The sequence below is a fragment of the Polypterus senegalus genome, chromosome 9, assembly GCF_016835505.1.
Source record: "Polypterus senegalus isolate Bchr_013 chromosome 9, ASM1683550v1, whole genome shotgun sequence".
In the NCBI taxonomy this organism is placed as follows: domain Eukaryota; kingdom Metazoa; phylum Chordata; class Cladistia; order Polypteriformes; family Polypteridae; genus Polypterus; species Polypterus senegalus.
In genome coordinates, this window is record NC_053162.1 from 40,842,311 (window position 1) to 40,986,489 (window position 144,179).

At 39.1% G+C, this 144,179-nt stretch overlaps 3 protein-coding genes across 4 annotated transcripts; 1 reads left to right on the forward strand and 2 right to left on the reverse strand.

Annotated features, from left to right (window-relative positions):
- The first annotated feature begins 4,115 nt into the window (after window positions 1–4,115).
- LOC120535253 (plasmolipin) lies at window positions 4,116–29,468 on the forward strand. Its single transcript, XM_039762964.1, has 4 exons — window positions 4,116–4,414; window positions 22,591–22,764; window positions 26,532–26,648; window positions 28,538–29,468. The coding sequence occupies exons 1-4, from the start codon at window positions 4,265–4,267 to the stop codon at window positions 28,655–28,657; spliced, it is 561 nt and encodes a 186-aa protein (XP_039618898.1). The 5' UTR covers window positions 4,116–4,264; the 3' UTR covers window positions 28,658–29,468.
- Window positions 29,469–30,300: 832 nt separating this feature from the next.
- Window positions 30,301–67,294, reverse strand: LOC120535254 (ADP-ribosylation factor-like 2 binding protein). 2 transcript variants are annotated; one of them, XM_039762966.1, is made up of 7 exons: window positions 67,118–67,294; window positions 64,446–64,518; window positions 51,221–51,282; window positions 46,911–47,017; window positions 44,304–44,389; window positions 34,908–35,004; window positions 30,301–31,370 (listed from the first exon to the last, which is right to left on the reverse strand). In XM_039762966.1, exons 1-7 carry the CDS (start codon window positions 67,137–67,139, stop codon window positions 31,263–31,265), a joined length of 555 nt encoding a protein of 184 aa, XP_039618900.1. In that variant the 5' UTR covers window positions 67,140–67,294; the 3' UTR covers window positions 30,301–31,262. The 2 variants fall into 2 exon arrangements, with proteins under 2 accessions (XP_039618900.1, XP_039618901.1); XM_039762967.1 differs by having other exon boundaries at window positions 67,114–67,294.
- A 13,548-nt stretch (window positions 67,295–80,842) lies between these two features.
- rspry1 (ring finger and SPRY domain containing 1) lies at window positions 80,843–120,946 on the reverse strand. Its single transcript, XM_039762968.1, has 15 exons — window positions 120,641–120,946; window positions 116,594–117,092; window positions 103,140–103,192; window positions 99,160–99,272; window positions 97,967–98,093; window positions 97,830–97,888; window positions 95,900–95,966; window positions 95,684–95,815; window positions 95,480–95,595; window positions 92,487–92,630; window positions 88,018–88,129; window positions 87,035–87,137; window positions 86,287–86,439; window positions 85,804–85,908; window positions 80,843–82,026 (listed from the first exon to the last, which is right to left on the reverse strand). Exons 2-15 carry the CDS (start codon window positions 116,935–116,937, stop codon window positions 81,930–81,932), a joined length of 1,725 nt encoding a protein of 574 aa, XP_039618902.1. The 5' UTR covers window positions 116,938–117,092; window positions 120,641–120,946; the 3' UTR covers window positions 80,843–81,929.
- Between the last annotated feature and the right edge of the window lie 23,233 nt (window positions 120,947–144,179).

Consider the following 144,179-nt stretch of genomic DNA (forward strand, 5'->3'; position numbering starts at 1 on the left):
AGGAAAAAGTGTAAGGACCTTAGCAGTTTTGACAAGGGCCAAATTTTGATGACTGGGTCAAAGCATCTCCAAAACAGCAGATCTGGTGGGGTGTATGTACTGGTTAGTATCTGAAAAAGTGGTCCGATGAAAGAGAACTGGTGAACCAGCGGGCACCCAAGGCTCATTAATGCACGGGGGAGCAAAGGCTGTCGGGTCTGGTCCGATCCCACAGAAGTGCTACTGTAGCACAAATTGCTGAAAAAGTCAAATGTTAAGTAATGTCAGAAACACACAATACATCTCAGCTTGCTGTGTAGCTGCAGTTATAGATAAAAGACTATTTGGTGTTAAAGTGAACACTAATTTCACAGCTTTGAGAATTAGAACGAGTGACAAAGCCATGCCCTGAATATAATACAAAATAAATGCTTCTGTTTCAGTATCAAGGTTTGTTTTGTATTGCTGTTTATTTAAACATTTTCTAAAGAAGCCCTTGGGCCAGGAGAATATATAACATATAGGGAAAATGAACAAAACGGCAATCTAATTTAAAAAAAGTTCATTTTTTTGGATAAAGGGCCCATCTCATCCGGATGCCAGCTATGTTCCTGGATGTTTTTGGTTAGCCTCCAATGAACTCACCAGCAGACACAAGGACCTGACGTGGAAGTGGTGCACACAAGGAGCCTGCCTCTCCATTAGTTCATTCAGGCCAGGCAATCGTGCAGCTACAGAAGTCACACGGCCCCACTTCTGGAAAGGCCTAGCTGTGAAGTCACTGCTGGACACCCTGAAACAAGAACTGGGGAAGACGGTACCCAGAGATAATGACTGGCACCACCTGGTGCTATGCGGACTATTCCTGGGTACCTGCACACTGGAAGGCACTGCCGAGGCATGGCGCCTCTTGGGCTGTGTGAAAGGCGCTCCATGGGTCACCAGGAAATGCCTTGTACTCTAAAAGGAAGGGATCAGAGTTTAGGACTGCGGGAGATCATCCACAGCCTGCTCAGAGACTATACTACCCTGGATGAGTTCAGAGCCCCCATCCCTGACATAGGGAGAGCAGGGGGACCACCTTCACCACTAGAGTCAACACCCAGACGTTACAAAAGTTCCTCGACAAAGTCCACTGTTTGAGGCTAAGAACTAAAAGTCTGGGGCTCAGTCGAGACTGCAATGGGGTGTTCTGGAATGTGGCCGATTGTGAAGAACTGCGTCGCATTGTCATTGATTATAGCAGAGAAACAGATCACAAATATACGTAAATAAAGTCAAAAACAGCATATGGAATTGTTATTCATATTTGTAATCCACACAAGACAGACAACAATGCTAACAGAATATGCAAATTTAAACAAAGTTTTGTGATCCCCTTATTAAAATTCCAAGTTGGTATTAGTTAATGGACTGAACTGAGTCCACCTTGATTCAAGTGACAATGTTTAATTACAGTAATAAGTCTTAGCCGAGATAGTTTTCATTTAATATTTTGATTCAGCTTTAAAATGTATGGAGTGCAAACACATTTATTCTAGTATACTTTAAATAGAAATTCTTATGTTGAGTTAAAAAAGGCAAGCAAGTAACTGTCTAATTTTTAAAATAAATCCAATGCATCATTTTTTTCACTCTTGACATAATGTGTGTGTGTGTGTGTATGGGTGTGTGAGTGCATCTGTGGTGTGTGTTTGTGTGTCTGTGTTTCTGTGTGTGAGTGTTCCTCTGTGTTTGTCTGCGTGTGTGTGTTGTATGTTGTGTGTGTGTGGTGGGTGTGTGTGTGTCCCTGTGTGTTTGTCTGTGTGTGTGTTGCTGTGTGTTTGTCTGTGTGTGTGTTTCTGTGTTTGTCTGTGTGTTTGTGTTTCTGTGTCTCTGTGCGTGTGTTTCTGTGTGTTTGTCTGTGTGTGTTTCTGTGTTTGTCTGTGTGTGTGTGTGTTTCTGTGTGTTTGTCTGTGTGTGTTTCTGTGTTTGTCTGTGTGTGTTTCTGTATTTCTGTGTTTGTCTCTGTGTTTGTGTTTCTGTGTCTCTGTGCGTGTGTTTCTGTGTTTCTGTGTTTCTGTGTCTCTGTGCGTGTGTTTCTGTGTCTCTGTGTGTGTGTGAAACATCCCAACTGCGAGTGCCGAGAGTCCACAAAGAGTCCGAGATGAGACTTCAAGGCGGTTTGCTTTGTCCCATCAGTATTTAAATATGATTTAAATTGCCAACAGGGCAGCAGGCCTCTTCTTTATCTCGTCATCATGTCCCTTGTGTCAGACTGGGCCGTGTTTAATCATAAGAGTGACTTCGCTCTTCTAGGCCTAATGGGGAGGATTCCCCACAGTACACTTTACTTTAGTAAGTCATTTAAAATAATCAGATAACACTGCATGAACGTCTGCGTCACTGATTGGATTATTATTTGCATTTGAGGTAGCGTCTGAGCCCAGACATTTGTAATTCAGATAAACCATCCAGAAGCAATTAAGCAATACAAGCAAAACCATAATTGAGTTAAATAAAACAGAAGAGCCAATAAACTCGCTGACTACGGTGAATCAAAAGATGTGGCAGAAATGTCTTACAGTCTGCATTATTTGATTTTTTTCTGAATTTGGATTCAGATACTGAAAATTTGACCCGTTCCATTTTCCTGGACCTCTTCTACACATTACAGCTTACTGGGAAGCAAGAGCCCATCCCAGAGGCAGGGCAGGAATGTACCCAGGATGGGATGCCATGCTCTGTCTTCTCGGTCACATTCACACATACACACTCGTGTCATCATGCCAGGCCAGTTTGGAGATGCCAGTCAGCCTGTTAGGCAGTTCTTCAGGATCGCTGAGGAGGGGGTCTTAGGGGCTATGAACCAGCAGGGTTGAGCTCTGTACCCCAATACTGCTCACACAGCCTTCCATCTTATTACTATTATGCTGGGCAGTGTGGTGTAGTGGTTGCAGGTTCAAATTCTGCCACTGATGTCGTGTAACCACAAGCAAGTCACTACACCTGCCAGTGCCGCAACTGGAAAAGCAAAGATTGTATCTCAAATGTCGTACATCGCTTTGGAAATAATTATGAAGCCGACTTATTCAGCCTGTCAAAGCAGGACCAGCACACAACGGAAAACCACATATAATGAGGCAAATGTTATCAATGAAGGCAGGAAAAGATTTCAGAGTAAGAAAGTGGCTGGATTGAAACCAGCAGCCATGGTGTTCATCCATCCATTTTCCAACCCGCTGAATCTGAACACAGGGTCACGGGGGTCTGCTGGAGCCAATCCCAGGGCACAAGGCAGGAACCAATCCCGGGCAGGGTGCCAACCCACCGCAAGACACACACCAAGCACACACTCGGGCCAATTTAGAATCACCAGTCCACCTAACCGGCATGTCTTTGGACTGTGGGAGGAAACTCATGCAGACACGGGGAGAACATGCAAACTCCACGCAGGGAGGACCCGGGAAGCAAACCCGGGTCTCCTAACTGCGGGGCAGCAGCGCTACCCACTGTGCCACCGTGCCACCCCAGCCATGGTGTTCCCCCAAAAACTCAGAAAGAAGCATTTTGAAAATACAAAAACAAAACACTGAAACCTTATCTGTCAGACATTTTGTGTTAGTGCATGCTGTACAAAGGATAATCAAATCCTTTAAAAACCTTAAACTGAAAATGTTTCCTTTTCTTATTCTGAAGGACCGTCCACTATTGCCAGCACATTGTAGTCTGTACTGTGTATCACATTTTTGCTATGCACATATAATGGGAATTCTTTCCAAAGTGTGATAGGAGATCTGGAGAGTAGCATATCTATATAAATAAAGGTAATTCGACAGACAAAAAGGTTATTGTTCCTCACTTTTGTCTGCACACACTGAATCGGTCTCAATGGGCTAGGCTGCTATTCGCGACCGTGTAGCCAAGTAGGGTGTTGGTAACCTAATAATAATACAAGGGCCTGGAAAGTACAGCTGGATGTGGACTGTGGACAGCAGCGAACGATCGGCATCAATGTTTAACTGCGGTGAACGCCCCGACAGCTCGTGATGTGTGTGTGTGTGTGTGTGTGTGTACTGACCGAGTGGGTAGGCGGGTGTCATTGGGTAGAGATAGACAGCGAGAGAGAGAGAGAGAGAGAGAGAGAGAGAGAGAGAATAAGAACAGGTGCGCGTGTGCAGTCCGCAGATGCACAGCCTCACAAGACCCCGGAGGACCACACTCGACTTGCGCGATTTTTAAAAGCGCCGATTTAAGGACACTTTGTATCAAGCCTTTTGGAGACTCCGGGTGATCATCACGATTCATGATGGAAACTTTTCCGGCTAAAGTGAATACCGAGACCAGCAGTCCTCCGCAGTCTTCGAGCAGCTCCAGCAGAGTCACCGTCGCGAGTATCCAAGTGAATTTACTTTTTCTCAGAAGTCTTACTGGGATTCTAACTATCCTTGAAATCGTAAGTAACTGCACTACATGGCTTCGTCATGTTTGCGTGAGTTATGGTCTCTGAATTCCCAGTTGAACCCGAGCACACTCGTACACGATTAACGGTCAAACGCCTAAAATGTTGTGAATTGTAAAATGGCATATGCGGTGTATATATAATACAGCCTATTACAACACGTAAAATATGTAACGTTCAGTTATATGAAATGCAGCTAATAAGCAGAACCATTTTTACTGGCCCAGTACTCAGCCTGAGAGGACGTCGTGTTGTGTTCTTTCCAGATAGTCAAGTTTTCAGCTACGAATATCCCGATGTGTTTGCATGTAATCTAAACCTGCCTAAAAGACGGACGCGTTTTAAAAGAATTCCGGGTGCCCGCACGTCACGACCGACGACCCGCTAAGCCACCTCTCTCGAGCGGGTCCCGCAGCTACTAATCCTGTTGAACGTCTCGCCTCCCACCGTGGTTACCTTTGACGTTTGGTGGCTGATTTTTGAAAGGCTTGAAGAAGGCGCTGCTCTCTGAAGTCTTTATTTACGGGATAAGATTGCTGAAGCGTTTCCGACGCGCTGCACGAATTGCTAAACCAGCCGCCGCGCCACTGGCACAAATGTCCCCATAACAATCGCCGTGGATGGGCGTTTCCTCACAAGAACTAAGTACAGTAATAAGAGTTATTGTCTGCTGTCTTTTTAAGGTGATGCATTGGCCTGTCTAAAAACTTGCTTTACAATCTAAATGTACTTCTTGAGATAATAAAAAAAACAATGAAATTAAATAGAATTTAACTTTGCTGGGTTATACAAAGATGAAATGTTTAGCGCTGCTGTCTCACACTTCTATGGGCTTGGGTCCAATTCACCGTGTCTGGGAAATGTCTTTGCATGTTTCAAATAATGTTTTTCTATAGGCATTCCAGTTTCCAACAAGTACCCAAAGGTAGTGCTAAACTGGCATGTTCTAGAATGGTAGTGTACACTGGCAGCATCAGATGACAGGCAGAAAGAAGAAGGATTGCCATCCCATCACTGGCACCCATGCACACACACACATACCCATCCATGAGGGCCAATTTACCCATCAATCAATCTAATTGTGCGTCTTTAGAATATGGGGTCAAATGAATCGTATCATGCGGACACCAGAAGAACATGCAGACTCCACACAGATGGCGACCAGCCTGGCAGTCTGCAGTAAATGAGCCGTAAGGAATTGTGTCAACCCTGTGTAAAGATAAAATGACAAAACAATGCCATTTTAAACTAGGAGTATAAACGTCATTGGTGTGCCTGTAATTAAACTAATGCCACCAAGGTCACGAATGTGTCACCAACTATTCATGGTTATTTGCCATATGCAGCCTGCTACAGTACTGCATAAACAAAAGTTCTTTCTGGAACCTTCACATGGATGGGTCTTCTGAGAGCCAAACGCGGTTCACCTATGGCAGGGGTGGGCAGTGTCGGTCCTGGATGGGCTGCAGGTTTTTGTTCCAACCCATTTTCTTAATAAGAAGTCAATTATGGCTGATGAAGCACGTATTGCTTAAGAGACATTTTAATGCTTCATTTTAGTGGTCTCACTTGTTAAGATTCCCACTCTTAACTTCTTATTTTAGTCTTACGCAGCCACATTCAGTGTTTCTAATGGCTAAGATACAAATGGAGGTCTCCATCAAGCTTGTTTCCATGCCCACCTGTGTGGATGCATCATGCACTCTTTGGTTAAATAAAACACTTAAGAGAAAAACGTGACAGACTGTAAATCAGCAGTTTTAGGTTTCAGATCATTTAGATGATTTCCTTGGAAACGATAAAATCTACAATATATGAACCTAACACTGCAGACTAACAAGCCATAAAATAAAGTAAGGCCTGAGATTGGCAAGGATTGGCTTCTAATTATGCAGTTGGGTTGGCATGAAAACCTGCAGCCACTGTGGCCCTCCAGGACTGGCATTGCCCACCCCTGACCTTTGGTATTACTTTGAAGGACCACCCTGGCACCTTTACTTTAAGAGTGTGGACGAAGAAGAATCTCTGAGTGAAACATTTGCTTTTGCATACGCGAGGAGTATTTCTTCTTGGACTCTTATTTGTGCTGTGCTCACACTAAGGCTCTCTCGTCTCACTGCTAATGCACGGCATGTCGATTGGCATGTTCAAGTAACAATTTCACTATACGTTGTACACAACAGTAGTGACCCAGTTAAACTATATTTGGTATTCACTGTGTATCCTAAAATATAATTCCCTGCCAACACTAAAACTTGATCCCAAATTCAGGTATGGGGGCAATGTCTGCTGGTTTTTACCCGCTAATGTCTTCGTTTTCAGTCTACACAGAGGTTAGGAGAACGCACTGATACAGCACATTGCTGTACCCACCACATGACAAACCACCTCAAGATCCCAGGTCAGGACCCGAGTTTAGCCACACAACAGGTGACACCACGGCACCACACTAGTTCAGATGGAATGGAACCAGTGTGAGGTTTTATATGGGGGCTGGAGTGCCAGTTCTGCCACCAACCCCCAGGTTTGGGCCTACTTGCAGGATGGGCTGGATTCAGATTAACGTCATCCCCAGGACGGAGCAATTGCAGGCTAAGGGCCTTACTCAAGGGCCCAACAGAGTAGAGTCACTTTTGGCGTTTATGGGATTTGAACCAGCAACCTTCCAATTGCCAGTGCAAATCCCTAGCCTCAGGGCCAGCACTCCGCCCCAGTCTACATAACTTTAATCAATATGGAGAAAAAAAAAAAACTTTAAGGTAATTTCCAGATTGAAAATGAAAGAAAGTGAGAGGCACCAGGTGTGCAACTAAAAAGGAAAGAGCAGATAACGTAAATAGGAAGGGAAGACGGGAACAAAGCCAGTGAAAAGGTGACAGTAGGAGAGACAAATTAGAGAAGATGAAGGAAGAGATTAAAAAGTGGACTGGCCAGGGCAGATGAAAGGAGAAAAAGTGAGAGTATGTGAGAAAAGGCTGCCATTGGAGTTGATGAAGGGAGAGATTTAAAAGGTAGCTAGTCAGTAAGACGTGTGTGATCACAGCTTAGCTTCTTCTCGTTATCTTTGAAAAGTGTCTTTGAAGTCCTGTAGATGAACACAAACAGAGAGCTCAGTGTGCCTATGATCAGGGGGTCTGAAGGGTTCTACTTTGTGAGCTTTGTGAGGTCTTTGGTCCTACCGGCTTGAATTTGCGCCCTGAAACGGTCTTCTAGCCGTCTCCCTGTTTCACTCGTGTACTGTAGATGGCTGGACATGTCCTACAAGGCATGTAGTAAATAAGATTTTCAGAGTGGCAACAGGCCCATTGTTGAGGATTGAATTTACCAGAGGGACTAGATACAAGGGTGACATGTCAGCAAGTGACGCAGCGGCTCCTGTTACAGCTCAAAGTGCCTGGCGAGGAATGTGGCTCTCCTCTGTGAAGTGAGATGTGGATGAGACGTTTACGAGAGGTTAGGTTAGGTGCTCGGTGGAAGGAGATCAAGGGAGGGTTAGGAATAAGGCTACTGTGGCTTGATGTTGTTTAGTGACCTGTGGGACGGAATGGGAATACCGGAGGTTTCATTATAGGGGTTCTTGTTAGAGTGGATGTTACGAGGTCTGCTCCTGGCGTGTCCACAGTATGAGAAGGGTGTCCTCTGTCAGTGAAGAAACTGGTTCTGGTTGTCCTACGGTTTACAGAAGTGGTCTTCTGCCCCATTATGTCACTAAGCTGACATTTTGTTTCTTTGATTGGAAATTCAGCATGCAGGTTTATAAATGATTTTATAATCAAACTACCTCAAGAAGTTGCGTTTATTTCTAGGATTTGTATTCTGTTTATTTAGTAAAGGTGGGTGTTTTATTAATTATGTTCAAGGACTCTTTTTCATTACTATATTGTACATACATTTCTGATATACTAAGAGAAGTAATCCACAAAGGGATACAACGAATCACATATCTTTAAATGGTTTGATTTTTTTGTTCCTAAGCGTTTGACAACCAACCAGGTGTCATCATCAGAGGAAAATGATTAGACATCCAGGAATGAAAGGCAATCTATAGAAAATAAGGGGTGGGGGGATCAAGAAAAAAGACTTCATGACCAACACCCTCTGAAACCCACCCTATTGATCCCCCCCAGTTATTGCCTTTGATTCCTGTCTAATCCTGTTCCTCTGATGATGACACCCGGTAGGTGTAGGTTAAGATACGGGATTCATTTTTCCCCTTTGTGGATTACCAGCTACAAATATACAAACCGTATCCCAGACCTTCACTTGTGATCGGTGAACTGGGCTGTAGGGTGCATCCCTGACCATTGTGTCTCAACTGTGCACCATCCTTTCATTTTCTGATTCTGCTTATTCCAGTCCCAGTTTGTAGGAGTCAATCCCAGTACTACCAGCACTTCTAATTAAGTTGGTTATCTCAAATCAAGCTTCTCGACAAAGCCTCTACATAAACTTTGCCGTCTTAAATGAGATTAAGTTTAAATGCAAAGTTACCAGGTTTGTTGTTGTGCCCTCCAGCTGATGTGCATAGAGAAAGGGTTGGCGCGACTGAACAAACACTTCAGGTAACGACGTGAAAGTGTCCGTCATTGAAAGACGGTGGGAGGTGTGGAATCTGATCCACCACATACCCCTCGCCAGCAGATTTTGACATCCGCAGCTCTTAAACCCACTGAACGACTTCAGAAACAGAGGAGCATTATGTCTAATCATAAGGGCTTTCAATCAGAAAGCCATGAGAAGTCAAGCCGAATGACACCTTTTACTGGCCAACTAGAAAGATTACAATATGCAAGCTTTCCAGGCAACTCGGGCCCCTTCTTCAGGCAAGATGTGTAACCGTATACCTTCTGATTAAAAGTTTAGCTGCAGCCTAAAATGTGCAGAGGATACTAGACAATATTTTTTCAGGTGCTTTGCATGCATAATACTTTGTTTGATCCATTTTTTCAAATCATCCATCAATCTGTTTTGTAGGCCCGCTTATCCAGGGCAGGGTTGCAGGCAACCTGAAGCCTATCCCAGCAAGCACTGAGCACAAGGCTTCCAGGACGGGGAGTTGGATGATCATAGGGTGAACACTCACACTCACTCACACACACTGTGGCCAGCTCAGCATCTCCAACCCACCTAACGCACATGTCTTTGGGTGGAAACCCTTGCAGACATGAGGAGGACATGCAAACTCCACACAGGACTTGAACTTTGGTCCTCTTGCTGTGAGACGGCAGCCCTACCACTCGCCACTCTTTCAGATCATCGTCCTTTCAAACCCTGTTGTGTAAATAATACCCTTTAGAAACTGAGATGTGAGTTCAAGCTTCTCATCATGTGCACATGGCACTCTGAATGTCTTACCTGCATGTCCGCCGAGGACCAACGACAGCTGGACAACAGCAGCAACGGCCAATGAAAACAACGGCAGCAGGGAAGGCCCCTTCAAACATTAAATTCAGGCTCAGAGAATGTGAAAGAAACATTCGCTCAGAGGCTGGGGTGGGGGGCAGTTTGGTAGCCTTACAGCAGGGGTACCCACCCTCAGGTGGTGCGAGGTGGCATTTCAGGAGGTACGACAAAGAGGAAGACCATAATTGAGTGAGGCGTGTTGTCCGACCTTGTCCTGGTACGATCGGCGTCTTGCAGTGTGCTGTCATTCGTAGCTCATTTATTAGTTTGTGCTCCTGTTCTCTGATATGAGAAGAGTCAAGCAGTGTGGGCGCAACTGTCACCCGTGAATGAGCCGCAGAAATGCACGTCCTTGCAGGTCCCTTCCTACGGGTGGAGCGTTCATTAAGGCGAGTCACTTTTTTTTAAGAGAAGGGAATTTGAACTTTGTGATGATCTGTAAAGAAGGGCGAGGTCTTGTGTTGACTTCGGTGCAAGGCCTGCTTGACACTCAGCCCATGTCTCCTGCTGCTGGTCCTGGCTGTAGCACAGCGGTTTTAACTGTTTGGGGCGACAAAGCTGGCCAACTGTGTTTCACTGCTTAGTGGCACATCGGCACCCATTGTTTCATGGGGGTCTCCAATCCCCCTAACTCCTTTATTGTTGATCACGTGTCATTTCCTGGTGTCACCTGATGCTTCACGGGATACCCCAAACCCTGCATCATCAATCGAGTGTCTTAAGTTTTCACGGGGGACAAATCTACAAGACTACTGAGAGCTAAACTGCTCTGTTTATATTTAAAGCGTATTTATTTTAGTTCAATTTATGGTTCAAAAATGAGAATTTGGACTTCTTCATCTTCCAATGTGAGGGGCGTGCAGACATAAACATTTTCTAGGGGTGCAGGGTATAGGAAATGTTGGGAAGCACAGCCTTAAGGCTTTGTGAATATGGAAACATTAATATGAGTTAATTCTACAATTAAAGAAATGCGGCTGCAAGCTAAAACAAACTGCACTTTATAATTTGAGGTATTTTGACGCTTTCGATTAAAACTCTAGGGCGTCGTACCGTGTTAGCCATTATGGATGTGGTGAGAAGTCAAGCAAAGGGAAAATGGATTATAACATGCAAACAACTCAGGCCCCTTCTTCAGGCAAGACATTAACAGGAAGCTTTTTAGTTAGCCAGTAAAAGGCGTCATTTTGCTTAACGTCTCACTAATTAAAACGCTCAGAACTGTAGTTCCCTTTCCCAGCGTGGAGCCATTTGATGTTGAAGGTGGTGTAGCCTTCTGGTTAAGACGCTGCCCTCTGAAACACAAAGCTACACGCTTCAAGCCCCCCCGCCGACCTGGCTTGTCACCAACCTGTACACGATGACAGTCCTTTAAATGGAAGTCACATCAGGGTGCTTATTTGCTGGTGACAAAGAACCCAATCATCCATCCATGCTTACGTTTTCAAGGCCACTTAATCCAGTTATGGAGTCGGGAGGTTAGAGCCCATCCTGGCAGCATTGGGCAGCTAAGCCATCAAGTCAAACATTTACCTTGAGGACAAAAGGCCTGTCCTCGAGAGCACCTGGGAAAAGCTGAAAAGCGCCTCTGGTATTCTCACCTATTATTACAGTTTAGACGACGAGGAAAAAGAAAATATCACGTTTACAGATAATTCCTCTCCTCTCCTCCTCCTGCCATTCACTTAAGCAGCTCCAATGCTGTCCTCTTTAACAATAAGAAAGAAATGAATCTTTTTTTTTTTTTTTTCCTTTGATACTGTGGAGCAAAACAAGACAAAAAGAAATGAAGCCGCAGATCTAATCTCCCTGGTGAGAATCGGTGTTGGGTTAGCCGCCGCCACCACCTCATGAAGGGCAGGAGCCAGCTTATCCTGTTGCTTGCTAAAACATTTGTTCAAGAGTTTGTTTGCTAGCCAAATATATGAGAAAATGGGGAGAGCACATCGTCACCGCCAAAGGCCCCAGCGCGGTACTTAAGCTGAAGCACTCTGAGGGGAGAGAAAAGCGCTCTATATATTATTATAATTATTATTATTATTATTACACTGGGCACTGCTGTCTTAAACACGTACAACGATCCTAGACTCCCTTAACTGAAATGCGTCACCTACATGGCTCTGATATTGTGCGGCGCTATAAAACATAGCATTACATTTAAATGAAGCTTTGGTCCTGTGTGGCACAACTTGAAGGCAGTGCGGCCCGCTAGGCTGCCAGTCTAATCTGTGTGACCCCCGGGCAAAGCACTTAATCAGCCATATCTGACGCTGTACACTGTGGCAGGCCCGGCCGGGATGCCCCTGCACACTATATTCATGGGGAGCAGCCCTGGACAGTGCAGTACCTCCCCCTGGACGCTAGACGGCTGCCCCCCCCCGGGTTGGAGCAGTGCCTCGGTGTGCCACATGGGAATTGGAGTCGGGTGCAGCCCTGTTGGGTCCCGCAGGCACTGCCAGGGGGTGCTGAGTTCGGGACTCCTGCACCCGTGTGGGCAGCATATACGTCACACCCGGAAGTGCAGCCAGAACTTGGTGATCAAGCACCTGGAGCACTTCGGGGTGAACTATAAAAGGTGCCAGCGGCCAGAGTCGGGTGAGGAGGACAAGGTTGCCTGGGAGGAGTGGTGGTGCCAGAGAGGGGTAAAAGAAGAGTGCCTTGTTTACGGGTGTGCTTGGCACTTGGGAGTGTGTATTGCCTGTGGGGTTCACAGGAGAAGAAAAAAGAAACATTTGTTTTATTTTACACGCGCCTCTCGTGTCCAATCTGTGTCGGGTCGGGCGATGTATGGCGCCTTTCTTACAACACATAAAGTCAATCGGAGTGGCGTTTGCTCCAAAAAGGCGCGTTGTTTGTTCAAAAGCAAGTCTGTTTAATAATCACCCTTGAAAGGCAATATATCAAATAAAGTTTGACTGGTTGCCCAAAGGCACTCCCTTTCTTAACCGTCATTGGGCTGCATCCACTTTGACTCCGAAATCAAATCTCAAAGGGGATACTACACAATAACTCGGCTCGACACTCACTGCCAGTCACTGCAGGGTTGCTTAACTGCTAAGGCAATGGAGTGTCAGCCACAAAACGGCTGTTTAAACCTCCACCACCGACCAGCATACGACCTGATTGAGTAATGGAAATTGCTTGTGCTGTAGCTGTAAAAAAAATATATAGAGCTCTGTCCTTGTAAACAACTGCACAGTGTTTTATATGACAACAAGAAGGCACTTTAAAAAATAAAGGTAGACTAATTGTTGAAAGACGGGTCATTTCCTTATTCTTTATAGGATTGTGCCCATTTAGTGCCCCCAATCAAAGCTCAAAGGAGGAACTGAACCAAAGTTGAAAGGTGCTGGAAGGTGACCCACAAAGAATGGCGTCTAGAAGAGTAGAAGCCGCGACCCGCTTCTCTTTATCAGCGTAGATCCTTCGTAATGACCGGGGTGTGGACTGCAGTAAATACCAGATAACTTCTGTGTGACTAAGAAAGTCAAACCCAAAAGACATGGAGCAGAAAAGTAAATAGTCCGGACGGTTAAGTGAGAACAGTCAAACAAAAGAAGAAAACACACACACACAAACACACACACACACACACACACGTCCACCTCAGCATGAAAATCTGATAAAAAAAAAAAAAAGTCAAGTCTAACAAAGCCTGCGGCGACGGCAAACACACACTTGGAGCTCCGTCAAGACGGGCAGCAATTCAATGGGGGAAAAAAATAATGAAACATCACGACAATCGACTCCCCTCGTCGTCTATTATGCAGGTGTTGAATTTCCAAGTTTTTCTAGTATTTGTATCTTTTTGTGTAAAATATAATGTTGTGCCCCTTCAATCCAAAGTGTTTCAGGCAGTGAGAATTAGTTTTTTTTTTATTCTTTACATTTTATATCCTTGAGCAAACTCTTTGAACTTCATTCTAGCAAAGGATCAAATAACATTTCTCCGCAATGCTCTTAATAATGGATGGACTAATTATAGTCTTCATTTTAAGCCCTTGGCGTCTTTGACAAAGAGTCATATTTATTGAAGCATTTACCCCGAGATTAAATGAAGCCACTTGCAATGCTTCACCACGTCCGCTGCTCGTAACTGTTAAGGTGTGCTATGGCGATTATAAAGTGGCCGTGACGTCACAGTATCCACAGCCAAAGCCTAAGAGAAGGCGATGCTGCGTCAGTCCATCTGGATGAGAGCCTCAGTGGGAGGCTAAGTTTACCATTTAGGAAACATCTTGGAGCAAATTACAAACATTTTAGGATATAGCAGGTTGGATAATGGATGGATGGATGAATCAAGAACATACATAAGAAATCTGACAAAAAACGAGAGGAGACCATTCAGTCCATCAAGCCTTGTTTGTTTAGCTAAGCCGTCCCAGTATGATATCCAGACACTTCTTAAAGATGGTCAAGATGGTCACGGTTTCTCCTTCAGCTCCTTGTCTTGGTCGTTTATTCCAGATTCCCACAACTCTTTGCGTAAACAACTGCTTCCTGGCTTCAGCCCTAAATGCTCTTCCACCCTTAATTTGCATTGGTGTCCTCAAGTATGTCCTGAAAGGTCTGCTGGATCTCCATTATTGGTGCCTTTGTAAATGTTGATGATCCGTCTCCATGCAGTCTCCTCTCCTCGTGACTAAACTCCTGTCTCTGTCACAGTAGGACACGTCCTCGAGTTCTGCAATGCACCAGGCAGCTTCAAGTGCTGCGATGTCTCTCTTGTAACGTGGCGACCAGAACGGCACACAATACTCCATCATCCAGCAATGCAAATTCCTGTGGTGTCAAAAATGCCCTTTGGCTCCATCTGAAACGGAAATATTTCTGTACAAAAAAAACTCTAGTCACTAAGTAAGGAGAGTCATGGAATGGTGTCAGGAGCTTGACGTTGAGTTCAAAGCCATTCAGGGCCCAACTGTGGTCCAGCGGGTTGGAAGGGTCCATTCAGGGCATGAGATCCAACACCAGTTCATTTACAACAGAAACCGTTGATTTGGACCAGCATCCCCGCACCACACTGAATTAGCGTGTGAAACACAAGCCCATCTCACGGCGGGACAAGAGTACATTACTAAGTGGGCACTGACACAAGTAAAGCTTCTTACTTTGTGCCAACATTAGCTCCAGGGCAGCATGGTGGCACTATAGTGAGCACTGGTGCCTCACAGCTCCTGGAGTCCTGACCTCTGGGGTAATGCGGTGCAAAATAAGTAGATAGATAGATAGATATGAAAGATATGAAAGACACTATATAATAGATAGATAGATAGATAGATATGAAAGGCACTATATAATAGATAGATAGATAGATATGAAAGACACTATATAATAGATAGACAGATAGATAGATATGAAAGATATGAAAGATATGAAAGACACTATATAATAAATAGATAGATAGATATGAAAGACACTATATAATAGATAGATAGATATGAAAGGCACTATATAATAGATAGATAGATAGATATGAAAGACTATATAATAGATAGATAGATAGATAGATATGAAAGATATGAAAGGCACTATATAATAGATAGATAGATAGATATGAAAGACACTATATAATAGATAAGACAGATAGATAGATATGAAAGATATGAAAGACACTATATAATAGATAGACAGATAGATAGATATGAAAGATAAGATAGATAGATATGAAAGATATGAAAGACACTATATAATAGATAGATAGATATGAAAGACACTATATAATAGATAGATAGATAGATATGAAAGATATGAAAGACACTATATAATAGATAGATAGATATGAAAGACACTATATAATAGATGGATAGATAGATAGATACTTTATTAATCCCAAGGGGAAATTCAAATAATCCAGCAGCAGTATACGGAAAAAAAAAAATTAAAGAGTAATAAAAATGCATGTAAAAACAGACAATAACTTTGAATAATGTTAGCATTTAATCGTTTAAGTAACGTGTTACTGTAAATGATTTGCACATTTGCCAGGAATGAAGCAGTCTTACGCACTACAGTTCCTGACTTAAATAGTATTTCTTTACATGCATTGCAAAATATGCAGAAGGTCTTGAGGGGAAGACATTGCATTTCACATAACGTTCAAGGGGGAGACTGCAGCTACCTGATCTTTACACCACTGCTGTATTTTCACGCGGGCGTAGAGTGCGCTGGAGACGTTTGCGTTATTACAGCACTGCATGATAGTTCGCTTTACTTTGGGATTGTATTGAGGTTGGCTTTGTCTTTATTATGAAATAAAGATAGCAAGTTCTACTTTGAATGATTTTGACAAAGCTTTGTGTGGCTGACCCGGCTGGGACGCCTGTATAGTGGATGGGCCGGGGGAGAGAGAGTGTTGTCTGGGCTTTATCTCCCCCCGGGAGGATGCAGGGCAGCCGCACAGCGCCACAGATTCATGCAGGATGTGCTGCGAGCTGGAGTTTGGTACAACCCTGTTGGGTTCCGTGGGTGCTGCCAGGGGGTGCTGGCAGACCTACTATGTTGGGCATCGACCACACCTGGCAGTGCTGCTAGAATAAGATGACCAGACTCTGGAGCACTTCCGGGTACCCCATAAAACAGGGATGTCAAACTCCAATCCTGGAGGGCTGCAGTGGCTGCAAGTTTTCATTCTAACTATCTTCTTAATTAGGGACCAGTTTTTGCTGCTGATTACTTCTTTTAATTAACTTGACTCAGGCCCTTTAGTTGTTTCTTTTTTCTTTAATTAGCAGTCAAACAATAATGAGACACAAAAAGAGCCGCCACATCACACAATATCTGAGAATAAAGAAAGGTGAAGGTCTCAGTAAGGTTGATCTCTCAACTCACCAAAACACTTTGACGATGTTCTTATGAAAAACAGAAAATCAACAGTTTTGGAAATGTCTGCTGTGGCAGAATGAGAGCAACAACAAGCCGTGGAATTAAATAATGAGTTTAATTAACAGCAAGAATTGGCTTCTCATTAAGAAACTGGTTGGAGTTTGAAGCCCCAGTTTAGCTGGTCATCTGTTGGCTCGTTTCACGTCTCATTTCTGTTTGGCTGCATTTTAATGAGGAAACAAATCAATTCAGAGGACTGAATCCTTCTAACAGGGCTATTAAAATGTGAATTAGCAGTGAAAAAACAGGTCACTGATTAGGAAAAGGGTTAGAATGAAAAGCTGTAGCCGTTGCGGCCCTCCAGGCCTGGAGTTCAACACCCGTGCTGTAAAAGGAGCGAGCTGCCACTTCTCAGAGTCACTGGGAGTTAGCTGGGAGAGGAGACTGTGCTGCCATTGTGGACATTACTTGTATATTGCTGGGAATTGGCAGCTGAAAAATAAAGACAATCTGTGTGCTGCCTGTCTGTGTCGGGCTTAGGGCGGCTGTACGCACCCTGGTGGTCCGCAATTGAAAAAACATGATTAATGGAGAGAATTGCATTCAAGCTCAAGGAAGACACAACAAAGTGAACTGCAGTGTGTGTGTGTCTGTAGGAACTTTTTAATTAACGTATGACAGCATTGTTAATGTATTTGTTGTTGTGAGTTATGATATACCATACAGCACGGCATCTTAATCAAAATGTTCATAAGGAATTAGCTTTACGAAAACAAAAAGCCTTTAGTATCCAGTAAAATGAAAACGCTACGGCCGTGACATGTCGTAAAATGCACTAGTGAATCCCCAAAGGTGTTTTGATTTCATTTTAATATTTGGTCAGAAATTGAGGAGTCTGTGTAACTAAACTGAACTCTCATTGTTAGCGACTGTAAAATAATTCCTTGCTAAATGAAATTGCCTTCCTTTTGATTGCAATGTGCCTTTTTTTTTTGCTAATGTAAAGAACACCAAGATGGGAGAGACACAGAGACACGCGTGTACTGATTGTTTCACACAATAAACACTACAGGCAGCCCACCCCAGCCAAGCAATGGCTTCTACACCAGTAAGAACTCCAAGTTTGAAAATGACTGAGTGGTTTAGTTTCATTTTAAGTCTGAAAATGTCATTTTGTATTAAGACAATTCTGTGAACTGAAGTCCTCTACTCGTCTGTTCACATGCAGTTCACTTGTTTAACTGCTCATTTCTCGTTTGTCACGTCCGTCCGTCCCCAGCGTATTCTTCAACTGACCGAGCAAATCGTCTGAGACGGCCTGACATCCAAGTGATCGACGTCGACCTCAGCATTGACATTCGCAGTGCACCATGCAGGGTGTGCGTCTCTGTTATATGCCGTTTGGTATGGGGTTTGTAAAAGCAGTCTTAATGTTTGTTGGAGTGACGACTGCAATGCGTTTTATTGCTAAAAATGTTTGGGATGCGCCGTCTTTTGGAATGGCAGAGACATGGCAACTGGACGGACACACAGACAGACGCACAGAAACGTATCCAATTATTAAGCTGGATTGCTTCTTTTTATCGTCTTTGCTCAATTTTTATTATTGTCCATTTTTTTTTCCATTATTTTTCATATTATTTTGTTCATTTATTATTTATGATCTGCTAATTTTATTCCATTAAGTTATTATGTAGTATCGATAGATGTTTTGCCGAACTCTTATGTTTCTAGTTTTTGTGGATCCATCACCGTTAAGACCCCCAAAGTCTTATAACGGTGGCACATCATAAATGCACTGTAGTGGAGTTTGGTGGGATTTGTAAGGATTTTTACTTTTGACCTCGGGCTCTTGACTATTTATTCTTCTTCTTCGGTATCCTGGATTTTCTTGTGGATTTCAATTTGAGTTTTGCTTTCCTTGGGTTGTCTTTTTTGTCAGCTTTACTTTTTTTTTCATCTTGTGATAAGGTGACCAGAATTTTTTGGGCCAATCTGGGGACATGGGGTGGGTAGAGGAACATAGAATCTACAGATCACTATTAGGGACTCAACACTACACTACAGAGTACACAGTGAAAGCTTATCACGTGATTTCTCGCCAAAGTTGCAGGATGTGGTAAAGCATAACCTCCGTCAAAACACCGCGCACGTGTGCCGCGTTCAAATTATCGTGGTGATGAGATACATTCAAAAAAGTGAACCAGCTGAAACCGGGGACATGTTTCTGAGTGGGGACAGTTGTCCGAAAAAGGGGACTGTCCCCAGAAAACGGGGACGGATGGTCACCTTATCTTGTGAACTATTTTGTATTCTTTTCCTATTCTTCCAATTAATCCTTCTTTGATAAAGTTCATCTGTACAAGCCAGGGGCTGACAGTGATCCCCTTCCTTTTGAGTGCTTTTCACAACATTTCATAGCCTATTCTTTGAACTTTGCTTTTGAAGCACATTTTGGCCTGGTGTAGGACAAAGCCAGCCACTCTAGTGGAAGCTGAGCAGCCTTTCGCTGCACCTCCTCTGGGCAGGTTGGTGGGATTGAGTCCCGGCTGTTTTTGAAGTGTTTCACACCACTTTAGGTGATAAATCATAACAGCATTCACGGTCATCGGCTCTTAATCAGTCCTTATTAATACAGTATACTGAATATACTGAATACTGATATGTACGTGTTATCCTTGTACTTTCTGAGCGGTGCACATTTGTGTGAGTTTAGACGGTAACGTAAAACTGAAGTAATGAGCAACATGACTGCTGTTTCCAGGAAGTAAGGATGCAGTGAAACACCCAAGATGGGCCTGCAGACGCTAATCTGTTCAGTTAGCCACTAAATGGTGTCCTTTTGCTTGACTTCTCATTGTACTGTGTTAGCCATAAAGGATGCAACACCCTACTAACTACAGGAAGTTAGGAGTAAATTAATCCCATTACAATTTGAGAGAAGTAATCATGAATTTGTAACGGACAGCCATCTTTGAGTAACTGCCCACTGTCTGCGTGGAGTCTCTTTGTGTCTATGTGGGTTTTTCTTTTAGCGCTCAGAATTCTTCTTCCTCGTCTCTGAGATGTGCAGGTTGTGGTAATTAGGGTCTCAGATTTGGCCCTGTGTGAGGGTCCGTGTGGCTTTGTGATGGACTAGTGCTTCACCTGTGCCCACAGTTGCCTGAATCACTTTTAAGCCCCCGGCAACACTAAAACTACAACTGGATTTAGCAGCTCAGGAAATGGACAGATCTTTAGTACTTGGAGTAATGATTTGTAGAAGAGCCAAAGCTTGCCAGTTGAAAGTCGCATTTTAATGACGACGGCTGGGAATTTTAAAAATACCAATCCAATTAGGATCTGCTCTCTCCAGTATTGGTAGAACATTGATCATTCGTTCCCTCTTTTCTGGTCTGCGTCTCTGCAGGATCCATTACTGAGTTTGATATCAGTCCATCAGAGGACTCTCGCTTGCAGTCGCACTTTGAAACGCATGCACGGAGGGAAGTTGAGAATCAAACATACTGCATATCAAGCACAGCAATTGAGTATTCAGGAAAAACCTGGGAAGTCCACAGAGAACCCAAAGACCAGAGTGCCGTGAGACACTGATGTCACTCTTCATTGTCATTGTCACCATGCTGTCCTTATGCTTTCCAGAGTAACAATACAAACTTTTAGCAGTATGAGTCAGTGGTGCCTGCCCAGCACCATTCATTCATGAATACAACTCGTGCCATCTTAGCATCAGTATTAGTAAACTCACTCCTGACACCCATTTGAGTTTTTCATTGCCTGTCAGGCATCACGTTTTTAATTCCACCTTTACATACAAACTGGAAAGTGGGACTGCCTGAGGCCAACAATGAAAAGGAGTGCCACATTAATCATTACCATTCATAAAATGTGTCCCATTATGTGGCCGAGTTTTGGCAGTGACTCGATATAATGATGTAATTGGCGCAAGCTTGGCTGGCTTTGACTTCCTTCAATGGTTTATTCAGTCGTCAGTTGTCGGAGAACATCTGATGTCTAAAATGGTACATTGGAGTAGAGTGAGCACCCCGGTATGGTCATATGTGACTATCCTATGGCTTACACTCCATCACCATACTCACTAGGCCACACTGCCTACCATTAATAGGGTATCACGGATCTGATGCCATAATTACATTCTTAAACCTGCTTAACTATTTGAGGGCTGAATAGATTTTTCAAAAAAACTCTGAAATGCACACAAAGTCAACATAAAATGTCTGTTGCTGTGTGGTGTGGCTGCCGTCAGCCCTTGTTTGGCGTCTCTGGCAGCAGCGGCTGCACCGGGGCAGCTTGATGCCCAGCAGGAATGTGCAGCAGGCCAGCTGTCTTTGCATGGCAGGTGGGTGGCAGTGGCAGTCGCAGTGTGGTTTGTACCTCTTGGCATCGTAAGTGACGGTCCTCCCATTGAACCTTGCTGTAAGTGCATCAGCTACACGAACTTGTCCAGCACTATGATCAGCTGGGGACCGATCACATGATGCTGGTACCTCATTTTCATTTTCGATATCCATCTCCAGATCACTTGCATCAAAATCGAAGTCCGACAAGTCAGAGTCCGATTCAACGATAATACACAAAATGCCATCCTCAGAGTATTTCGCTTTACGCATTCGCTTTGGTCTCTCACCAGATGTGGATGCCATCTTAGAGGTCGTTTGCACTTTGCTATTTAGGCACGGGCGGGAAATCGAGATCAGATCTACAAAGCTAACATTCCTTCTCGCAAAGAGAGTCGAACTAAAACGAAACGGGCGAGTTTTATCACATTTTACAGATGATTACCGTCCTTTGCCCCTGAATTTCGACAAAAGTCTGCCCTGGATGAGAATCCAATTCATGGTCTTGGTTGGGGTGGCCAGAATCTATTCTAGCATGGGATGTGGGAGAATGTGCAGACCTCACACACACTCAACCGGGCACAAGATGTCAACCCATAATGCTGGATTCATGAGGTGACAGAGCTAACCCCTGCCCCACCCTACGACTGAGGGTACGTGACGTTCTATGGAGCAGGCTGGCACCTACTGAACAGCTGAAGGCAAACCCTACACAGTGGAGAGCTAAAGATCATTTGTGGAGTCTCGGTTTGATGTAAATAAGATTAGGTTAGATTAAGAGTCTGTGGTGGGCTGGCGCCCTGCCCGGGGTTTGTTTCCTGCCTTGCGCCCTGTGTTGGCTGGGATTGACTCCAGCAGACCCCCATGACCCTGTATTTAGGACATAGCGGGTTGGATAATGGATGGATGGATAGATTAAGAGTATGGTTCAGTGGACCATCATTTCTAATCCTCTAGTAGAAGCCAGTCTTGCTATCCTGGCAAAATGTAAGCACTGCTGTACTGAGCAAACAAGCCGGCCGGTTAATAAGTCACCTATTAGCTGTAAAGCACTCAGAGGCCCCTTTTCATTGTGCTTCCTAGCCTTGCAGCATAAGAAATATTCCAAACAGAAGACCATTTAGTCCATTAGGGGGTTTGTCAGATAATAACTGAGCTGCGTCAATACCTCACCTGCAGTTATTTAGCAGCTATCAGTAGTTCCATTTCAGCTACGTGACTTGGGGGTTTGTCTGAAACTGACTGGCCTCCTGTTTTCTACCTTGAAGATACTTCATAAGTTCAGCTGCTGTCTTGACTATGTTTTCATTAACTGAAAATTCAGTGACATGAGATTTATTAATGCCCCTCAGACGTTTAGTAATAAAGAGTTTCAGTTCTCTTATCTACCCCCTCAGTCAGGAGAAAGAAACATTTGATTGCTCTTTGCTGCACATTTTCTGAGCTTGACAAGAGTTTGTTTTTGAAATGTGCCAACCAGAACTGCACAGCCAATCGTACCTGTGGCTAGATACCCACGCCAAGAGCTGCTTAGCTCAGAGGAAATGCTTTCTAACCGAGAATTCTCTGCATTTCTGATTTCAGGTTCTGGGCTTGCTGGTATGGGCTCTGATAGCAGGCTCCTGGTACACAGCGTCGCCCGCATTTGGATGGGTGATGTTTGTCAGCATCTTGCTGTGGATTTTAACTATTTTCCTCTTTGGAATCTACTTGACTGACACACAAGAAAAAGTTTCAGCTGTTCCTTGGACATTAACGGTAAGTGCCATGGGTCAAAAGGGCTCCGGGTTACCATGACTGTTCCATGGGTGGGTGCTGAGAAAGTTACTTTCACATTTATGAATTTGTACGCTGAAGTGTTTACAAACAAAAAATGAAGAAAGATGTGTGAGGACCTGCCAGTTTAGCCAGTGGGCATCTGTCCAGGCCAAAGGTGGCATTAGGGAGGGGTGTCTGGCTTCACTGTATATCGAACAGTGTTATTGTGTAATATCTGTGTGTGTGTGTGTGTGTGTGTGTGTGTGTGAGGGGACGTCCCTGAACATTTATTTACCACGGTACTATACAGGGCGATCATGTGAGGTCTCCATTAAGGATTACAGTATAACCAGGGAGAGCCATCATAATGAGAACTTTGTATTTTGTTCAGCTGAAGGAGCATCTTGGCAGACTCTGCTTGTTCTTTGATGATGGAGGCCATTGTATGTGTCCCTTTCCCACTGTTTCTAATTATAGCCAACCAAAAAACAGTACTTATTCACTTTTATGATAGTAATTGTGCCCCCTTTCCAATTTATTTCATAAGGATAAGCCCTTACAGGATTTCTATTCATTTCATAACAAACTGCCAAGCAACAGGCCAAGTAATTTATTTAACTGTCTGCACTACGCACGGCCACAGGTGGGCTTGGATCGCAGTAAAGGTTAAAGAAAGGTAGGAAGGATAGTCAGACCAGTAGACGAGAGCGGGATGTCAGCAGGCATGCACTGCCTCCATAGTGACTCGAGCACTAGAAGAGCAGAGTCAGGTTCAGGTCCAGGTGGGCCTCTTGAGTGTTGCTTATTTTGTGGTTATCTGCACTCACCTCTTTTAACCCCACATCTAATGTGGACATATGGGACCTGCTCAGTGTCACACAGCCTCGGGGCTTGAAGTCTAACGCCTTAACCACTACACCACACTGCCATGAGAATCAAGCAGTCACTCACAGACTGAGGTGCAAATGATTAGGTGAGAAACTAATACACTGCAGTTTGCACCTTGTCTCCTCTTTTCCCATCATGCATCTCATCATTCTCACACCTGTTTAATCCAATTTAGGGTCATGGGTGGGGCTAGAGTATCCTAGCAACAGGAACCAGTCCATTGAAGGGCCTGATCACGCACAGCCTGAAGTCACTAGTCAACCTAACCTGCACGACACTGGGGATACGAGAGGAAAATACATGAAGACATGTGGTGTGGGGGACGACATACAAACTCCGCACAGTCAAGAACCAGTGAACAGATTCAAACCCAGAACGCTGTGCGCATGAAGCGGCAGGACTGTACTACTGTTTTTTCATTGAATCACACCACAATCCATCCTAGTTTGGACATTGCTGGCTGCGGACATGCAACACCCTCAGAAGCAAAAAAATAGGGGGACCGCTATACCTGCATGCACAGGGGCTGCCTGTAAGTGGAGCGTTTCCTGACGATGTATTTCTTACTCGGCCCCTTTCTTATGTACACCATAACACTCCATCCATCTGATTATGCAAAGATTTTGGAGGTGAAAGGGGGACAAACATTGGCGTAGATGGCAGGATATGCACCGTGGGCATGTAAAGTGTTGTGGTGGTGGTGCTGCGCAAAACGTGGCTGAGAAGAGAAAGCTCCTTGGATGTCAGCAGGAAGCTGTCCACTTGCAGCAGTTACAGGCAGGCCCTGTGTACATGGGCGCTGAAGGACGTGTACTGCTCATGGCGTAGAACAGGGCGCTGCTTCGAAGGGTCTTTGTCATCCAGATGTCGTGGGTTTGCGATACAGCCACCCAACATAAGACCCCACTGACTTTGTTTTATATGGCAGTATTCATGACACGCAAGCTCAAATTGCAATACACAAGATAACAAGAGTAGAGTTTAAATATAAACACAGAGAGGAGAGTGCAGTTTTGACACACAGGTGGGAAAAGAAGTCATGAAAAGATGAGGCAGTCATAGTACCGTGACAAAACTGCAATAAACTGAAAAAGGGAGGAACAGTCCAACATGGGTGAAGCCAACTTAAGGAGCTAAAGTAAAAGAAATCATTCTAGGTGGTGATGAAAAGGTACATCTTTAGATTCGATTAGATAAGAAATATAGCATCCAAAACAGAATACACAGATAACGACTAAACTACAACAGAAGACAAACTTGTAATTACAATTAATGTTCGACTAAATTAACTAGTAGACTTCTTACATCTTCTGGCTGAAGTGGATGATAGAACGTCGGGTGGAAGCGCTGAACTGCCGAATGGCAGCAGGCAGAGAGGATTCGCCAGAGACTCCTCTTATTGCACGGTGAGAGACATGAGCCTGTGGATAAACGTTCCTCAAAGAAGTACCCCCTGGAGGGATGGGCAGAATTAGGTCACTATCCTCTTTTTCCCCACAAGACCACAGCATACAACAAGACACTGGCTACTACGGACTGGGAAAACACTTTGGACAGTTTACTGCACACATCAAAAGATCCGAGTCTCCTCAGAAAGTCCAGTCTACTCTGAACCTTCTTACACAGTGCCATTGTGTTGGCAGGCCAGTCCAGTTTACTGTTCACATGGACCCCCGGGTACCTGTAGCTCTAAGCCACCTGAATAACCCCCCAATGATGACTGGTCTGAGGGTCTCCTTGACGCACTAACTGTTTGGTCTTGTTGATGTTGAGCTGTAGGTGGTTCTTCTTTATCCACAAGACTAAGTCCTCCATCAGCTTCTAGGACTCCAACTCGTCTCCTTTATCAGTGCAACTTTTGATGGAGTCGTCTGAGAGCTTCTGGAATTATTCTGGAGATTTGTAGAGTAGAGTGTGGACAATTAAGACAGCCAGGGCATCCCCTGAGGTGCTCCAGTATTACCCACCACCATCTCTGACACACAGCACCACCCGAGCCTCACAAACTGCCATCTGTTGGTCAGGTAATCCATGATCTAAGACAGGGGTGGGCAATGTCAGTCCTGGAGGGCCACAGTGGCTGCACATATTCATTCAAACCCAAAAGCAATCCTTAAAAATCTCAGGCTTTATTTAATTTTATGGCTTGTTAGTTTGCAATGTTAGGTTCTTACAGCGCAGATTTCTTCCTTTTCAATGAAATCATCCAAATGATTTGAAGCCTGAAACAGTTCATTTTCAGTCTGTCACATTTTTCTAAGAGTGCACGATGAATCCACACAGGTGGACATGGAAACAAGTTAGATGGAGACCTGCTGGCTCCTTTGACATTTGCACCTCATTGCTAATAAGGAGCCATTAAAAACACTGAATGCAACCATTTAAGACTGAAATAAGCAGTTAAGGGTGGGGAACCTTAACAAGCGATATAAGGAGCATGACATAACTATAATGAAGCATCAAAATGTCTCTTGAGCAATAAGTAATTCATCAGCAACAATTGATCACTGGGTTGGAACAAAAACCTGCAGCCCTCCAGAACCGACACTGCCCACCCCTGATCCAAGAGACAGTGTGGGCATCAAGATGCATTGGCCTTTGCTTGTTAAACTTAATTTAAGTAAAGTTTTAAATGGAAGTACATGAAGTCAGCAGGTCACCAAACCATACAGAGAGAACAGGCCAAATACAAACAGACACGTCAAAAATATAAAACAAGGCAGGCATGTCATGGCATTCATCTGAGAACAGCAGTGGGAACACAAACAAGCTGCCACTACGAGAGGGGCAGATAAGGCGTGGATGTGTGAGAATGTTGGGTTTGATTTCCAAGTTCGATCTCAGGGAATTAACAATAGCTCATTTTTATTTTTTAACAGATAATGTCATTCAACGTGGCAGCCACGGTGCTTTACATTACGGCTTTCATCGCGAATGCCGCCTCAGTCAAATATTCGGTGTCTTGGCACGATTACAACAATAAAGCAGCAGCAGCAGTAAGCAAACTTATTATTATCACATTTTACTTTGAACTTAAATGAATTGGAATACTCTTCTTGTTAGTGTGACTAAGAGGTATCCCAGCTGGCTTTCAGCATTTTATTTTGGTCTGTTCCTTTTTTTCTTATGAATATTGTTCTACTTTTCTATATGCAGCTTGAGTGCTGGTCCAGTGAAGGTGTGTGCTTCTCTGTGACATACTGGTGTCTCATCCAGGATTTGATCCTGCCCTTTACCTGATGTCGCTAGGTTAGACTACGAGCTCTCAAAACCGTGTAATGAACTGGTTAAGAAAAAGGATGTTTGAAACACACACGGCCCATTCACGATCAAAGCTTTATTTAGCACAGTAGACATAGAAAAACGTACATTGACCAAAGGGCATGCTGGGCCTCTCCAGTCAATCCAGTGAAGCCTGCCCTCTGTTCCCCCCCGCCCCACACTTCTATTCTAAAAACTCCCACTTAACAAATCCAGATTGTGAATGTACTGCCGGCTACCTAAAATGTCCATGCGTCCATACTGTGTCCTAATCACTAATGACGCTCCTCAAGATGTTTTTTTAGACCAGCATGAAGTTAATATCGCTGGGCAACGAAAATTTTGAGCATATCTTCTGGATTTACGCATTGCTGATCACAAAACCTCCTATGAATTTTCCTACCATGTATCATTTTATTATTGCAATTTCCTCTCATATTATAAGTATACATATAGAGTGCAACAACTACAACTGGAACATCTGTGCTGATCTCAAAGTAGCGGCCCTGCAACTAGGACTGCAGTTCTTTGTTTGTGAATGGGACAGCCATGCTGAAGACTCTCACTACATAAGCACAGAGATTTAAGTGAGCAGATCACTTCTAAGCTACATCAAGGTGGGCGATATAATGTACTAGTAACCATGTATGTGTATTGTGTGGAAAAAACAGAAACAGAAAACTGCCAGCCCGAGAGCACACACCACCCAGGTCACCCTGATAGTGGATCCACCCATGAGTTACAGGGAAACAATTATGCTTCAGATATGATTCTACTAACCGATGCCTCTGATCATCATTATTTTCCATATATGGATTTCTGGGCCTTTTTATACACTCGAAGTAAATAATGTTCATAGTAATGAAAGCCTTTTTGTGCTCTGTCCCTTTAAATCAATGAGAATGTGCAGGAGCAAATCCTTAATTGAGAGAGGAAGACACATTAATAGTTAGCATGCCGCTCGCTGTTAATGGGTAATCAGACAACCAATTATGCAATGCAAAAAGAAACACAAGAGCAGAACAAGAGTAGCTGTGTATCAGTTAAACACGGGACTGATCTTGTTCTGCTGTCCACTGAGACACCACTTAGAGCTGAGGATCATCTCCTCTTAAGACCGTACTATGTATGAAGAGGAAAATGCAAAGGACCGAGAATTACTCATCCACCGGGGTACAAATCATTTGGATGATATGCTTGAAAAGGGAAAAAATGACCTGACGTGGCAGAATGAATACACTAACAAACCATAACATTAATAAGATCTGGTACTGGCAAAGTTTAGTTTCTGATTAAGCAATCAGGTTACAGCAAACACCCACAGCCCACCAAGACCGACTTTGCACATCCCTGAGCTAAAGTGTCTTAGTAAAGTACTATATTATTGGAATTGATTTTTAGTGAACTATAAATGTACCCCTGATGAATACTTACAAATAAGCAAAGACATTTTGAATGTTTTTAAAATACTATTTCCATAAATATTGCTGTCTTTTGAGATGTCATCACAAAACAGGTGACATTACTGTTAGTAAAATACAGAGTAGATATCATAGCAGGCAGTATTTCTCATTTCATTTCATTTGTTGTAGTCTAATGGTTGTCTTTTTGTTTAAACCTTCAGTTCTTTGCCTGCCTAACTATGATTGCTTATGGAGCAAGTGCCATTCTAAGTTTCTTAAACTGGAGAGGATCAGGAAGCAATGCTGCAACCAGCCAAGCAACAGGAAACAACCCAGCATAAACTACAGGAGAAATTCCATCTCTTTCAACACAAACACTATTTTATGTATATAAAAGAAGGTTCAGTTTCAAATAAACTGCATTATAAAACTTGGGAGGACAGAAGGTTCACAGAAAATGGTACAACTCCTAATCCATCACTCTGTTCATCGTTACCAATGTAAAGGACGCTCACATCAAAACCTCTTGCTCATCTGAAATCTACAAATACTTTTCTTCAAGTCCATTTTGAAGATGACAAGCTGGCAAGTGTCAGCCAATGAACTACTGGGGTGGACTCATACAAAAGACAAGAGACAGAAAGGCTAGAAGTGATTAAGACGACCAGAGGAATGCGGTTATCCAGCGTAGGAAAGGTGCAATTTAATACTGGGAGTCATTTGATTAAGCCTTTTGTGGGACATACTATAGAAGCAAGAGGGGAACAGGATAAGGAGGTGCTGGAGTAGGCGTGGGGCCCATGGGTCCAGGAAAACTGTCTTTAACTGAAAATGCTGTTGACAACGTCCAAAACTGGACACACCCGAAATTAGTGGATCTACTGGTAATTGTGATGAAAAACTTCAACTGCTTGACAAGACTACCCGTGTGAGGAAGGAGGGTGACAATGAAGAGCTAAACGTGATTAACTAGTCTTTGAAACATGAACACAGTTTAGATTGTTTTGAAAGCAACGAGGGCCACATAAATAGAATGCATAAGAGAAGCTAAAGATGTGATTTCGAGGAGGACGTCAAGGAATTGGCCAAAACGCTACCAAGATGCAGGTGTTTCTAGAAGGTTTTAATTCAATAAATTGTTATAAGACTCGATCTTTGAGCTTTCTTTTAGTCTCTTGTGTTTACTCCTGCATTTTCCTGAGGTTAAGTCAATGATTAGAAATGAAGGAGCAAAGGTTTACCAGGTGGAGGGAGGCAGGGTCAATAGCGCTACCCTTACTGGATTACTTGGCCATTGCAATAGCCAGCATCTACTGTATAAAAGATTAAAACATTTGTTTGCTAAAAGCTTAAAAATCACAAACTTAAAAAAAATACTAGGGGGCTTCGCTCACCCACCCCCCGGCCTGCGATACGTGCCAACCACTTTGCGTCTCTGCCACTCGTGTATGTGGATTTCACTTTCACGAAACAACAAATCTTTTTTAATTGTCGCGGATACGCCTCTTCATTGTGAAGAATCACTACTTTTCCCTGATGGCAACATAAATTAGACGATCTACAATTCACCGACTTAAAGTTTAAAGCCAAACGATAACTACATACTTCTGTCATAACACCTATGTCCATATATTCAATCTCTTTTCGCTGTTCTGTTATTTCACTGAGTAATAATTTCTGTTTGTTTGCACTAATGCGATCTTTACCATCATTTTTTTGAGACTCTATATCTAACCTGCTCTGCATGTGTATCGCGGCAACATTTTGGAATTCTTTACGACGTTCTACTTTGTCATCTACTCTCTCTCTTTTATTTCCAACCCCGGCCGTTAATAAATCTCTTGGCATAAAGTCTTGTCTCGCGGGACATGAAATTATCTCTCTGAAAAAGTCTTGTCTTGTCCCAAGCTAACTTTTTTATATAATAAAGAGATATGCCAACCAGTTAGCAAGGATTTGTAAGCAGTGTAGCAGAAAAACAAAATACTGTGTAGTTTATTTATTGCAAATATATAATATGTACAATACAGGAAACGACAGTCCAATTAAACATTTTTACCTTTAATATTAAATAAGAAACCGTATTATAAATACTAGCACTAAAAGTCTACAGCACGGAAGAAAGAAAGTGAAGGACAAATCCAAGAGATTCTTTTTTTTCTGTCTTGACAACTACCTGTACTCTGTAAGTTATTATTAAATTAAACATAAATAAAAAATACTGGTATGAATAACACAGATTGCACAAAAACTAAATATACATGATGAGAACATGTGCTTTAAAAAATGCCTAGCAAGTAAAAAAAAAAAAAAAAATTAGGCTTCCTCAAAAAATGATTTTCAATCCTCTGATTACAACAGTAATAATGAACCAGGCATTAATACTAGTTTATGCCAATGATGGTGTTTCTTGTTCAGTTTCTTTTTACATTTGTAATCACCAGTACTTAAAATATTTATACAGTACCCTTTTTAATACCCCAAGCAATTGCAGAATTTATATGGCAAATTTTCAGTTGTGTGCCATCTGTAAATTTTCTATTAACTCCAATTATTTCCACAATTTATTTTGTCAGCTCCATTTTTTGACCTTTTACTAGTTTACTAATGTAAAAAGCCAAAATAGACATTTTGTTTTATTATTTTACATTTTGTAGAATTAATAATTTACTTACGGGGTCTCTTACTGCAGAGACAGGGTACTACATGTAAACTGATTTAATGGGAGTTTAAAGAGCTGTGAACCTCTGTCTGGTGCACTTATAATCTCTGGAATGTACAGACAACATATTTTGTAAACTACATTTTAAATTGTCAAAAAAGAGGGGAAAAGGCATTGAATGCCACATTTAAAATAGAAGATATGGTGTCAGTTTAACATTGTGTTGTTGGTGCTAAAAAAAAAAAAAGAACACCTTCTGAATAATGAATGCCCTTGGAGTGCCATCACTCAAAAGGGCGGGAACCATTAGAAGGAAAGGATGTTGGAGGAGATGCTGTTAGGGCTCTCACAACAAGGCCACTGCTCAAATCAAGCCCACGTCCTTCTTTTTCCTGTAAAAAATAAAGAAAAACTGTATCAGTTCATTCTGCTCTTGCTGTGGCTGGCTGCTGTTTTAGGTTACACACAGTTAAGGATCTAATACAAGGTGTTTCTTCCCCAAACATTTTGATTAATGGAATTCCAGAATAAAACAAAGTGATAGTTACAACCCCATTCAGTCACAGCAATGTGACTGTGCTTGATAAGTAGCTGCATAGTGTTTGGTAGTAAAGGAAACCTATGTCTGGCTAACAAACAGTATGTTTACATGTGCTTTGACATCCCAGTGATTCACAGAATCCTCATATGTCTAACACGCCATGTAAACACTTTGAGAAACCGGGTTTCTGGCATCTGACAAAACTGATTAACAGAGAGAGATTTCTCCTTGAGTAACCCGGGTATTTGACCATGTAAACCGTTAACTAGAGGACAATTAAGGATTCTGCACACATGTTCTCAGCAATCACAGGAAGAAGTGTCCACAAGATAAATTTCCTGATGCAAATGCTCAGGCGATCGATCACATTATTCATTCTCTTGATGAAATAATCTGTCTCAATATTTTAGAAATCTCTTAGTTTATGTTTATGTGCTGAACATACTGCATTATTATTATCCCAACAACACTGGAAGCAAAAGTACTAATGCACTGCTCCTTTGCATAGCCTGATCGCACAGCCTAGCAGAAAACAGTGTGCTGCTTGCAATCTGATAACAGAAAAACACTAATAAAGTGCCAGTTTTGTTTTAATCCAGCTACTTGCTACAGAAACGCTGAACCACAATCATCGGGTGATGCAGCAGCCAGTGTTCTTGCATTGAATCTTTTGGATGCTCAGGTCAGCGATGAAAAAAAGAGGGATGAATGTTATTTACTTCAGAACACAGGAAGAACTAAACATTTTTAAAAGCATAAGAAAACGACCACCGTCTTGATGTTTGTTTTCGGGTCGTTTAACTCTACTTTGGGCAGTTTAATGATGTCAGAGAACTCTAGGAAATTACCTGTGCATGTAAATGTGGATTTTTAGCAAACCAGGCTTCTGCCTTGACCAGGTTGTATAAGTGTGTATAAACGCACTCCACGACCAAGTCTTTACACTGACCTTCTCACAGGCGATGACAGAATAAATGAATGCACCTTTAATTCTAACATCTCAATGTTTCCTCAATGAGAACTTGTAACTGTAGTTGATGGCTTCATGAATATTGAGCAACTTGCAAAGAAGTTATTAATTTGTTTTAGTAAATCAGCAATTATGCAAACATCTTATTTTTTCAAAATCCTAAAACTGAACACCAGTGACAGAGAGGTCACCAAAAAAAAAAAAAGGGGCATTAGGAGTTTTCAAGTGCCCACCCATCTAGACAGGTAATTGCTTACTAGGAGGACATCCACAATGAAGTGCCTTCACCTCCAGCATTCTGCTTCAGTACGGAGGTGAGATGGATCATATTCCTTTCAATAAAAGAAAACCTATGAGGACACACCCTGGGTAACTGTAGCATTAAAAGACAGGAATACTTTGAAAAGCAATGCAAAGAAGCAGAAGGCCCAGAAGTCGAACTGCACGAGAGGAGAAGTCTATCAGATTCTGTAGTGTGAGAAAAAGACGCCTTACTGGTCCTCAGTTGGCTGCTACCTTAAATACACACCAACTGCCAGTGTTATCTGCAGCAGTAAAAAGATGTCATATTTGACTAATAAATAACAAGAAAAGGTTAAAATGTGTAAAAGTTGGGAATCAACCAGAAATCTACCGTTCAGTGTCTGTAATCGTTTCCCCATTTTCCAAGTTTTCTTTTCTCTGTTACAGATGACACTTGTACTTAAAGAAGCAGCCGACTGAGGCTGGTAATAGCCAACATTTAAACATGGTTATTTTAAGGATGAACTAAAGTAATTTACCATCAGGACACGAGGGTAATGGCTGTATGTATGATAGAAGGGCTTTGAATTCATAAATGAAAAATAAATTAGAAATCAGTCATTTCAAGCAGTAATGGCCATTTGTTTCATTAGTAATGTCTTGGCTATACTTCTAAATCAAATTAATGATACCTTGATAATTTATTAATTTTTATCAAACACATGAACAGTTCTGGGTGATTCCAAGCATAGCATTTGAATGCCACCATATATGCCATGTCCTCCATAATGTTTGGGACACAGACATATTTTTCTTTGATTTATCCTTCTGCTCCACTGTTTAAAGTGACAAATTAAACAATTGTATAAAAAGTGTCTGGAATGTATGCAAATACAGTACCCTTAAATTAAAGTCTGCAATGGACACTTTAATCCCATCTAATAGGTTTGATTTGTTATTTTAAACTATGGAGCAGAAGGGTAAATCAAGGAAAAATGTGCCTTTGTCTCAAATATGATGGAGAACACCATGCATATGTGTATCATATAGAAAAAGAGGTAAAATTAAACATGCTATAGAATAAAATGAGATTCATGACAATCATAATTAAATATAATGGGGTGCAATTTTGATAAAGTCAAAAATGAAGTTAATCAACCTGTTGAATTCATGTCATTATCTGTACTATCGGTACTTTATTGTATAGTACAGTGAAGGAGCTCAGTGTCCTGATTGACTGATATCCTGCGTCCTGGGCCTTGTTAAGCTCCTGGTAACTTCAAACCGGACTAGCAAGAAGTCCTTCCAACCACGACTTTAGGAACCTACTTTGATTACAGCATAACTGGTTCTTTAATCAGGAAACACATGAGAAGGGTTTGCAAAGCATGACATTTACATACCCACATGTACACCTCAGGACCAGTCTAGATAAGCCAATTAACCTAACCTTCATGTGTCTCGTAGGCAAGACACTCTGTAGTTAACTGGAGAAAACCGCTCCAGACAGTGAAAATAAAGTAGAAGTGTCAGCCATTAAACCATTTTAGACCTGACTATAAACAGATTCAGCCCTTTGCTTGGCACAGAGAACTATATATTTTAATGATAAGGAAGAAATAAGTAAATTAGAAACAAGAGATTTTTTTCTTAACAAAAACAAATACCTGGAAAATCAACATAATTTAGTGCTATTTTCAAAATAAGTAAACATACCTGGTCAAAACTGTAATTTCAAAATTACAAAAGTGTGTGTTTACTGAAATTCAAGGTTACAATCTGGCTGCAAGATGTCAGTAAGTGAACTTATAATAAATCTTTTTTACTTATAAGACCTGAAAAATTTGAATTTCCTTACAGGAAAATCTATAATTTGATTTGAAAAAATGCTTCTACTTTACAAAGCAAAAATATCCAACTCATAAATACACATTCTGTAGCTATTCATTTGTGTTTCAAGTTAGGAAAATGTGAGGACTGCCCTAAAGTTTAGCATTAAGCCAGAGTCATCAGTGAACCCAAATAAATTGAATAGTTAATAAAAAAAACTCCAAGCTAAACTGTAAATTATTTTTACTATAATAATAATAATTACAAAATTCTAATAAAAAAAGTTTTGCATCAGTTTGAACTCTTCTTTGGAAGTAAAGGCTGCAGCTGATATGGTGTACTTACAGCTCTGTAATCTAAAAACATCTCCTTGAAAGCCAGGAAGTCAGTGAAAGTAACCAGCATGTCAAATATATCACCAGCGATCTCTTCTTTATGTTGTCTGCATAAAGAAATTTTAAAAAACACTTGTTAAAAATCACAATACTGTGAGGTAGAATAACTATATTTTTTTTTTATACACTGTTTAAAAAATCTTCGATGAATGAAATATTCAAGTTGAAAACATTTGCAATGTGCAATTCGTTGAGAACAAAATGATGTAACAACGGTCAATGGAAACCAAAATAACCATCCTACTGAGAGCTGGATTTGACATCACAACAAAAATCAAAGTCAAAAACTGAAATCACAGGCTAATCTTGCATGAATTTCATCACGGCAACTCCTAATGTGACTCTGTAGTGTGTATGGCCTCCGTGTGCACTCCTGACAACATCTGGACATGCTCCTGATGAGATGGTGGATAGTGTACTGGGGGATCTCCTCCCAGACCTGGATCAGGGCATCAGTGAGCTGCTGGCCATAATGACCCAAGGGCTCTCAATTGAATTCAGGTTTAGGAATGTGCAGGCCAATCAATGGCATCAATGCCTTTGTCATCCAGGAACTGCCTAAACACTGTGGTCACATGAGGCCAAGGATCTTCCTGCACTAGAAGGAACCCAGCATAAGGTCTGACAATGGCTCTGAGGATTTCATCTCGGTACCCAACAGCAGTCAGGGTACTGTTGCCTAGTATGGGAAGGTCTGTACGATCCTCCAAGGATATGCCTCCCCAGACCATCACTGCCCCACCTTGAAACAGGTTGTGCTGGATGATGTTGCAGTCTGCATAACATTCACTGAAGCATCTCCAGACTCTTATGTGTGTCATGTGCTCAGTGTGAATCTTCTCTCATCTGGGAAGAGAACGGGGCGCCAGTGACGGACCTGCCAGTTGAGTTATTCACGGCAATCAAGCAGCATGGTGAGGGGCTTTGAGCACAGGTCCCACTAGAGGATAATGGGCCTTCATGCCACCCTCTTGGAGTCTGTCTTTGACAGTTTGATCAGAAACATACACACGCATAGCAAACTGAAGTTCTTTTTGTAGGGCTCTGGCAGTGCTCCTCTTGTTCCTCCTCACACAAATAAGCAGATACTACTACAGTCCTACTGCTGGGTTGATGCCCTTCTACGGCCCTGTCCAGCTCTCCTCTTGTAACGGCCCATCTCCTGGTATCTCCTCCAGGCTCTAGAGACCGTGCTGGGAAGCATAGGAAACCTTCTTGTGACTGCACATATGGATGTGACATCCTTGAGGAGCTGGACAATCTGTGTAACATGAATCAGCTGCCGGTACCACCTCATGCTACAAAAAGTGACAAGGATACTAGCAAAACGCAACTCTAGAGAAGAATCAATCAGGAAGAAAAAGGAGAGAGCAATTGTCTGTGGCCACCACCTGTAAAAGACTGTGATTATTAAATACTCCCTTTATTTTTTTTGAGCAGTGTATTATCCCTTTACCAAGGTTTGAAGAGAAGTGTGATTCTGTAATATTTGGCCGTTATATAACTTATTATTATTCTAACCTTTTGTCAGATATTTCACTTTTCATTTGAGAAACACAGAATGACACAGGATTCTTTTATATGATCAAAAGAAAAACTATAATAAAATGAACACTGAGGAATGGATATCACCTGACATAATCTCTAATAGGACGAGAAGATAAAAGGTCTATTAAAATATTGCGGGTATCAAATATCAAGTGAAAATAAGTGATTAACAGAATATGGGACAAAAACGAAACATGGTCAAAAATGTCAGGGGCCTGGACGCAACCTAACCAATTTGGGTCTGAACCCGAGTTAGTTTAGATTGCTGAAGCATGATTCTGATACACGGTGTCAAATTGCATTAATCCATGTACAACCTGGAAAAAGGAAGAATGTCATTCCACTCACTATAATGCAATATCTTTCTGCTTATGTGTAACATATTCACCTATAATGTATACCTGTTCAATGAGAATTAATATCAAATATTTCTGGGCTCAATAAAATACATTTTTTATTATGCCTCCTAACTGCCCTTGTAACTGATCAAAAGAAAAATTCAAACATCCATCCATCACCTAAACCCACTTCGACATGAGCAGGGTAAATGGGAAGCTGGGGCCAATCTCAGCAAGCACAGCACACAAGACAAACAATCGCTGGACAGGGCACTGTTTCCATCACAGGCTCAACACTCATACACACAACCTCACATACATGAAAGGCCAAGTTTGCATCATCAATCTACCTAATCTGCATGTCTCTGAACTGTGGAAGGAAACTAGAGCACCCAGAAGAAACCCACACTGAAATGGGGTGAACATGCAAACTACACACAGGGAGAACACAAGGATGTTAACCCGACCTCTTTGTTGCAAGACAGAACATTCAAACAACTGCTCCCTTATTGTAAACTAACAGAAACATAAACTGGAAAGACAAGTAGCCATAGTGTTCAAACTTAAAATTAGAGCAGAAAAACACTACACTAAGACCAGGTAAGAAAACTGAGATGCATTTATGAGATTCATAAATGCAAATATAAAACAAAAAGACAAAGTGAAGATGAACAGAGAGTGTTTTGCTTAAAGTACCACAGAAATTATCTTCCAGAACAACACCACAAAGTAACACTAGTAAGGTATAGATTCACAAGTTTGAACAATTGCACCTATTTAAAAATGCTGCCCGGACTACATCATGAAAGTCTGATAAGGAGTTTGAATACATTAATATTCAAGAGATGAATCAGCGATTATGTTTCTATAAATATACTTATATAATTAAAAAGCTCATGTAAAAGGGGACGTACTATATCAACAGGACTTCGTGACTCTTAGCAAACACCCGGACTGTACAACTAAAAAGCGGTTGCAATGAATCTGCAGTTCTGCAGGAAGGATGTGCAAGAATGACAGGGAGACGAACGCTTGACGTAAATGCAAGCAGAACTTTCAACATACACTCGATATAGTAAGTGCTTATGAAAAGTATTCACCTCCTTGGAAATTTTCACATTTTATCGTTATACAACAACAGTTGCATTTAATTTGTTTTTTTGACACTGATCAACAGAAAAAGACTATTTAATGTCAAAGTTAAAAAAAGATATTTGCACCATTATCTCAGTTAATTACAAATATTAAACACAAAATAATTAATCATAGCATATATTCACCCCTTTAATCATCCAGCCAACTAGTTTCAGAAGTCACATAATGAGTTCAATACGATTGATTACCTGTCTATATTCAAGACGTCTTAATTAATTGTAGTGTAAATGCACCTGTATCTGGGAGGTCCAATTTGTGGTGAATCAGTATAGTGGCCTAACCTAGACAGAAAAAACTCGGAAAGCAATTTCATGTAAAGGTGATTGAAAAGCATAAGTCAGGGGATGGAGAAAAGAAAATCTCCAAGTCACTTGATATTTTATGTTAAGAAATGGAAAAAAATAGTGTATAGTTGTATATCCGCAGGCTGTCAGCAAAAAGTGACTGATTGTGCAAGATGACGAGTAAGGGAGGCCACCAAGAGACTTATGAGAATTCTGAAGGAGATTTAAAAATACACTAGCTAATACTGGAGAAACTGTTGCCCGGGTGTTTCATTAGTCACAGGTTTATGGGAGGGTGACAAAAGAGAAAGGCACTGTTAAAAAATAAAATACAGAGAGTGTAATAGAAAGCACATAGGAGACTCTGGAGTCAGCTGGGAGAAGGTTCTGTGGTCTAATGAAACTACAATTGAGCTTTTGGCCATCAGACTAATTACCATGTTTGAATACTGAACATTGTCAAAAGTATACCATCCCCACCATGAGGAATGGTGGTGGTGGGAACATCATACTGTGGGAATGCTGCATAATACATTGAAATCCTGGAGGAAAACCTTGGGAGAAGATTTATTTTTCAACAATACAACGACCCCAAGGATAAAGCAAAAAGCTAAGTCCTAAAGTGGCTGAGTCAGAGTCCAGTACCCGTACTTATCAAGAGTCTAAGAGTAGGAAAACGGTCCTAACTGGCTTAAAATTTTCATAGTGACACATATTCGGTCCTACTCTTAGGAATAGGAGTAAAAAATATTTGATCAATTTTCCTTTTTTAAGAAATTATTCCAAACTTCATCAGCATTTAGAAGCACTTGTGAGCTGTTCTAACTCACTAGGAGCTGATGAAAAATAGCATTTATGCAGATATCAGCACACATATCCCACAAAAGACAATGTTTTGAAAACTGTGGACTATAATGAACTTGTAAAAAGATATTGATTTGACAGAGATAGAATAATGTTTGTAACACATCTTGTATATCCATATGATCGCTGCATCTACACGGAGTAGCCAGGCTTTGTCAGCCAAAAGTAAAGTGCTGGTAACAGTATGTTTTTGGCCACAAGGAAAATGCAGCTTTGTAATAACAATGGTTTGTGTATGTCACAACCAACCTTTTCTCAAATTTTGCACCAAATTTGAATGCCCTTAAGCCATGTGAGGTGATATGCAAATTTATATATTTCTCCACCACTCCATGTGCTGTAATATTAAAGCAAGATACATCCATGCAAATTAACACACACTTAAAGATCACTGTCCTAAGTGTGGATAAACTTGCATATGAGAATCACAAGCGATATCACAGTATCGACAAAAAGGTGGCCATGGATACAAACCGTATTGTAGTAGCCACCACATTATCTTGAAGTTAAGTGGGGTTGGATCAGTGCTTGACAGATAAATGTCTCAAAGATACGCGGAGCTTTGCATTCCACCAGTCCCTAGGACATTTCTATTATAGTTCACATGCTCAGGAAGGTTCAAAAAGCAGGTGGAGACTGTTGAAGCATTAGATAAATAAAGACTCAAAGAAGATAACGGGGGAATCAAGGAGACAAATGCGCCACACAACTCTGGAAGATGACTGGGAACACTGGAAGAGTGAACAAGACTTACAGCTGTGGATATTCAATTTCCGTGGCCATAACAGTGGTACAATGATTCTTCTGAAAGTACATCTGTGGATCATTTATTTTTAAATAAACATGCCCATTATTGGGCTTAACTCTTGGTACTTGTTACAATTATCTGCAGCTCAGCCCAATATCCTATCTTATTATGTTTTTGTTACTCTTCTCCCATTACTTTGAATATTATCATAATCATCTTTGTGGTGAAGTCTTAGTGTTAGTATCAGAAAACTACAAAACGTCATAATGAGTGGTAATTTGCAGCAAAGGGTGCTGGCGTATAAGTAGGTTAGTCGAGAATTACTTAAACTAGGGAATGGGAGTGCAGGGAGTTTAGGACAGGCCAGGTTTAGGACTGTAAATGGAGAAACAAACAATAGACTAAAAATAAAATTGCACAGTAATGTAAATTCTAACCCAACGTTTAAATGTAACAGTAAAATGAGCAACACGTTAAAAATAGCTTGCCTTAATGCTAGAGGTATCAAAAATAAAACAAGTGAGATGGAGTTGTATGTAGAGGAGCATAATTATGATATTATACCAATAACAGAAACCTGGCTAAAAAAAAAGATGGGGATGTGCATAACATATAGAGATACACATTTTTAGAAAGAATAGATAGAACAGAAAAGGAGGTTAAGGTTACTGTTTATGTCAAACAGAGTTTAAACACAAGTTCTATTCAGTTGGATGATAAGCCCCATCTTTGTGAGGACATGTGGCTATTATAGTCATGGAAGACCTTAACTACTCAAATATTAACTGGGATAACCTTGCAAACAGAGGAGCACAACAGCAGGAGTTTTTAGATGTAATCAGTGACTGTTTTTTAACACAGTATGTTAAAGCACCAATGAGGGGTGAAGCCTGTCTTTAGTATCTTGATAAAACTGGGGTTGTAAAGTGGTTAAACCACTAGGGTCAGGTGACCGCAAAATAATACAATTCTCAGTGTTTTGGAAGAGTGCAGGTACAAAGAGTAAAACTGTTAAGTTTAACTTTGGTAGGGTAAATTGTGAGGAGCTGTGGCAAAGTTTAAGGTGGATAGATTGGGTTGAGCTTTTAAGCGTGGTGACAGTCAAGGAGCAGTGGAACTGGTATAAAAATGTTTTACCTGTAATGCAACACAGGTACATATCTAAATATGGAATTAGTAGGAAATTAAAAAAGTCCACAATGAGTAAATATAGAGGTCAAAGAGAAGCTGCAAAGAAAAAAACAACACATCTGTATAAAGCGTGTAAGACTAATAAGTGCAATGTGAATTGTAGGGCTTATGAGAACATGAGGGCAACCATCAATAAGGATACTAGGGAGGCTAAAAGACAGTTAAAGGATACTATAGCAGATAACATGAAAGACGGCCAAAAGAAGATTATTTTAGTAGTAAAGGAACTGTCAAGGAGGAGGTGAAGTGCATCAGGAATAGGAAAGGGGAAATAAAAAACTATAGTCAATGAAATAACGAATACTCTAGACTTGCATTTTTCTGAGGTCTTCACAAGTGAGAAAGTAGATAACCTCCCAAAGGTACACAGGACTACTAAGGAGGTACAGAGGGGTTTAGAAATAATAGAGGAAGAAGTACTTCTCAGATTAAACAGGTTGAAGTCAAATAAATCTCAAGGACCTGATAATATTTACCCTCAAGTTCATAAGAATGTTAGCGAGTACATATACTGTATAAACTCTTGATGTATATTTTTAGGAAGTCACTGCACACTGGGGAAATTCTAAAGGACTGGGGAATAGCAAATGTTATGTTATATAAAAAAGGTAACCAGACAGGTCCAAGCAACTAAAGGCCAGTAAGCTTAACATGGATCACGGGAGAACTAATGGAAGGAATTATTAAGGATAGGATTGAGGTCATGTTTTACCAACAAGCTGGAATTCTATGAGAAAGCAACAAAAACATATGATCAAAGTGGAGCATAAGATATTATTTATCTTGATTTTCAGAAAGCATTTGATAAGGTGCCACATGATAAGTTGGGCATCAAACTGAAAAAAGTGGGAGTTCAAGGTGATGTTTTTAGAAGGGTGCAAAACTGGCTCAGACACAGGAAGCAGAGGATTATGGTGCATGGAACCTTATCAGAATAGGCTAATGTTAACAGTGGTGTTCCACAGGGGTCAATGATAGGGCCGCTGCTATTTCGAATATATATACATTATTTAAATAGGAATATAAGTAAAAAACTGGTTAAGTTTGCAGATGATACCAAGGTAGGTGGCTTGGCAGATAATTTGGAATCCATTAAATCATTACAGCATACAGGCATGGGCTGATTTGTGGCAGATGAAATTTAATATCAGTAAATGTATTACATGTAGGAAGTAACCAATTTAGGTTTGAATACACAATGGGAGGTCTGAAAATCAAAAGTGCACCTTATGATAAGGATTTAGGAGTCATAGTGGACTCTACACTATCAACTTCCAGGCAGTCCTTAGAAGCCATTAAGAAGGCAAACAGAATGTCAGGATATATAGCCCTGTGTGTGGAGTACAAGTCCAGGGAGGTTCTGCTCAAGCTTTATAACACACCGGTGAGGCCTCATCTGGAATACTGTGTGCAGCTTTGGTCTCGAGGCTACAAAAAGGACATAGCAGCGCTAGCAAAAATCCACAGAGGAGTGACTTGACTAACTCCAAGACTACAGGGGATGAATTATGAAAAGAAAAGAAAAGAAAGATTAAAAGCAAAAGAAGATTAAGAGGAGATGTGGTTGAAGTGTTTAAAATTATGAAGGGAATTAGTCCAGTGGATCAAGACTGTTATTTTAAAATGAGCTCATCAAAAACTCAGGGACACAGTTGGAAACTTGTTGAGGGTAAATTTCACACAAACATTCGGAAGATTTTCTTTACACAGAGAACCAAGGACACTTGTACTAAGCTACCAAATAGTGTGGTTGACAGGAGGACTTCAGAGACTTTTAAAACTCGACTTGATATTGTTTTAGAAGAATTAAGTGGATAGGACGGACAAGCTTTGTTAGGCTGAATGGCCTGTTGTCGTTTAGATAGTTCTAATGTTCTAATGTAAAATCATGACATCATTCATTCTTAGACGTGGCCTTCTATTCCTCGCCAGGACTAGGGATAGGATGGTTTTGTAAATGCTTCTCATGCCCTTCTCTACGGTAAGACAAATTCTTAAATTTTATTCGAGTCAGACTTTTAGTGCAATTCCTAGCAGTAATTCTGAGATGATTTAACAAATTTTGGCCCAGATCTCAATCTAATTGAGAATTTATGCAACCTGACAGAGCTTAAGCAGTTTTGTACTGGCAGAGATCTCTACACACAGACTCAAGGCTATCAGGACTCCAAAGGTGCGTTTACTAAATACTGACTTGAAGGAGGTGAATACTTTCATTTTGTATTCTACATTTGTAATTCATTTAGAGCACTTTGCAGATAACAGTTGTCACTTTGGCATTAAAGAGTCTTTTCTGCTTTGACAGTGTCAAAAAAGCCAAATTCACTGTGTTTCAATTTTGTATAATAAAGTGTGAAAACTTCAAGAGGTGAATACTTTTTAAGAGGTACTGGATACGAGAAGGTCTAATTCAAATAGAAGAGCGAGCCTAGAGGATTGTTTTTTATACATTCTAAATATTGTAAACCAGTAACGGCTTAGTGCACGATAACATGCAGTGAATACACTTGACTTAAGAGTCTTCATCCTCTTTCTCTGTACGTTTAGCAATCATTTGCTCAGAGGTTGATGCGCTTGCTCCTTCCTGAGCAGCTCTTGTTTTCTCCTCCCTAGCGACCCCCTTCTTCTCTTCTTTCATCTGCATCTTTTCTCGTTTAAACTGATTAAGTCAGCATTTGTGTTGCAATTACTTAGTACGTTTTTCTTTAAATTTTCACTTAAGCTGGCACTTAAGTCTTCAATCTGCCTCAAGAATGATCTAAGATATGAAGAGGTAGGAGAAGTGATGGCGAAGGTGGGAGGGATGAGAATGGCGCCTGTATGCATGCGCCACACAGACCCCTGCTGGCCGCTGCCAAGAGCTGATTCTACAATAAAATAAAATAAAAATAGGAATAATCTTGGAGGTCAATCATCACCCCGACAGCAGATAGTAGACGTCACGTAGTATATATGTACCAAATTTCAGGTCAATAGGTCAAACTGTTTGTGAGCTACAAGTGATTTAAAATCCTGGACAGACAAACAAACAGCCACCATAGCGTATTATATAAGAAGATATGTAATAGTGTCCTTTGTTGATAATGAATTGAAGTTTTGAGATACATCTATAAAATGAAAAGAACTTTTCTTACATACAAACATGAACAGTGCAATAATGGTTGTTGAAAATAAATATATGTTGGCAAATAGGAAGGGGGGAAAAAAAAACTTCTCACTCTAAAGATTCAATAAATGCTGACATGCTGAACCCAGGCATCCTTGCCATTAGTTGCTGCTCAATATAAGTCTCGAGCAGGTCAATCTGAAAAAAAGAAAAACAGGCTTTCTTTAGTATCTAATCAAACACCTAAGATGATGTAGGCTACCAATAAAAATGTCAAAGAAAACTGTAATGAGACAGCTCTGTCCAAATAGCAATTTCTAAAAAGTTTTTAGTTATTTTTAAAGTATTTATTCAGCTGATGTATGCACCCGAAGGAAGACAAATGGAGAAAGACCTGCATGAACACATAGTGTAGAATTTTCTCTTGAAGCAGAAAATTACTTTTTTCAGTGGGGTCCTAATCCTTTTTAAGTTTAGCTTGTTACACTACTTCTCTACTCCAAACATGATTAAACTAGTCCATATAATTCTATCTTCCATATCTAACCAGCAAGTCTACTAGTAATTTGAAGAATTTATGCCTAAGGTACAAAATATTTCTAAAATATCAAATCATTTGTTTTAAGGAAGAAAAAAAAATCCTTAAAAGGTACACATCTCAGAGCCCTGTGCCAGCACTTATTGAAGAGCATTGTACCAAAAAAAAAAAAAACTGAACTGATAATCAAAGCATATCCTGGCAACATCTGGCATAAGACAGGAAACAATCCAGAGTAGGGTTCAAGTGTATCACTGGGTATACCCAAACACCCACAAAGGCCAAATTACGACTGACTGTGAGATGTGGGAGGAAGCCATTGTGCACAGAGAAAGTCCTTGTGAACATTGAGAGAACAAAAATTGAAATGCAGCCTGCTGGAAGTGTGAAGCAGCAGTGCAGTGCACCAATCATAACTGTTCTGCCTTTGAACAGTATTTGTAAACAACTTTTACTATTTAAATTGAACTATTTGACATGTGCATTATGTCAGGGCAAGCATGTTGACAAACCTAAAATACAGTCATATGAAAAAGTTTGGGAACCCCTCCCAGCCTGCATAATAATTGACTCTACTTTCAACAAAAAAGATAACAGTGGTATGTCTTTCATTTCCTAGGAACATCTGAGTACTGGGGTGTTTTCCTAACAAAGATTTTTAGTAAAGCAGTATTTAGTTGTTTGAAATTAAATCAAACGTGAAAAACTGGCTGTGCAAAAATTTGGGCACCCTTGTAATTGTGCTGATTTGAATGCATGTAACTGCTCAATACTGATTACTTGCAGCAGCAAATTGGTTGGATTAGCTCGTTAAGCCTTGAACTTCATAGACAGGTGTGTCAAATCATGAGAAAAGGTATTTAAGGTGGTCAATTGCAAGTTGTGTTTCCCTTTGACTCTCCTCTGAAGAGTGACAGCATGGGATCCTCAAAGCAACTCTCAAAAGATCTGAAAAAAGATTGTTCAGTATCATGGTTTAGGGGAAGGCTACAAAAAGCTATCTCAGAAGTTTAAACTGTCAGTTTCAACTGTAAGGAATGAAATCAGGAAATGGAAGGCCACAGGCACAGTTGCTGTTAAACCCAGCAGGTCTGGCAGGCCATGAAAAATACAGGAGCGTCATATGTGCAGGAGTGTGAGAATGGTTACAGACAACCCACAGGTCACCTCCAAAGACCTGCAAGAACATCGTGCTGCAGATGGTGTATCTGTACACTGTTCTACAATTCAGTGCAATTTGCAAAAAGAACATAAGTATGGCAGGGTGATGAGACAGAAGCCCTTTCTGCACTCACTCCACAAACAGAGTCGCTTGTTGTATGCAAATGCTCATTTAGACCAGCCAGATTAATTTTGGAACAAAGTACTTTGGACTGATGAGACAAAAATTGAGTTATTTGGTCATAACAAAAAGCGCTTTGCATGGCGGAAGAACACCACTGCATTCCAAGAAAAACACCAGCTACCTACTGTCAAATTTGGTGGAGGTTCCATCATGCTGTGGGGCTGTGTGGCTAGTTCAGGCACTGGGGCCCTTGTTAAAGTTGAGGGTCAGATGAATTTAACTCAATATCAACAAATTCTTCAGGATAATGTTCAACCATCAGTCACAAAGTTGAAGTTACGCAGGGGTTGGATATTCCAACAAGACAGTGACCCAAAACACAGTTCGAAATCTACAAAGGCATTCATACAGAGAGAGAAGTACAATGGCCGTCACAGTCCACTGACTTGAATATAATCGAAAATCTATGGGATGATTTGAAGTAGGCTGTCCATGCTCGGCAGCCATCAAATTTAACTGAACTGGAGAGATTTTGCATGGAAGAATGGTCAAAAATACCTCCATCCAGAATCCAGACACTCATCATAGGCTATAGGAGGCGTCTAGAGACTGTTATATTTGGAAAAGGAGGCTCAACTAAGTATTGATATAATATCTGTGTTGGGGTGCCCAAATTTATGCCCCTGTCTAATTTTGTTATGATGCATATTGCATATTTTTGTTAATCCAATAAACATAATGTCACTGCTGAAATACTACTGTTTCCATAAGGCATGTCGTATATTAAAAGGAAGTTGCTACTTTGAAAGCTCAGCCAATGATAAACAAAAATCCAAAAAATTAAGAGGAGTTCCCAAACTTTTTTCATATGACTGTACCTTTCACATTTAACTTACATATTCCTTGAATATAGGAGTATAGCATAATTTATTCTCCTCTGACTCTTCAAATTCCATGTAGTATTTTTCCATAAAATTTCTTTGGAGTTGTTGAAAATTATCATCTGTAGAAGAAGAACAGTTTTTAATTTCTTAGTTATAGTTAAGTAGCTACTGAATACAAATTAATGAGGCTTCAATTTCAATTAAATCTTTATAGACCTGAAATGATCATTGTTAAACAAAAATAACAGAATAAGAAAAATAATTAGAGGAGCAATTAATTTATAAAGGACAAGCCCAACATTTATTCCTTAACAATAATCAATCATAATATTTAGTGCAAATTTCCTGTTTTAAGTGAGTGGACATTTACTACAAATCAAGTAAATAATTCTGATTATCCACTCAAAAGAGAAGGCACTGAAAGAGATCTACAGTATAAGTGAGAGAACGTTACTTCAGACTGCAAAATACTGGGAAAAATCTGACATTTTATAGTGAGCTTATAAAGAAATTATGGTGTACAAAACACGTGTAAACTTGATACAGCATTATAAGATTTTGGTAATATCTTGTATCTTGACACAACTCATATTCTCTATCTGGCAGAACCCAGCAACACAATAATGTCACAGTAAGTGCTGCTGCTTCATAGATCCAGTAGCCACAAACCTTCTGCACACTTTTCTTTTATTTTAGGAATGTATAAAACCAGAGTTTTCAAAAAAAAAAATTAGGACAAACTGATTAACATGTAAGTTCAACAAACATACGGAGTACTTCAGTTTTTGATGGAGGAATGGTTGGGAATCATATTATAGAAATTAAAAGCAATTCTAATGAAATCAATGAGTTATAGCCTTGTACAAACATTTACACAAAAAAACAAACAAGTCAAAATTAACACAATAAACAAATAGTTTGTTTTCCTTGTGATACCTGTCATTACTTTTTTCTTACAAAAACAATTTAACCTTTGTGACACTAACTCTCCATTTCCTTTTCAATACAGTTTAACATGTGACACTTACAGTAAATGCCCCATGAATGTTCCTGTCTCTATCCACTCTGTATAGTAAATGCAATGTCTTGTATTATGTACTGCATTGTAATCTAAAAGCCCTTGAAAGTATTTTCCGATAGCGCTTTTCATGAACAGTTCTCTACAGAACAAATACTGGCTTGCTTTGACTTGTAGGCCACGTCCACACAACTGTGTTTTCATTTAAATACAATCTTACACTACACTAGTATTTTCACAACTTTTACAAAAGTCTCTGTCCACACTAAAACCACAGAAAACTAATCTGATGTAGACGTTCTCCTACAAGTATCAGCAGAAAATTCCTTGAAGGGACAGTAATGCTGACGACCAGTGGATTTATCAAAAACTGTGGTGATAGATAAATAATTTGCCTTTTGTGCATGTGTGCATTTTCGTAAATCTGCTTTTTCCCCTGTTTACATTACAACACTGAGGCAGAGTTTTCAGACTTGTACAGCTCTAGAAAGCATTTTCAAAAGTCTCCATTTTGGGGGTTGGAAACGCTGGAGTATTGTGGGCGAAAGGAGAAAACGGAGACGTAACATCTACTCTCTAAAACCTAACCTAGGTGGAGAAAATGCCCCATGTTTGTTTATTCTTTGTTTACCATTCTTGTTACTTTCATATTAATGCTATTGTGTTGACACTTTGGAACTGTTTATTGTACATATTTCAGATTTTTACAGATAAGTTCCCATTGTAAGAGCCTTTTAGGATTACTTTTCAATAAAGAGTTCAGTGTTACTTACATACACACTAACTGTGAGAACAGAAAAAAAAAAAACTTTATACAAAGACAGCACAAATGAAAGGCCGAAATCTTGGTGACATTTCTGATCTAACTATGGCTATGTAAAATGTTTGGGTGGAACAATTTGTTCCATAAATATTGAAAGGTGCCAAGGACTGGTGCTCCATCCAGAGTTTTCTTCTGCTTTTTGCCTGATGCTGCTGGGACACTCAACAGAGTAAATCAAAACTGTTTTAGAGTTGAAAGTGACCTTGTAAAATGCGTAAACATCCACTAATTTTTTTTTGACGTAACAACTGATGGGACACTATTGCATAAGTTGTTATAATAGATTGTTCTGTAAACAACGGTGCTAGCACACCGTTATGATGATGAAATGGAAGAATTGTAACTTGCGTACATTTAACTTAAGAGAAAAAAGGAATAAGGAAAAATTAAATTTACTTTATGAAGAACAGTAAATGTTCTTTAGAATTTAGAAAGTAATTATTACTTTCATTAGACCAGAGCATCATTCAGGCAAGTCTCCCATAAGCGTTAGACATGAGGACTACACGTGCTGTAAAAGTGCCAACGGCATTAGTCCCGATCGTTACTTGGGCAGCGGTACAGGCGTGTTTTACATAAGTGTCAGGCCCGTGCTTTACCTGGGCAATGATGCAGACACATCTTCTTCTAGCCTCATAATGGCATCTCGTAAGAAACGTTTTTCAGCAGCCCAGGTGTTGCACTTTGTCAGTGCTACGAGCAGTGATGTTGAGGAGCCTCTCATCAGCAGTGATGACAAAGTGAATCTGTTTTCAGGCAGTAAAACTGAAACACAGAGTGAAACCGAAAGTGGTTCTAATGAATCTGAAAGTGATGCTAGCGTTTGGGTTTCTGTTGACACTGCTTCAAAACAAACTAGTACCACCTTGTTTTAACAGCCAGGAATAAAACTGAACATTGACAGCCAGGATCCACTTACTTAATGGAAGTTCTTTCTTGATGATGACGTGATCAAAAGAATTGTTGTTGAAACAAACCGTTAGACTGAACAGTTAGGAGACCTGGGTTCACTTCCCGGGTCCTCCCTGCGTGGAGTTTGCATGTTCTCCCCCTGTCTGCGCAGGTTTACTCCCACAGTCCAAAGACATGTAGGTTAGGTGTATTGGTGTTCCTAAATTGTCCCTAGTGAGTGTGTGTGTGTGTGTGTGTGTGTGTGAGAGTGTGTGTGTGTGTGTGTGTGTGTGAGAGTGTGTGTGTGTGTGTGTGCCCTGTGGTGGGCTGGTGCCCTACCCGGGGTTTGGTTCCTGCCTTGTGCCCTGTGTTGGCTGGGATTGGCTCCAGCAGTCCCCAGTGACTCTGTGTTAGGATATAGCGGGTTGGAAAATGGATGGATGGATTTTCATTTCATATTATTATTCATTATTATTACTTGTATTATTATTATACTTTTTACACGTCTGTCTTTGTACTTTAAGTGTTTTGCATGTTTAACAGTGAAAAGATTTTAAAAAAGTCATTTTTTAAGTTAAAAAATGCTACACTTTTTACATTTCCTTTATCTGCTGTCAGTACAAGAATAAACTGTATGTCTTGCTGATCTGTATATTACTTACTATAATGCAATCCTTAGAATCAATAAAATCTATACAAAATAGGGAAGTGAATTAATGGACAGAGAATCATACGCAAAAACGTAATAATAAAAAACACAAAATTTAGCCCTGGTTTCACAAACATCACACACTTTGACAATTGCCTGGCAATAAAGATTGCAATCCTGAATTTTATGAAAGATTTGAATGAACAGGAAGGCAAGACAATTTGCATGTTAGATAATTTTATTTTTATCAGCTATCCACAGATAACTCCAAAAGCGGTCACTCAAACACTGTTGAGCTGACTACACTAAATTACCTTATGCAAACCTAATGTAATATAAAGGACTCTCTTTTGTTGGACTGTTCATCATCATCTATTTCTTTCTGACTTCCTGATGAGGCTTAAGGTACCAACAACATGATCTGGGCTGACCAGGCCTCCCTATCCACATTAACTTTCTCCATACCTTCCAGGACAACAGAGAGAAATAATTCCTCCACAGGAGTGAGTGCCAGTGTTCATATTCCAGAAGAAATTCTCTTAGATTTAATTGGAACAACCAAGAAAATAATTTTATGGATTTTACTTTCTTTGGCTCCCCCCTCTAAACCTGCTTGCCATGGTAATCCTAACAGGAACACATGACTGTCCAGACAACAAAACTCTTTAAGGATCACAAAGGCTCACAAGTCCCACATATCACGCCTAACAATCCAATTAGGTAAAAAACATGAGTGTGCTTGTGTACTTTTTATAGCATTTAAATTAACTTTAACTTATGAATTTACCTAAAGTGACTTACAAATCAAGAAGCTGTGGTTTGCTCACGGTCAGAAGTAGGCAGCAACTTTGTGGTTTACAGTCCAGTGCTATAGACATTGGCTCTCATTAACATTTGGCAAAAAGATTAACATTAACAATAATTGTAACTATTTTACTCACCTATAATTACATCTTCTATATATCCAATAACAGAGTCAAACGCTGCATCAGACCCTGAAAAACTAAAGTAAAGCAGTGTTACAAATATTCCTAACCCTGCCACTTATCATCTCTTAAATTCAACAAGTAAAATGCAAGACACATAAATGTTTGTTAGTATGGAGCAGCCAAGTTCTTCCCAGTAAAGCAAACATGGAGATGCGGACTGTATAATTAATCAAATGAAACATAATCATGTTATATTACTTATTATGCAAGACAGAAATACACATTCAGATAATTTCTTCAAAATGAACGCACTTCTCTTTATTAATACTTATTTACTGGTATCTGAACTAAGCCAATAATATTCACCAATAGATACTTAATGAAGCCCGTCCCCATGAAGTCCACACCTACTGCTTTTTCACTTGTCAACACCATAATATTAACCAAGCTATAAAGATCTGCAGTCACCCATTAAGAAAAAAATGCCAGAAAACGTGTTTTCTTTCTCTGCAAGTTTTCTAAAAATCAAGAGAGAAATATTTAGATGTCATCACTGCTATATTTATCACTAGTAAATTGTTCAAAGACAATAAAAAAGAGAAAAAATATATATGTCTACTACGCTATATTTATCCCTTACCTACATTGTTCAAAAAACTAACTAAAAAGGTTTAAACTTTAGAGTAAAATGTGTATATTATAGATAAAAGTTAATTCTATAGAAATATTTAGGTGTTAAACATATGTACTCATTTTGCATATAATTTCTCCTTGAGATTTCAAAATCAGTAGTTACCTTCTAAAGAAAACAGAACTACCATGTAATTATATTTCAGTAGTATTAACTAACTTATATTGTCACATTAGAAGTAAAATGTTTGCACCAAAGATAGTGCTTTGATCATGGGAAAAGCTCTATATAAATAAAATGTATTATTATTATTTATTAATTATTCACAGATTTCAACTGGATTAAGTATGATCTTATTTATACCATGAAGACATTTTAAAATGCATTAGTATCCATGGGAGGCACATTATTTAGCGAGGCTATCATATGGATTTAGTCGTTGCCTGCTGGGTTTTTCCTGAGGCATCTCCACAGATGTGTGTGATAAGTTAATTTGGTTTATATCAATGTGTACCCTAGTGGGCACTGCTATGGATGTGTGCCCAGTCCAGGCCCAGTTCCCATAAGTCCTTGTGTCTGCTGGGATAGGTTCCTGCTTAACATATTCCCATGGGCACCCAGATAACCTTAAACTGGTATAAGTATATCTGAGGATATTATGCTGTAGTATTCATTTATTTGGGTATTTTTTCATATGCCTAATAAGCAGGGTTAGTTTAACAAACTACAGTATCTTTGCTACCCCCATGTTGGTCTTCTCAAAGAACTGTGTAAATATTTATTACACAACATGTAGTAAAAAAAAAAATACTGAACAACACCTTAAACCTGGCGTTTAAAATAAGAAGCGTTTTTAGAGCGACTTTGCAGTTATTTTGTCTTTTCAAAACTTTGGTGTTTTTGGTTTGTTTAAAACTATTACAGAGAGATTTGAAATTAGTGACTGAGCTTAGCACTGTACATTCAGCTGTACATTAGGAATTTCAGAATTATTGAGACAGATTATTCAACCAGGTGAATGAATAATACGATCATCCAAGCCCATGCCTCAAGAAATGTATCCTTTTGGCTGCTGTAGACGTGTGTGAAGCAAAGACTGGTGGTCACAGACATGTGCAGACTACAAAATCCTTTACTGTAACTCATTTAAGGGTTTATATGGTCAAATAACCGATTTACTTGCAGAGAAATCTAGGTGTCTTAACCTGGTTTCTCAGAGACCAATATCCTGGTTTCTCTAACTAGGATAAGGGTTTACATAGCATTTTAAAAATTGGGCTTTAGTGAATAACCAGGCTATTAAAGCACATGCAAATGCACTGAATGACAGACAATAATTTTACATGTTTAAAGAAATAAGCCAAACTTACACACTGTAAGCATAGGAAATTCCTCAATACCTCTTCATCCAGAGTAACCACATATCATTTAATGAATGTTGCAAAACTCCTAATATGTTTTGCCTATTACTGAACATGGCCCAAATGTACAGGAAGTGTAAAGCAAAGGCAGAATGCTCTGCAGTTCTAAGCTTGCTGCAGGCAGCCAGACACACCAAACTGAGAGGCTTTACTATTGTTTCGTTTGGTATGAAGGAATTCTCCTGTACCTGGTCTTTCAGTAGAGAACTGTTCTAAACAGTGAATTTCTAGGGATAAAGTATGATTTCTAGTACTAGAAACTGTTTCTAGATTAGTAAATTTACAGACCTTTGACCTGTACTCGGTTGTACCAAACCTGTGTTTACAGGCCATAAATAAATTATACTGAGCAATTCAGTACCTTTAGCTCTGTAACTGGCCTTTCAGTAAGGAATTGCTCTATATCAGAAATGGCAGAAAGAGTACAACTAAAAGCTAACATTGCCAATTTCAAATATAAGTTATTTAAAAAGATGCACCAGTATCTCATAAAAAGATTAACTTAATACACATCAAAATGATTACAAATGGATTTAAACATTATTTACCTGCAAACAGAATTTGCATAAAATAAGAGGGTTACTCCAAAATGTTTAATTGAAAGCACAACAAATATACATACCAACAACTTTTTTGAGAAACATCAGCAAATAAGGGGGCCACACTAGAGGATTTGTTTTGTTAAATCTTTTGTTACATTTTTTTCTTTTTGTCTATCTAATCCTTTTTCTCTTTTAATGCTTAACAGTGTTGTTGCTACGTAACCAAATTCAGAATGTTGATTCCTATCTTTATCGTTTGGATATACTTTCATCTAACCTGGAGTCTTCAAGCCACCTCTCCCAATCAGCCTTAACAGATTCCTGACAGCAGAGTGTACCTGTTTCAATGAAACTCACCTGTGCACACATATCTACCACCCGATTTCTCAGCAAATCTCAGCACTATTATTAACAGCCTAACTTGTTATAACAGCCGCGTAACTTGGAAAGAATGAAAAAAAGGGAAATAGAGGTGGTATTCAAAAAAGACTGAAAAAAACTTGACCCTACTTACCGACTATTACAATGTGAAATGTTCGATCACTCCACAATAAAGTGGACGAGCTTCAAGTATGTGCATGATTTCAGAGATGTGTGCATTTTGGCATTTAGACACCTGGCTGAATGGAAATGATTCCTATGACTAATTGACAATTAATGGGTTTGGTGCACCAATTCATTTGGACAGAGAATCAGTCATCACTGTTAAGTCACACGGCGGAGGTGTCTGCCTTCATGTAAATAAACAGTGGTGTAATAAAAGATGTGGGCCTTCTACCTGTCTCGCTGCTTCTTCTTCTTTCTGTTGCTCCCGTTAGTCTCGCTACGCCACGTTTATCTCCCCAAAAAATTTCTACAGATTTTCATGACGATCGTGTAAGTCACCTGAGGGCAGTGGAGAGCGAGGCCGTTAACACCATCTCCAGAGTGATACAGATGATTGAATCACGGTCTCCTGACACTTCGAACTTTATGTCTGGAGACTTTAACCAGTGTGCACTGAGATTTTTTCAGTATGTCACATGCCCAACTCGTCACAACCGAGTACTTAATCAGTGCTTATGAATTGGGAGCAAAACCACCGCTGGCTTCATTAGATCATTACTGTGTCCAGCGTATTCCAATCTATAAACTCGTCTTCAAGAGAGAAATGCTGGAAAGCAAACAAATTAAAGTCTGGGAAGAGGAATCTATTGAGTGTCTGTGCGGCTGTTTTGAGTGCACTGACTGGTCAGGGTTTGAAAAATCCAATGCTGATATTAATGAACTGACAAGACACTGTAAGCTGTTAAAAACAATTCAGCAAGGACACTATAATACCCACAAAATCAGCCAAAATATACTCTAAAAGCAAACCGTGGATCGCCGGAGATCTAAAACAACTGATAAGCCGAAAAAATAGGGCCTTTCAGAATGGAACATTAACAGAACAGAAGGAAATACAGAAGAAGTTGAAAAGTGAAATAAAGCTAGCAGAGCTGAAGTACAAGGAATGGATAGAGAATGAACTGCGGACTGATAACCTGGGCTCATTACGGAATGGCATGAAGATAATCTGAAGAAACTGCACATCCCAAAGTATTAATTGACTTTAGAACAGTGCCATTAACTTCTCATATCATGAAATCCAATGAGAAGTTAATTAAGAAACAACTACTTAACAAAACTAAAGCTCTTCTGGACCAATTTGCATACAAAACAAAGAGAAGTGTGGAGCATGCTGCAGCAACACTTTTGAATTTATTGTACGATAAGCACTTGGACGGATCAGAAAAACAATGCAAGATTGCTGTTTATAGACAGCCGCACATATTAGTTGAGAAACTAACTGATCGATTCTATTTGGTCCCTAAGAAGATGGGATGTATTCTGGACTTTTTGTTTATTATTAATTTTATGGTAATTATTCCATACAAATCGATCCATTTTTACAAAAAATAGGATTGAGAATAAGTCAACCTCCACCCCTGAGAGAGAGAGCATGGCCAACGGGGTAAAACTTAAGGCTTGTAAACATACCTAAATTGATGAGTTTGATATGCCAATAGAGATGAATGGAGAAGAAAAAGAAATGCGGAGATAATTGCTTCCTCGGTGCTTTAAGAGCTTATTCTAAAATATTATTGATTAGATCCTGCCATGTTTTGAAAAAAATCTGTACAGATCCTCTAACTGGACTTTTTAACAAACACAATGAGTGAGTGTGGCTCTGTAGCTAAAAGATCTGGCCTGGTAACAGCAGCAGTGACAGAAGGAATACTACTCCGCTGGGCCCTTGAGAAAATCCCTTAATCTGCTAATGCTCCAGGGGCATTATACAAATAGCTGACCCTGCATCTGATCTTAAAAAAAAAAAAAAATTCTCTGGTGAATAAGTTGGGATATGTGAAAACTGACAAATTCCCATTACAAGAAATTTTATATGGCAATGAAAGGATTAAAAAATTAAAAATCAATGACTGTTTTGGGCAGCACGGTGGTGCAGTGGGTAGCGCTGCTGCCTCACAGTTAGGGGGCCCGGGTTTGCTTCCCAGATCCTCCCTGCGTGGAGTTTGCATGTTCTCCCCGTGTCTGCGTGGGTTTCCTCCGGGTGCTCCGGTTTTCTCCCACAGTCCAAAGACATGCAGGTTAGGTGGATTGGCGATTCTAAATTGGCCCTAGTGTGTGCTTGGTGTGTTTGTGTGTGTCTTGCGGTGGGTTGGCACCCTGCCCGGGATTGGTTCCTGCCTTGTGCCCTGTGTTGGCTGGGATTGGCTCCAGCAGACTCCCATGACCCTGTGTTTGGATTCAGCAGGTTGGAAAATGGATGGATGGATGGATGAATGGCTGTTTTCCTGATAGCCTAAGTACATCTGTGGGAACTCTGAAAGATTGATGTTTATCTCCTCTTTTGTTGTTTATCTTATAAACAAATGACTGCAGGAGTTTACACAAGATAGACATATCCTGAAATCTGCAGACGACTCTGTCATTGTGAGTCTTCTACAAGATAAGGAAGACAGCCATGGATCTATTGTCAATGAGTGTGTACAATAGTGTGATTATTCTAATTTACGACTTAATATTTCTAAGACAAAAGATATGGTTGTAGAATTCAGGTGCTCTTCACCATTCACTGCCCCAACTTTAGTTAAAAGGCCAGACAGTGGAAATGGTAGAGGAATACAAATATCTGGAACAATCATTGATAACAAACTAAACTTTGATCTTAACACAGTGCAAATCTGCAAATGGGTAGTCACAACTTTTCTTTCATAGGAAACTAAACCGTATTAAAGTGAATAAAACCATAATGCCACTTTTTTTTTTTTTTAAACCATTGTTACATTTGCTTTTATCTGTTCATTTTGCAACCTCAGCAGTAAGAATATATATCATCTTACCAACATTGTAAAAATTTGCAGTAAAATTATTGGTTCTCAGCAGGCTCCATCACTGAATTGTATTGCAAACAGGTTAGAAAGAAAGCCAACTCAGTTCTATCAGACAGCCACCAACGACTTTGCTCTAATCTCCAGCTGTTGCCATCAGGCAGGATTTCCAAAGGTACAGAGCAACATATTTAAGAACTCTTTTATTCCTAAAGATATAAGCACTTTAAAATTTTGTTACTTGTATTGATGCTGAAAAATGTTAAATTCTGCATTATTATTTTGTGTACTATTCTTCTTTGTACTGATCTCGAGTGTATGTTTAAGCAATAACATTGGTCGTCAAATTTTGTGTCTTTGTTTATCTATTGCATCTCTGTAACAGTGTCTTCTGTTTTTGTACAGGGAGATTCACTCGAAAGAGGCCCCAAATATTCTGCAATAACTCTCACTAAGACAAAGCAATCTGAACAAAACAACATTCAATGTGCTCCTCAGTAAATGGAGCTTCGAACAAGCCGGGAAGCCCCTGCGTCGGAACAATGAGGTAGGCACTGGAGATCCGTTGTGATGTTTAACCTCCGTTTGCATCTTCTGGGTGTATATACCGCCACTACCTCTTAACTCAGTCACTTCTCATCAGGATGGTGGTGTACAATATTAAGCAGTGCGTCTTCATGGTGCAAACCTATTGGGTCACCAATTCATTTAAGCAATCTCAGAATCAACTGGATGATCGCGAGTTAACTGAAGGTTACTTCCAGCAAGATGGAGCAACGTGTCACACATCAGCAGGGAGCATGGCAGAAATTGAGTCTTCCTTCGGCAACAGGGTAATTTCAAAGGAACTTTGGTCAACACGGTTGCCAGATCTGACACCACCAGACTTCATCCTTTGGGGTATGCTGAAAGGAAAAGTCTATCAGAACAAGCCTCAGACTGTGGAAGATCTGAAGGAAAACATCCAACGTGAAATTGCTGCTATTCCCCAACCCCTGAGATGCTTGCCAATACATTCAGGAACATGGAGCACCGCGTTGAAATGTGTCTGGCAGAAAACGGAAACCACTTCCACCATCTCATGTAATGCAATCGATTACACACATGTCAAGGTATATAGCATATTTTTCCAGTTCAGATTGCTTCATCTTAACAGGAATTACAACAGAATATTCGGGGCCTCTTTCAAGTGAATCTCCCTGTACTTTCCTGCTGAAAACAAATTTCCCTCTGGGATAATAAAGTCTAAATCTGAACCTAATAAATAAATATATTACTTCAGAAAAAAAATATATATATTACTACCACTTGAACAGAACTTTCTAGAAATGTATTAGTAGCTTGTTGTACTTTTAGGAATAACACGGTCAAACACAAAAATGTGTAAGGGTACTGCAATACCTAAAGAGTAATAACATTTATTTTAAGTAATAACATTTATTTTACATTTTAAGTGAGGTGGTCTTCCACTTATTCTAAATTGACAACGTTGCACTATGGAGAAACAAAGAGACAAAATGATGCACAGGAATGCTTGGCCCATATCAAGTTCAAGGTATCCAAACATGTTGACGAGTACCTACTCCAAGTAAAGGATTCCATCTCATCCCAGGATACACAAATAGATTGGCACGTGGTCACAGAGAAGGTCACACCATTAATTTGAATTCACAGTCATGTTTCTGGATATTCCAGGAATTTCTTAAGCTTGGAAATTAGAGCTTTACCCTGCTGAATAACTTTACTTTTAGATTAGTGCTCAGCTGCAACTGAGGCACACACCTATATGACAAATAATATTTCAATACCCTGTGGCATGCAAATGTTGCCCTCGCTAGCAAAAGAAATCTAAACCTATATCCCAGCCATAACATTAAAACCACTGACAAGTGAAGTAATTAACTTTAATTATGTCATTACAATGGCATCCATCGGTTCTTCAAAGTGATGTATTGGAAGCAGGAAAAATGGATAAGCGTAAGGATCTGAGCGACATTGACATGGGCCAAATCATGATGGCTAGACAACTAGGTCAGAGCATCTCCAAAACAGTAGGTCTTGTTCCCAGTATTCAGTGGTTAGCATCTACTAAAATGGTCCAAGGAAGGACAACCGGTGAACAAGCGACAGGGTCATAGGTGCCCAAGGCTCACTGATGGATATGGGGAGCAAAGGCTAGCCTGTCTGACGTAAGCTACTATAGCAAAGATTGCCGAAAAACTTAATGCTAGCCATGAGAGAAAAGTGTCGGAACACACTGTACATCATAGCTTGCTGCATATGACGCTGCATAGCTGCTGACAGTTCAGAGTGCCCATGCTGACTCCTGCCTACCATGAAAAGCACCTACAATGAGCATGTACGTGTAAAAACCCGACCATGAAGCAATTCAAGAAGGTGACCTCATCTGATGAGTCATGTCTTCTTTTAGGTCAGGTGGACGGCCGCATATATGTGTGTTGTTTACCTGAGAAAGAAATAGCAAAAGGATGTACCATGGGAAGAAGGCAAAGTGGCGGAGGAAGTGTGATGCTCTGGGCAATGTTCTACTGGGAAACCTTCAGACCTAGCAATCATGTGGATGCTACTTTGACAGGTACCACCTACCTAAAGTTGGAGTGGTTTAGGAACATGACAATGAGCTCAAGGTGTTGACTTGGCCTCCAAATTCTCAGATCTCAATCTGATCAAGTGTCTTTGGGATGTGCTTTAAAAACAAGTCCAATCCATGGAGGCCTCACTTCGTAACTTACCAGACTTAAAGGATCTGCTTCTAACATCTTGGTACCAAATTCCATAGGACATTTTCAGAAGTCTTGTGGAGTCAATGCCTCAACAGAGCGGCACTGTTGTGGTGTCATTAAGGGAGCATACACAATATTAGGCAGGTGGTTTTAATGTTGTGGCTGATCTGTGTATTACATTGTTACCACCAGCCTGGACTGCTGGCACCAAGCTGGGCAGATTCATGAAGATGTTGCAATATACTTCTCCTCCCAACACAACAAATCAGAAAGAGTCTGGATGTCATTAATTTACCATTTGATAAACAAATCTGTTGAATCGTTATATATGGGCTACTGTTGCTTTGCAATGTATTTCAGAATATTTATGAATTTAGTTTTTGTTTTTTTTCCAAACTTTAGAATTTTTTTCAAGACCTACATTTTATTTCTATTTGACTGGCACCCAAATGATACACTCTGCTATTAGTAAATTATTATCTAAGGTGGGCAAAACAAGGGACAACCTATTTAGATGGGGCCTCACGACAAGCGCTGAATGTCCCTATGGTGAGCCCACCCAAACAAACATTGGACCACATTATCCATAAACGTTCCCAAGGCCTTACATGCACCGATGAAGATCTTAAGGAATACTAATGTCATACATGAGTAAGAGTGAAAAAAAATGTTACAACCATAAAGTACATTACAAAGTACATGCCACGCACACAATCCTGATGACAGAAAAACAAAACAAAAAAAAAAAATCACATAATACATTAATTTGCCATGTCCTTAACGATCTACTGTACATATTTTGGGGCAGTGGGACAATGTCGAAAGGAGGAAGCTTAGCTGGAACAATGTGTGGGCCATGAAGGTGAAGAGTCTGAGCTTTACCATCAGAGCCACTTATGACGTCCTGCCAACACCAACCAATCTCCATCAGTGGATTGGTGGAGCTCTTTGCTCCAGGCCAGCCTCCCTCCGGCATATACTCACAGGGTGTAAGACCAGGGCGATACAGTTGCTGCCACGACCAGGTCCTAAAGAGCCTTGCGTCCACAATGGAAGAAAAATGATCTCTTATCAATGCCCTTTCACCACCAATATCTAACCACCCTTGAACGACTGCCTTTGTCCAAGAAGGTGCTGCAGTTACCAGGAGCAACTCCACACCATCGGAGAGAGGCCAGCTGTGCTTAGCATGTGACTGGAAACTGCTGGTAGATATTGAACAACAGTTGATGTTTCCTCTGGAGATTGCCACTACTACCTTGAGACCTGACATGGTGCTCTGGTCCATTTTGAGCTCACCGTACCCTGGGAGGATTCTGTGGATGAGGCATACGAATAGAAATGTCTATGCTATGCTGAGTTAGCTGCTGAAGCGCAACATCGCGGCTGGACCATGGAAGTTGGATGCTGAGGGTTTGTGGCAACATCTACCATCAAACTGCTGAGAGACCTGGGAATTAGAGGTCAGAGCCAGCATGCAGCTATCAAAGCTGCATCAGAGGCAGCAGAGAGAGAAGTAGCCAGTGGCTTTGGATGAAGAAGAATGCCCCCTGCTAGGCCCCCAAGTAACAAGCTTAGGCTAAAATACATAGGTTCATGAGATGTCAGTCATTTGACACCAAAGCGACTTTCATAAATGGGCATGTGACGCAAGCTTAGGGCTGATCACCCTATAGCTGGCCGCCTGAGGTGAGGGTGTATAGTGTGAAAGGCCGAAACACCTCATGAGCCAGAGGAACACTACTGATGATGCGTCCCAATATGCTGCAAACTTCTCCAAGTCTATCGTTCATCATTCACCGACAAGCATAACTGAACCTATTGTATGCTTACACGAGGATAGTAACATCTCATTCTGTGTTTCGTAATATGACAATTTTTGTAATCTTATTTTTAAATAGTTATTGGCAGTTCACAGCATGTAGTGAAAATGAGTGGCAAAGTAGCTAACTTTACTGAAATGTAACTTTGATAATAATGTATCGGTTATTAACGTGCTGTATGTATGTATATTTCAGGTCGTTACTAAAAGCATAAGGGCTACTGCAGTTTTCACTTTTTTCATTTCATTAATAGTGTATTTTAGAGAAAGGAAGGAAGTTCTGCTACTTAGGTGACATGCCGAGTGCAGAAGATGATGCAGGGAAAGCACCAAGGACAGTGCTAGTGAAGGTGAGAGGTGAGTGAAAGAAATTCTGGGAGCTGTACCCAATGTTAACTTCTAAAGAAGCCTCACTGGAACTGAAGAGTAAAGTTTATGAAAGTTGTTTCAGGTGTGGTATGTTCTATGGGAGTGAGCCATGGCCAATTAAGAAAAAAAAATAAGCAAGCTAGAAAGAACAGAGATGAGAATGAGCAGATGGATGTGTGGAGTGCCATGGGGTGATAGACAGATGAACACAGAGTTAAGAGAAAAGCTTAGTATAGTGTGAGAGGCGTAGTGTTACGAAGCAATAGACTAAGGAGGTCTGGACATATAGAGAGTAAGGCAGAGAATGATTGGGTTAAGAGACACACCAAAACTGAGGTGGCAAGTGGGAGGCCAAATAAAACACATGAGAGGTGGTAACAGATAATATGTAAAGAATGAGTCTCACCCCAAATGATGCCCAAGACCATGAAGAGTGGGGGAAAAAGATTTGGGGTCAACTGGGTAAACCCAGAAAATGGCAGTTAAACCAGTGATGTTGACTGCCACTGCCTTCTTTAATGATCTGTGCCTACTGTAATATGTCACTGTATTGACACCATTTGTTTAATTCCTGTCCACTGCAGGATCAGCAACAAATACTTTTCATTATATTGTAAGGGTTCATTTCAATAAATCAAAATGAATTAAACATATAATAAATAAAGGTTTCATTGTTGTTGATGTCATTGAAACAATTGTTCCAAAACGTTCCACTATTATATCTTAAAATTATAACAAGATAGTATATATAAATTGAAAAAAATCACAAAAATTTACAGCTATATTAAAAGTTTAGCAATTAACATATCAAAACCGAAGCGAGCAATCTTGAACCCATCAAGGTTAAAGTAAAATAGTCTCTGTTAATTGTAAGCTTTCAGGAACTGTTTTTCATATCCTCATTTAGTGAGAAGCCAAGCAAAATGACACCTTTTACTGGCTAACTAAAAAGATTACAATATGCAAACTTCTGAGGCAACTCAGGCCCCCTTTTCAGGCAACATGTAATCTTGTTTACAAGATGTTTTCATCTTGCCTGAAGAAGGGGCCTGAATTACATCGAACGCTTGCATATTGTAATCTTTTTAGTTAGCCAATAAAAGGTGTCATTTTGCTTGGCTTCTCACTACATTCACAATGGCTGAAACGGTACAACACCCTAATACTATATCCTCATTTAGTAAGAGTAGCAAATAGTGCTCACTTTATAAGCCTGCCTGGATTACCCTAAAGCAGAAAGAAATAATCTTTGTTAACAAACGCCCAAGATATTTTAACAGTAGTTAGCTAGCTCATTACGCATTGAAGACTGAAACCAGGAAGCACTTCTTTACCCAAACCGTTGTGGGAATCTGAAACAAACTACTGAGTCATGTAGTTAAAGCAGAAACCTTGACAACCTTTACAAGCATCTGAATGACATACTGGGGCAGCTTAGCTATTAGATAAACAAACAAGCCTGATGGACTAAATTGTATTGTCTAGTTTGACACATTTCTTATGTTCTTATATTTTATTATTCCTAGCCCAAACACAATGCTCTGAAGCAATAAAGAGGAGAGAAAAATGAATAGATACATAAATAAATAAAATACAAACAACAATGTGAGGAGCACATTTATACAAAAATATGTTCCAAAAGCAATTAGTGACAGTAAATTTTCTATTAGCAACAGCTTTTCTTGCTGAAGTCTATTTACAGGAAACAGCTCCCTAATTAACCTCTTTGAGAGCTGAATATTTTTTCCAAAAAACAAATTTCTGAAAAGCAATGGTTTCACGCAAAAATCAACATAAAATGTCTGTTGCTGCGTACTGTGGCTGCCAGTTTGCCAAGAATGTGCAGCAGGTTTGCAGCCAGGCTGTCTTCGCGTGGCTGGGGCAGTGCATTGCAATGTGGTTTCTACCTCTTATCATTGTTAAGTGGCACTTCTACCTGGTGAACATTGTCAGTACCACGATTAGCTGGGGGACCAATCACCTGAAGCTGGAACCTCACATTTGTTTTTGATCAGTTGTATCAAAATCACAGTCCAGTTCAGAGATAACAGGCAAAATGTCATCTGCAGAGTATTTTGCTTTACACATTCGCTTTGATCTCTTGCCAGATGTCAGTCCCATTTTTGCCATTGTTTGTGCCTTGCTACTCAAGCAAGCGAAGGAAATCTCGGTCAAACCAATGAATCTAACGTTCCTTCAGGCAAAAAGAGTCCAACTAAAACATAACAGTTGGTTTTCTCACAGATTACCATCGTCAACTCCTCCTTTTGACAAAAGTCGACATCAGCCCTGAAAGAGTTAAATAAAGGAAGGAAAACTACAAAGACACTGGCTTACCTCAACGCCAAAAACTCTTCTTGTTCCATATCTTCCCCACCTTCAACTGTGTTATGATCACCACTAAAAAGAACTTGATGGAAACAGGAGGAAAAAGAAAGAAAGCAAATTATATGATTTACAAGTGTGTAAAGCCAGATGCCTCACTGACAGCTTGAGAACATACCAAAGACTTGGAAAGACTTACATTGCAATAAAGACAACAGAGAAAGAGAAATGATGCTCTGGGCCCTGAAGAGGCAGATATTTCAGGATATGCAAATTCAAACATTGCAGGTCCCAAATAACATCCCATGAATTAGCTTGTGCTGTCTAACTAACAAGGAAACAGCAAAGCTTTAAATAACATGCTCTTGAAGGACTACTGCCACGCCAAATAGCTTATGGAGGAGTACAAACTTTACGTCTGATAAAGCATGACTATAGCTGAGTTTCATGTACTGAATACCCTCACGGATTGGGAAGACAGTAAAAAATGTACAATGACAATGATCATCTTTTCCCTTGAAGCTCCTAATCACAGTAATGTTAGATTTAATGTGTTAAAAATTGAATTCACTTTTAAAGCTATATACCATCATCTTCCTGGCTCTGTTAAGGTATGTGATAACATGCCGGGATGAGGGGGGACACTAGTGTGGTGGCTTCTATTTTTTCTAAAGCTCTCACAAGCTGTTGATGAAGGTTAAGTCACCCCACCCATGATGCCCAGAGCAGACTCACCCCTTCTAGCCTGACGCTATAAAATCAGGCAGCTCCCAGACGGTGGCATGTCACTCTGATGAGATCTTCAAAGACGACAGACCTCTTGCATAAACGTTACCTTGCTCCTGATGGAGCTTTTCAACCTTGGGCCATTACTGGCCAACTTTTTTTTTTTTGTCAAGCCACATACTCCTTATTCTTTTACATTAAACAGTCACCCAGTTGGTGCCTCCAATGCTCTTTTGCAATTATTTGTGGTCTGTCCCACTGGTCACAATATATTTATTAAATTACTTTACTCCGTTCCTACATGGAGTCAAATCTGATATGGCACCGTGGTATATGAATTCTGAAAAGGAAATTAAATAAACAATCATGAAGGTGCTCTGTGAAAAATGTAAAATCTTGCATTTTAACTCTGATAAAGATTGTGATTTTTCCCTAAAAAACTTGCTAACAGTTAAATATCAACAGTATGTAAGTGTACTTTATGAAGTGAATCCTTATCTTTCTCGGAAATTTGCAGAAAACGACTCAATAATTAGAATAATCTAGATGAGAACAGACAATTTGGTCCAAAAGAGCTTACCAGTCCTACCAAAAAAAGATCAAGCCTAGTGCCGAAAGTGGAAGGAACAGTGCTACCTCACAACTGCTGCTGACTTGATCTGCATGTTCTTTCCATGTCTGCATTGAACTTCTTCCCGCCTCCCAAAGACATCTGAGATGAGTTAAGCAGCAACTCTAAACTGCCCCAGTGTGTCAGTGTATGTGTGAAATGGTTTCTTTGTCAAGGGCTGATCACTGTTTTGTGCCTAAAATTGGCATTGGCTCCTCATGACCCTAATTTGTGCTTAGTGGGTTAGAAAATGGATGAATTTATAGTCTGGGTGGAATGATGTTTAGTGCTGCTCATGGCTCCAGGGCCCAGGGTTCAGTTGTGTGCCTGGTCGCAGTAAGCATGGGTTTGTTTTGGGTAGTCCAGCTTCTTCCCATATCCCAAAGATGAGCACATTAGGATGATGGGTGGCTCTGAACTAGTCCACTATGCAGGCGATTTGGTATGTCAGTGTGTGTGCCTTGAAGTTGACTGGTAACCCGTTCTTGACTGGTTTGTACCTTTCACTGGAAGTTGACAGGTTAAACACTGGCTGCTCCCTGAGACCACAAACTGGAAACAAGTTTGGAAAAATGGAAGAAAACGACATCACTGTTCTGGCAGTTAAATATGTTATCTTTGAAATACATTAAGGGTAAAATGAAAACACTTTGAACCTGGTAGTAAGTCCATGACACATTGTGTTTCTTTCATATTACTCATAAATATCAATTATAATGACCTATTATTAACTTAAGACTTTGCACCGGCTACAGACTTCTCAATCATCTGTTAATACAATAAATCTGCCAGCATATTGTTGACATGGCTTTAAACTGATTTTGTGAGACTGGTCGTTTAAAAATATGTTTATTCTGCTGGTTACACGGCAAATATTAACGTGTATTTGTTTTTAATGTATACACGAAGACATTTACATTTCTATAATGCACACCTCTATTTTAATATTTACCATAATGACTTTTTACTATACTTTACTGCTTACATAGGACATATAATCGAAATAAATGAAAGGAAGAGAAAGATTGTAATCTCTAAGTTTTTTCAATTTGTTTTCTTAATACTCGACCTGTATGGATTTAATAAAATATCTTTTAAAAGCCATTTGGTTTATGTGATAATTAGGCATTTTAACGTCTAAACAATCTAACCTAATGCTGATCAGAGCGACTTTGCATACCCTGATTTCTGAGACGCCGCTTTATTCCATTATTTTACTAAGAAAGCTATGTTGTAAACGTCTTACACAAACCACAGTCCTGTCAAGACGATTACACGGCCTACTCGAGACGATAAAGTAGTCATGAAGTGCACCCTAGCAGAGAATGAACAGACATAAAATACCTACTCGTCTCTCTCGAAGCCATCATTCACTGTTTAGCTGTGCTCGAACGCCTCATTCTTTCAAACGGCTCCCCGGCAACGTAAACACGCGTCCCACACCTTGGCAGTCCTACTCAACACAAAACCTAGAAGATTAAAGTTCCGGGTTGAAACAAAGAGTCCTGCCTTTGGAAATCGGCATAAGAAAATTAATAGAAGGTGAGATTTTTGTAATAACAACAACAACAAGTTTTATATACATCCATCCATCCATTTTCCAACCCGCTGAATCCGAACACAGGGTCACGGGGGTCTGCTGGAGCCAATCCCAGCCAACACAGGGCACAAGGCAGGAACCAATCCTGGGCAGGGTGCCAACCCACCACAGGACACACACCAACACACCCACGAGGGCCAATTTAGAATCGCCAATGCACCTAACCTGCATGTCTTTGGACTGTGGGCGGAAACCCACACAGACACAGGGAGAACATGCAAACTCCACTTAGGGAGGACCCGGGAAGCGAACCCTGGTCTCCTAACTGCGAGGCAGCAGCGCCACCGTGCCGCCCTGTTTATATACATCTATATCAATTATTCCAGGACATTGTTGCAGTTCAAATCCAGATTCAATAAGTAACTATTTCATTTCTGGAAAATAAAAGTACATTTTAGAGAAGCTATTTTAAAATTTGTATTGCATGGACATGTTTGTGCATCACATAAACTCTCATACGGTCAAAAGGAAAACCCGGAAATGTATACAAATATAAGAATAAACAGGTTTCTTAGCCTGTGTGCACATCTGTCTTCAAACCACTATTTAGGCCTGCCATGTGAATAGGATAACTACACCCCATGAAATGTATTTTGTTTTTTAACACCTGTGGACATTTCAACACTTGATTTTCATTTAAACAGTATCTATAGATAAAAGCAATATACTATAATAAGCATCGTTCCTCGTTTGCATTTTGCAGTCCAAGATCTTCCACAAGTGAAGAAAAGTTTGAACAACTGCCATCTTGCCCAGGCCAGGCCACCCCAGCAAGTCTAACCTAAGAGCAGAGCACAAGATGCTGAAAAAAGTCACAAAAATGCCCAGAATTTACATCCTACATGACATACGGGTAGCTGTCGTCACTGTTGATGTCAAAGTGCACAAGTCTACCATTAGGAAGAGGCTGTGCCAGGGGAAAGCTTTGCAGACCAGAAAGGCTAAAGTTTGCCCATGGACACTAGACAAACAACAGGACTTCCAGAACAATGTGCGATGTACAGACAAGTAAAGATAAAAGTTATTTGGGCACAATACCAAAAGGCATGTTTGGCGAAAACCAAAGACAGCATTTGACCAGAAGAACCCGATACCAGCTGTAAAGCCTTGGCGGTGGAAATGTTATGCCCTGGCACTGCTTTGTGCATCAAGGCCTGGGCAGCTCACCTTTAAAGGAATTCTTTGTTGCACCCGAGGGAGTTTGAGGACTGTGGTGTAGAGGTGTTGTGTGGGGGATTGGAAACAGGCTGTGCCCACAAGACACCCCTCAAACACCACACAGTTGAAAGAGTTTTGTATGGTGGAGTGAGAGAAACGTTCAGTTTCCAGTTATAGGAAACACCATCTTGAGGGGGCAATACCAGCTTTTACAGACAAGGGTGCAATTAAGTTTTTCACTAATGGACATATATACGATACAATACAATACAACATTTATTTATATAGTACATTTTCATACAAAAAAAAGTAGCTCAAAGTGCTTTACATAATGAAGAATAGAAAAATAAAAGACACAGTAAGAAAATAAAATAAGTAACATAGAATAAGAGTAAGGTCCGATGGCCAGGGTGGAGAAAAAAAACAAAAAAAAAACTCCAGATGGCTGGAGAAAAAAATAAAATCTGCAGGGATTCCAGACCACGAGACCACCCAGTCCCCTCTGGGCATTCTACCTAACTTAAGTGACACAGTCCTCTTTGGATTTAGGGTTCTCACGGAAGGACTTGATGGTGACAGTCATGCAGACTTTTAGCTTTTAGTCCATCAATGTTGGAGCATCATGATGCTTTGAGTAGGTGGTGGTGGCCCAGGAAACCGGAAAAAGAAACAGAAGAGAGAGTAGAGGTTAGTATGGATTTTAGAGCCACCATGAATAGTTATTATGAGGAAATTGAACATACAGAGTATCAGGATTAAATTAAGGTGAAGTTATGAGAAGTCCATGTTAAAGTAATGTGTTTTCAGCAGTTATTTTAAAGTGCTCTACTGTATTAGCCTGGCGAATATATACAGTATATATGTTTGTTTTTCATTGAATACGTTGTCGCAAAGTCAAATTTCTTTTTTTTTTTTTTAATGACATCACCATTATCTAATGATTCAATTGAAATGAAGATCAAATATTGATATGTCCACTTATGTTAAAATAAAAAAAAACATTACACAGGGTGTACTTACTTTTTTACACAACTCTATATAATGTGCTAATGAGTGTATAAATCTTCCTTGATTTTGTCCTTTTTACAAAAGTCTGAATACTTTTCCCTGGCACTGTACATATACTATTTTTTCTTCTCATACTAAAGTGTGCTTCCCTTCCACAGCCTAAATAATAAGTTTTCATTTAGCCATTTGCTTTGCAGTGGACCGTCGTCCTGTCCAGGAATGGCTCCTGTCTTACATTTTGTTGTTGCCTTAGGCTTTGACCCATTGTAACCCTGAAATCCTGAACTTAAGGTTTGTGGAGGTTAGGGCCGGATACACTTGGAGCCCTAATCTTAAAGTTTTAGAGTAGGCAGCCTAATCTTAAAAACTATAAGGGAGCCTAATCTTAAAGTTAGACCCTGGTGTATTTTTATATCCCTACATTTTAGAGGTTAACCATAATACCATATTTTAGATCTAGTTTTAACCTTAGATAGTACTAGTATTTTAGAACCCTGTTATATTGATTTTAATACTTATACTGTATACTTGATTTTACCTTATTTTATTGCATTTTAGACCTGTTAATAGTTTTAGAGAAAAGATAACTTTTTAACTGTTTTAATTTTGCAGTTTTTAAGTATTTATACATATTTATGCAACTTTTTAGTGTCTTAAGAGTAATCATTATGAACATTTTGAAGGTCTTTTATAGCAGTCATTTAGGGTATTTTGAATTATTTGAAAAGCTATTTATAGTACTAGAGATGATGGTGGTGGTTGAGAAGTAAACGCAAGACTTACACACATGGTGTGTGTACCAGTGCATTTTGTCTCCTCTGGGACAATAAATCTCTGTTAACCCTAACCTGAACTAGATAAGCGAGTTAGAAAATGGATAGAAAGATTATTAGCTACAATGAAACGGCTTCACAAAATAACCTTAGCAAGCATTCATCTGTGAAATCTTACTATTTATGCATGCCGCATCTCTCTTTTTGGTACAAGGATCACATCCACCAAGTCCACCTATCCAGTGTCTGCGTGTGTCTCTGTTGTATGCCATTTGGTATGAGATGTGTAAAAGAAATGTTAATGTTTGTGAAGCAACTTCTGTTGGAATGAAAAATGCATTTTATTTTATTACTACATGCGTTACAAAATACATTGTAATAGATGGAACACTGTAGACATTAATAGGAGTCTATCTGATTGCTAGGGATAAGAAGAAAAAATAAAAAATCTGCAAAATATGTAGAAGTCAAAAAAATCAAAAAATGATAAAATATAAAATAAGGGTCTCAACATAGAAAAACTGGCCTTAGGGTATTCTATAGTCCACGTTATATGCTGGCAATAGTGGTGTGGTGATAACTCTTTTGAACCCAGTAGGGATGTGTGAGCAAGGTCTATAGCTGTAATGCTAATGACTGATAACTTTGCATGATGGGAAATGGATGAATGAAAGTAACAATAAATCATTGCACATGTTGGGAAACCAAAGACCTGACACAACTAGGCCAGAGTTACTAAACCAGGCCAATGCAGAAGACACCACCACTGCATTTTCTCAGCAAAACAATCTGAATATATGAGTGGTCAGTTCAATAAGTGACACAGAAAGAACGTGATGAAAACCGGTGGCTCTGTCTGGAAAGGAAAAGGCCACCACGAGGGAAACGGATCAGATGTATATTATTAAACCACACCAAATGGGCAGCCCATGTATTAAATAAAAAATATAAGGTCACCGTTGACTACTTAGATTTCAACCCATCTTAGACGGGTAGCACAGCCAGAATATACACTCACCTGTTCAACAACTGTTTGTTAACACAAATATCTAACCAGACAACTCAAGGCATTTCGGCATGTAGACATTGTCAAGACCATCTGCTGAAGTTCAAACCGAGTATCTGAAAGGGGCACAAAGGTGATTGAAGTGACTTGGAACATGGCATGGTTGTTGGTGCCAGACAGGCTGGTCTGAGTATTTTAGAAACTGGGATTTTCACACACAACCGTCTCTAGGATTTATTGAATTATGGTCCGTAAAAAGGGAAAATATTCAGGGAGCAGCAGTTTCCTAGCCAAAAATATCTGGTTGATACCAGAGGTCAGAGGAGAATGACCAGACTGGTTTGATCTGATAGAAAGGCAACAGTAATTCAAATAACCACTCATTATAACTGAGGTATGCAGAAGAACAGCTCTGAATGCACAACACACCGAACCTTCAAGCAGATGGGCTACAGCAGCAGACCAGAATGGCCACCACTCTTGTTAGCTAAGAACAGGCAACTGAGGCTACAATTTGCAAATATGGACAACTAGCAGAATACCCGCGCTTCACAGCGGAGAAGTAGTGTGTTAAAGAAGTTATGAAAAAGAAAAGGAAAAATTTTAAAAATAACGTAACATGGTTGTTAATGTAATTGTTTTGTCATTGATATGAGTGTTGTTCTCATATCTATCTATATATATATATATATATATATATATATATATATATATCTATGTATCTATATATATATATATATGTTGTTCTCATATCTATCTATATATATATATCTCTATCTATCTATATATATATATATACCCGCGCTTGGCAGCGAGAAGTAGTGTGTTAAAGAAGGAAAGAGAAAGAAAAGGAAACATTTTGAAAATAACGTAACATGATTGTCAATGTAATTGTTTTGTCACTGTTATGAGTGTCGCTGTGATATATATATATAGCAAAATACCCGCGCTTCACAGCGATGTCATGTGTAAAAATAATGTAACATGATTGTCAAAGTAATTGTTTTGTGTATTTGGCAGCAGCGTCACGAAGTTGTTTTCGGCAGCTGCATCAGAAAATGTACCACAACGTCTGACTCCTTTTTACTGTTTTCTCACAGCTTGGATTGCTGCTGTCATATATACACACACACACACACACGCACACACATTCATACATACATATATATATACATACATATATATATATATACATATATACACATACATATCTTCATATCTACATATCTATATACATATCTACATATACACATATATATATATATATATACATACATACATACATACACACACACAAATTATATATATGTGTGTATGTATGTATGTATGTATGTATGTGTGTGTGTGTCTGTATATATATATATATACACGTATGTATGTGTGTGTGTCTGTATATATATATATATATATACACATACATATACTTGTGTGTATGTTTGTATGTGTCTATATGTGTGTGTATAGGTTTGGTCACTGAGTGCATGGGAAAAATAATAAATTATAGTCTATAAGTTATTAAACAGTAAAACATTAACGTTTTAAGAAGTACAGGTACATTGAAATTACATTTTCTATGTGAACGTTCAAATTTGTGCCTCTGGTAATGTGCCTTACCGGCATTTAAAGAAAATTAGTTTTGTGTCCTCTGCAGTGTTAAGAGAGAAAGGCTTTGGTTTGGGATAAAAGGAAAAAAGGTGTAAAGAAAGTAAAGTTGCCTTTTTCTTTTATATAGTATAGAGAGATGTGTTCGCTGACGTTATGATCGCCTTTTGGGGACAGTCGCGTGGGTCTTGTGTAGACTGGTGAGACGCCCCGCCATTAATCGGCTGTGATGGCACTGTCAGTCCTCCACTCGTGCGTGTCTTCATAATTCGAGGTGAGGACCTGATAATCGTATACGTGCAAAAGAAAGTGTGAATCGCCTTAATATTATTTTGCCGTGGTGTAGAAAAGGGGTCCCGTGTTTGCACTTGTCTGGGCTATAGCGCAGGGGAGGATGAAAAAAATTAAAAGTGCTCACTTTGACTTAAGGCAGAAGCGCAGTCAGCGCCTCAAAGCTGGCACAGCTATGCACGCTGGCTGCTCGACTTTTGCTGGGCAGGAGACCCCAGTTTTGCAGACACGCTCATGATATCAAAAGTCTCAGCGCTTTTGGAGGTCATTCATATATTATATATATAGCAAAATACCCGCTACCAGCGAGAAGTAGTGTGTTAAAGAAGTAATGAAAAGAAAAGGAAACATTTTAATAATAACGTAACATGATTGACATTGTCATGAGTGTTGCTGTCATATATATGCCTGCCTAAATAAGTCACCCTCGCTTTGCTCTTACTTTTTACCGCTCATTTAATCATGGCTAGTGGCGGAAAAATTATAAAATGGAAGGAGGATGGCTTTACCAAAACAATTATTGATGGCGAATCGATTATTCATAAAGCTTGAATTGGTGATCTGTTTTTCTGTGTTAACCTCATATTTTTTCATACTTCTTCTCAAACTAAGGTGGTGCGAGGGTAAAATGAATCGGGATGCGCTGATCAATGTAATCGTGTACCAGGAAATCATGCATTGACAAAAGCTCCCTTTGCTTGTAATGCAAAGTGTGATTAAATGCATTATTTTTTAATGCGTTATGGAGCACATGCATCGAAGCTTCTCAGCTGTGCTTGTGCTAAGAAAAGGAAAGATTTTAAAAATAACGTAACACGATTGTCAATGTAACCTTTTGTAAGTAGTGCCTGGAGGATTCAGTGTGTAGAAACTCTAGAGACAGCGTGTGTATTAACTTGTGGATTTTTCTGTGAGTATTTGGTGGCAGTCTGACGAAGTTGCTTCGGAAGACGGCGTTAGCTGCAGAGCTCAGCTCAGAGCAAAATGAGGTGGGAGGGGAGATGATGACGTGACTCCCCCACCCGCCTTAACTGTCAATCCCCCACAAACACAGTCTCGGAATTTGCATAAGCACACCCCTTCACCTACAATTTTAACTTAGTTACAAAGTGATCAAAACTCTCGCTTATATCCTCGCCCTCTCATTAAACTTGTATCCCGCATTACCTGTGGGCATGTGAAACGCCAGCGGTAGCCTGTCAATGAACTTAATTTAAAGTTTAGGTTTACACCTTGCTTTCTTTCCGAGCTGGCAGCACTCATGAATATGGTAGTATATGTCACTCGCTCACTTCTTATTGTTTCGCTGCTTTCTCAATTATAAAATGCATGTTTTCTTAAGCGCTTTTGGAGGTCTTCCTGGTTTTCTACGCACTGCGTTGACAGTCAGTTCACGTGATTACGTGGGAGGCGTGATGATGTCACACAAAACTCCGCCCCCCACGTCATTCCAGCTCAACTCCATTACAGTTAATGGAGAAAAATACCTTCCAGTTATGACCATTAGGCGTAGAATTTCGAAATGAAACCTGCCTCAACTTCTGTAAGTAAGCTGTAAGGAATGAGCCTGCCAAATTTCAGCCTTCTACCTACACGAGAAGTTGGAGAATTAGTGATGAGTCAGTGAGTGAGTGAGTGAGTGAGTGAGTGAGTGAGTGAGTGAATGAGTGAGTGAGTGAGTGAGGGCTTTGCCTTTTATTAGTATAGATAGAAGATTTGGAAAACATTGCCTGGTCTGATGAGTCTCAATTTCTACTGCAACATTCAGATGGTAGGGTCAGAATTTGGCATCAACAACATGAAAGCATGGATCCATCCTACCTTGTATAAACAGTTCAGGCTGGTGGTGGTGGTGTAATCGGTGTAATTGTGTGGGGGATATTTTCTTGGCACACATTTATCCCTTTAGTACCAACTGAGCATCGTTTAAATGCCACAGCCTACCTGAGTATTGTTGCTAACCACGTCCATCCCTTTATGACCATCTTCTACTTCCAGCAGGATAACACTCCATGTCACAAAGCTCAGATCATCTCAAACTGTTTTTTTGAACATGACAATGAGTTCACTGTACCCAGATGGTCTTCTACAGTCACCAGATCTCAATCCAATAGGCCACTTTTGGAATGTGGTGGAACGGAAGATTTGCATCATAGATGTGCAGCTGATAAGTTTGCAGCAACTGTGTGATCCTATCATGTCAATGTGGACAAAAATCCCTGAGGAATGTTTCCAGCACCTTGTTGAATCAATGCCACGAAGAATTACGGCAGTTCTGAAGGCAAAAGGGGATCCAACCCGGTACTAGAAAGGTGTACCTAATAAAGTGGTCAGTGAGTGTATAAAGTCGGGGGACGCAGTTCACGCTCACCACTTCGCGTCTCTGCCGCTCGTGAGAGTGGGGGCTGAATGCACACTAAGGAGATGCGGATGGATCAGCTGCTGGCTTGCAGCTGCTGCTACTAAGCTGCATGTTCTGCATATCGCGCTGGGCGACGATCATTTAAAAGCCTGTACATCAGCTCTCCTTTTGTCTCACTTCCTTGTCTCACAAAACATTAAAGTGTCCCCTAGAAATTGTAAGTAGGATGTGACGTGCAAGTAGTCTTATGGGACTTCAAAGTGCCTCTCTGAGATCACGTCTTGACCCGAGATTATTTTATATACACATATATACACATACACACACACAGTATATACACTCACTATATATAAAATGCAAAGTTGACGGACTGACTGACTTACTCACTCAGCAAAAACATTATTTCCCATTTAGTTAAAAAGATAACATTTTGCAGGATGCCCAGAAAGGAGAAAGAATCCTTACCTGGCTGGGATGCCATAAATGGACTAAGTATGGGCCATACCTGGCTGGAGCACCTTATGATTCCCGCCCCGATTGGGATGCCCAAAGGTTACAAGAACTGGCAAGAGAGAGGATGGCAAGTAGCAGTTCATCTCCCTCTACAATAGGGGGCAGTATCCCACATATAAAAATCCAGTTTGGACACCTACTGGGCTACACAGGTGTAGGAGTCCAGAGGTGCAGCCCTGTAGGGGTTCCTGCCAGATGATAGAGGGCGCTGCAGGCGGAGGACCTCGCTGGCTTTCTTATGACCCAGAAGTGCTTCTAACTGGCTATGTCACGCCACCGGAAATGCTCCCAGGTCCTGCCTAAAAGTATCCTGCTTCCATAGCTTGATGACTTGAAGCTAGGAGGAAGGAATGTGACACTTGTCTTGGAGGAGTAATAGTTGGGGGTAGAAGAGTAGAGAAGAGATAAATTATTTATTGTTATACAAGGTATTTATGTAATAAAGAACCCCTTGATTTGAACCTGGGACTGTTTTGTTTGTTTGAGTTTGGTGCTCAGTGATGCCCCCTAGCTTTCACACAATGTTTAGGAGTAAAAACCCTTCTACAGCAGAAAAACTAAATACCTTAAAATCTTAAGAATGCTTTTACTGGTTTGATTGAACTTTGGTGATGTTATAGATAAAAAAAAATAGCTGGCACCTTTTTTGTCAATATTTATTAATATTATGCTAACTTACATACTCTGTGCTGCACTGACAGTGTGCTTTATGCAAATGAAGGACACAGCAGAAGTGACTGAATGGCCACACAAATAACCCCTCTAACCAAGATGGTGTGGTGTCCTGGGGCCTCATGCATAATGCGTGAAAGCTTGCATATTGTAAACTTTTTAGTTAGCCAATAAAGGGTGTCATTTTGCTTGGCTTTTCTCTACAACGACGATTCTTCAAAACTTTTAAGGAACATTGAAATATCTTCATAGTACGTGTTTAATTATTCTATCCGTCTATCCTTCCAGTGTAGTGCCAGCCTCAGTAAATATACAGCGCAATACGTGAACTTGCTAGCGCTGGGGCACCGTGTCCACACATGTTTAATTATTAACAATACAGATTATTTAAATGAAGTTATCAAGTTTTATCTGTATAATATAATCAACATATTTTGCTGCATTTCATCTTAAAAATTATACCGTCATCATATGTAAATACGGGCTTTATAAAGTGGCGCAGGTTGTGCGATATTATAACTGTAGTGCAAGTTTACAGTGGGGTGATTGTACTTATAAGTACTAACAGTTCTACAAGGTGCAGTTGATCGAGTGCGTTTATAGTTCTTGGGATGAAACTGTTTCTGAACCGCGAGGTCCATACAGGAAAGGCTTTGAAACATTTTGCTGTGGCTGAGACAATGTGGGCTTGATGCTGTATACCGATATTTCTCTTTCCAATCAGCTGCTGATGTGACTCCCCACTCAGATACAGTGATATAAATACTCCGAGTGGTGCAGTGAGAGTAATATGGAGAAAGATGATCCGCTGTGGCAACCCTTAAAGGGAGCAGCTGAAAGAAGAAAAAGAAGATGGTGCAGTGAGAGTAACAACGCTAAAACAGTTACGGTATTTGGAATACTATGGCTGTTCCCTGGACCATTATATTGTTACGAGTTAATTACAATCAGATGCATGACACTAATCAACAATATGCGGTTAGTTTCAGTGTATTTATAAAGCCGCGTCAGAAAAATAAAGAGTAACCACAAAGGAACAGTAGCACTGCTTTGATGCTGGGTGCCGCCAGTCTGCAAAACCGAGCGTAGAACTTGAGTACGACAGGGTATGAGGTACCATGGAAAAGTGCCTGGCTTTACACCAAGTGTAAGTTTTATACATCGTGATTTGAACGTGGAATTGTACTTGCGCAACATTTCTGTGCGTACGCACCATTTATGCATGAAGTCCCTGGACAGTAAAAAAAAAAAAGAGACGTGATCATATTGTAAAATGGAAAGAAAGTTCTAACAGAGTCCAAGAGTATATGGCTGCAGCTACTGAAAGATGTGGAGCTCAATAGTTAGCAAAAGCTGATGTTTGCCGATGGCTACTGGCACTTTTAGATGGGTACTAGCGCTCATCTTGGTTATCTATTCTTCTCCATGAACCTCCAGCTCCTGGTCGCAGCACTGAAAACCGACCCACTTCACATCACTACTCTTTGATCACAGCACTTGAAACATTAAAGGAGAACATTCCATGGCTGTCCTGCAAATTCCAAGAGAAAAATGTCGGTCTTAGATAGTGCCACTTAAATTTCTGATGGGGAAATGCTCTGCGCTCTTTGCGTTAATCAGTGTAACACATAGGACTGGCACTCGTGTACATCCAGCTCCAGCACTGCTTTGCATTTACACCAAACAGCCACATCTTTAAACCACCTGCCTAAGCTGGTGCAGGTCCCCCTCATGCTGCTGGAAAACTGCTACCCATTATAAGAAGAAGGTAATCTGCTAATTTCACTCACAATTTTGCATGTTTTTTTTGTCAAGTCTGTAATGCCTAAAGCTTTTGCCATGAGGGTAAGTTTAATAAATGTGACAAGTATTCTGTGAGGTTGAAGGCTCTGCCCCACTCATGAATATTGATAATTACTATAGAGTTGCTATAAAGTGGTAGGACACACATTAAGTATTCATGTAGCATGATGTTACTGTTGCGAGAGTTGTAACGTGAATCATTACATGTCATGCCAAGAATTTGTAGCCAGAGTCCTACGCGGTGTTAACACCAAGGAGATTAATCACGGTTATCAATGCACAGTGGAGGTTTGTCTACCTGCTTTTACCAGTAAAAAATAAGATTTATAATCTTACATGAAAGTGAATACTGTATGTATTTTTTACCAAATAAATTATATTGTACTTTACCGGCACCATCATAAGCTATACTGTCCATGCTGCAAGGTGTCTGCTATCATCAACCTGTGCTATGGTGGAACTTAAATAAATACATTTTTTTTATTAGCCAATCACTAGTGCGAGAAAAGTATTATGGGCAATGAAGTGAATGTTCTCGTCCAATCAAGTGGGTGTAGCTACAAAATGTGTACATAACAAAATCTACACATTTGTTTGAGAAAATGATGTTTACCAAAAACATTAACCACTTGGGACCAGATATTTGTGCAGGGGTCAATGGGACAAAACATACAGTTTAAGGAAGTCGACATTTAGCAGGAGCAAAGGATTAAGGCAGAGCTGCAGTGGTCTGCCACAACATCACAGTGTGTGCTTCACAAAAAGTGGATGCTCTGCTTGATGCTCGTACAACATGAAGTGGTGTGGCTTTTGTTTGCAGAGTATCCATGTATGATGGGATTCATCCACTTAAGACATGCACGTAAGTAAGTAATAATATTCTCCATGGCCGATTTATTGCATATTCAATAATATTAGATGAAAATGTTAGCATTCAGTCCACACTGAACAGCAATGGCATCCCCTTATTACTATGGGGTATTCTGAACCCCACTTAAAATCTATAAACTATAAACTTTTATTTCTGTGAGGTCTGACTAGGTCTACCTCCTCATCATCCCTGCTATTAATGTGACCAAAAAGCTTTGAGTTCATATACAGCACATATGGAAACTTATGAAATATAAACCAGGTTTGATTTTAACCTGACAAGGTACAGACTGATACAAGTCACTGGGAATGTCAAAACTACATGACTTGTAGTCATCTCAGTGTGCAGTGACTGTCCTGATCATGCTAAGATTACATAAATGAAGGCTACAACTGGAAATGTCACGTGGTGCGACAAGCACTTATAGGAATGACTGACCATTTGTTGTAATGTTTCTTCTTGCTCTTTTCATTACAAAGATACAAGAACAGCTTTACATATAACCTAAAAAAGCAGAAGTGGATGCAACTTAAAAATAAAAACAGCATACTGTATTTTTCTACAAGAAAATTCTCCATTAAAATTCTTAATATTTAACCCCTACCAGCCTTTCAGTACAAGACATAACTATAACAAACAAGCTAGAAAACTTTCATTGATTACTGCATTACCTGTTTAGCTCAGTGGGTGGCTTAATGATGACATTTTGTTGAGACCTCTTCTGAATTGTCAACAGTAGTCTATTTCACGGGTCACAGGTCCTCTGCTGGGGTTTTGATTTAACTCTAACCTGTTGTATATCAGACTCAAACTTACAATTTATAATCATGTGCTGGAACACCTTCGTCTCACACAGAAAATACATTTTCTCCTAATAACAAGAGCAATGCACTTGGGTCAGATATGCTGAGCTGATATTTCCTTCAAATATTAAGCCATCAACATTGTTTAAACTTATTAATTTGAGAAATATCTAGTACAGCATGTACTAAAAAGTGGTTCTTAAGCTTTTTTTTGTAATTAGGTAGAGCAGGAGCAAGTGTAACTGCTTCTCTGTTTTCAGAGACACACACTGAATTCAGTCCCATTGCTCAACATTAAACACCTCATACACCACATTTATTGGCGATAGGTACATAGTAAATGTTATCTACATCAGTGTGCAACTTTTTTTAGGTTAAAGAAAATCCATGTACAGTCACCTTTTTGGTAACACACACACACACAAAAAGAGTATATGCATTAAGCATAAGAACAGAATAAAACATAGAAAACCTGTGTACTGGGGAGTGAACAAGAATGTAGCTCAGGCTCAAGTATCACGAGAATTTTACCTTATCTACTGAAGGGACCACTGTTATCTGAAGACGTTATACTTACAAGAGTCATTTTTAATTTATTAGCAAATGAAAAAGATATTCAAATTGCATTTATTTTTGAAAACAATATTTATACATTATTCCATTTTCATCGTGAATATCACAACATTTTTGCTGGTTTTTAAACAACCACAAAAAATGCCCATGGCCCCTTTTATTTATATTTGCATGTATATGTGTATCAGTATGTAAAGTTTGCTTACACACATATATACAAACATGTATATTACACATAAATGAATCGAACATAAATTATAGTCAATTTCAAGGGCTGCATTTGGAGTAAGAACATGTTTTAAATAAATAAATTAAATTTTCTTATTCACAAAATGTGGTTAAAAAAAAAAAGCAGGACAGTAACATTGTATACTGCAAAGGAGTCAAGGAAAGTTTGCAGACATTTTCTGTGCCTTAAGATTGGAAGAGAAAAAAAAAAAAAAAAAAAAACACCACAACTCTTTGGAATTCCTGAAACCAGTCAACATTTTCTGCATCTCTTAATGCAATCCACATTTTTTCAGTTTTCAGTTTTGTATTTTGTATGTTATTACCCCAAAAGCCCTAATATATAATACTATCAAGAATCAACATGGTTTGTGTAACTGCTAACAGTTAATGAACAGTTTAAAAAGATCCTTGAAGGAATGTGTTCAACTGATAATGCTTCCTCAAAAATACTTGCATTAGTGCAAATTTGAAATTAAAGAAAAAAAAAAGTTCAATGTTTCCAAGCTGAATACATTTTTATTTTAAAATGACCAAAATGTTGCATTGGTAATTTGACCAAAAAAAAAAAAAAAAATCTTCTCCCTTGAACTTTATGAGCCAGTCATGTGAAAATACGTTTTTTCATTTCCCAACCTGTGCATTCATGAATGTGGGCCTGAAACAGAACACTGGAAGGCACCTCCCAATCGATTTCCTTATGTTTCTTTTCTGTACATTTTTCTCAATGCTACCACTTTATGCAAGCTTGCAATTTCTCTTGATATTGTAAGTTTGCAGGTAGGCCAAAGGTGCAATAATGTGAAACACACTTTGTGTGTTGACTATCAAATTCACACAGAATTCTCTCCTCATTGAAGGCTGCTGGCAAATGAATATAGTTTGGCAGTCTAGGTGTCAGGACACGTGTGAAATCAATCTGACTCTAGTCTTTATATCCTGACGACACAGAGGACATGTTTCCAGCAGTAAGGCACACTCCATGCACATCCCACTAAAGATAGAGGAAGAGAAAACAAGGACAAAAAGTATTATTGAGCACACAAGTATAAACTAATTAGAGAAAAACCTTTCAGGGTTTAGAAAAAATAGTCACATGCTAAATTAATTTCTTTAATATCAGATAATAAATGGGATTGATTTAAAAAAAAATGTTTCAACTTGAAATTGTGGTACATCATTACAACTACATAGTCCACTAGATTAGAGAGGAGCCCCTTTCCCCTTTAGTAATTTGACCATATCAAGCAAGATGCAACTCATTTCCTGATAATGTAAGGATGTAAACCCTCAGAAGTTCAAGGATATGAGAGAGAATGCGAGTTAGGATTTGGGTTATTACAAAAATATAATCCACCCTTTCTTTGTAAAGCTCAACCATGATATGATGAAGGTAGTGAAGCATGTATGTATCAAATCCTTATTACATTAAGGCATTTCTCAGCTAGGAGTTCAGCAGCGATTAGTCAGACCCCCAGCACACTTTTATATGCTGTTAACTTTTTAAACTTAAAGCCTAGGAGGTTGAAGACTGCCACTCAATTACCTACTTTTTGTGCTGCATTTGACTTTCACATACATGTCATACTTGTTTTTCAGTTCAATTACCATATCTCCCTATGTTCGCTGTTGGAGCATTGCACTTCCAGTTTCAACTTAAAAATACCAGCAACATTTCTTAGCATACTAGTGAAGTATTGTTACGCAATGCCCACTTAAATGTCACTGATCCACTCCACTGTTTCCAAGTATACCAGTTTTTGACCCTGTGTGAATGATTTAGGTACGTGTGTGCTCTGTCCAGGGGTGTTTTTTCATTCCCTATGTTCAGGGCTGCTAGGAAAGGCATTGCTTCCAGCACTGGAAAAAAATGGTATTGAAAATGTACAGAGTTCTTTCCAGATATGAAATGCAAGGAAAAATAATTTTAAAAGTAAAGGTCTAGATGAGAACATAGCTACAGTGGTGTGAAAAACTATTTGCCCCCTTCCTGATTTCTTATTTTTTTGCATGTTTGTCACACAAAATGTTTCTGATCAAACACATTTAACCATTAGTCAAATATAAACACAAGTAAACACAAAATGCAGTTTTTAAAATGATGGTTTTTATTATTTAGGGAGAAAAAAAAAATCCAAACCTACATGGCCCTGTGTGAAAAAGTAATTGCCCCCTTGATAAAAAATAACCTAACTGTGGTGTATCACACCTGAGTTCAATTTCTGTAGCCACCCTCAGGCCTGATTACTGCCACACCTGTTTCAATCAAGAAATCACTTAAATAGTAGCTGCCTGACACAGAGAAGTAGACCAAAAGCACCTCAAAAGCTAGACATCATGCCAAGATCAAAAAGAAATTCAGGAACAAATGAGAACAGAAGTAATTGAGATCTATCAGTCTGGCAAAGGTTATAAAGCCATTTCTAAAGCTTTGGGACTCCAGCGAACCACAGTGAGAGCCATTATCCACAAATGGCAAAAACATGGAACAGTGGTGAACCTTCCCAGGAGTGGCCGGCCGACCAAAATTACCCCAAGAGCGCAGAGACGACTCATCCGAGAGGTCACAAAGACCCCAGGACAACGTCTAAAGAACTGCAGGCCTCACTTGCCTCAATTAAGGTCAGTGTTCACGACTCCACCATAAGAGAGAGACCGGGCAAAAACGGCCTGCATGGCAGATTTCCAAGACGCAAACCACTGTTAAGCAAAAAGAACATTAGGGCTCGTCTCAATTTTGCTAAGAAACATCTCAATGATTGCCAAGACTTTTGGGAAAATACCTTGTGGACTGATGAGACAAAAGTTGAACTTTTTGGAGGGCAAATGTCCCGTTACATCTGGCGTAAAAGGAACACAGCATTTCAGAAAAAGATCATCATACCAACAGTAAAATATGGTGGTGGTAGTGTGATGGTCTGGGGTTGTTTTGCTGCTTCAGGACCTGGAAGGCTTGCTGTGATAGATGGAACCATGAATTCTACTGTCTACCAAAAATCCTGAAGGAGAATGTCCGGCCATCTGTTCGTCAACTCAAGCTGAAGCGATCTTGGGTGCTGCAACAGGACAATGACCCAAAACACACCAGCAAATCCACCTCTGAATGGCTGAAGAAAAACAAAATGAAGACTTTGGAGTGGCCTAGTCAAAGTCCTGACCTGAATCCAATTGAGATGCTATGGCATGACCTTAAAAAGGCGGTTCATGCTAGAAAACCCTCAAATAAAGCTGAATTACAACAATTCTGCAAAGTTGAGTGAGCCAAAATTCCTCCAGAGTGCTGTAAGAGACTCATTGCAAGTTATCGCAAACGCTTGATTGCAGTTATTGCTGCAAAGGGTGGCCCAACCAGTTATTAGGTTCAGGGGGCAATTACTTTTTCACACAGGGCCATGTAGGTTTAGATTTTTCTCCCTAAATAATAAAAAGCATCATTTAAAAACTGCATTTTGTGTTTACTTGTGTTATATTTGACTAATGGTTAAATGTGTTTAATGATCAGAAACATTGTGTGACAAACATGCAAAAGAATAAGAAATCAGGAAGGGGGCAAATAGTTTTTCACACCACTGTATACATACATACATACACACACAGTTACACATTTTTAAAAAATATTTTTCTAAAAAAAAAAAAAAAAAATACTGCAATACCTGTATTAAGAGCTTGTTTATGTGCAGGAGACTAAATGTTTCCAAAAAGGTAGACATCTTGAGGCAAACAATATAACTGTAATATATGTAAAGTGAAACGGGTGGAGAAGAGTGTCAGGAGTGATTTGTGACAGACAGGTATCAGCAAGAGTGAAAGAGAAGGTCTACAGAACAGTAGGGACACCAGCTATGTTATATGGGTTGGAGACGGTGGCAGTGACCAGAAAGCAGGAGACAGAGCTGGAGATAGCAGAGTTAAAGATGCGAAGATTTGCATTTGGTGTGACAAGGACGGATAGGATTACAAATGAGTACATTAGAGGGTCAGCTCAAGTTAGACGGTTGGGAGAAAAAGTCAGAGAGGCAGGATTGTGTTGGTTTGGACATGTGCAGAGGAGAGATGCTGGGTATATTGGGAGAAGGATGTTAAAGACAGAGCTGCCAGGGAAGAGAAAAAGAGGAAGGCCTAAGAGAAGGTTTATGGATGTGGTGAGAGAGGACATACAGGTGATGGGTGTAACAGAACAAGATATAGAGGACATAAAGATATGGAAGATGATGATCAGCTGTGGCAACCCCTAACAGGAGCAGCCGGAAGAAGAAGGCAACGATGACACTGATAGACAGATTTGGGCACAAAAGGAAATTCCAGGGTTGTGTATTGTAAAGTGTCTTAGTTATGTACTGCAAAATACGTTTTGGAGAGAAATTCCTAAAATGCATAATTATATAGTGCTTAATTGATATACATGGATTTTTATTCATATGAAGACTTTCTTTAGCCCTGCAGCTCCTTTATTACATAAGCAGAACAGCAGCCATTTATTTTTGGGTATATAATTTAGGCAAAACTGTGCCAAAAACCAATACAACATAAGGGGTTAAAGAATTTTGGACTGATGCACATGATAAAGCAGGGGTAATTTCCCTTAGATACTTTTATATTATAAATTGCAATTAAGTGGTGGTACAGAACAGGGCTAATTCTCATTCCAGAACAGGCCACACCGATGACAGCAGAAGATGTCAGCACACTGTAAATGTGTTCTGTAGGAGGAAAGGGAGGCATTCTGAGTCATTAATTACAATCAAGTCATATAGTAATATTTTCACTATACCTGTGGCCACATGGCTTGAGCTGTGTGTCAGCCATCTGATCACAGCACAAAGTACAGCAGTTGTCCCGAATGCTCACTTGTTTTAGCAGAGCCAGTCTTCTGTGTCTTTAGGATAAATGAGACATTAATTTTCAACTTTTGTCGTACGTTGGGTATCAAGCAATAAAAATGAGTTTGAAATGGAGGTATATTGAGGTATATTCAACAAAACGTTTACTGTTATGCATATTACTGATTTCCCTTTTAGCATCCTTCCAAGTATTTTTAAAAGTACACTTACAAAAAGCATAGTATAATTCAAAGACTAATGTCTCTGTAGTTTGAGGTAACTGGTTGAGAACCTGTCATGCTAAACCATAATCTAACATACACAAAGATAAGTAAAACAGCATCATCATCTGAATGTGCGATATAAGGAAGACAACATGGGATAGGAATGCAAATCCATTAAAATGTTTAAACATATAGTTTTTATACAATTACCTTGGTAATATGATCTTTTCATCAGATGCAAGAGACGCAAAATCATTGAAGGTGCTAAATTTTATTTGAGGCTGATATCTGAAAGGTTTTGATCCAAAGTTAAACTCGCACTGCTGATAAGACATAAAACTTGCAGCAGCAAAAAAGCCAGATCTGCATGGGGAAAAATATAAATCAGAAATAACAAAATTAGCAAAAATTCATTTAAAAAAAAAAAAAAAAACCACACGCACACATTCTGTGGCACCTCATCTATATTTTTTAAAAATTAACTGGAATTGACTTAAATGGGTTTTATACAATTGGCTTGATAATGTTCCCACTCAACTACAAAAAAAGCAGCACTGTGAAACATTCATTAGTGTTATAATTCTGGCCATTCTATCCTTATGCGCAGGCATTTTTTTTTCTTGCTTCTCATGTTTTCTTCAATATCACAAAACGGGAAAAGGTGACTATGATAGACAAGTCTACATTGGCCTGGTGTGAGTCAGTGTGGGGTATGTCTAATACAGTGCACTCATATTCATGTCCAGGTGGTTTCTTACTGCGTGCTCAACGCATCCAGGATGCAAACACTGGTTTTACATGATTACACTGCTTGAATTAGTAGATTCAGAGAGTAAATTAACTGTTACTTTCTTTGAATGTCGTTGGTGTGTGTGCAAGGCCTAAACTCCTTCGGCATAATTTCCCAACTCAGTATCTGTAACCGGAATCAGATTTCTAACCCCCACAATATACTTACGTAGCTGACGAAAAGACTTGCTTCTCTGGAGGAAGCTGGTTACCATTTAAGTAGAATATCATCTGCTTTTTATTTAAGTCCAAAAGAAATCCTATTGTATCACCTGTAGAGCATTTAAATCAAAAATATTATACACAATATTGTGAGAAGTCAAGCAAAATTACACCTTTTATTGGCTAACTAAAAAGATTACAATATGCAAGCTTTCGAGGCAACTCAGGCCCCTTCTTCAGGCAAGACGTAATACTATACACAATATTAAAATTCATCTTTAAGATCAATAGTCTCATCACAACTAATTCAACAAAACAGGCAATGCAACAAAAAACTAACGGGCAATAGTTTAAAAAAATATTGTCTATGTTCACATTAAAACAAATTACTATCAGCTTGCTTATATAAGTTCTGGTGCCCTCTTTAATGTCATTCTTAGAAATCTTCCCATTTGAGTCTTTTCTGGATCTCCTAACCTGTAACAGGCTTCTAAGACGCCCTTTTGTTCATATCAGTAAATTTATAGTCTCTCTCAAGCTGTTTTTTTCATTCTATTTATTGAGATCTACCCTGCATTGCTAATCCATTTTTTAACCATCTATGTTTATATGTTCAAATTTGTCATGGTCTTTGTGAAAAAAATTAGACAAAACTCATTTCAAATTAGTGCTAATACGGTTTAAAGTATATAAAGGCAATTTTGAGACCACCTTTTTTCATTGTTTGACTTTGATCACGTCACTTAACCTGCTGTTAAAACAGTTACATATTTCTACTCGGTAATATTTATTTAGCAGACTCCTTTATCCGAGGTGACTTATTAAGCATTAACTGCTTTGTATCTTTTTAAGTCCTTTGGAATAGCATTCAGAACTAAAACGGACCACATAAAAAAGGGTTTTGTTTTTAATGAACAACAATGAAATGCTAATGTGAAAAAGTACATGTACCTTATACTTTCATCATTATATAATAGTAAAGCAGATTACCTTCTTTCCAACAAGGGTGATTGTGTGGTTTACTTCTGGCATTGTACCAAATTAGCTGCCGGCAGCCATCATAAGCACAGGAGAACTCATCATCCCCAATCCCATACCCCTCCTGAAACAAAATTTATTGTTGTTAATATTTAAGCAGCAAAAGGAAGTTAATCTGAATATAATGATTTTAATTTCGAAAAATAAGTGGATACAGTGTGGGCAGTTTGAAAACACTGAAAATTCAGCACCTTTTCTATAATTAACAGGTACTGTATATATTTTGTTCTTGTAGATTTGACTGATACTTTGGAAAATGTTACAACAATTTTTAATCTCATTTAAATAAAATGGCTCTTTTCCATTTTTAACCCAACAATAACCTGGAAAAGTATTTATATACAAAGCATCATTTTAGAATTTGTTTGTCTTATTTGGGCATACATTTTGAAAACAATCTTCAAAATAACAAAACTACAAGAGCAAGATGCACTTTAATAGCTTCACCTCTGTATTATACTGTATAATGAAACCTGCATCTAAATTCTCTCGAGGACACCAAACAGAACACCTGTTGATTTAATAATAATAATTAAAAAAAAACAAAAAAACTATACCACCAATATAAAACATCAAAAATAAACAGCTAATCAGTCATTAGAGGACTTCACTTATATTTTTTTTTTTAATTCACATATCCAAAGCACTTAAGACATACATTATCTGCACACCATTCGTCTCTCAGACTCAGATTGACCAAGGAAAATGCTTGGGTTTTTGCTGAGAAAGAGGAAAACCAGTTTCTTATCTTGAGGTTTTTGCTTTCAGATTCACTACCCATATTTTCCAGTTAGTGTATTTCTCTTCAGTAACAAAAAAAGTTTACAGTCATTATTTTACCTTCACCGCCAGCTTTAAAAAAAAAAAAAAAGACGACATTTGCAATTTGCTTTAACAAGTGTCTAGCTCACTAAAGTCCGTCACTTTTTTACAAATTAGTTAAAAAGGTCAGTCAAACATTCAGCTCGCAGGCCTTTAAAACGGCAACACTCATAACAGTGACAAAACAATTACATTGACAATCATGTTATGTTTTTTTTAAAATGTTTCCTTTTCTTTTTCATAATTTCTTTAACACACAACTACTCCGCTCTGAAGTGTGGGTATTTTGCTAGTGTTAACTAAAATGTACCTAAAGCCAAGACACAAATGGAAAGGTATGTTGGTAGGTACTCTCCAAATTTATTTACAGGAGTATTTTAGAATATTGCAAGAGGAGATAATTTAATCTCATATGTAGTATTCAAAGAAATCTGAAAGTACACGGCTTGCCTGATGCCATATCTTAAACTGGTAATCCACCTACTATAACAGGTAACTTATGGTTTTGAAAAAAAACTGAAATACTGTCTAAAGCAGAGGTGCCCACAACCTGATTGTATGGGTGGTTACCTACCAGGTAACAAATGTGGTTGGTCTGCAAGTCGGCAGACATCTGCCACGGGTGCCCTCTCAGTTGCGAGAAGCAGATCATAGAATATTACATAGTTTACTGTCAAATAATGCAAAGAGTACGCAACATGTGTTTCGCCCTATTTAGGGCTCATCAGGCATGCACACTCCACTACACCCCTCATCGGGGATCGAACCTCGGATGTCAGACAAACGTACTTTGATTGTGACATTGTGAGAAAAAAGAAAAATCCTCTTCCAATTCCACATCCAGCCCATAACCTCCACAAACGTTTTTTTTTTTTTTTTAAATCCCTTCTTTAGTCGATATAAACTGGAAGACTAACTAGATCACAGCCGGAGTTTTGCAGTAGCTTGCACGTTTGATCATGAATGCAGGATGACCAGTGTGTGAGAAGAAGAGAGATCTCAAACTGGCCTGTATGTCAATCAAGTAGCAAATGCCATAGGGAGGATATATGATAGACTAATGTTTAAACAAAATTTTTTTTGAATGCAACTCGATCTACCTGCACTACCTTTACGATCTACCAGTCGATTGCGACTGACTCATTGGGCACCCTGGTCTAAAGCTTATAATGCAACAAGAATGTACTAGCGTTGTTCATAAATGTGCATGCTGGTTCAGCGTTTACCTTAGAATGACTACACTGTGGGTTATCCAATATCATAACTCTCCATATAGGAAGAGGCTGCTGTAGACTCTGAATTTCATTATGAAATACTGTATTACATAGTATATGCTTAGTTGTTCTGCATTACATTTACTGTAATGCAACCTTCTATAACAAATGAGGAAAATCAAAGTTGGAAAAAAAAAAAACCAACAAAACACTCCAAGCCAAGGGCAACCTTTCACAGCATTATTTCTACATTCTAACAGAGTGGATTATAGTGAAATCGCTCCATTTCTTTTTTATGTTTAATACAGTATTAAGTTCACAAACAATATATCTAAAACTGTCTACTGCATTTTAGCCCTAGAAACGTGTGTCGAATAGTAGATTTATGCAAGTTTCAAATATTACTGAAGATAGATTGCTATAAAATGCCATATTCAGTGATTAATATAACTACTTATGATGTTCTGAATTACATTTCACCAAATAAGACAACTCAATCAAGGATATAATCAACACTATATCCTATACATTTATGTTTCATATCACTCTCAACATCCATCTCCTATATCCTGCTCACAGAGCTAAGAGATCAGAAATTTTATTGAGTAAAACAGACATTCACCGCTCACCAAGATATGAAGGGTAAACTAGGATTCTTTCAATTTAGTAAGTGAAGACTATTAAGCAGAATCAATAATTCAAGAGACTGCAGACAAAAACTGCCACATGCCTATAGTGAAACTGACTACTACCATCTTTTTGTTTGATAGTTTGTTACCTCTCCACAAAAATGTAACATAATAAAACTACTAATCTTAATAAGTGTGATACAATATAGAATCCTTAAATTCTGTCTTATTCCCTACTTATCAAATAGAAATGAAACATTACAAAGTAAAAAAAGTACACATTTCCAAATTAATTAAAAAAAAAAATAAAAAATTGGCGATTTCTTAAGCATGTCAGATATGCTCTGAAGCAACCAACCACCTTCAAAATGACAGAGTTCGAGTGTCCAATTAAGGTGCCTCCCATCAATTTATGTTAAATACACTTCTCCCTCTGGTAAGAGCAACATTAAGTTAGTCAGTCATCGTCCAACCCACTATATCCTAACACAGGGTCAATGGGGGGGTCAACTGGAGTCAATGTCCACCAGCACAGGGCACAAGCAAGGAACAAATCCTGGGCAGGGCGCCAGCCCACCGCAGACATTAAGTTAGTTCCACTCAAAAATTACATTCTGAAGACATTCTCAAACCAAATCCAAGCAATTCCCACCGTAAAGTACCAAACAAAGAAAGGGTAAATGGACATCTTCAAGGTGTTCTATTGCTCAAGCACAATAAAGTACAATATAAAAAAAAAAAATGCGTAACATAACCCTAAATCTGTATGAAACAGTGGGCCTTCTAATGCAGAATAACTGGGCAAGAACAGCCCTAGTTGGAGTGACAAGGAAAAGGCCTATACTATCTTTAAATACATTCTAGTATTAAAACAGAACACAGAGGACATTGGAGAAATTGTGTATACAGCTACAATTGCTTCACTGGCCAATAGTAAAATGAAAACCACTGCTGGAATGGGGGGGAAGGGGGGAGGAAGTTGAGCAACAGCTTGCCAAGAAGGAAAGAAGGATGTGGTAGACCTAGAAACTATGTGGAAGAAGATTCTATATTCTGATGAGACAATTAACTTTTCACCCTTGATACTGAAAACTATGTTTGGGCCACACAACATCAAACACCACTGTTGTTGACAGCATAATGAAAATAAATGCGAGTTTGTCATGATTTAGAAAAACAGAAATTAAAAATATCTGGCAATATATTAAGAAATCCTGAAGGAAAACCTGCAGTAGTCTTCAGGAGACCTAAGAAAGTTATTCTTTCGGCAGGTCAATGAACCAAAATACACAGCCAAAGCCACATTACATTTAATAACAAGAAAATGTGACAAGAGATAAAGGTTGCTGTTTTTCCAGTGTTCACAACAAAATATCCAGATGATTGAAGCATTTTGTCAAACAACAAAAATCTGCATTCTCCACAAGCGATTGCTTGTAGAGTCTCTTTGTAACACATGGCTGTAACGTATGCCAAATGAGACTCTACCAAATACTGACTCAGTGGGGGTGGTTGGGGTACTGTCAGTACTTATGGTATCAGTTATTTTCTGATATGTAACCGAGAAAGATCTGTACAATTCCCTTTTCACTTTGCAAAAGGAACACATTAACATCCCCTATTGTCATATTACTCCTTAATTACTTTATAATACAATTAGGAGCATTTATCAGCAATCTAACATACAATGAAGTGCACTAGAAGAACTGAATAACCCAATAGCAGAAACCGATCCAGTATGATTTATGATACGTACATGGTTAAGAAATTTGCTGTCTTTGGTCGCCCAACCAATCTGCATGACGCCAGATGTAATGACTGTCACTTCATAATACCATACACCAGAATCCACACAAAATGTACATCGTACACTTTCAAATGAAGAAGCGTCACAACGAGCCTGGGAAAACAAAATATGCATTAAAGTAAAACATAAATAGGAAAATAAAGAAAGGTGAAAAAGGATTAGGAAAAAAAAGCAGTTATATAAAAATGTGAATCAAGTGAGGTCATGTTTAGAATAAATGCAGAGAAAGGGGAAATTAACTTCCTGCTTCAAACTAAAGCAAGGCAAATGAAATATACAGCTACAAAGATATCTAGCTTATATAAAACAAGAAGAAATGTAAAGTGATAAAGAGAGCACAAAAAAAAACAAAAAACATGTGAATGGCCATTAAAAATAGTCAAAATTTCCTCTTGGGATTAATAAAGTTTATCAAAATAGTCTATAGCCCAAATTCTGTAGGTCAGAATACAAGGTCAACACTAGTCCTAACTCCACCTGGTTAAGATCACTCAATCTCTCGCTGTTCTCACAAACCCTTCCACTCTCATATCTCCTTTCTTTTTATATTAACTTAGAGAAGTATTAATGAAACACTGCAAACTGTTACACTTGGACACAAAACCAAATTTTCAGTTACTCTATGTTAAGGAGAAGATTTAGAGTGTTCAAAGTACTAAGTGCATCTGAAAGTCAAAGTATCTATATAATTCACTAAGGCAAGACGACCATGGAAAGCACGCCAGAAGGGGCGTGGATTCACTAAGCCGCCGACAAGTGAGACACCTATGGCGCACGCAGGAAGGAGCCACGCCCACCAACTCCAAGACCATTGGATACGACGACAACTCGCAGAGCCACACCCACCAACTCAGACGTGACGACACAGAAAAAATGGCGTCATTTATAATTTGTCTGTCGTAGAGGCAACATGCAGTTCCGACCCATGCTGACTGTTCATAGAGGCATGTTTCTCGCGGAGGTGAATCGCCATATGCAGCGTGTAAAACGGTTTGCGAGGGGTATCCCATGGGATCCTTAAAACATTCCTTTACAACTGAGGTTAGAATACAATGAAGTAAGCAGTCTTTAAAAAAAGGAGTTTTCGGTTATGACGCACGACCGCGTGACCATAGCAAACTATTTTACACGCTACATACAGCAATTCGCATCCGCGACAAACATGCGCCTTCTTAGATGCTCCTGCACTTTGTACACACCCCCCTCCCACCTCGCTACTACCGTGGTCGGGTGTCTTGGTTGATTATACATAGAAAGGCAGCCAAAACCGCACAGAGCAATGGAAAGTCTACGTGAGTCACAGGTGCATCTGAACTGTACAAAGGCAACAACGACTCGAGTGACGAGTTGAGGAAGCAGTCTTTAAAAACCAATAAGCCCTGTGCCTCTGTTTCATTACCGTCTCACCTGCTTCACCAATGCAGGCCCCGCAACAGGCGATCCGGCAGCCAACCGGGTAACCAAAGTCTTTGGGTTCAGGGGGGAGTATGGTTACAAAGCCGAAACTTAAAGGAATTGACGGAAGGGCACCACCAGGTGTGAAGCCTTCCGCTTCATTTGACTCAACACAGGAAACCTCACTCGCCCGGACACGGAGAGCATTGACAGATTGATAGCTCCTTCTCGATTCTGTGGGTGGTGGTGCATGGCAGTTCTTAGTTGGTGGAGCGATTTGGCTGGTTATTTCCGAAAACGAATGAGACACCTGCCTGCCAAATAGTTACACGTCCCAACAGCGGTCGGCGTCCAAATTCTTAGACGGACGAGTGGCTTTCAGCCACGTGAGATTGAGCATTAACAGGTCTGTGATGCACTTGTATGTCTGGTATTGCACGCGCGCTACACTGAATGGATCAACGTGTGTCTACCCGGCATGGGTAAGCCATTGAACTCCATTTGTGATGGAGACCATGGCTTGCAATTGATCCCCACGAACAAGAAATTCCCAGTACGTGCGGGTCATACGCTCGAAATGATTACGTCCCTACCCTTTGTAGCCCATCCCCCCACCCCGACCCAGTTCGTGTGACTTGGTGGATAATATATAAAAAAGCAGCCGGAACCGCAAAGAACAATGAAAAATCAACATGGAAACCGACTGAGGCGGTGTTTGGAAAATTAACAGTCAGCGTGACTCACAGGTGCGTGTGGACTGTACACAGACGAAAGCGACTCAGGTAGGGAGTTGGGGGCGGGCACATAAGCGGGCAGTGGGTACTGAACAAGCGCCGTTCAACCCCGTCCTTCGCTTTGGAAAGAGAAGGCGCGACTGCACTCCTCCGGTTTTCAGTCACGGACAATTGTATGTTGGTTCATTGCGTGCATTGTTGCAATGTTACTTTTCTTGGTGATTTATTAAATTACGGATATTTCAACTGTTTATTTTTTCCTCTGTGCTTAAAAATCATTTAACAAGCGGCCTGATTATGCGGCGTAGTGGGTTGGCTAGTTAAATTATATCATTTCAGCTTGTGCACAACAACTTGTCTGTTATAAGATGAATTCAAAATTCCTCATTCGCCAAAAAAGCCTAAAAAGGTATTTTTTGGTCAAGTGAGTACATGATCATTACAGTCTCTGACTGCTTCCATTTTCTATTATCATAATAGAAACAAACCCACAAACATCATTCATTAAATGTTAATGCTGCGGAAAGCGAAAGGCAGATTAAAGTTAAAACAGAAACAAGATACTTCTATAATACAGCAAGACTAAGAGTGACTTTGCGTGTAAAGACACTGCACTCTGTTACTGATGTGCAAATTCAAAAGTTGATAAACAGGGGATGAGCTGCTTGTCAGGTTCCTCCCAGCTATGGTTAATCAGCTGCAGCCACAAGTTTCTGTACTTGGGGTAGGTTACAACTGCACTGGCCAAAGAGATGTTGCTAGGCTTTGAAAGCTTGTCTCAACAGTGGCAAAATACAGAAAAACTTTTTTTACCTCAAGCCCATTTGGTGATATTTTGAGATACTCGCTGACATCGTTGCTGTTCAACATGGCATTGATGTTGTTAAGGTTGACTTTTTCATATGTAAACTGTCTCCCTTCTTTCAGAACTTCAAAAAAAAAACAAAAAAAACAACGTTACAGGGCTAGGCAAATAAAGCACGTATCATTGATTTTCAATATTTTAAAATGCCTTACACAGATTATCCAAACTCCACTGAGCACAGAATCCCACTTGTCGTTTAAGATAGTCAGAGTGGTTGGCCCATGTCTCCAGCATCACTAGCCTATCACTAAGGCAGGACTCTGAGACAGTCAGTTTGTTCTCACCTGCAAAAAAATAAATTTTTACTAAAATTCTGAAAAACAACTTAAAAAATATTCATTTGGCAAATATTTAAAGATTAGACTTACTTGTCTGTGCAAACTTTTCCAGGGCAATGAGAGCAAAAAGCATCACAGTGGGATGCGAAGCTGAATTCTAGGGACAAGGAGATGTAAAAATTACCACTGAATTCAAAAGTCCACTTACGGGTGTTTTAGGTTATATATACGCTGTATTTCATTCTTAAGGTTAAATGTTTAGATATGAAACCTTTACAAACAATTCGCTTATTAATTACCTGGACTGAAATTTTGTTTATCAGTTATTATAATGCTTTAAAAAAAAAAAAAAAGGCTGCTTTCAGTCCTACAATAACAAAAGCGCAAAAATTCAGGTTCAACATGCCCAAATGTGTCCCTGCCACATTCACCTAAATCAATAGCGCATCTAAAATCCATAAATCTCAGTTATTCCACTATTTTATTAAATCAAAGAAATTTGCACAACTCAGTGTTTTCTTTTATCTTATTAATACATCTTATAGCCTTTTTAAATACTCTTACTGTACATTAGAATTAAAAACAAATCTAGAAAATAGGTTGACAGCGACAAAACTACAGGTCTTCCAAACTGCATGGGCAGTGTTAAAAGGTATAACAAAAACTGTTTCCTATTTCAGATTAATAGATTACAGTTGCTTATCAAAATTCTGAACAAATGATGCTGAACTCTAATGCAAAATACCTACAAACATGAGCAGTGCAGCTCCCTGCAAACTCTACTCAGGATGATCTGTTTTAGAAACTGGATGGATGAGTAGACTTTAAAAGCCCAATGGCTGTTCTAGCAGCACCCATACTTGACATTAACAGGTCATTACTGACTGTTACAATTCAAAATGCACTAAAAATATCAGGTATTAGAACTTTGAGGAGGAGAGCTTTTTGGAGAAGCGTTGAAAGACCTACACTAACATATACCTATTTGAGACCTACCTTTTCTTTTTAAAATAAAATTAGTTGTCAGCTTCCATCTGACTTTACATATTACAATTTATTTCAGAAATTTCAGTCTGGCTTCGGGCTTGAAATAGATTATGCAAGTAAGTATGAATAATTTGAGTTGACTATTTTAGTATTTGAGAATTTATTTTTAGAGTCTTTTTTCCCCCCAACTACTTATATCGCAACAAATAAAATGCACAACTCTTATTTGCACAAGCTGATTTCCCTCATACCATATGAGTTATTCTTCTTAAACAATGTAATTACAATGTAATCAAAGGCAATGACTATGAAATTGTGACTGTGTCTATATGTATAGAGTTCAAAAGCTGCTCCTAAAATGAAAATGTGCCTGCAAGCCAAAAATATTAGTACCAAATTCACGGATTAGTCTCAAAGTCAAACCTTGTATGGTCTGCTAAAGTTTCAAAGAGCTATACCAAGCAAGTAATTCCAGGATCAAAATAGCAAGCAAAAAGAGTGAAAGTATGGAAATGTAACAAAAATAAGGCAAGTTATATTATTAGCATGTATGTATATTTCAGGAAAGTAACCACATACAGTACAAAACTCTTGGCTTTGAGAGTGTTGCATTAGATTGCATCGCTCTTTTAACATAGTCTGATCAGCTACTTGCATTATAAACTACTGAAGACTTCGACAAAAAAAAAAAGTAAAACCAAACCATTAATCTCAAAAGTGCAGAGCCCTCAGCCTACAATCTAAGGTATGTATTGAAATGTGCCTAAGGAGAACATTTTGTTTTAACTTTAACATAAAAAAATAGCGGCAGCAAGAATACTGGATAGTAAATGATACCACTGGTTAACATTACCACCAAAACACCAACTTTGTAGTGTACTTTGGTTCTTCAATTTATACAGTTGGTAGATATTAGTTGGTTTTGTAAGCTACAGAATACTGGCATTCCATTGCTCAAAGAAATTTGTTCTCCATAGACAAAACATTTTTCACATTAGTTAAGATAAAAAAAGCTCAAAGGATTAGTACTCACCAAGCTTTCTAATAAATATTCCAATGTACCCAAACTTAAAAGTCCAATGCTAGCAGGTCCTAAAACAATGAAAAACATTGTATATAAAAAGTTTTAAGATCCCAAGAACAACTGCACAAATACATATACCCACATACCTGCCAGCTTTTCAGCCAAGCATCCCAGGACAGCAGTGGTATTACGGTGTTTTGCAGGATTTGAAGCATCCTGGCGTGCAATAGCTGCACTTAAATTAAGCATTTCTGAGAGTTTTTGTAGAGCATCCTGAAACAAACCGGAATTTGAAGAAACCATAGAATTATTAGCTTAGAAACAAGAAATGCATAGTACTGATACACTTTTTTGTTAAATTTGCTTATTTATTCCAACTGCTTGCTAAGTGATCATAGCTACAAAGTAGTAATACATTAAGAAATGTCAAACTTTTAAACTCTAAATTAGCAAATGATAAACACTGGCTAAACAAATAGAATGGCTAAGTTAAGATAACCAAATATTTATACATGACATACAGTCGGTTCTCACCAATTTGCTCACTTAACATTTTTTTTTTTTTTTGGCAAAAGTTTGGTCAATGTTCACCCTATTGTTCTAGAGTAAACAGCTTCCCAAGCATTTGTTAAAGGTGTTAGATAAACTTAATGCCAGAACATTGGTGGCCACCATCAGCCGTGACCAGGTGGATAGAGAAATTGAGGCTGATTATCCTATCATTGACCGCAGCCTCAAAGTGAAATGTCAATTTGACTCTGCTATACTTCCATACTCGGAGACCCTTAAGAATCTCAAGCAGCACACAAAACAGGCGTCACCGATAAAAGATTTCAAGCGGGTGTGTCTTTCACGATCTCCATCACCATCCACCAGGAGTGAAGGACAGAGTGTCAGAGGCGACATTGAGACCTTGCAGGTTTTCCAACAGCAGCAACTAGTGTGTTTTTTTTTTTTTTTTAATTGAGATGTTAACACCGTCACCAAAACCTAGGGATTAACGATTAAGAAAAAATGTTCTGCATGTTACAAATTTAAAATTTCTGTGCTGCATTTTATGGGTCAATTCATGGTTAATGTGTTATGAAAAGTGCCTATTATAAGCTATGTCTTGTTATAAAGAATTTTATGCAGACAAAATTATTTTGAGCACTTTCTAGTGAAAGATTAGTCTTTGGTGGCCTGGGGAATCTAACTTCTCATTTCTTATAGATTAAATAATTTAACATTTGTGTCTGACTTTCGCTAGAAACATTACCCTGGCAAAAGCTGAGGACTGATTGTATGTCTCTGCCTCCATATTATATACATTTCTCTTCAACAATTTCCTGCAACTTACTTTGGTAGGCAGTGGGCACTCATCAAGTAAAAGTGTAATAACAGCTGGCCCCAGAGGATCTTCTAATGGAATAACACGAATTAAAGACTGGACTACTTCCAACCAGCCATCATCTGTCGATAAAGAGAAAATGGTAATGTAATTATTTGAACAGATCACATTCACAAGAAAATGTTACACAAAACTCTTTATAAAGTGTACCATAAGAAAACATCTGAGAACTTCAGCCCCATACACACACACACACACACACACCAAAAAAAAAAAAAAGGGAGTCGGTTATTTTCACAGCACCACTCGGTATAATGCAATAAGCAATTATGGTGAATGGTATTACGGTCATTTACAGGACTCAATTGAACCGCCAAGCAGAAAAGTGTGTACTACGTACAATTTAGTAACAAAAACCTATAAATAATGTGTCATTTTAGTTTTCATCCAGTAAACTTCTAGAGATATTTTGAAACAGTTTAAATCAAGCGACACTGTGGGCAGTCTTCATACCACAAATCTTTGGGATTTTATGTTGGGGAGGGATGTTATTTACTTTATAGCACATGAAGGAGTAAACTATTTATAAAATACAAAAGAAATTGTGTTTACGGCCAATACTGTGAAGGTACGTAATGAGTAAATGTAACTAAGCTACTTTTAAAAGTGTCATACCCCAAGACTGTACATAGCTACTGATAAATTCTGATATAATATTAAAAATAAACTAAAACTCAGAAAATCAGGTAATAGACATTAGGTGCACTATACCTTTCCTAAGTAAGTTACTATTTATTAGATGACAATCCCATGTTTTAAGGTAATTAAATTTAATATTTTTGAAACAGGAAGGCAAGTTTCACGGTTTTTGTTTCTACTTTGCACCAGACAAGACAGCTTAAGTAAATCAAGGACCACTATTTTGTTGGGATTTTTACACATGTCAGCATCACAGGTTTATCAAGAATACATAACCACTTGGATTATCCAGAAGAGCATTTTGTGATTAAAAGACTATTTACAAAAGGGACCAGTGGAGGACAATGAGGCTGGCAAACCATAAGTCAACTAACAGTTAAGTACAACAGCGGTGCCACAAGAAGTGTATCAGAACTCAAATGTCTTTATCTTCTTTCAGATGTATGATGTCACCAGATAATCCAACTAAGTTCTACTTTTATTATCTTTAAAAAAAGAAATGCAGTTGCGGTCAAATAAGAAACAGATACTGGTTTACTCTAACAGTCTTGCTTGGTCTGACAAATCTTGGTTTCCTGCTGTTGGTGTATCAGAAAACTGAAAATCTCAAAAAGTCTACAAATATACCCATTCAGATGTAAACAATGAAAACAGGTAATGGCACAGCAATGGGGTAGGGTTTAGTTCTTCAGGCACACAAGTCCAACAAGAAGTGAAGCTTTATATACCGCAAGATAAAAGAAATTTTGTTGAAAAAATGTACAGCAGTGTACATATCTCCAAACAGTAAACTGTTCTGTGCTACAAACTCAGGAAAGTCTTAAAACAGTTCCATGAACAAGAAACGAACTCTCAATCCAAGGGATATGATGGAGTAAGCGTTCAGAGTTGAGTTTGCAACAACTATGGGTTAACATTGGAGTTAAAATGGGCTAACATTCCTGCCTTTCACTAGTTACTTATTAAGTCAATTCCCTGACATATTCAAATTGGTACTAAGGCATTTTGCCTTAAATACAGAAAATGATAGGTTACGTTGCATGGAACTCTGACTGAGGAAAAAAGAAACACACACATCCCTCAAGTAGGTTGTTTAACTGTGCAGAAGAAACAGGTCATTAAGTTAACGAATTAGCAGATACCCTGCAGTCAGTAAAATCCCTCCAAATGGTCACAGATAACATTCAAATTTAATTACATAGACGTATGGTTCAGAAGCTATAATGCACATTGTACTTTATGAGCAAAGCTTTACAGACTCATTCCTGTCTATAAGCAGACAATGTAAAAAAGGGATTAAAAAGATTTAATAGGATATAGCGATTGTGTGCCATTTGGGACATACACTATAAGGAATGTCTGAAACAGGCCAATTTTGTTCAGTTTAATAAAACTGTGAGAACATATATAGCTTCCATCCGTACCCCTAAAAGTGAAAGAAAAAACACACACATAAATGAAAGTACATGGAACAATTTACCAGATAACACAGATGAAATTGGCACCTTGGGGACTTTCAAGTCTCAAGTCTGTATTTTAAAAAGAATTGTTCAAAAGGAGTCATCCCAATATACAGGGAGAATTGTGGAGTTTCCCTCAAAAATATGTTGCCATGATCTCTTAATTAGAACCCAAGCATATTCGAACTGCAGTCAGTAAAGATTAATCTTACTTTAAGTATACCGGACAAGTCACAAAAATATATTAAACTGGCAAATGTCTCAATTTTGTTGTTGTATTTTGGAAAGAGATACAGGTTGTTAACCACCACTAAATTTACCAACTCCAGAAGCATTACTAGCTCTAAAACTCTATCCTTTTTTTTTTTTTTTTACAAGTTACTTCTACATGGGACACTAATGTCAAGGGCACCAGCTGTCTAACATGTTCTAAGCAATACACTGTATTTTCATAAACTCCAGGGAAAGGCTCCAATAAAATGAGAAAAGGTCTTTCTTTAATATTTATACAATACAACTCAATTTAAATTTTAATGTTAAGGCTCAAGTTTTATTTTAATCTTAAGCCTCCCATTCCTTTAATTACACTAAAATACTAAAGGACACATCAAAACAAATTTTGAATAAAGCTAAAATTGTTCTTTTGATTCATGTAGTGGTTTTATCACTCACAGACGAAATATTAAAATCAACTGCATTTGTGTTATTCAAAATTAATCCAATAAAAATTCAGAACATTTTCCAACCTAAGAAAAGTAAGGAAATCTCTTATCAATTTCTGTGGACACTCACAAACTGGAATTTTGCTGCCAAGTACAGTTTAAATTGGCACAACACTGTCTTTTTTCCATGAAAAATTACAGAATGCAAAAGGAATGCCAGAAATAACCAGTCTTCCTTAGATGACAAAGTCCTTTCATCATAAAAAAATATAAGACTATAATTGGGTCGGCTAAGTAAGGTTGAAATTAACTTGATAAAATGGAACACAGCATAACATTCACAAGTGAGGGGCAAAAATATATACCATTTCACAGTTAAATAGATTATAGATTCTTTAATTAAAACCACAGATACGATGAGCTCCACAATATGTGCTATACTGGCATAAGGAATGAAACAGGAAAGCACTAAAAAGAAAAACTGTGCAGATAAAACAGATGGAAGAAAACTTGTAAAACTTATTAAAGATCACTTAAAACATACAAGAACAATATTTTCCAAAGAACACAGAGTAGATCAAAAAGATAATCATTCTCATTTCAGCCAACAACAGTAAATTTAAGGTTTTCTCAAACAGTCCACCTTGTTTGGAAGCTGTTGCAATGAAAAACATGCATATATACAAAAAAGTAAAATCAAACATGGGCTAAATAAACATGAACAAGTGGACAGATATCCTTTTTAAACCACACAGTTTCACATGAGACAGCAATCATTTATTTAAAGCTAGGCATGCTTGCATCTGGCTACATAATGAAAATGACTTTGAACTCTAGGTTACAGAGTTTGCTTAAAAAAAGATTTAAAACAACTGTTTATTCTTCTTGTGGAAAATCATTTTCCTTATGGTTAGTTTGGTAAGCAGCCTTATGTCTCAGTAGTTCCCCAGAACTCCAAAAAAAGTAGCTATAACTATTAGTCAGCAAAATAGGACCAATAAAAGACACACATCAGTATATATTTTTTTATTAAACAGGATATTTCAACTTATGAAAAATTAAGTCATATAAAATCAAAATAAACTATCTAGGATATTCAGTGGTCTAAAGAATTCAAAAACAGATTTCTTCCACTATCTGCAACAATAAATAGTAAATGATTAGTTACCTGTTTCTGCCATTTCATGTAGCGTGATCATGGAATAAGGTGGCTCCTGGTCACTAAATTAAAATAAAAATAGTACATTTTAAAACTGTGAGTAGCACATATGCACTGTGGTTCCACTAAATTTTTGTAAGTAACAAATTCAGATTATTATCTAAATAATAATAAAAAAAAATGTCCACCTCGATCAATGTGAGTGTTTGAATACAGAACAACAGGCACTTGAACCCCCCCCAAGTGTTCCAGTAATTTGATCTTTTCAGAGCATGAAAGACCATCAATACTTGCAGTAGTTGCAAACCTAAAAACCATCTTCAGTGTCTTCAATATCTTCAGCGTCACTTAAAGGAGCGATTTATCATATTTCACAAGATTGTTTTGCAAGAAAGTGACTGTTTACATTTCACATTAATATATGGCTCAATCTGTCCAGTTATAATATGAAAATGACTACTGTTCTAGAATCTATTCTATTCATAGATAGATAGATAGAGATAGATAGAGATAGATAGAGATAGATAGATAGATAGATAGATAGAGAATGAGAGAATGAATTGGTGGATAACATGTATTAAAAGCATAGGGATAATTGCTTAATGCTAAGTTGCACTTGTTTATACCAAGTAATATATCGTACTTTTTTTTTTGTTTAAAGTTTGTTTTACATCATATAACCTAACCTATCAATTTTCTGAACTCTGTTGTTGCAGTACTGAGCACAAGGCAGAAACCCACCTTGACACACACATCCTTCACAACAACAAACAATACTAACTTGCCAATAAACCCTGTTTAGGATGTAAAGAAACCCCACACTACCAGTGACCAGGTTTGAAATCAAACCCGGGTTTCTTAAATTATTAACCCCCAACAGCTAAGCATTACAGCAACATTTTGGCATCATCATAATTAGCTTCTTACCTTAGGGAGATGATCTGGCAAAATCTTAGCATAATTCTTGTGATTTTGAGTTCTTCCACCAGCTCAGGCCATTGATTATATTATAGTGACCTACATGAAAATGCCTGCATCGTTTCATGTTCTGATTCCCTACCCAGGAACCCACACTTAAAAGTATTTTTACTTATTAACACAGAGAACAACATGAGTTTTTCCATTTAAAGTAAAATAGATTCTGTGTAGTATGTTCCTAATTATACAATAATGGGCTAACCTAATATTTTACAATACTTTATAAAAATGTATCTTTATATTAAAATCTGATTTGGAATGCAATACAAAATGATTTTTTTGGTGGTCTTTTGAAAAATCAAGCCCAGAAGAGCAAAACAGCAAATAAAATTGCTGCCTCAAAGGTCAAAGGACTGGCATCACCTTTAGCCAGGTACGTTTATGTGGAGTTTACAAATTCCCTCCTTGATTGCACGAGTGTCCTGCAGGATTTGTCATCCTGTAATCACGCATGATTGCGGCGCTATCCTTCAGGTGGTACTGCAAATATTGTAAAAAAAAGCTAGTATTGTTATGACATTCTTTGAAGTTTGGTATAAACTTGATACTGAAGTATTGGTTCTTTTGATCCCTTGACATCAATAGAAAATAAGACCAATTTGGGAATAAAATTAAAGAAATTAATTATTCAAATGCACACAAAGAAATTCCCATTGGTTATACAGAGTTACAGTCCTTGATACAACAAATCAAGGTTTACAGTCCAAAGCCCAGATAAAATGGGGAGGGTTACATCAGGAAGGAAATCTAATGTAAAATTTTGCTACATCAATATGTACACAACAATACAGATTTCCATACCAGATTGGTAGATGCCCGGGGTTAACAACGGCTGCCACCAATACTTTTGGCCAACAGTGTGCAGCTGAAAATTGGGCTACTGTTGGAGGTGAAGGTTGGGTTATGAAAGGCGTATCCGTAGGCAGAGGGAGAAGATGATAAAGAGAGTGGGAGTGAAGGTAGGAACTTTGAATGTTCCTGGGTGAGATACAGACATGAGTGTTTCAGCACTTAACTGCACAGATGCATGACCGTAATTGTCTGCATTATAAATAGGAGGAGCGCAAGTGCGGAGGAAGAAAAAGTGAAAGACAACGGATGTTAGTGGGAAGTAGATGAAAGCTGGAAATGTGAAAAGCTGGTGCAGGAGCGAGCAAGCAAGGGAGCAGGCTCGCTGATAAATGCAGGCAGCTGGGAGGAGAGCCCCTCAAGAGGAACGTTAGGCCAACACTCGATAGGGGCAGCAGGAAGCGGTCACTCCTGCTGAGCAATCTCAGGAGCTGAAGTGTCCTAGAAGGTGGTTGGCACATAGTACGTAGTCAGGGAGGCTTGGGAGAGTGAGCCCCAGCGTGAGCATCCTGGTCGCTGGGGAACCAGTCTCGGTCTGGCGGATCAGCTGTACAGAGCCAGGGGAAGGAAGGCTACTGGACCAGCAGAAGGTCAGCTGCAGGTAGGGCAGCTCCCCTTTTGCAAAGCCCGTAAGCCTCCAGCAAAAGGAAGGCGGCACTGGGTTTTAAAACAGGACAGTTTCTAGAGTAAGTTGGATGAAGGGGTGGAGAGTGGTGAATACGTATTTTAAGAAGAGGAAGGAACACAGAGGGATGTAAAAGAGTGAAGGAAGATGTACACGGGTAGATTATATCCTATGCAGGAGGGTTAGTCAGAAGGAGACTGGAAACTGCAAAGTGGTGGCAGGGGAAAGCGTTGGTAGGCAGGACTGGATGGTGGTCTGTAAGGTGACATTAGAGATCAAGATGAGGAACAGAATGAGGATAGAGCCAAGGATCAAATGGTGGAAGCTGAAAAAGGAAATTCAGGGTGGAGGAAGACAGACAGTGGGTGGCAGTGAAGAGTTACCAGATTGTTGGGCAACTATAGCAGAAGTAGAAAGGGTAACAGCTAGAAGGGTGCTTGATGTGACAGAGGAGTTGTGGTACTGAATGAGGAAATAGAGAGTGGCACAGAAGTATGCAAGAGTGGTACAGCATATGTAGGACCTGTGCCAGTGGTAAGGTTTGCGGTAGGAGTGACGGATACATTCAAGGTAGAAGTAGAAGTAGGATTACATCAGAGATCGGCCTGGAGCCCTTTCTTATTTGCAATGGTGATGGACAGGTTAACAGAGGAGATTAGGCAAGAGTCCCCCATGGACTATGATGTTTGCAGATGACATTGTGATCTGTAGCAAAAGTAAACAGCTGGTCGAGAAGAGAAGTGAAGATATGCTCTAGAAAGGACAGGAATGAGGGTCAGTAGGAACAAGATAGAATAAATGTGTATGAATGAGAGGTCAGAGGAATGGTGAGGATGCAGGGAGATTAGAGGTGGTAAAGGTGGATGAGCTTAAATAGATGGGATAAGCAGTACCGAGTAACAGGGAGTTTGGAAGAGAGGTGAAGAAGAGAATGCAGGCAGGGTGGAGAGGTATGTCAGGAGGGATATGACAGACGGGTACCACCAAAAGTGAAAGGGAAGGTCTACAAGATGGTAGTGAGGCCAGCTATGTTATAGGGGTAGGAGACGGTAGCAATGACCAAAAAACAGGAGACAGAGCTGAAGGTTGTCAGAGTTAAAGATGTTAAGATCTTTAACATTTGCACTGGGCGTTACAAGAATGGATAGGATTAGAATTACATTAGAAGGTCAGCTCAGGTTAGACAGTTGGAAGACAAAGTCAGAGAGGAGAGATTGTGTTGGTTTGGACAAGTGCAGGGAAGAGATGAGTATATTGACAGGAGGATGTTTAGGATGGAGCTGCCAGGTAAGTGGGAAAAGAGGAAGGCCTAATAGAAAGAAGAGGACATGAAGGTGGTGGGTGTAATGAAGCAAGATGCAGAGGTCAGGAATAAATGGGAAAAGATGGTCCTCTGTGGCAACCACTAAAGTGAGCAGCCAAAAGAAATACAAAAAGTTGCAAATGATCTGCCTATGGTAGGGTTTAATAATCTAAAATCTCACACGATTATTGTTCATGTGTAAGTATTAGTAAGAAATCTTTCACATTTGTTTGTCATCCCAATTTAATGTACATATAATAGCAAAAATTAATTTAGTTAACCACGTTACCTGGGCAGCAAGCTGGTTTAATGAATTGATGTACCTACCAAACACAGGTGCTCTTTCTTTCGGCCATCACAATATGTGCAAGTGAAACGTTTAAAAGCATTTAAAATACAAAAAAACTCAAAATAAAGCTGGATAATCCTTAATGAGTATGTCTACAAATGTCTGTCCAAGTATCCATTCATTTTCTAACCTCAGTAAACAGTTCAGAGTCCAAAGAGAACTTTCATGCATTCACAATTACACATATAGGACCTGCTGGATGAAACTGCACATTGACAGTGCTAACAACAGCTGTATTAATTAAAAATCAACGCAAGTTTCAAACAAAGTAGATATTTGGCTTGTCTGCACTGGCAATGAGATGTCTGCCACTTTTGTTAATATCAAAGTAAAATTCATTTAGTGTTTTAACACTTCAAAGTACATCTCACTATTAATACATGTTGTGTTAACAGAAAAAGTGAAGAGAGACATTGAGATATTTGTTGTGATATCTAATGCTACATTGCTCACTCATTAACTTCTTATTTGATTTGAAAAATCCCACTTCAGCAATTAGAAGGTGCTGTCCAAAAATATATATTTCATCATTTGTTATGAACTGAATACAACGGAACCTTGGGTCACGAAGGTCTCGGAACAAGTACAAATCAGGTTACGACCAAAAAGTTCGCCAAACTTTTGCATCTGTTCACGACCACACACTTGGGTGACGAACAAGCCAGTTTCCCTTCCGGTTCGTACGCGCCGATGATTTCCGCACGTGTTCAGTCACTCCCTGTGCATTCACTGTGAACTTTTTGTGCTCTATTTCCCTTCCGGTTCGTACACACAGTGATTTACGCATATGTTTAATCTCTCCACAGTATATTGTTCTCGGTCAGACGTGCATCGTGTAGAGGGACTTTACGTCAAAACTGTAATCTCCTCTCCACCCAGTTCCTCCTCAATTCCTTCATGCAAGAACTTGACTCATGGAAGGTTAGTTTTCTTGGTTGTTTATGGTTAGTTTTTGTATAAATTACGGATGTTTCAAATGTTAATTTTTTCCCCCCAGTGCTTAAAGCTCTTTTTTTAAAAGAGGTTTAAGCACAGGGAAAAAAATGAACATTTGAAAAAGCTGTAATTTAATTAACAACCAAGAAAAGTAACATTGCAACAAGTCACGCTACGAACCGCTTGCTTTTTTTTTTTAAATAATAAGTGTTTACAGCAAGCGGTTCGTAGCGTGACTTGCTGCAATGTTACTTTTCTTGGCCGTTTATTAAATTAAAGATTTTTCAAATGTTCTTTTTTTTTTTCATTAAAAAAAAGTGATTACAGCGAGCAATTCATAAGGCTATAGCGTGAATTCTTGCAATGATACTTTTCTCTGTTCAAGGTTTTCTCAGTGTTATTCAACGTTTTTACATTTAGTTTACTATTACGCTGTGCATTTTATGGTATAACTAGCAAAATACCCGCGCTTTGCAGCGGAGAAGTAGTGTGTTGAAGTTATGAAAAAGAAAAGGAAACATTTTAAAAATAACGTAACATGATTGTCAATGTAACTGTTTTGTGACTGTTATGAGTGTTGCTGTCATCAAGGATTTGATTATCATTATTTCTTTCAATCAGGTTCATATTTGGAGGATGTGCTGTGTTCAAGTAACATTCCGTGTTTGTCAACTGTTGTAAAGATAACAGGTTTCATTCATCGAAGTGTTCACTACCCAAATTGGTACTCGTGAATCTAAGATGTTTAACAGGCATTCCCGGTATTAAGTTGTGGATTTGCCTGCGAATATTCAGCGGCAGCGTGTCTATGAACTTAATTTAAACTTAAGCTTTTCACCTTGCTTTCCTATTGATATGTCTACAAAGGCTTGTTCAGATCGTGAGGGTTGTTCCTTTCTTATTGCATCAATAAACAGCTCGTCTTCCTCTTTATCTGAGACATCACACACTGCATGCACGGGTTTACCTTTCCCAGTCCTGCAAACTTTAGCGAAGTGGTTCAATTTACCACATTTTTTACACTGTCTTCCTTTAGCTGGACATTGACTTTTTCCACCATGTGCTTTGTTTCCAGTAGCTGCACTTATGAATATGCTTGTATGCGTCACTCATTTCATATTCTTTTGCTGCCTTCTCAATTGTGTAATGCGTTTTTTGTTCAGCGCGCTTTGGAGCTCTTGCTTTTTGTCTGCGTACTACGCTTAGTCAGTTCACGTGAGCCGCTCGGAGTACATGCATCGAAGGTTCTCAGCTGTGCTTGTGCTATCTCGTGCGATCTTGCGATGTCCACGACTTTATTTAATGTTAGCTCAGACCCGGCACTTAAAAGTTTGCCTCGACTTTTGCCGAGTTTGTACCAAACACTATTCTATCCCTGACCATCTCATCTTCGTTTGCATAAGCACAGTCCTTCACCAGCAATTTTAACTCCGTTTCAAAGTGATCAAAAGTCTCGTTAATACCTTCCGTCTTCTCACTAAACTTGTATCTCGCGAATATCGTATTCGTCTTAGGCATGACAAACTCCACGTAGTGGCAGCGTGTCTATTGGATTGCTGCTGACGGACGGCCTTATATGGGCAGGCACTCAATTACGCGGAAGGGCGTGGTGATGGGGGACGCAACTCCGCCTCACACGGCGACTGAGCTGCAGGCTATGGCCGTATATATGTACACAAGTAGAATTCAGTTATGACCGTTACGCGTAGAATTTCAAAATGAAACCTGCTTAACTTTTGTAAGTAAGCTGTAAGGAACGAGCCTTCTAACTATATGGGAAGTTGGAGAATTAGTGATGAGTCAGTCAGTGAGGGCTTTGCCTTTTATTAGTATAGTCACGACCAGAGTTTGGAAACGAATTACGGTCGTGACCCGAGGTTCCACTATACCTTTAAGTAAGCATGCTGGGCTTATGTTAACCCAATAAATGCCTCAATATTATCAGTGACAATTGCATAATGGATTAATCCGTTTGGTCTTTCCAGATAGGTTAGGTATGGTGTTGACCCTTAATCTGAATTAGACATCACATGCCATATTACTTAATGCAATGTACTTTATTAGGCTAATAAAGTATAGGGAAAAATAAAAAGCATTTCAAAACTTCTAGCAGGACAAAAATCTGAAGCACACACCCATCTCAACCAATGATTAAAAAAATCTGTGCACTTGTCAGAAGAGGGTAACATTGAGAATTCCTGGCAAATTCACCCTTTTACAAATAAGAGAGGGATGAAAATTGCCTGACTGATTTGCATAATCATGTACACAAAGTATTACAAGGAGTCCTCGAGTTACAACATTTCGAGTTTACAATGCTCACTCCCATAAAAACTTTAAAAAACTGAGACGTGAGAAGAAATAAAGGATTGTATTTACACTCATTTTTTCTGTTCCTACAGTACAGTGTACAGTACATTTATGTCCTTTTCCTTTTTCTGTGGCTTAGTTGTGTTTTATGTTCTAGATTATTATTTTGCAAATGTGTTAGGATAGGCAAGTGACTTAGGATAGGGTGCGTTTCGACTTACACCAAAATTCGTGTTACATCACTGTTGTAGGAACGTAACTGTGTTGTAACCCGAGGACCCCCTGCATTTAAATATCAAAAGCTGTTATGGAATAAAAGTATTCAAATTTAAAAATTACCTAAGATCATTCTTCCCCCTCCCCCCATTTAAATATTGCCAATTACAAGGTGTCATTAAAAGACACAAAGGACTGCAAGACTTGAAATTTCAGTAAGGATGTGTGAATTACTAACATCCTCTATTGTTAAATGTTACTGTATGTTTATTTTATGATTACCACTAAGATCTGCCACAAATCAGCTTTTGTAACTTCAAAGTTGTACATAAAGTATTAAGATTTCTGAAGGATGATTTAAGTAGATTAATTCATGTCAGACTTTACATGAACAAAGTTTTACAAAAACGAACACATTAAAATACAGACATGTGGCATTTAATGCCCTTCCAGCTAACAACTGATCAACTTGCCGACCGAGAGGCCAAATCATGTCCCGATGTAGACACAAGGATAACTGGGTAGCGACCTCCATTCCTTGTGATCAACAGTATGTAAACAAACACTGTATACACGATAACATCCTCTCTAACTAGCGCGGCTATTTCAGTGTGTTTACGTTCATCACAACCTACAGATGGCCTCAAACAAGTTCTACAAGTAGTCCCAAAAAACAAAGGAAAATAGAACTTGTAACTAAATTAAAAGTAACAAAAAGTGAAAAAGGAAAACATGTTAACTTTCCAACATCCGATAGCATTATGTATGGCCCATTCCACAATCTCAGCATTGCTCAAGGATAAATGCAAGATTCTTAAACCTGTGAAAGAGCTCCTTAAAAAAGCACCCATATTAACAATGCAGTAAAAGGGACTCTTATTGGATATGGAAAAGTTGCTTATGAGCTGGATAGAGCACCTAACCGAGAATCAAACCCCTTTCAGTACCTTTCCGATTCAAAGCAAAACGCAGAGTGTTTTTGGAACCTTAACAGAAAAAGCTGGACCAGAATACGTGCAATTTACTGCAAATTCAGTACAGACTGACAGAGTGGTGGCTCTGAGGTTCAGGATCTGCACATATAATCGAAGGTTGCCAGGTTGAATCCAGTAAACTCCAGAAGTGACTCTACGCTGTTGCACACTTGACCAAGGCCCTTAACCTACAATTGGTTCTTCCTGGGTATGATGTTAATCTGCATCCAGCCCTGCAAGCAGGTCCTCCAACTTACAGGGAAAACTTGGGTGTTGGTGGGAGGACTGGCATTCCAGCCACCGTTAAAAAAAAAAAAAAAAGGTCACACTGCTGCATTCGGGTCTCAATCAGTGCTCCCAACCTCCCCTCTTCTCAGTATAGTTCAAGGTCTTAAAGAAATGTTTTGTATTGCACTATGTGAAAAATAAGTGGTGAGGCTGAAAGTGCAGATTGAAGACTGCTGAAGAATTAGTCAAAAAATATGCTAGTGTCAATGTTTTAAGTAAAAGTTTAAAAATGGAAAAATGTTAAAAAGTGAAACTATAAAAAATGTTTAGTTTATACAATTAGTGTGCTGAAGTGCATCAAGTTTAAAATGAGACTACTTGCATATACTGTTATTGTATTTAGTACAGTTAACTACTGTTGTCATTGAATGTTAAAAACTTCAGCTCCATTAAAGGAAAATACAGATGTAGTAAGTCCTTTCTCAAAACTTATAGTATTAGTACTGTATTTTGTAAATTTTAGTACCTGTTATTTGCTATTTCTATTGTATAACAAAAAATTGGCATGTTAGGCAGTGTATAGTAGTGGTTTTAGGAATTTACAAAACTCTAAAGGGGTAAATTTGAAACTAGTTAGTTTCCCCATTTGTATCAGGATGTAAGCAATGTTCACATTGAAAAATATATCCATAGTACCAGAAAGACATGTTTTCCTCTATAAAAACACTTCAGTGTCCTTTATAAAAGATTACATCAACAATTTTAGGTAAAGATTAAACAAGTCTGTGAACTGTAAAAGTCAGGGGTGCTCTATTCTGATCTTGGAGGGCCACAGTGGCTACACATTTTCACTTTCTCTTAGAACTGAAGCTGAAGTAGAAGATGGCTGACTGTTAGCCTCAATGTGTTGATGAAGAACTTCAGGCCCTTGAGAGTCAGTCAGATTCAGCAACTCTTTCAGACAGCCACAACTTAGTGAACTAATAGCTGGCCTGCGAAAAGGGGCTTCCTCAACAACTTGTCTCCACATGTCAACAGCAACCCTGTGCCATGCCACCTTATCAGTAGGCCAAGTGAATTTTACCCCTGCTCCTATTGAAAATGATGACAATGATGGACACTGGCTGTTTCAACGTTGCAGGTGGAGGGGCTCAAGGCCAGATCACCTCCGTTGACTCAGGCAAACATCGAAATCAAAAACCACTTTGATCCTCTCTGCTCCCCAACTATGCCGGTAGACGGTGATGCAGTCATTATTGGGGATTAAATTGTACACAACCTCAGTATTTCATGCCCTCAACAGAAAACTTTTATTTCTCATTTTCCCAGTGCATAAGTTTCAGATGCTACAAGAAGAGCACCAACAGTCTTCCAGAAGCACAAGGAGAGGGCTGTTGGAATGGTTTTACTCCATGCAGGTACAAACAACATTTGATATTGACAGTCAGAGGTTCTAAAGGCAGACTTTGCAGCACTAATCCAAGTCACGAAAGAGGACCACGGATGTGATATTCATCATTTCTGGTCCTTTGCCATTGGTTAGAAGGTTGATTGAAGCCTACAGTCAACTACTGTCCTTGAACAACTGGTTGAGAGGCTTCTGCAAAAGACAAAACACTGGCTTTGTGGACAACTGGGATTTTTTTGGGAAACACTGTTTCTTCAGACAAGATGGTCTGCACCATAACTGATTCGGCGACTGGGTCATCTCCGACAACAACTCAAAAAATAATTTGTCTTTCCTGACTATGCAATTTTAGTCCCAGCATTTTTTATAATGCTGTTTCAGGATGAGATAATTCTGTAGTGAGCTCATCATTAGATGTGCACTGTATTAGAACAAATAGATTTATGATTAAAGAACAAATCTTCACAAAGTGGCATTAACAAGAATAACCTTATTACTATTTCAGCCCGCCATAAAGCTCTTGATTGAGCTCTGCTCTTCTGAGACCTTAAATATAGCTATGCTACATATTGGAGTGCTAACCAGCAAGACTTTTTACATTAACGATCTTATCAGTCTCTCAGTAAGTGAAACATGGCTCAGCTCACATGGTGCTGCAGTATTAATTAAAGCAGCACCTCCAAATGAAACTAAAAAAAACTAGTGAAACCGGTGAAGCTTTTGCCACATTTTCTAAAACACAAAATAAATAATTGAATATAGTACAACCCCACAAAGTTTATATAATTGAATCCCAGCATACCTTTTAAAGGTAGTTAAATTTTTTCACTGGAATAGATTGACCCAAACTACGTATAAATTTCTCAGTTGAAACCCTCCACCTGCATCCTTGATCCAGTTTCAACAGGCTTTTTTTAAAGAAGTCTCTGATGTCCTTATGGACAGTGTACTTGACATAGCTAACTCCTCATTACTTACAGGGGTCTTACCTGACTATCTAAACACTGCAGTTTTTAAACCCCTCCTCAAGAAAAGTAATTTACTCCTCTGTCTTTGGCAATTTAGCCTAATTACTAACCTGCATTTCTTAAGTGAAATTCTAAAGGCAGTCATTTAGCAGATTAATCATTACTTCACAAACATTATTCACGTTTTAGAACAAACCATTGTAAAGAAACATCACTGGTTAAAGTAGTAAATGAATTGCAAATTAATGCGGACAGAGGGCATATCTCTGTTGTTGTTCTCTTAAACTTGCAGCATTTGACACCATACACCACAGTATTCTTATAAATTGCCTTAGACAGTGGGTGGGCCTCTGGCAGTGTCTTAAATTGGTTCTAGTCTTACTTATCTTACTTAGCAGGTAGAAAATTCTTTGCTAGTTGTGGGGATTGTACTTCAGAGATGCATCATTTATTCTGGGACCACTGCTCTTTACAATCTACATGCTTCCTTTAGGTCTATCTCAAAGCACAATGTATTTATCTATTGTACCTATAGACCTAGACGCTCTTGGCTCTCTGATCAAATTTCTTGGCAGTATTTCTGCTTTGATAAGTAGTAACTTTCTCAAACTAAACAAGTAAAAAGCTTAAATCTTAATATAGCAAGGATATTAAGAATAAACTTGATGATTTAGGTTTAAAAATTAAGGCGGAGGGAAAGAATTTGGGGATAATCGACTCAAATCATGACCTAAATTTTAAATCACACCTTAACCAGATTACGTAGACTGCATTTTTTCACTTAATATAACAAAAGTTAGACCTCTTATAACTTCATAAGATGTTGGAAATTCATGTTTTTTGTTTTTAGTTGACTAGATTACTATAATGCACTCCTAACAGGACCACCTAAGAAAAACAATCAATCATTTGGAACTTGTGCAGAATGCAGCGGCCAGAACCTTACCTAGAAAAATAAAATTTGAGCACATCTCACCAGTTTTAGTTTCATTACATTGGTTACCTGTGTCATTCAGAATTGACTTTAAAGACTACTAAAACCTTAAATTATCTTGCTCCATTTTATATTTTAGAATGCCTGTCCCCATACACTCCAAGTCATAACCTTAGGTTTACGAATGGAGGTCTGCTTAAGATTCCAAGAGCCAAGCTTAAAAGATGTGGTGAGGTGGCCTTTGCCATTATACACCTAAAATCTGGAATATTTTACCAACTGAAATTCACCAGGCTAATACTGTGAAACATTTAAAAAAACCAACTGCTGAAAACCCATTTTTTTCCAGGCTCTTCTGTGGTCGCAATTTGTGTCACCCTCACTGTTCAAGGCACCATGCAGTCCCCTGAGATGATGGATGTCCACAAGACCAACTATATCATATCATATAAAGCATGAAAACTAAGACGTTTGATTTAGGGACATTTACATTAGTTAGATTACCAAGTGGGTCCTGGGTAGACGTTTGGCCTTGCAACCCCTGTAGATATTGCTTTTTTCCTCTATCCTAATCAGATTTTTTTTTTTTTATCTGTCCTCCCAGTCATCTGACCTTACCCTGTTTTGTTGTTACTTGTTCTTTTATATTATTGCCTATTCTTAATAGTTTCTTTTCTGGTAACTTTTTTTGTCATCTTGTAAAGCACTTTGAGCTACATTGTTGTATGAAAAAGTGCTATATAAATAAATGCTGTTTTCTTAGAGACCAGTTTTTGCTGCTAAATTAACTTTAATTGATTTGCTATTTAAGACTCCGATCATTTAAATCAGGGCTGCAGGTTTTTGTTCCAACCTAATTCCTTCATGAGAAGTCATTTATTGCTGAAGTGACATTTTTGTTTCGTCCTTAATTGCTTATTTTAGTTTAAAACAGCTGCATTCACCATCTTTAATTGCCCCTTATTAGCAACAAAGTGCTAATGACAAAGGAACCAACAGTTCTCCATGTACCTTGTTTCCATTTACACCTGAGATTACTCATTATGCACTATTTGGATTAATAAATTAATTATTAAGGAAGGAAACATATTAAAGAGAAAGTGAAGAACTGAAAATTACTCATCGGTTTTAGGCTTCAAATAAATTGGAAGATATAATTAGAAAGGGGGGGGAGAATGATTAAGAAGGACCTGACATTGTAGAGTTAAAACACTAACGAGACATGATATTAAAAAAGACCAGTAATTGGCAAGGTTTGTTTTAATTACGTAATTGGGTTGGGGAAAAAAAACCTACAGCCATTGCAGCCCTCCAGGACCAATGTACAGTAGATCACAATTGGCAAAATTCATAACATTGTTGTCTTTAAAAACAGTTTAACTTACTTGTCAACTAGTGTCCTGATCACTGCTAATGTGTCTAAAACAAGCCCATCAACATTTTGTTTTTTCCGTCGTGGTTCATGTGGTCCTCGTCCACGTCTTGGTGGTCTTACAGGGTCCCTTGGTCTACTTCTTGCCTCCTGCTCTAGTGAGTTTTCCATATGTCGCATTTGACTTGAAGCATTACTGTCTTCGACATCACTGTCTTCTCGGCAGACACAGCTGTTCCCCATTTTTTTGGGTATAGAGCTTTCCCACAAACGAAAAAGGTGAAGCTCTAGAGTAAGCAGCAAACCTCGGCCCAGGCTCCTGCTTGCATGGAACACAACCCAGGCCAGAATAATCATTTAGACAGTTTAAAGAAGTGTGTCTTGACAATCCATAAGGGTATGCCAGCCATCTTGTTGCATTTGGACAACCATGAAACAAAGGATGGTAAAGCGCCAAATGCAGGGTCATGCATCATCAACGAAATTCTTCATCTGATATTATTCCAGTTTACCTGAAACAAAAAGGATGCATTAACACTTCAATAAATGCTACTTGCATTACACATCTCTTAGCAAATAAACTAGAAAATGTCTGGATGGACAGGTATTTCATCTCACATAATGTCTGAGGAGGAGTGTGTGGTTACACAATCTGTATTCCCTGTCCAATTTGCACAGCACATGCACACAATTTTAATTTATGTGTAGAGGACATTTAATTTTTACAGCATTGTCAGATCTGTAGTTGTGTATTATTTTGCAACTTTACAAGATATTACTAAGGTTGAATTTGTCTTTAAGAAATATAATTTTGAGCTTTAATTATGAAAGATAACTTAAGTTTTACAACACACTGATAGAATGATTGACAAAGTGAATTTAATTGTAGTTTAAACAGAGACAGAGCAAAATGAACCGTGGTGTGTATCCAGGAGCTTCTATAATTAAACGGAAGTTTTGTTTAATATTTTTGCCCATGTAATGCATCTTGAGCAAAGAGCTTAAAATGAATTAGATTAATAGAAGCAAAAAAAGTCTCTGCTGTCTCATGAAATGAAAACACTAAACCGGTCACGTGCCACAAAATATAGAAGTGTATCCTGACCTGCATTTTGATTTTTCCATTACATTTCTTTAACTTTCCTGCAAAAAAATGGAAGACGACATTTCTTTACAGGCAGGGTAAGTGAATCTTGACCGTACTTATTAGTAAATTTGAGACAGTTCTTTACAAAATGTAAATGTTTTCTGATTGATTGCCACGTCTTATTGATAATGTAAAGAAGAGGAAGAAAAAGAAGAAAGGACAGACCTACAAACACAGGAATATTGAATGTGTTATACAAAAAACACCAAATTAATGTATGCTCTCATTAGCTGGGGGCTACACAAGCAAAGATTTTACTGTTTAATGACTACATCTTAACAAATGTTTGAATGGTTAAATCTATTTTAACTAACTTTTTTCTTTTAAGAATTCCTATTTGTGAAAAACTGACCCTAATGTGTTAGTTCACGTTTGGAAAGGCACAGTGCTAATGCATGCATGTAGTTTACTTGCTTAATGGATTAATTTATATTCACTTTTATCAGTTATTTCTTCCTTATTAAAACACTGAAAGGACATCATCATCCTTGTATTTTCTGGGTTCACAAAATTACAAAGTAATTAGTAGTGAGATAGAGAAATCAGTTATAGTTTGTACAAGTGAAAATAGTCAAAAGGTTTTAGCTAAAGCAGGTCAAATTAAAAAACAAAAAAGGCAATTATTCCAAATTTAAAAAAAAAAAAAAACTACAATGAAATGTAGTTATAGTTTTTCATTGGAACAACTCCCTTATAACATTTGTACTCAGCAAGGCCTCAGTTGTTAGTGAAGCACAGTCTGAGAGCTGGTTGTAATACCTCAATATGGTGCCTATGTGCTAATCAATCTAGAACAGAATTCAACCAACAGTTGTATTATTTGAATGCTACACAGAGTTATTACATTTGATATTCATCCAGGGTCTGTAAAAGTTTTCTACAAAAACATGCAGATTAAATAAACAGTTGATGGACTGGTGCCCTGTTCTTGGCTGTTTCCTGCCTTTCATCCAGTGGTGCCTAGATAGGCTCTGGTTCCTTGAAAATGGGTTTAACAGGTCTGAGAATGTTTTAAAATACTTTTTACTGAAGGATTTTACATTCATATCCCAAAGACATACACAAATTTAACTAACATCTTTAAACTCCAACGTAAGAGAGTATAGGTGTTTGCATGAGTGTGCCTTTGCAATGGATGGATGGATGGATGGATGCATCCCTTAGGTCTGTCCATGAAGAATACAGCCACAATACAATTGTAAAATCCACTTTCTCTGCCTTCTATGTTACAGTTTATAAACACTGTACTTGTATCTGCATTCAAATTATTTTTCTGAATGTATGATACTAATTTTAATTCAAATTTATCATTACAGCCTAGCTATCTTGTGTGTAAAGTATCTTTTGATGATGCAAAATAAAAACTCTAAAAGTAAAACCTTACACAGCACATCAAACAAGTCTTGTGTATGGAGCCTTTCTGTACTGCTTAGAAATGTTCTTCCTTTTCCTGTGCCTTAACTTGTATCAGATAATAACATGTCATCATGTATTTGTACCGTTTTCTTGTTTGCACTTTCAAATTGTGCGAATGGTAAAAGGCACTATTTAAAAAAATAAAAATTGACTCTATTATATATAGTAATGCAATTGATTTTTATTATACAAGGAAAACAGGATTACAACAAATTCAAAATTGCCACACGCTACTGTGACTTTTTGTTCTTTGTAAATACTGAAACTGAGCATAAACATTGCAATCCAAGGTGGCCACTCAGTCCAATGTTAACTATTAACGTAGTACTTTAAAAGGTAGACCAGAACCACTGATTTCATATAAATATTTAGTGCCCGTATTGTACGTTTTTGGAATCTCCACATTTCATGAGTCCTACATCAACAGATGAAAGAAACGTAAGGCCTTTGTCCAAAATTTAAATGCCCGCATCATGTAAGTGTTTTAAATTAGCCTGTACAACGTTTATGTCCTTATTTTGCAAAAATACCTTCCCATCTGATCTGGTATTATTAAGGAAATCTCACAGGCTTTCTCTAAACTGCATTCACTTGTTAGGATATTAAGATCATTGGATTCAAGCGGCAGTCAAAAAGTAACTTTCAATTAACCGAGTACACAAATTTTCACAGGAACCCTAAAAAGCTGATTGACTTTTTTTTTTTTTTAATAAACTGGACACTACGCGAGCTCCAAAGATATAAAGTGTGGTTCCCTCTACTAGATATGCCTTCGGTGCACTAGGTTCCGTTTTCCGGACGAAATGTTGCGAAAAGTTACTCTTTTAGATTTTTGACACTTACTTAAACTCAAAAATCCTACATCTTGCTCCACAGTATTATTTGCCGATTTGGAATTCTCTCCCACGGATACGGATTTTCATACAGGCAAATCGCACGGTATCGATTACGACTAAGGGCGATACATAACTTGCAGAAAAAGCTACAAAATCTTATGAGATTTGCAACGTGACGGTCTATATTTCCCGAGAGAGAGAACGAGTGAAACAGGGAGGGGAACTGTGAGCGTGTAAAACTCGTATCTTACTTGTGACACCTACGCAGGGGTGACAAATGGGCCGATTTATTTGTAATTGCACTAATAAAATAACGTGTGGGTGTATCGACTATCTACCTTCGGTTCTGCTAGTTTAGACTTTTACTTTAAAATATTTCGAATAAAATATGTCACTGATGGCGAGTGCAAAAGAAGACAATCAATACCCACGAGTACTCAAAATTGACAAAAAAAAAAAACGCAAACTCTTTAGCTCAAAAGTCGCAATACACACGAGAAGATAATTCCAAATTCACAAGCAACAGAACATCGCACACGAAACTGTGCATTCGTTAAGACGACAAAGACCACTTCTACTAATAGTTAATTCTCGGTGTTAACTCGTAAAAAAATTCGACTTTCTTTGTTTCGCTACAAAATAAATAGCCAGTTAAACGTACCCAACTATGAACTTCCGCTGCCGGCACACAGCAACTACTCCAGCCCGAGGTTGACTCCAGGATGCAGGCCGCGGCGCTCTATCCGTGAAGACGTAGATCTCGAGTCGTACTGAATAGTAAAGCCGAGAAGTCTTGTGACTCCTTTGTTGTATCAGGATATTGCCGTGCCTACTGCCAACCCACAAAACTAATACATCACCCAATTAATGTGAAAGACCGGCATTTCCCTAAACTGAGTCCATTTAACAGGTTTCCATAGTGGCCGGAGTAAGAAGTGAGGACAGTGACGTCACTTCAACAACTCGCCCCGCGCATCCCCTCCTAGCAACAAAGAGCACGCTAGCTCTTAGCTCATTTTATTAATGACGATTATTGCGCAGGCACATAGTTGCATACAGTTTATTGTAATGTACAATACATTATTTAAAATATACATCTAATTTAATTCAGTACATAACCACAATAATAGTATTGATAATAACAGTAATTATAGTATGTACTAAAGACACATCCCTCCAAAGTTGAAACTTAGCATGGTCATTTTACCAAATAAGATCTCTTCACTGAAACGAGTTTACTGAAGCCCTTCACTTGTGTCATTGGCTCAGTCAAAACAGGCTTTTTCACTCTAATGTGCTAATTGATGGTGTACTTGGCATATTCAACTCTTCATTAGTTACTGGGGTCTACTCAAATTGTCTGAAGACTGCACCTGTTAAACTCCATCTTAAGAAAAATACTCTAGACTCCCGTCTTTGTGATAACTTTAGACCTTTTTCTCACCTGCCCTTTTTAAGTAAAATTCTAGAAAAAGCATTTTTTTTCAGCAATGGACTCAACATTCCAGAACAAATCATAATACAGAAACTGCAGTGGTTAAAGTAGAAAATACCTTGTGGGTTAATACTGACACAGACCATGTTTGTTCTTGTTCTCTTAGCTGTGTGCAGCATTTGACGCCTTAAACCGCACTATTCTAACTGACTTAAGCTGATGTCACATTATGTGGCATTTTGTGGTGTGGTATATCAGAATTGGGCTATCACAGTCACTGATCTTGTTGCTTCACCGTGTCAAATTACACAAATTACTGAAAATCGGAGCCTTACATTTACTGACTAAGTGATAATCTTCCAGTACAGTTGTAGTTGCTACTTTTCCTTTCAGCCAATAGCCTGTTGCCTGACGGAGTGGCGCTTTATGAGGAGTTAATGACAGCTTTACTTTCAGCAGTAATCCACCCTTTGTTTCTTCTATTATGATATGGTATGTAAATTTTGAGGCATCAGACTTCTGTTTTTAAGGTTCAAAATATGCATGCTTCTTATTCCTTCTCATGACATTCTATGCATTGCATTTTTGATTGAACATTTGGTTGTCAGCTCTCCTGCACACCGTGCCCACCACCCCAGACTAAAGAGAAAATCAAACTTGCTTGATTCTATACTAGCCAGTTGCAGACTAGTGGGTCTCAGTTGTTAGATATGACACATTAGGCCATCATCTTCACAGGAGCATGCTGCCAACTGTCTCCGACTGGCTAAGATCATGTAAATGAAGAAATTACTGGAACATTCGTCTAATGGATTTTACAAGTAGAAAATTCTTTGTCAGTTGTGGGTGTTGTAGTTCAAGGATCCATGATACTGTATACTGTATGCCACAAGGATCTACTTCAATCTACATGCTCCCATTAAGACAGATTATTTTGAAACATAGGGTAAACTTCCACAGTTATGCAGATGACATGCAGCTTTACTTATCTATAGCAACTGATGACCCTGACGTTCTGAGCTCTCTGATAAAATGTCTTACTTGTATTTCTGAAAGGATGAGTAGTAATTTCATCAAACTAAATAAAGAAAAAAATAGAATCTTAGTTGTTGGCAAATATTTAAGCAGTGAAGGTCTTAGAAATAAAGTCGATCCCTTGGTATTAAAAGCCAAGGCAGAAGTAAAAAATGTATATGTAATCATTGAGTCTGACTTAAACTTTAAATTCCATATTAACCTTTTCATTTAAGGAACAATGCAAAAGTTAGAACTCTTATAACATTGCAAGAAGCTGAGAAATTAATTAATGTTTTTGTTTTCAGTTGACTAGATTGCTGTAATGCACTCCTAACAGGTCTAACTAAGAAAGATATTAATCAGTTACAGTTATTAGTTCAGAAGACAGCAGCAAGAATCTTAACCAGAAAGAGCATATTTGAGTACGCCTTACCAGTTTTGGCTTCACTACATTGGTTACCATTTGCTTCAGAATTGATTTTAAAATAGTGTACTATATAATATTTTGGAGTGCCTGTCTCCCTAAAGTCATAATATTAAATCTTCAGAGCATAAAAGAAGTGGTGAGATGTCACCAAACATCTAGAATACTTTACCAATAGAGATATGCCAAGCTAAGACCATGAGTCATCTAAACCTAAAAAACAATAAGGAACAACTTAACTACAGTCATGTTAGGTGGAATGCCCAGTGGGAGATGGTGGTCTTTTGGCCTTGCAGCCCCTGCAGATTTGTTTTTTTTCTGCCAGCATCTAGCCTCTGGAGTTTTTTTTTAATTTCTTCTGTCCTCCTCAGCCATCTGATCTTATCATCAGACTTTACTGTCAGACTTAAAAAAACATACTATGCATAAGGATTCTACTTTTCTGCTAATTGTACAGTATATATTTTACATACGGTAAGTGCGTATTGATTTATTTGTTGTATGTTATTTATTCATTATTATTCTTATCTAATTTTGTTTGTCTCCTCCTTGAACCGTCACCTTATCGTGGTGGAGGGGTTTGCGTGTCCCAATGATCCTAGGAGCTATGTTGTCCGGGGCTTTATGCCTGGTAGGCCACCCAAGGCAAACTGGTCCTAGGTGAGGATGAGACAAAGAGCGGTTCAATAAACCTCCAATGAAAAATAAAACTGTGGACAACGTTTTCCCTTGCCGGACGCTGGTCACGGGCCCCCTCTGGAGCCAGGCCTGGAGGTGGGGCTCGATGGCGGCGCCTGGTGGCGGGCCTGCACCCATGGGGCTCGGCGGGCACAGCCGAAGAGGTAACGTGGGTCCTCCTCCCCATGGGCTCACCACCTATGGGAGGGGCCAAGGAGGTTGGGTGCAATGTGAGTTGGGTGGTGGCGAGGCGGGACCTTGGCGGTCTGATCCTCGGCTACAGAAACTGGCTCTTGGGGCGTGGAATGTCACCTCTCTGAAGGGAAGGAGCCTGAGCTAGTGCGCGAGGTGAGAGGTTCGGCTAGATATAGTCGGACTCACCTCGGCACAGCTTGGACTCTGGAACCAATCTCCTTGAGAGGGGCTGGACTCTCTACCACTCTGGAGTTGCCCCCGGTGAGAGGCGCCGAGCAGGTGTGGGCATACTTATTGCCCCGACTGGAGCCTGTGCATTGGGGTTTACCCGGTGGGCGAGAGGGTGGCCTCCCTCCGCCGGGTGGGGAAGGGTCCTGACTGTTGTTTGTGCGTATGCGCCCGAACAGCAGTTTGGAGTATCCACCCTTTTTGGAGTCTCTGGAGGGGTTGCTAGAGGGCATACCTTCTGGGGATTCCCTCGTTTTGCTGGGAGACTTCAATGCTCACGTGGGCAATGACAGTGAGACCTGGAAGGCGTGATTGGGAGGAATGGCCCCGATCTGAACCCGGCGGTGTTTTGTTATTGGACTTCTGTGCTCGTCACGGATTGTCCATAACGAACACCATGTTCAAGCATAAGGGTGTTCATATGTGCACTTGGCACCAGGACACCCTAGGCCTCAGGTCGATGATCGACTTTGTGGTGTGTCGTGGACTTGCGGCCATATGTCTTGGACACTCGGGTGAAGAGAGGGGCGAGCTGTCAACTGATCACCACCTGGTGGTGAGTTGGCCGATGGTGGGGAAGATGCGGTCAGACCTGGTAGGCCCAAGCGTGTTGTGAGGGTCTGCTGGGAGCGGCTGGCAGAGTCCCCTGTCAGAAGTAGCTTCAACTCCCACCTCCGGCAGAACTTCAACCCGTCCCGAGGGAGGTGGGGACATTGAGTCGAATGGGCCATGTTCCGTGCCTCTATTGTTGAGGCGGCTGACGGAGCTGTGGCGCAAGGTGGTGGTGCCTGTCGTGGCGGCAATCCCGAACCCGTTGGTGGACACGGCGGTGAGGGATGCCGTCAAGCTGAAGAAGGAGTCCTATAGGACTTTTTTGTCCTGTGGGTCTCTGGAGGCAGCTGATAGGTACCGGCAGGCCAAGCGGCAAAAACTCGGGCATGGGAGGAGTTTGGAGGCCATGGAGAGCGACTTTGGACGGCCGAGGAGATTCTGGTCCACCGTCCGGCGTCTCAGGAGGGAAGCAGTGCAGTGTCAACACCGTATATAGTGGGGATGGTGCGCTGCTGACCTCGACTTCGGGCGTTGTGGGTGGTGGGAGGAGTACTTGAAGACCTCCTCAATCCCACTAACATGCCTTCCAATGAGGAAGCAGAGCCTGGGGACTCTGAGGTGGGCTCTCCCATCTCTGGGACTGAAGTCACCGAGGTGGTCAAAAACTCCTTGGTGGCAGGGCCCGGGGTGGATGAGATCGCCGGAGTTCCTTAAGGCTCTGGATGTTGTAGGACTGTCTTGGTTGACACGTCTCTGCAACATCGCATGGACATCGGGACAGTGCCTCTGGATTGGCAGACCGGGGTGGTGGTCCCCTCTTTAAAAGGGGACGGAGGGTGTGTTCCAACTATAGAGGGATCACACTCCTCAGCCTCCCTGGAAAAGTCTATTCGGGGTTCTGGAGAGGAGGGTCCGTGGATAGTGAACCTCGGATTCAGGAGGAACAGTGTGGTTTTAGTCCTGGTCGCGAACAGTGGACCAGCTCTTCACCCTTAGCAGAGTCCTGGAGGGTGCATGGGAGTTTGCCCGACCGGTCTACATGTGTTTTGTGGACTTGGAAAGGCATTCGACCGTGTCCCTCGGGGAATCCTGTGGGGGTGCTCGGGAGTATGGGGTACGGACCCCTGATAAGAGCTGTTAGGTCTCTGTACAACCGGTGTCAGAGCTTGGTCCGCATTGCGGCAGTAAGTCGAGCCCGTTTCCAGTGAGAGTTGGACTCCGCCAGGGCTGCCCTTTGTTACCGATTCTGTTCATAACTTTTATGGACAGAATTTCTAGGCGCAACCAGGGTGTTGAAGGGGTCGGTTTGGTGGACTCAGGATTGGGTCACTGCTTTTGCAGATGATGTTGTCCTGTTTGCTTCATCAGGCCGTGATCTTCAGCTCTCTCTGGATCGGTTCGCAGCTGAGTGTGAAGCGGCTGGGATGAGAATCAGCACCTCCAAATCCGAGCATGGTCCTCAGCCGGAAAAGGGTGGAGTGCCCTCTCAGGGTTGGGGGAGAGATCCTGCCCCAAGTGGAGGAGTTCAAGTATCTCGGGGTCTTGTTCACGAGTGAGGGAAGAATGGAGCGTGAGATCGACAGGCGGATCGGTGCGGCATCCGCAGTGATGCGGGCTCTGCATCGGTCTGTCGTGGTGAAAAAGGAGCTGAGCCGTAAGGCAAAGCTCTCAATTTACCAGTCGATCTACCTTCCTACCCTCACCTATGGTCATGAGCTATGGGTAGTGACCGAAAGAACGAGATCGCGAATACAAGCGGCTGAAATGAGTTTCCTCCGCAGGGTGTCTGGGCTTTCCCTTAAAGATAGGGTGAGAAGCTCAGTCATCCGGGAGGGGCTCAGAGTAGAGCTGCTGCTCCTCCGCATCGAGAGGAGTCAGATGAGGTGGCTCGGGCATCTGATCAGGATGCCTCCTGGACGCCTCCCTGGTGAGGTGTTCCGGGCACGTCCAACCGGGAGGAGGCCCCGGGGAAGACCCAGGACACGCTGGAGGGACTATGTCTCCCGGCTAGCCTGGGAACGCCTTGGGATTCTCCCGAAGAGCTGGAAGAAGTGGCCGGGGAGAGGGAAGTCTGGGCCTCTCTGCTTAAGCTGCTGCCCCCGCGACCCGACCGCGGATAAGCGGAAGAGAATGGATGGATGGATAATTTGTTTTTCTTTTCTTATAACTGTTTCTTTGGCATCTTGTAAAGCAGTTTGAGTTACACCCTATGTGTGAAAATTTGCTATAGAAATTAATGTTGTTGTTGTTAGTTATTTTTGCAAGCGTTTTTTGACTGACAGCTGACAGAAGAAATGTATTACAGTATGCAGCACACCCCTTGTTGTAGAACATCGACTTGGAAATGTAGGGTAGTGATGCAAAATTCAATCAAGCTGGAAGAAACTTTTTTTGGGTGAGTTAACTTGCCCTTTTACCAACTTGGACTGAAATTACACTTCCACATATCCCAGTATTCATTATAGAGGTGATCCATTAGATTTTAAACTCAAAGTCTGTCATTTGAAACTCTCACAGTGTCTACTTTGTGACTGCATAATAATAATAATTCTTTGCATTTATATAGCGCTTTTCTTACTACTCAAAGCACTCAGCAATTGTAGGTTAAAGGCCTTGCTCAAGGGTCCAACAGAGCAGAGTCCCCTTTGGCATTGATGGGATTCGAACCAGCAACCTTCCGATTGCCAGGCCAGATCTCTAGCCTCAGAGCCACCACTCCACCCCAGTAAGTGGTCACTTACCTGTTTCTGTTTTATATATGTACAATTAACTACCTGAACTTGTAAAACAACTTTAGCTAGTGTACTGTATGCTGTGAAAATTTTCTACATAAAATAAAAATTGTTTATTTGCAATATAAAATATTGATGGTTTATTTGCATGGATCACTTTTTACAGGAATTGTTGGTAGCAGGTATTTAAACCTTTCATCATTCTGTCTTATTACTGCTCTTTTGACCTTTAACAGTTTTTTTTTTCTGTATATCTATATATTATATCCACTCCCAAGTGACTGTGCTTTTGCTTCTTGTAATAGTCTTTTGTTTTCCCAGACTGAGCATATTGAATGATGATGCATCACTTTTGCTGTACGTAATGTCCACTAAAATTATCATCTAATATTGCTCTACAATAGTATCTCTTCTGGCAGTGCACTTGTAATTCACCATTCCAAATATAGATTAGGAATTTACCTCACCATTTACCCATATTACATCATTATATCATAAATTAGTTAGATTTTTTTTATTTAGCCTTGTATATGTGATAGAGTGTGATTAAGTGTTTTAAGATATCTCATCCAATGTTGGTTTCTGTCTTGCACCAAATGCTACTGGAATAGTTTCTGGCACACTGCAGCCCAATTTGGAAAGGAACTTGAAAGAAGATGAGAATGATGTGGGCTCCTGTAAATGTATTTCTTTTAAAAAAGTAATAAAACATTCCCAGACTCATTTAATTCTATTCAGAGTCATGGCTGGCTGGAGCCTATTCCAGCAGCACTGAATACAAGGGAAAAAACAGCCCATTTACACACTCACCCACATTCACACTGGAGCCAGTTTGGACATGCCAGCTAGCCTAACATGCACATTTTTATGTCAATGTATCTGTTGTATCAGGTAGGTGTATCTTTCACAACCCAAGGAGAGGAAACCCTAAAGGAAGACCTAAAACATACATTACATCCCTTATGCTTAGTCCACACTACAATAGAGAGAATTTTAAAATTTAATTTTCAATATATAGGTTTTTCATCTACACAAGTGTTTTTATTTTCTAAACATTTGTTATGAACACTGAAACAGCAAAAAAACTCAAATTGTTCCTATTAGGCACTCACAGTTTGTCAGCTAAGAGCAATGTTTGTTAATAGAGAGAACACAAATGAAATCTAAATTCCAAAACCATGATGTAAACAAAGAGCATATGAACAACATACCAAACTGGACTTCTTTATCTGGACAGTCAGCAAAGCACAACTGCTTTTAAAGACTATAAACTTGTGTAAAGTAGTCAAAGCCATTGGAAATATAGACTGGGTCTCTTGCCAAAATGATTATGGTGAAATACTCAAGTGTTTTAATATGCAGTGCCAATTTTATGATTCAGAGAAGGTGTTAAAGATATCTTTAAAATTAAGAGGAAATCACAGAAGAATGTATCACAACAAAACTGAGGTCATTATTTGTTGATTTAACAAGAATACATCAACGTTTCAAAAGGTTTTGTTTTCCTCTTCGTTTGCCATAACGAGACCCAGCATTTTCAAATGTATCCACTTTGGAGAGTGTTAGTTGAATACATTTGTTTTTTGATAATTAAACATTGTTTCAGTGTGGATGGAAGGCTGAAATAAATCATAAACAGGTGCATTTTCAAATTTGTCTGTGTTAGTGTGGACTTGGCCTTAGCTGGCATAGAATAGATTTGGAGTTCCCCAAAAGTAGTTTGAGGCCTGGAATGGTGGAAGTCTGATCTGATTAACTTAAGTCAGTGTGTTATCAGCATAACCCTCACCAGAAAAAGCAAACAGAAAATGAGATGTGATGGGAGATAAAGTGTTGTCAAGTATTTTTGCTTTCATCATCATTTTGCATGTGTTTATGTTTTACTTTAAATACAATATATAGATATATATATGTATATATATGTAATATACAATGTATAGTTGTAAAATGTAAAGATCTGTGCATGTAAACTGAAGAGTATTTAAAATAATTTTCAATTGAATTACATAAAAAGTAGCCACAAAGCCACTAAGAATCATTTGTACCCCTGAGTGTTTTCAAGGAAGGAGTTGTTGTGAGACTTGTGACCACAGGCACACTCCAAGGAGTTAAGATTAAAAAGGGGTACAGGAAAAGGCAAAGCCGGAATGTAGCTTAGTTGAGTTTCATATGACATTTGATTGGCAGAAAGTGGCGCTGTACCCATCTTCCAAGCTGACCAAAATTTGCAATAATAATGTCTGCGCATGTGCATACACACGATACACTAACACCTTCACTTACACATCATCATTTGCACGTCTTCTTTATAATTGCACTATTCTGCAACTCTTTATAATTGTACTGTATGTTATTTAACTTTTGTCATTTATGTTATTTGAGTGCAATGTTGTTTTAGGTTATAAGCACCTCCAAAGCTACTAAGTTAAATTCCTGTACATTAAGTAATGGAAAATGAAAAGGGATTCTGATTCTGTTTCTAATTCTAAGCAGCCTGATTTCAAAGAGAAATGCATGTTTATTTCTTTTGTTTTAATAAAAAAGAATAAAAAGTTCTCCTAAGCCTTTTCTTTTTCATGTTTCACATTTCAAATTTCCTGACACTCATTTATTTATTCAAGTAGTTTGGAAAAAAATAGAAAATGTTGAAGTCAGATGAATACGATTTTTTGTATTTTCTCTGCAAAGTAATAATGCACCTTACAAGAAAATAACTGATGTGGATTAACTAATCAATATCTAGCTATTTAATTAAATTTACAGTAAGATTTACTGTCTAATTAATAAAGCTGTTGGAACAAAAATGTATATCTACTGGAGCATGACGGGACCAGAGTTATCCACTCCTGATATTAGCTAACCTGTGTATTCTCTTAAGTCATCGATCCTATGTTAGCAGATTTTATAGCAAATGTCAAAATTTCCTGTCAGCAAATAGAACTTGTTCAAATACACCAACCTTTGTGAATCTGTGTACAGCAATACTGATGAGAAAGACAACTCACTAAACAGTGAGATCAATTAAAAGTAAGAATAAATCACTGATTCTGAAATGGGCTAGAATAAATAACTTGCAGCCAGAGGGGTCCCCCATATTAAACTGAAATAACTAATGTATAAAGACAAAAGTGATTCCTTCTTGAAATTTCTGCACTCCAGAGTAAAAGCTCCCCCAGCTGTACTATCCAGAATTAATTTTATACTGTGCAGTTAGTCAAGGCTTTTTCTGAGGATGGTCCATAATGTCCTTTTTCTTCTTTTAACTCCTCTTTACCACTCTTTTCCTTGTTGATGTAGACTCCTCTCTGTGGGGTGCACAAGCCGGTTTGTCTGTCAGCTTTATATGTGCTTCCCTTTTTTTTCTTTGATTTTTCATGTTGGGATAGACAGTAGGTTGGGGATCAGGTTTTGCCTGGGGTGAAGGGGCATTGTCCCTTTTGTGACAGTTTTACAATAGTTGAATTAATGTTGCACTAAATTTAATTTTATGTACTGTACTTCTTTTTCAATTTGATTATACAACAAAGATGCGTGATGTTATGCTTTGCTTATTCTCCACCCCTAATACTTTTCTCTTCCACTCTTTCCTTATTACTAATTCATTTTGGTCCTCTAAATCTGTTGTCTCTTCTATAGAATTCCTTGGAACTACCATTAATTCTTTCAGAATGGAAACTAAAACTGTACAGTTTTCCAGGTATGTTTTCAGAAATACATGATTAATTTTAAACTGACTCTTTCACAAGTTTTACTCTGTGCCTCATTAAAAATGACAGCAAATTTAACACAACATTCTCACATCTGTGTTCTATCCTTGTAATAGTTGGCACCAGCCAGCTGACCCTTAATAGGGTGCCAGTTCATTGCAGGACTCTGTCACATCTGCACAGGGCCAGTTTAAAATCACCAATTAACATATCACAGTCATTGGAGATGCAGCAGAAAAATGTGAATACTCCAAGAAAAACCAACACAGATACATGGAACAACAGGGCATGAGATTTGAACTGAGGGTCGAGATGTGTTACTTAGTCAGCACTAATTGCTGCATCGTAATGCTGCTGCACACAGGTACTGTTTTTTTTTTAAGTTAGTTACGCACATTATCTATCTATCTATCTATCTATCTATCTATCTACAGTGGTGTGAAAAACTATTTGCCCCCTTCCTGATTTCTTATTCTTTTGCATGTTTGTCACACAAAATGTTTCTGATCATCAAACACATTTAACCATTAGTCAAATATAACACAAGTAAACACAAAATGCAGTTTTTAAATGATGGTTTTTATTATTTAGGGAGAAAAAATCCAAACCTACATGGCCCTGTGTGAAAAAGTAATTGCCCCCTTGTTAAAAAATAACCTAACTGTGGTGTATCACACCTGAGTTGAATTTCCGTAGCCACCCCCAGGCCTGATTACTGCCACACTTGTTTCAATCAAGAAATCACTTAAATAGGAGCTGCCTGACACAGAGAAGTAGACCAAAAGCACATCAAAAGCTAGACATCATGCCAAGATCCAAAGAAATTCAGGAACAAATGAGAACAGAAGTAATTGAGAGCTATCAGTCTGGTAAAGGTTATAAAGCCATTTCTAAAGCTTTGGGACTCCAGCGAACCACAGTGAGAGCCATTATCCACAAATGGCAAAAACATGGAACAGTGGTGAACCTTCCCAGGAGTGGCAGACGGACCAAAATTACCCCAAGAGCGCAGAGACGACTCATCCGAGAGGTCACAAAAGACCCCAGGACAACGTCTAAAGAACTGCAGGCCTCACTTGCCTCAATTAAGGTCAGTGTTCACGACTCCACCATAAGAAAGAGACTGGGCAAAAACAGCCTGCATGGCAGATTTCCAAGATGCAAACCACTGTTAAGCAAAAAGAACATTAGGGCTTGTGTCAATTTTGCTAAGAAACATCTCAATGATTGCCAAGACTTTTGGGAAAATACCTTGTGGACTGATGAGACAAAAGTTGAACTTTTTGGAAGGCAAATGTCCCGTTACATCTGGCGTAAAAGGAACACAGAATTTCAGAAAAAGAACATCATACCAACAGTAAAATATGGTGGTGGTAGTGTGATGGTCTGGGGTTGTTTTGCTGCTTCAGGACCTGGAAGGCTTGCTGTGATAGATGGAACCATGAATTCTACTGTCTACCAAAAAATCCTGAAGGAGAATGTCCGGCCATCTGTTCGTCAACTCAAGCTGAAGTGATCTTGGGTGCTGCAACAGGACAATGACCCAAAACACACCAGCAAATCCACCTCTGAATGGCTGAAGAAAAACAAAATGAAGACTTTGGAGTGGCCTAGTCAAAGTCCTGACCTGAATCCAATTGAGATGCTATGGCATGACCTTAAAAAGGCGGTTCATGCTAGAAAACCCTCAAATAAAGCTGAATTACAACAATTCTGCAAAGATGAGTGGGCCAAAAGTCCTCCAGAGCGCTGTAAAAGACTCACTGCAAGTTATCGCAAACGCTTGATTGCAGTTATTGCTGCTAAGGGTGGCCCAACCAGTTATTAGGTTCAGGGGGCAATTACTTTTTCACACAGGGCCATGTAGGTTTGGAGTTTTTTTTCTCCCTAAATAGTAAAAACCATCATTTAAAAACTGCATTTTTTGTTTACTTGTGTTATATTTGACTGATGGTTAAATGTGTTTGATGATCAGAAATATTTTGTGTGACAAACATGCAAAAGAATAAGAAATCAGGAAGGGGGCAAATAGTTTTTCACACCACTGTATCTATCTATCTATCTATCTATCTATCTATCTGTCTGTCTGTCTGTCTGTCTGTCTGGTTTTATACACCAGTGAATATGCTACAAGTCTTATACTCTCCACTTCATGAGCTTCATTCTGTACGTGGGTTTTGTGTGTAATTTTTATTTTTATTACATGAAAACCTGTTAATTTATCAAACCTAAGTAGATGTGCTACAGATGGCACATCACTAACGTTTGTAATTATAAAATGCATTGCTACAAATTTTTGTGATGCACCATGTGTTGGAATGACAGATGCAGTGTATATGTCTCTGTTATATGCCATTTGAAATGAGATTTGTAAAAGCAGTGTTAGTGTTTATGATATGCCAATTATTGAAATGACAAATGAAATACATTTTCTTACTAAAAATGTTTTTGATATACCATCTTTTGGAGTTACAGAGACATAGCAACCAGATGGACACAGACAGACAAACAGTTATCATTTAATTAAGGTGGACGTTTAATTGAATTCCATCCAAGTCTATCTATGTAGATACTGTATAGTCAGTGGTTAGTTTGGGCTAGATAGAGTTTGATGAAAGTTTTGCAGTTTCAGTTGGAAAATGCTAAGGACAAAGGGCCATTGAATATACAGCTTCTTTACAGGGCTTGTTTCCACAGTATCACTTTACTAGAAATGAACTCCCCCATATACTACCTGTTTAGGCATACAGTATAACAAAAACATTAACAAAGCAGACTAAATAAAATCTGTGAGTTAAAATGATTGTATTCAGCTTACCATTACAAAATTTTTCATCACAAACATACACAAAAGCTCACATTTAGAGTTGTCTGTAACCTAACTCTTAAGTCTTTGAAGACTTATAACCTGGAGAAAAACCCTCACGGTCATGAAGAGAGCATTCATAATCCAGACAGGTACCAAGGTTTTAAACCAAGGACTCTGTCTGAAGTTGAGAGACAGCAGCCTTAACCACTGTGCCATCCTAGAAGCTAAATCACTGATTATACTTGTCCCGTAATATGTTGTTTTCTACATTTAAGCAAATTCTGCAAATTAAGCCTTAAATTCTTGCCACTTGTAGTTTAGAATTCAGTTTATCATGAGGTATGTTGTGGTGAACTGGTGTCCCACCCAAGGCTGATGTTATTGTTGTGCCCTTTGCTTCTAGAAGAGGCTCTGACAATCCCCATGACTTTTGTCATGGTGAGGCAGATTTAGAAAATTAATGGATGGGGGATTGAAGTGTATTTTTCAAAAGGTATTTGAAAAGCTAGGTAGAGATTATGTGGACTCTTGATTAGAAGGCTCACTGGTGGAGAGGAGAAAGTGCAATTAAAAAACTCAGAAGAGGTAAAGTATAATTAGTATATAAGATAAATTCTGTGCCATCACCCACAGTGGGGAAGCTCATGTTGTTCTTGTAACAATCAGTTATGTTACCATCATTGAATGCATGTATATACAGTGTACAATATAAAGTTAGGTCGATAAGTAATTGGACAATGACGCAATTTTCATAATTTTGGCTCTAAATCCCACCACAATGGATTTGAAATGAAGAAATAATTACATGATTGAAGTGTAGGCTTTCAGCATTAATTCAAAGGTTTTAGTAAAAATATTGTATAAGTCATTTAGGAATGACAGACATTTTTATACATTGGTCCCCCATTTTTAGACTCTCAAAAGTATTTGGACAATTGACTGACAAGCTGTTCCATAGCCAGATGTGAGCAGATCCCTAATTATTTCATTAACTATTAAGCAGGTAGAAGGTTTTGAGTTGATTCCAAGTGTGGAATTTTCATTTGGAAGCTGTTGCTGTGAACTCTCAATATGAGATCCAAAGAGCTGTCCATACAACTAAAAACAAGCCATCATTAGGTTGAGAAAACAAAATACACCCTTTTGAGAGATAGAGTTGGCTATAACCTAACTCTTTAGTCTTTGAGGACTTACAACCTGGAAAAAAGCCCTCACAGACATGAAGAGAGTATTCACAATCCACACAGGTACCAAGGACTTTTTCTGAAGTTGAGAGACAGCAGCCCTAACCACTGTGCAGTCCTAGAAGCTAAATCACTGACCATACTTGTCCCATAATATGTTGTTTTCTACATTTAAGCAAATTCTGTAAATTAAGCCCTAACTTCCTGCCACTTGTAGTTTAGAATTCAGTTTTTCATGAAGTATGTTGTGGTGGACAGAAAACACCAGGAGAGGTCAAATCAATCATCTGGTACATTCTTAAAGGGAAGGAATGCACTGGTGAGCTCAGCAACACCAGAAGGTCTGGACAACCATGGAAGACAACTATACTAGATGATTGCAGAATTTTTTCCTTGGTGAAAAAAAACAACAATTTATGACATTTAGTCAAAACAAGAACACTCTCTGAGAAGCAGGCCTGTCATTTTCAAAGTCTACAATCAGGAGTAGACTTCACGAAAATAAATACAGAGGGTTTACCACAAGGTGCAAATTATTGGTAATCCTCAAGCATAGGGAGGACAGATTAAACTTTCCTAGAAAATATTTTTAAAAACCTAGCCCAGTTTTGGAACAGCTTTGTTGGACAAATTAAATTAAGATCAATATGTACCAGAATGATGGATGGAAAAGAGTATGGAGAAGAGGGGGAATGGCTCATGACCTAGTGAATACCACATCATCTGTGAAACATGGTGGAGGCAGAAGAAGCAGCATAAATTCAGAATTGTACTGGGATATACTGTCTGCTCAGATTCAGACAAATTATACAAAACTGATAGGACGACCCTTCACAGTAGAGACGGACAATAAGCCAAAACCTTCTGTGACAGCAAACCAAGTGCTTTTCAAGGCAAAGAAGGGGAATATTCTTCAATGGCCGAGTGAATTAACTGACTTCAACCTAAATGGACATGCATTTCACTTGCTGAATACAAAGCTGAAGGCAGAAACTCCAACAAACAAGCAACAACTGAAGGCAGCTACAATAAAGGCATGGAAAGGAATCATTAGAATGGAAACCCGGCACTTGGAGATGGCCATAAGTTCCAGACTTTCAACCAAGTATTGAAAATGATCACTATATTTATGACCATGGTAGTTTCTCCAAATACTTTTGACCCCCTGAAAATGGGGGGACCATGTATAAAAATGGCTGTCTTTTCTAAATGGCTCATATAATGTTTCTGTTAAATGCCTTAAATTAAAACTGCAAGTCTAAACTTTAATCACATATTGATTATTTAATTTCAAAACCATTGTGGTGACACACAGAGCCAAAATTATGAAAATGGTATCACTGTCCAAATACTTATGGACCAATCTGTGTAGCCTATCAATATGTGTATGTGTTTGCATAAACAGTTGTAAGATGAGTGAAGCACACGAAATAATCTTCCCTTTGTGTGTGTTGTCTGTACTTGAATTACTATGTTGTCATTATTAAAAGTACAATACAGTAGTAAGAAAAGTATGTGAACCCTGGTTTTCTGCATTAATTGGTCATAAAATGTGATCCAATCATCATCTTAGACACAAGTACAGAAAAACAAAATATGCTTATACTAATAATACACAAACAGTTATAATATTTCATGTCTTTATTGAAGACCCATCAAACATTCACAGTTTGCTGCAGAAAAAGCAAGTGAAGCCTTGGATTTAATAACTGGTTGAACCTCCTTTGGTAGCAATAACCTCTAAAAAGTGTTTCCAATAGACTTGCACAACATTCAGGAATTTTGTATTATTCCTCATTACAGAACTGCTTCAATTCAGCCATATTTTTAGAAAGTCTTGTGTGAACAGCTCTCTTGAATTCATTCCATGGCATCTCTGTTGGGTTAAGTTCTGGTCTCTGACTGGGCCACTCCAAACGTTGCATTCTCGTTTATTGACGCCATTCCATAGTAGATTTACTTTGATATTTAGGATCACTGTACTGCTGCATCAACCAACTTCTACTGAGCTTCAGCTGGCAGACAGCCTCCTGGATATTAATCTGTAAGGGTACCTTTTTAAAGTAGAGAATTCATTTTCTCTTCAATGATGGTAAGCCGTTCAGGCCCTGAGTCAGGAATGCAGTACCAATTCATATGCTACCTGTCCAATTTTGGCCTGAACACTACCTAAACCCTTTATATGGTTTCTTGCATTCCTTTCCAGGTTCATGAAACACAACAATTCTAGATTGTGTATTTTCTAAAATCTCTTTTTTATGTGACATGTTTCCCTTCAGTGTTTTCTTTGACATTTTAAAGATATTTAAATGATAAGTGACAAATAGTAAAGTAAATGACACAAAATATCATTTTAAAAGCATTATGATTCAGCACAATAAAAAAAAAACCAAACTATTCTGATAGTGATGTTGTGTCCAAGTGTGTTTTGATTGATGACCCTAAACCGGCCCTTTATTGGTAAGAGTGGATAAGATTGTGAGTGTTTCTGATGATTGAATGATGTCTTGTCTAGGTTTGGTGCCTGCTTTGCACCCACTGCTATTGTAATAGAGCTTGGCTCTCTGTGATTCTTAATTGTAATGGGTTCAGGAAAATTAATGAAAGGTATGAAGGGTCTGGTTAACATACACAGAAAAGCAGTTCAAAGTTTTTATTAAGATCTAGGGAATGAGAAGTAAAGAGATGAAAATAGGGATCTAACTACTTTAAAGCAAGAGAATCTCAACTAGATGCAAAGCTGTCGACTTTTTGAACCTAGTACAACCTTTTTATATTGAACTGGGAAGATCTGCACATTTTTATGACTAGATGGAGACTTGTGGTTTTTGTTTAGCCTGAAGAAGAATGACTCATTAGTTTTTCAGCATAAACCACTGGAGATATTTTCTTTTCCCTGTAATCAGTCACTGTTGTGCATTGAACAGATCATCAGAACCTGCATGCATTGGCCATCTGGTTTCTTCTGGCCTTTATATTTTGTGGATACTGGCGATTATGAAAAAATTACTGGTAATTAAATGTTTTACTTCATGTTAGCACATTATGAAATGTATTAAATTGATTACAGATTACAAAATAATCCTAAATGAAAGCAGAGTTTAACAAGGCATCCTTGTTCTTAGTGGATTTATGACTCCAAACTTCCCCATGTGTTTATTTGTATGTGTTTGCCCTGTGATTCCCTTATTCCTGCTTTAACCTGTAATCTTAAGTCTTTACTTTATAGTGAGTGCCATCACAATATGCTTAGCAGAATTCAGTCTCCATCTGTCCTAGAATACTTTTCATTACTCATAACCATTCTAAAAGAATTAAAAATCCATAAACCATGCAAGTTAGATTAACTGCTGACTCTAAATTGCTCTGTTATATGTATTGCTGTGTGTAAGTGTGTGCCTTGATGGACTGATACCCTATCTTATGTTGGTTTCCACCTTATACCCAATGCTGCAAGGGTAGGTTCCTGCTGCTCGTGGCCCTAAAGATGTATTGGGCCTCCACAGCTGCTACAAATAAGACGGCTAATTCAATCCAGAAAAAAAAAAACACTGCAGAGGACAGGAGTATGGTACAATATTTTTTCTATAGATAATTTTAAAGACAATGTTCAATGAAATGTGTAGCTTATCTGAAAGACAGAAAATTCATAAATTTAAAAAGTATGACTCAGATAAAATAGGAGCCTGCCAGACTACTGATTAGCTGATGGTTGAAATGACCAGAAGCAACTTGCCGAGTAATAGGGTAGACTAATGGTATTGTTATTAAGACTCTTATGAATGGTATGAGGGAGTTACCTTGTGTGTTACTAATATTTTTTTAATGTGCTCATATTGTATTTTGTTCATACAGATCATACTTAGTTAGAGTACACAAAATATTACAACAATAAATAAACAGACACACTTCTGAGTTTCTTGCAGTGGAGCACAAGTACGTATGTGTTTTGGTTAAGAGAGCAGTGATGCTTTCTAGCATAATTTGCTAGTGACTCATATTTAAGAACTCATAAAAAGATAATTAACCTAACATTTTCAAATCTCTTTAATAACTTTAATAACTGCAACTTAAAAGTTGCAGAGTCAGGGCCTTTTATGTCCGTATTGGACACAAGGCAGGAAACATCACAAAGTGGTGTGCAGTGATGGCTCCTTATGCACACACAGTGCCAATTAATAATCACCAGTTAACACTGACATCTTTAGAATACTGGAGAAAAAACAGAGTACTGTACCTGGAAGAGAAAACATGAATGTATATAGAGAACATGTAGAGTCCATCCAGGCAGTACTTTTCAGTATATGTACTGCTTACTTTGAACCTTTAAAAAAAAAATATACGTATATATATATATATATATATATATATAGTGACATAATGACAGTAGGGGGTGCTACCGCTTCCTTGAATCCTCAGGTACCACACCAAACACCAGGCAAAAGTTCAATAATTATTATTTTTATTATAATAATTACGTGCACCAAGCACCCTCTCTTCCACAATACTCATTAATTAAACACAATACTCCAATAATAAACACTCCTCCGACTCCCAGATGCATTGCCCTCCTACCACCCAGCTCAGCTCAGCATCTAGGACTTCCCATGGTCCTTTTATATCTCCTGACCCTGAAGTGAATCCACCCTACAGTCCATGAGATTCCTTATCACTTCCGTGTCAGATACAAAGTCTTTTTCTTCACCCCGGAAGTATGTCGTTCCTACTGTTCATGTGATCAGGACGTACTTCCGGGTTATAGGGCACGTAGTACTCTCCAAGCCTCCCTATAGTGGCTCCTGGTGGCCCCCATGGTAACCAGCAGGGCTGTCCATAAAAACTACAACGTCCATGAGGCTCTGCTGGAATTCAAGGAACTTCCATGCCACTGGGAGGGCTCCATCTGGCAGCTTGCAGGTGTGGTCCGGAATATATAGCCGGCCATCCTTCACTATATATATATATATATTTTTTTTTATGAATTTCCCCTTGGGATTAATAAAGTATCTATCTATCTATCTATCTAGGTCCAGGTGTCCGTGTGTGTGTGTCTTCTGCTGAAGTGCGCATGCGTGGGGCCGCAACGCACATCGAACCGTGCCCCGCCCATGCGCTCAGCACCTTGGTTGCATACACACTGAAAGCTGGGCACACAGCGAATGGCCTTGCCGCGGCAGTGCATGATAAGCAAATAAAAGACATCATTGCTGGGGAGATTGCTGATTAGGTAGTTGTGGCCACGCACATAAAATCCGTTGCTAGGGAGACGCCACACATACAATAATCAGCTACACGCCAGCACAGATTAAAATACTTGCTGGGGAGACGACACAGTCACGATTATCAACTGCACGCCACACATTACATCAGTTGCTGGGGACACTCTGCTGATTGACCACTGTTGTGACAGAAAATTAAAGTCATATTACGGACATCAAAGCCAGTATTACTGCGAGAGAAATTTAAAGGCACACAATACACTGGCGCATATTACAGCCACATACAAGCCAGTATTACTGTAAGAGAAAATATTACGGACATATCTACTAACAACATGCCACCCAAAAAAAAAAGGACACATCAAGTAGGACAAAAGACACAGACAATCAAATCCTATATAAGTAACATCTCCTGGAAGAACAGTCAGCTCAACAAGTAAACATCAACAAAAGAAAGGCTGAAAGACAAAAAAAAAAAACAAAAAATGAACAAATAGATCGATTGAAGAAAAAGAAAATGAGCGTCAGAAAAACGCTAAAAGAGAAAGACTCAGAAGAGCAAACCTTACAAAAAGTTGGCATTTACTTGCCAGAACCAGTATTCAGCCATTGTCAGTTATATGTTGCATTATCAAGAGTTAGAAGTTTTCCAGATGTTGTTGTCAAGGTTGTAGATGGTCCTGAACAAGGCAAACTCTTGCCGAACTCAGACAGAATATTTACAAGAAATGTTGTCTATAATGAAATTTTATAGAAAAATTTCATGAGGTAAAAAAATAGAACATTTTTCCTAAATATCTTCTTCAGATTTTGTGTATTACAGATTGTTACAAAGGTTTAAACTAAGGCAATATTAATTATACTTACTGTATTGTCATACGTTTCTATTTTATTTTTATTGTTATTTTACTTTAGGCTTCTTGCAAAAATATTTTTGACAAAAAAAAAATTAAGACAAGAAACAGAATGAGGTCAGGGTCCCTTGCCATTTAATATAGACTGTTCCTACTAATGTTTATGCACTACTGTTCTCGCGCCCGTTATTGTAACGGGCTTAATGTCTAGTCTATCTATAATTTTCAAAGATCATAAAACAGATCTTTAAGCACTCTATATTTAATGGCTAAACATGCAACTACACTTATGTTTTGTAAGTATACCTAATTCTTAAGTGGTGTTTCTATAAAATAAATTCCTACAGCATATTTAGTATATGGTATGATGTTTAATGTGCAGTATAAGAGACATCTCATAATAGTTTTCAGAGTTTCACACAAAATGACTTTAATCCAGTCAAATTAAACAGTTTGAAACAATTCCAATAAGACTACTCTAATTTCATTTAAATGATGGCCATAATGATTACTAGTAGTTTTACATGTTTCACTACATTCATTACATTCTAAATTTCTAATATATTAAGTGAATGTGAGAGAGTGCATGAATGTGTCTTGCAATACACTGGTAGCCTAGCCAGAGCTGGTTCTTCACTTCCACAGAATTGTGTGTGTAATTTCAGTGATATCAAACATCCATCTCAGCTTATTCCAATACAGCTTTTGGATGGAAAGGAATTAACAAATGTCTTATCTCATCTTGTTAAGTGTTTTTGCGAGTGAGGGTCATGGTAGCAGCAGGCTTAGCAGATCAGCCCGGACTTCCCCATCTCATGTTAAAGACAAGGATATACATTGACTGTTAAGCTGAGAGTTTTTCCTTCAAAACATATGTCCTGGTGCTAACCCTTCCACTTTTGATTTTTTTTTTTCAATAAAGATGTGTAAGATATGATTTTCTTTTTGATGGTCCTAGCAAGGAAGAATTGGCAAGTTGTTGTTAATGCTTCTAACACAGTCTTTCTTAAACTATGTGTTTGTAATGCGTCACCACATGATTGTGTAGTAAAGGCAGCCGGGTTTATCCAAGCATGAATCATGTGCCAAGTGATATACCGCTCTCTCTTTGGAGTAGCATTTATTGCAGTAGTATGTGAAATAACACTATTGACACATCATAGACAGCCTTTGTTTCCAGGGTGTGAAAATAGAAAAAATATTTCCCACAGCATGACTTCCTCCCTCTCACAACCTCTGAAGCAATCAACTGAGATGTCTAATAAGCAAAGTCATGAATAAGACAGAAGAGGGAATGACAGCCAAGATTGTGAAGTGAAAGGACCATTTCACTTGAAATGTCAAAGTGAAAATAACAGATGTGGCACAAGAATATGATGGTTTTTTTGGTATTGTGAAGAGCAAGTTAATAGAGTGGGTGTGTAGACAGTGTCATGGTCCTGAAAGGAAGATTCAGCAACCATGAACAACTGGTTGGTGCTTCATCGCGTATTTGTGGTTACAGCATAAATTTTATCTAATTCTGCATCAGAGGAGCAAAGAACATTTTATGTGACGTTTATTGTGCTTCAGCAAGCAGAGATTCCTTCTTGTGACAGTTTTTTAAAGAGGGTCAATACATTTCACTCTACTGGTAGTGTAAAGGTTGTGTCTATACTATTGAGAACTGTAGGAACATCAGCAAATATCAAAAGGTTGAGACAATGTCTAGACATTCAGCACAGTGTTAATGTGGCATTAAACATTTCAAACTGGACTGTTCACCAAATTATTCATCAAGATGTATCCTATTGCTAGTGCAACCAAATAGTGTATGTATTTATCTGGAAAATTTTAGCCACTTTTTTACTCCCTTTACTGAAATATAAAAAGAAATCCAAGATATGTTGAAGTATTTATGCACTCACTTTAGAAAAATATATTGTTATTGTTATTGGAATGTCCATGGCATGAACTGGCATTCCATCATGTAAATAACCAGCTTCAGAGTCAGCGACAGGGGTGCCTATAAAAAGTGGCAAGCCTTCAATGTCACAAAGAGAATTTCATTTAATGTGACAATAGCAAGCAGTCCTTTTAAGGTGAGCAAGCCACCTAAAGGAGCCTTGTAAAGAGCAATAAAATCCATTCTAGCACTCAGTGGTACTATTTTAATCATTGAGCTCATTCGAAAAACTTAATTTTAAAAAAGGTTATTTAAGACGGGGTAATTACACTGCATCAATTCATTTTTTTCTTGCCTACTCTAGTTCTTATCTGTGCCGTATGTCTGATGACAAAGCTATGGGGCCATTCATACTAATCTTTCAAAAATATTTTTTATCAGTATATATCTGCCACCTTTACTAAAGTGTACACTAAGCATTTACACTGGCAGTGATATACTGTAGTTCAGAAACCTAGTCCCTGTTTTGAATGATAATTGTATTATTAACAACTAGCTGTGTTACCTATCTAAAATGGTTTCAAAACTAATTAATCAACTAGACCTCAGCGTTAATATTTGCAGTGCGTAATCTATTGGAATGTATTTTATAATGCATGTAGTAATAGAATGCATTGCAACAAATGTTTGTGTGATGCGCCATCGTTTGGAATGACAGAGACATATCAATGGACACACAGACAGACACATCATTTTTAAGGTGGGTTAGTTTTGTTTCATTTTTCTCTTTTTGCAATATTCATATGCAAGGTTCTGTTCAGTGTGCCAATTAAACGTATCATTTTTCTTGACTTTTTATTGAATTCCATACTGGCTAACACGGTACAATACCCTGCTACTATACAGTAATACTCATGTTTGAGAGATACTTGAAAGTAAACACATTTTTTGTTTTTTTATCACCATTGCTATTTGTCTGTGATGGTTATGTTGCCATTATGATAATAATCCGCTTCTTGGGTCCCTGTAATGGTTACCGATTTTCTAATTTAGGTCCTCAGATTAAAAAATCGGGAGGGGTCTCCCCTAGACTTTCTCGTATACTCAGACATGGGGATGGATATTTGAAGAGTAAATCGCAAGACAATGATTACATTTTTAAATTATGTAAATTGAAGAACAAATCAAATTAATAATATGTTGAACAAATATTATAAAAGTAAAGTTAAATAAATCGGACTTGGCAGCAGCGTGAATAAAGTGGTAAAGTACAGCTTTCGG

What these genes read in the sequence shown, in the direction of transcription:
- rspry1 (XM_039762968.1), bottom strand. Translation starts at nt 116,937, where the DNA reads ATGATTATTCTGGCCTGGGTTGTGTTCCATGCAAGCAGGAGCCTGGGC. An exon ending in ACAGCAAATTTCTTAACCAT is followed by an intron (nt 88,130 to 92,486) that starts GTACGTATCATA and finishes ATTTTGTTTCAG; the next exon opens with GAGGGGTATGGGATTGGGGA. An exon ending in CTCAAGCCATGTGGCCACAG is followed by an intron (nt 82,027 to 85,803) that starts GTATAGTGAAAA and finishes CTCTATCTTTAG; the next exon opens with TGGGATGTGCATGGAGTGTG.
- LOC120535253 (XM_039762964.1), top strand. Translation starts at nt 4,265, where the DNA reads ATGATGGAAACTTTTCCGGCTAAAGTGAATACCGAGACCAGCAGTCCT. An exon ending in TTCTAACTATCCTTGAAATC is followed by an intron (nt 4,415 to 22,590) that starts GTAAGTAACTGC and finishes TTCTGATTTCAG; the next exon opens with GTTCTGGGCTTGCTGGTATG. An exon ending in ACAATAAAGCAGCAGCAGCA is followed by an intron (nt 26,649 to 28,537) that starts GTAAGCAAACTT and finishes TTAAACCTTCAG; the next exon opens with TTCTTTGCCTGCCTAACTAT.
- LOC120535254 (XM_039762966.1), bottom strand. Translation starts at nt 67,139, where the DNA reads ATGATGGCTTCGAGAGAGACGA. An exon ending in GCATTTATTGAATCTTTAGA is followed by an intron (nt 35,005 to 44,303) that starts GTGAGAAGTTTT and finishes TTCTTTATGCAG; the next exon opens with ACAACATAAAGAAGAGATCG. An exon ending in TGTTTTTAGATTACAGAGCT is followed by an intron (nt 31,371 to 34,907) that starts GTAAGTACACCA and finishes TATTTTTTACAG; the next exon opens with GAAAAAGAAGGACGTGGGCT.